The 121,896-nt window shown below is 44.7% G+C and overlaps 3 protein-coding genes and 1 pseudogene across 7 annotated transcripts; 2 read left to right on the top strand and 2 right to left on the bottom strand.

Annotated features, from left to right (window-relative positions):
• The first annotated feature begins 19,742 nt into the window (after window positions 1-19,742).
• On the top strand, window positions 19,743-24,728 carry TSR2 (TSR2 ribosome maturation factor). The gene is made up of 5 exons (XM_031445120.2): window positions 19,743-19,844; window positions 20,012-20,102; window positions 22,635-22,726; window positions 23,290-23,466; window positions 23,686-24,728. The coding sequence occupies exons 1-5, from the start codon at window positions 19,761-19,763 to the stop codon at window positions 23,818-23,820; spliced, it is 579 nt and encodes a 192-aa protein (XP_031300980.1). The 5' UTR covers window positions 19,743-19,760; the 3' UTR covers window positions 23,821-24,728.
• FGD1 (FYVE, RhoGEF and PH domain containing 1) lies at window positions 24,689-64,055 on the bottom strand. 2 transcript variants are annotated; one of them, XM_064483117.1, is made up of 19 exons: window positions 63,422-64,055; window positions 60,523-61,331; window positions 44,587-44,760; window positions 44,100-44,277; window positions 43,535-43,973; window positions 42,182-42,271; window positions 41,340-41,488; window positions 39,871-40,027; window positions 39,623-39,761; window positions 33,584-33,642; window positions 33,294-33,440; window positions 32,850-32,942; window positions 32,615-32,694; window positions 28,828-28,858; window positions 28,217-28,318; window positions 27,731-27,856; window positions 27,391-27,552; window positions 26,140-26,283; window positions 24,689-25,614 (listed from the first exon to the last, which is right to left on the bottom strand). In XM_064483117.1, the coding sequence occupies exons 2-19, from the start codon at window positions 60,827-60,829 to the stop codon at window positions 25,309-25,311; spliced, it is 2,883 nt and encodes a 960-aa protein (XP_064339187.1). In that variant the 5' UTR covers window positions 60,830-61,331; window positions 63,422-64,055; the 3' UTR covers window positions 24,689-25,308. The 2 variants fall into 2 exon arrangements, with proteins under 2 accessions (XP_064339187.1, XP_031300978.1); XM_031445118.2 differs by lacking the exon at window positions 63,422-64,055 and having other exon boundaries at window positions 60,523-62,051.
• Window positions 64,056-82,751: 18,696 nt separating this feature from the next.
• On the top strand, window positions 82,752-111,302 carry GNL3L (G protein nucleolar 3 like). 4 transcript variants are annotated; one of them, XM_010996828.3, is made up of 16 exons: window positions 82,752-82,856; window positions 85,201-85,266; window positions 91,760-91,800; window positions 92,695-92,802; window positions 93,529-93,645; window positions 94,401-94,484; window positions 94,647-94,782; window positions 95,731-95,834; window positions 97,581-97,725; window positions 100,238-100,325; window positions 100,811-100,985; window positions 101,070-101,212; window positions 101,522-101,658; window positions 103,442-103,569; window positions 106,363-106,582; window positions 108,092-111,302. In XM_010996828.3, exons 2-16 carry the CDS (start codon window positions 85,248-85,250, stop codon window positions 108,172-108,174), a joined length of 1,728 nt encoding a protein of 575 aa, XP_010995130.1. In that variant the 5' UTR covers window positions 82,752-82,856; window positions 85,201-85,247; the 3' UTR covers window positions 108,175-111,302. The 4 variants fall into 4 exon arrangements, with proteins under 4 accessions (XP_010995130.1, XP_031300974.1, XP_031300973.1 ...); XM_031445114.2 differs by having other exon boundaries at window positions 82,758-82,856; window positions 85,129-85,266; XM_031445113.2 differs by having other exon boundaries at window positions 82,758-82,857; window positions 85,204-85,266.
• Window positions 88,337-88,790, bottom strand: LOC116150692 (large ribosomal subunit protein eL43-like; annotated as a pseudogene).
• Window positions 111,303-121,896: the final 10,594 nt, after the last annotated feature.

Here is a 121,896-nt window from a genome sequence, read left to right as displayed (position 1 = left end):
ATGAGCAGGTCATTCATTCAGATAATCAACAGATGTTTTCTGAATATCTAAGATAGGAACACAGCAATAAACAAAATAGACACAGTCCCTGTCCTTGTGGAGATAATATTCTAGTTGGAGATACAGACATTCAACAATTGATTGTAAAGTATTTAACTGCAATCAACACTAGGAAGGAAAAGTAAAAAAAAAGTTTTAAAAAGTTTAAAAAGGGTGCCTTGAGAATGTGCAGTTGGGTCCCAAGCTGGTCTGTAGTGTCAGGGAAGGTTTACTCTGAGAAAGGAACATTTAACATTAGACAAAAGGGTGGGGGAAAACTTCCAGGCAGAGACAACAGCATCTTGTCAAGGTCCACAGGTGGATACTAGGGGAACAGAAAGAAACACTTTTCTTTCTGTTGTGGTTGTTGTGGTACAAAGTGAGGGAGAGAATGGGGCCAAATGAGGCAAGGGAGGAGGCAGGGGACAGAAGTGACTTTGTAAGTCAGCCCTTCTTTTTTTCCTATTTTTAATGTGGTAAAATACACATAACATAAAATGTATCATCTTAACCATTTAAAAATTATTTTATTTATTTTGGGGTTTTTTTCAGGGTGGGTAATTAGGTTTATTTATTTATTTAATGGAGATACTGAGGATTGAACCCAGGACCTCGTGCATGCTAAGCTCTACCACTGAGCTATATCCTCCCACCTTAACCACTTTTAAGTACTTTCACATTGCTGTGCAACCATCACCACCATCCACTTCCAAAATTCTTTTCCTCTTGCAAAACTGAAACTTTGTACTCATTAAATAATAACTTCTTATTCCCAGCTGTCTCCAGTCCTGGGAAACCACCAATATCCTTTCTGTTTCTATGGATTTGCCTAGTTTATGTACCTCATGTAAGTGGAATCATGTGATATTTGTCTTTTGGGGACTGGCTTGTTTCACTTAGCCTAATTTCCTTAAGGTTCATCCATGTTGGGGCATGTGACAGGATTTCCCTTGGGCCAACCCTTCTTAAATCATAATTCTGCTGCTCCTTGGACCCACTTTGATTAGCAAGGTTGTAGGCCATGCTAAAAATCTCAGGATAAGATCTGGAAATCTTAATCTTTGTGGGTTTTTTTGCCTTACCATTCCTAACAGAATACCACAAACTGGATGGCTTAAAACAGCAGAGACTTGGTCTGGATCCATGCCTCTACCTCGCTGCTTCTGAGAGAGTTCCTAGGGCTATTGACATTGAGCCTCACATTTCTGTCTGTGAAGTGGGTGCAATAAAGCCTGAATAGTATTCCATCATATATATATATATATATATATATGATATGATATATATATGATATATATACACACACATATATATATATATGATGTATACACACACACACACACACACACGTCCTATCTTCTTTATTCATTCATCTGTTGACGGACACTTGGGTTGCTTCCATATCTTGGCTATTGTAAATAATGATCTTATGAACATTGGGGTGCATATAGCTTTTTGGATTAGTGTTTTTGCTTTATTCACATATATACCCAGGAATGGAATTGCTATATCTCACAGTTCTGGAGGCCAGAAGTACAAAATCAAAGTGTCAGCAAGGTTAGTTCCTTCAGGAGGCTCTGAGGGAGAGTCTTATCCAAGCCTCTCTCCTAGTTTGCTGGCAATCTTTGGTGTTCATTGGCTTATAGAGCCATCACTCCAATCTTTGCCTCCTTCACACGGTTTTCTCTCTGTGTGTCTGTCTTCTGTGTCTCTGTATCCAAAATTCCCTCTTCTTATAAGGATACCAGTCATTAGATTTAAAGCCCACCCAATCCAGTATGACCTCATCTTAACTTGACAACATCTGCAAAGGCCATAATTCCAAGTAAGGTCGAATTCGTAGGTTCTGGGTGGACATAAATTGGGGGCAGGGAGGACATTATTCAATGCAGTACACTTTTGCCTCTAAGGGAATTCAGAATTAGGATTGTTAGAGAAGGAACATAAAGAGAAGGAATAGTGTTCAGTTTTTTTGCTCCTAACTTAGACCTTTGTAAAAAATTAATGCATTGTATGCAAAAGAGAGATCCTTGATTGGAACAGAATATAGTATAATAAAGATTAGAAAGAGAGAGGACAGGAACATAGAGATCACCTTGTGAGGCTCTCCCCCTGGCAGATGCTACCTGAGAGTCACTTGATGTGGAAAAGGGGAGGAAGTAGTGACAGTGACCTTAGAGGAGGTCAAGGGGCCTAAGAAGAAGGAATGATGGGAGGGACCCTGAAGAAGAGCAGAAACAGGATGAAAACAGTGCCAAGCACTGTTGGTGGCAGCTCAGGGAAGCCCCCAATGAAAAGGACTGCTCCTGGTGCCCAGAGCAACAAGAGCGGCCATGTCACCTAGCAGAGCCATGTGAAGCAGCAGAAGGGCCCAAGATAAATAGGAAATCTGGCCAGTATAGATGAGATTCTGCCAAGAATCTTCAGATATTTTAAGTGAGATACTGGATTTTCAAGTTGCTAAGATTTGAGCTGTTTTATGATAATGTTCAAGAAGTAGGAGACCCCATTAGGCTGTACTTTGAGGGTACATTTAGGCAGAAGGCATTTGGATGACTTCTGGATTTGTCCAGCATCAATGCCTTGTCTTGAGGGCCCTACAGCATTGATACCCCTATCACAGTCATTCATTCAACAAACATTTGATGAGTACCTACTACGAGCTAGGTTCTGGAGATGCAGGGATAAGTAAGACAGGCAATGACCTTGTCCTTCTTGGTGTTTTCTGGTTGGGAAGAGAGATGTTGAACTAATAATTACATAAAAACACATGGAGAGGGGTGGTATAGCTCAGTGGTAGAGCATGCTTAGCATGCACAAAGTGCTGGGATCAATCCCCAGTGCCTCTATTTTAAAAAATAATAAACAAATAAATAAAAGAAAAAGATATTTGAAAAAAAATCCTATGTAGACTGTTATGAATAACTTTACAACTCTCGAGGTGCAAGAAGAGTCACATCTATTATGTTTCTCCAAATTAAATGAAAATTGACTTGAGCCTTCATGGGCCAGAATAGCAAGAAGTTCAATACCACCCTCTTTGGCTCTTCTCTTCCTCCAGCTTATTCAGGAACTTACAAAGTCCACAGAGGAGGTTGGCCTGATGTTCATGCCTCAGTGGAGAAAAGCCTCCACTGTCACGCCTGCCAGTGTGCCTCATTGCCACAATGTATCTGTCACTAGTGAACACAGGTCTGCTTCCATCTGGCACTGGAAGCAAAACTTTGCTGACCCCATCTTCCAGCACAGGTCATTGTGGTCCTTCAAAGGGTCCCCAAGTTGCAGCTCTAAGTGACCATGCACTCATTCAGGGCATACACTCAGCTCTTCTCAGAGACCTCACTGCCTCAGAGGCACTGAGTTCTGATTGAACTAGGTATTTGCCCATTACAGACCCTCTTTCTTTCCATTCTTTAGGGATTTATCCCAGGGGTTGAGAGGCTTTCCTTTTCAAGCCCCTGAAATTCCCTTTCTTGGGCAAAATAACTTCATTGCCTCTAAGGAGCGCCCAGATCTAAAGAACACACAAAGTTTTGTTAACCTTCTTGGGGGAAAATATCTTCCAAACCTCACCCTCCCAAAGAAACACAGGAGTGAAATGGATATTTAGTTAGTGCTTAGCCACCCAGCATTCATTCCTCATTATTTTGCTAAATAAAAGGACCATGATTTGGGAGATGTGAATGATCACTCCCCCTATTGGAGATAGTCTGGCAGGACTGTCAACTATGGTATCGTGCCCTCTTCTAGTCAAGGGATGGGCACTTGACCCAAACTAGACCAGCTTGATCTTGAATAGGTCAGCACTTCTCTGAACTCTAATGTGCATGTGAATCACCTGTGAATCTGGTTCCAATGCAGATTCTGAGTCAGTGGGGTCTGAAATTCTGTATTTCTTTAAAAAACTCCCAGATGATGCCAGTACTGCTGGTCCAAAGGTCACCTTTTGAGTAGAAGGGAAGGAGAGGGAGCAAACAGTATGTTCATCCAGATAGAACAACCTTAAAAAGTCATCATCAGTCCAGAGTTGCTCTGAATTCTGTTCTCTCTGACCTGAATCTTCAGCCTTTCTGTCCATTTCTGCAAGCTCTTTATATCCTTCCAATAAATTATTTTCATATTCAGGGTGACAGAATTTATTTCTGATGCTTGCCACCCAAGGAAGGAAGGAGGAGAAGGAGGGAGGGGGAGAGAGAGAGAGAGAGGGCAATTTCCCTTCGACATGTAACTGGGTCATAGTACCATTGCCTCTCTGTACAGCCAGCACCTAGTTTTCAGGCTTTCTGTGCTGCTGATGTCATCAAAGACATTCTATTTTGTGAACCCCTTTGGGAGACTTATTAAGGCTCTTGGGTATCGTCAAAGCAGTAGAAAGTTTCTTTGTCCAGCAACAACTGGAAGACAACTATGGGGAATGAAGTGCATAGATGCTCGCCTGTTCATCTAGTTTTGCTGCTTCGGTAAAGAAAGAAGGTCTGCACATCACTGTGATTCTTTGCATTTGCAATTCGTTCTTTGATGTCAAAGTGTCCATTAATAATTGTTCTGGTTCATCAAGTTGCTGGAAGGCCATGTTCGAAAGAGTTGGCATTACAAGTGCAGTAGCTTATTAAAGGCTGTGTGTCAGGAAGGAGATATAGTTAAGGGGTGATCTGAGCTTGATGTTCCAGACTCACTGTTCTCACAATTTAGGGACAAAGCTACAAGACAAAGTACGAGTTTCTCAGTGTGTACCCGAGACATTATCACCAGATGATAAGGAAAATTCAGAAAGTTCCTCCTTAAAAATTAAATAAAAATAAAAAACAAATTTCATATCTCTGTGAGGGTTAATCTTTGAATAAAGCCCTCATATGAAGCCCTGGTTCCCAGAGATGGAATGAATGCCTGAGGACATAGGCATTATTGTGGATGAGGCCCAGCAGCTGGGAATTCCAGGAACTGTTCAGCTCTGGTTTCTCCCAGGCAAGTAATCTCTTATGAGATTTCCATCTAGGGCCATATTTGGTATGGTGCGGATTCCATAGTGGAGGAAGCAAAAATCTGGATGAGTTTTGCTCGTCCACACTGTTCTCACAATCAATTGTTCCTGCCTGCCCAAAATTTTGCCCAAATAACTCTGTCTCTAAGGCTCCAGAAATTTTCTGACAGCAAATAATATGAGGATTTACGTCTACCCAAACTTTGGTTTATAACCGGCTTATTATTACATATCACATAGTGATTTATTAGAGTTCACCCAAAGGGAGCAAAACTTGAATCTGTAAGATCTCACTTATTAGTATTCAGAATACTATATTTGAGTCTCCTCTCAAAATCATTCTTGTAAGGTTGGCAGAAGGCCAGCCCAACCTCATCTCCTCACTTATAACTGTGGAGTTTATAAGGATTCTTTGCTCTCAAGTAACAGAAAGTGGCCCTGGCTCCCTTAAGCAAGAAGGGAGTTATTTCAAGGTTTGGGGAGAACTCACAGGACTGAAAGGAAGGCTGGATAGACAGAAGCCCTTCAGATACCAAGGGAATGTGATAATAGCAAAATATTATTGACAGGTTCCACCAGATACCACTCCTGGAACGAATGAATGAATACTCATCATTTTTTCTATCTATCTTTGCATCACTAGATTCAAAACTCTGACATCTCAATAGAAATGTAAGCAAGGGATATGAACAGACCATTCACAGAAAAGGAAGTACAGTGGAGGAATGAGTGTTAACATAGACTGTGAGAAGGACACTAATGAACTCATCTACCAAACAAACAGACTCGCAAACATAGTAAACAGTCTTATGGTTACGAGGGAAAGAAGGGGAAGGGATAAATTTGGGAGTTTGAGATTTGCAAATGTTGGTCACTAGATATAAAAACAGATTAAAAAAACAAATTTCTTCTATATAGCACAGGGAACTATATTCAATACTTTGTAATAACCTTTAATGAAAGAGTATGAAAACAAATATATGTATATTTATGCATGACTGGGACATTATGTTGTACACCAGAAATGGACACATTATAACTGACTGTACTTCAGTTAAAAAAAAAAAGAATAGACTATGAGAAACACTATATGAACAGAAGTGGTCCCTGCCTCCAAGGGGTCACATACACTATCAGGCTGAATGCTCCCTAGGACAGGGCATGCGTCCCACAACCCTCTCCAGGGCTCCCTATCACATGCTTTGCATAAAATTAGTTCCTTTAATCCTCACAACAACCCTGTAAGATAGGTAGGATTGTGCCCCATTTAACAAGGAAACAAGCTCAGACAGTGGAGATGGCTGGCCCCCAGTTGTCTAGCTAAGAGGTGGCAGAGCTGAGGCTGACCTCATGCTGCTCATTTCCCTCCACATGCTCCTGTCTATGGCTGTGCAGTTTATGCATTGTATAAGAGTGCCCAGTCCAGAGGACGAGTGGGTGCTGAACTGAAATCTAGCCTGTGATCCATTCAACCAGCTGACTGCCCCTTCACAAACCTGTGCCTATCTGGAAGAAGGGGTACATTTTTCTCATTTGTTCACCCAAGGGAGTGTCTTCTTCACCACATTCAGAGAACAGCACTGTATAGGCTAGTAGCAGCCTTACCTGCTGCATCTCCCTGGAGCAGATGTGTGGAGCGAGTGGGTAAGGGTGACTGGGTAAGTTTGAGACAGCATAGCGTGAGAGGCTGCTAACTTGACAGAGGTGGAGAGAACAAAGGAAAAACTGCATGAGACCCAGGTGTGTGCTCAGAGCAGGAGCTTACATGCAGAGAAAAGGACAAACTAGGGGCATAGCCTCTCTCTGGGAATTTACTCAGGCCTATGTGATCTTCTCAGAACAATCTGGGGGCTCGATTTGAGGGGTAGGGAATCTGTGGGACTCTTCCTTCGGATCTCAGTTTGAAGGCTCCATTTGTGATCATGAGGGTCTCATGGATGGCTAGGTCTTGAATGTAGATGACTCATCTACCATCTTGACCTCTCAGGTTTCCGACATCCTCATCTCCAACCTTGTACTTCAGCCAGCTCAGCCTCCTACTTCCATAGTCCCCACCTAGCCCTTGTCCTCAGCAAGAAAGGACATTCCTCCCCAAATCTCAATTTCAAACATATCACCCTAATCATCATTTTCTGGTCCTCTAGCCCATTTACTCTCATACCTGTCCTGCATAAGAATTCCTCAACCACATCTCAACCTCTGATTCTTTCACTTCATCAACTTTTCACTGCCCCTCACTCTTCTCATGCCCTCACTCCCTTCCTTACCTAGTGTGATAGGCAGAATTCTAGGATGGTCCCCATGTTCTCTACCCACTGGTATTATGCCCGATATGATCCCCTTCCCTAGAATATGAGCAAGACCTGTGACATGTGTCTAACCAATAAAATAAGCAAATGTGGTAGGAGTTTATCTATCTATCTATCTATCTATCTATCTATCTATCTATCTATCTATCTATCATCTATCTATGAATCATGGCTCCATCTTGCTGGCATGCAAGGAACTCAGCAGCTGGCCTTGAAGAGATAAGCTGCTATGCTGTGAATTGCTTACTGAGAGGGCCACATGGCAGGGAACTTGGGGCAGATCTTCAGTTCTACAATGACAAAGAACTAAATTCTGCCAACAACCATGTGAGCTTGGAAGAGAATATGAAATAATATGCAGCCTCATATGAGACCACAGCCCTGGCTAATATCTTGATTGCAGCTTGTGAGACCCTCAACAAAGAACCCAGCTAAGCTGTGTCTGTACTTCTAACACATGGAAACTGTGAGATAATAAACATGTGTTGTTTTTGCCCATTGATAGATGACTGGATAAAGAAGTTGTGGTATATTTATGTAATGGAATACTACTCAGCCTTTAAAAAAAGAATAAAATAATGACATTTGCAGCAATATGGATGGACCTGGAGACTGTCATTTTAAGTGAAGCAAGCCAGAAAGAGAAAGAAAAATACATACAATATCACTCATATGTGGAATCTAAAAAAAAAGAAAAGAAAAAAGAGGGCTCTAATGAACTCATCTACAAAACAGAAACAGACTCGCAGACATAGTAAACAATCTTATGGTTACTGGGGAAAGGGGGTGGGAAGGGATAAATTTGGGAGTTTGAGATTTGCAAATGTTAACCACTGTATATAAAAACAGATTAAAAAAACAAATTTCTTCAGTATAGCACAGGGAACTATATTCAATATCTTGTAATAACCTTTAATGAAAATAATATGAAAATGAATATATGTATATATATGCATGACTGGGACATTATGTTGTACACCAGAAATGGACACATTGTAACTGACTATACTTCAATTAAAAAAAAAAACATGTGTTGTTTTAATTTGGTAAGTTTGTTCTGTAGCAATAGAAAGCTAATACACCCAGCTCTGACTTCATTATCCATCATTATAATCACTCCCTTACACACATCTTTACTATTCTAGCCCTTGTGGCTGACAGACCCTAAAGTGACCCCCAGTAATCCCTACCACCTAGCGTTCATGCCCTGTGCAATCCCTTCCCCTTGAGTATTAGCAGAACCTGTGACTTGTTTCTAGCCAATAGAATATGACAAAAGTGATAGGATGTCACTCTCCTAAGACTCCATCTTAGCAGACTGGAGTTAGACTCTCTCTTGCTAGCTTTGCAGGAGTAAGCTCCCATGTTGGGAGAGGGCTGATAGAAAGGACCACATGGCGAGGAACTTGGCTTCTAGCAGCTGAGAGCCATCCCTGCCTGAATGCTAGCAAGAAAATGAGGACCTCAGTCCTAGAGCTTCAAGATGAATTCTTCCAACAACCTCAGGGAGCTTGGAATTGGATATTTAACCTAGTCAAGCCTCTGATGAGAGCGCAGCCCCAGCTGACATCTGTATTGCATCCTGATAAGACACTGAAGGAGATGACTCACCTCATTTGTTCCCAGACTCCAGACATGGAGAAACTGTAAGATAATAAATGCATGTTTTTTGAAGCCTCCAAGTTTGTGGCAATTTGTTATGCAGTGTAGAAAACTAACATAGCCACCCCCTCTCCTATTTTTATACTGACTTGGCCAAGCATAACCCAGATTAATCACAATGCCCCTCCTACTCTACAGCTGTATCAGAGCAGCTGAATGTTATTAGAGAAAACCAAAAAACTCACAAGTCCATTAATTTCACTCTATATTACTGATTTCAGACCTCAACTGGGCATTAAAGCATAGTAATCCTACTATGCTTACTTCCCCACTCTCAGAGATAACTATTTCATACTTTCTCCATGCCTCCCAAACCTCCAACATCCCAGCCTCTGTCCTCACCTTCAGCTGATCACCTCACATCACCCTTCATTAAGAAGATAGATGTATTCAGATGGGAATTTCCTTACCTCACCACCAGATCTACAATCCTCTCAGTACCCAGCTTCCTCTACTTCTGTCCCTCCTCATACCAAAGACCAGTCCCTCCACCTCTGTGTTAGATTCCTCCCACTTATTTCAGGACTTTAGTTATTCCCATCTCTCCTGAATCACCAGTTTCTCCTCTTTGGGGCTATTCCTATCAGTGCATGCATGTGTTCTATCATCTACCACCTTTAATAGTCCTCCTTGAATTCCACGAGCTCTTCCTGCTATGCATGGTTCTCTGCTTCTTTTGCAGCCAAACTTCTCAAGATACTGGTTACGTATTGCTTTCTCCACTTTACCTCCCAGTCACTCTTCAATTCCAGTCTAGTTTCATACCACTCCATGCAACCTACTCTTGTCAAAGTCACCAAAACTTCATGTTGTCAAATCCAACGGACAGGACTTTTCTCAACCTACTTGTCTCTCAGTGGCATTTGACACAGTCAACCAGTCTCTCCTTCTTGAAACACGTCTATTCTCATTCTTCTTTGCAGACTTGTAACTGTTAGCTTTCCATGAACTTGTAGACCCAATTGCCCCCTTATCATCTCCACTTGAATATATCATGGGCACCTGAAATTGAATGTGTCCAAACAGAAATCTTGATATTCCCCAAGTCTGTTCTTCCTGCCACCTTTCCTATCCTAGTACAACTGAGACAGGAGGAAAGGAGGCGGGACACAGCCATTGAAGGAATGACACAGCAATTAGCACCAAGATGGCAGAAAAGTCAACTCCCAATAGACCTGGAGGCCCAAGATGATGGGACATTTGACCTCCAGTGGACCTTGAGCTTCATTATACACATTGTAATGTACTAGCATGGTGAATGACACACCCACTAGCACCATGACAGTTCCAAAGCTAACCATGGAAGGTCAAGGAGAAAGCAGTGGCCCAATTCCTGGGAATCCCCGCCCCTTCCCCAAAGTAGTTGGAATAATCCTGTCACTTGTTAGCATATAAAAAATAGCAACACTGCACCTCACAGATGTTCTCTTTCTCTCTTGCCTTCCAAGATGGCCAGCAATCTATGTATGGAGTGTGTATTTACCTTTACTTCTTTACTTAACCACCCTCCCACCCTGTACATCTCTCTAAATAAATCTACTTTTACTCAACTATGGCTCACTCTTGAATTCTTTCCTGTGCAAAGCCAAGGATCCTTACTTTGTGAGGTGTGTCCCAGGGACTCAAGTGAGACCTGGGACACAGCCATCACAGCCATCCTTTCACGCCCCATGCACCACTTTTTCCTGTATCACAACTACCAGTTACTGAACTAGAAAGCTGAGAATTGTCCCTTTCCTTCACCTCCTCCACACTCAATAGTACTTATTATGGAGTACTATTGGTTTTATCCCTAAAATTTATCTTGAATTTGTCCACATCTCTCTGTCTCCACTACCATGAACCCACACCAAACCACCATTGTGTCTTGCTTGAATTATCATAATAGCTTCTCAAGGGTGTCTCTGCTTCCACTTTTGGCCCTTTATAATTCCTTCTTCACACAAGAAGTCTTTCAAAAAAGTATATTACATCATTTGATTCCCCTGCATAGATTACTTTCCATTGCATTTCCTATAACCTTGAAATGTCTTGCCATGACTCACAAGGTCCTTGCTGGTGTCACACATCTGATGTCCTATAGCTCTTTTCCTATCATATTAAATTCTGTTACTTGTTGTGTGCACAATGGGATGGGCTGGTAACGCGGGTTGGTAAAAGAATTTACCAGCGGTTAAGTACAAGAATAGACAGGAGTCTATTAGGGTACACTGTCATAAGCAACAGCGGGCCACACAGGTGAGGGGTGCCTGCATGAGCACTGGGGTGAAGAACAGGGAAAGTTTCAATAGTTACGCTGCTATAGACAACAGTGGGCCACATAGGCAAGGGGTGCCTGTGTGAGCGCTGAGGGCCGGTTGTTGGGGTCTTTTATAAGGTCAGATCACAAGGTGCCTGATTGGCTTGTGCACAAGTCTCTGATTGGTTGTAGGTAAGATTGTAAGAGGTTTAGGGTCCACGAAGGGTGGTGGCATTTGACTCTGATAAGGTAGGCATTACCTGGGGCTATTAGTTTGTTAGGAGAAACACGCCCAGTAAAGAATGTACTTTATCTGAGAGTCCAGAAATGGGGGTCATTGGACTCTGAAGGATGTCAGTGGGCCCAACATTACCCTGACCTTTGTGCTTGTTCCCGTTTCTTGGAACCATCTTCCTTGTCCTCCATCACCTCCTTATGAGCACAGCTTAAATGTTACATCCCTGGTAGTGTTTTCCCTTTCCACCCTATTAAAAACTGTTCTTCCCTCCCCTGTTATCCTCACTCACATTGCAAACCCTGTGAAAGCACAACCTTTGTCTTGTTGGCTCCCCAGTGCTTAGTGCATTGCCAGGCACGTATTCTGCACTCAATAAATATTTGGTTAATGAGTGAATGAAGGAATGAGAGAGGCAATTTCTCTGAGGATCTGAGTACTCAATGAAGGGGCTGAGATTGGTGTGAAAGACAAAATGCACAATTAAGGGACTGCTTTTATTCAGGATCTTACAATAGTCTCTACACTAAAGAGAAATGTCTCAAAGAAAAGAAACGGAGACTGGGATTCTAGGGAGGCAAGTAGTCAAGGGTAGACAATCTGGGAAACTTGGAGTGATGAAGAAGGACAGAGACAGGTCTTAGCTGTCATTGAAGAGTCACTGAAGAAAGGTAGAGCTGTCTTGGAATATGTGGGAGCAGGGAAGTCCTTTGCAGTCAGCCCTTTCTCAGAGCACAAAAGGGTTGGAGAATTTTTGGACTTTCTAGGAACACAGGACTCATATAAGCTTCAATCTTGTCATTGGTGATCTCAGTTTCAGTATAGGGGCTTAGTCTGAAAATTTCAGTCTGAAAAATCAGTTCAGGGGCCTAGTCCAGGCATTCACTCTGGGGGCCTATATTTGGGTCCCATCTGAATCCCCTGAGTGGACCACCTAGCACTATAAATCACTGCAGATAAGTCACTCTGGAGTCTTAGCCTAAGGGACTCAATCCTGGAACCTCAGTTTGGCAGATCAGTTTCAGAGAGCTCTATTTGGGAATTCTACTCTGGAGAACTCAGTTTGGAGGCACCAACTGGAGTACTCTGTCTACCAGGCACAGTCAAAGGGCTCACTCTGGACGCAACAGACTGGTATTCCATCCAGTGATTCATTCTAATGTTGGTACTATGAGTTTAATTTTGGGGAGAGGGTGCTCAGTGTGGCCTCAGGAGGGGGATCTGAAACTTCATTCTGCAAACGGAATCTCTTGTACACACCCTGGCGAACTTTTCTGGGGGGCTTATGCAGGATATTTGTTCTGGGGACATCATTCTAGGGGTTTGGTCTAGAAACTGTCTTGGCTACCTATCTGAAGTTTGACTGTCTAGGGTCTGAGGCACTGCTAGCTTAGCACCAGGGATCAATCTCACTGTATTGGTCAGCAAGAGCTCTACCTACATCACTCATTGTTGGGTGCTCAGCATCAGGATTTGGGTTTAGAGTGCTGAGTCACTGTGGCTCAAACATCAGCCCACTCAAGAGGGCTCAGCATCTCATCAGAGATGCAATTGCATGTAACAGAAAGCCACCATATAAGGATGGTTTAAACAAGACAGAAGCCTTGATTTCTCATATATAAAAGCAGTCCCAAGGAACTGCCCCTTTCTTCCATTTAAATCTCATTGGCCAAAGCATCTAACTCATGGCTGTACCCAGGTGCAAGGAAGACCGGGAAATGTAGTCTTTTAGCTAGACATATGCCCACCCAGCTAAAAATATGGGTTCTGGACTTATGCCCACCCAGCTAAAAATATGGGTTCTGTTCCAAAGGAGGAAATGAAGAATGTAAGTTGGAGTGTGAAGCTAACAGCCTTGCTACACAGGTGTCTCAGCCTGAGACTCTCAGTCTGAGCCTCTGATTCTGTGGATACAATTTTGGGTACTGATTCTGGGAGTATGAATTTAGGATCATACAGATTGGAAGTTCATTCTGGGGAATCGGTTTCATGATCACAGGTTGGGGACCTTGGTCTCAAAACTTACTTTGAAGGATTCAGTTCAATTTCTGAGTCTGTGGACCATCTGGTAGATTCAGTCTACAGATTCCCATTCTTGGAATTCTGGGGGTGCTCAGACTATAAAATCATTCTAGTATTTTAATGTGAGAATTCAACCTGGGAGCCTGATTCTTGGGTTTTGACCTGGGGTTTCAGTCCAGGGCCTGTCTGAGCCTCTGTATTGCCAGTCTGGTGCCTCATTCTGGGCTTTGAGTTTGTGAACCCAGATTTTGGAGGCTCAATCGGAGAAAACCAGCTCAATTTTGTGGATTATACTTCAGTCATCACTTTTGTGATTCAGTGTGGAGTCCTCAGTCTGGATTGTCAGGGAACCCCCTCTCTCTGGATGCTTGTCTGGGGATTCATTTCTAGCATATGTCTTGGGAGCTCAGACACTGGTAGCTCAGTCTAGAGGCTCAGTGTGGGAGCTTCCTCAGGGGTATCAGTTAAGAGGACCTCATTCTGGGGGCACTTATACTGGAGGCTCAGTCTTGGCAGCTAATTCTGGGAACAGAAGCCTAAGGTTTTCAGAGTGGGAGTTCCATCTGGCAGCCTCTGGAGATTACCTGGGTTGCTCCCTCTTCCATACAAGCCTGAGGACTCAGACTGAGGTATTAGTTTGAGGCTGAGACCTTGAAAGCTCATCTGGGAACACTCTGGCTCCTGATCACAATCTCTAGGCTTATTCTGAAAATGGGAGTTTTGGGTCTCAGACATTGGCAGCTCAGTCTGGAGCAATTAACCTCACAGTCTCATGCCTGGGAGCTTCTGTTAGTTCTGAGAAGCAGACACCAAGATGAGATCAAGTGAGTAATGATTTTATCAGGGGAAGTGCCCATATGAGAAAATGGGGTGGGTGCCATAGAAGGCTGGGAGAACTATCAGAAAATAATGCAGTCCGTCCCAAACTCAGGAGAGAAGGAGGGAAGGTTGAGCGAAAGTGCTACTGCTGTGCAGTGCAAGGAAGGTTTGGCAAGGCTGTTGGGGATTCCTTGAACCAAAGTCATCAAAGTATCCCTGCAACACATAGTCATTGGCTGGGAGTAGGTTGTGGGAAGAAGGGATGGATTTTGTAACACAGCAACTGGAGCTCTTGATCAATTATGCTCCATGAAACTTAAAGCCTATGAGATGCATTCTCACGGCTACCATGGAGTGCATACTGGTGGCTCTCTCTGGGGATTCCCTCTAGGGCTCATTCTGGGCATGTTATTTGGGGGCTCAGACATTAAGTTTTCAGTCTGAGGGAACCTGTTTCAGAACATGGGCTCAGGTGGTACTTTCTTCAGTGGGGGATTGTAGCTGTAGCTTCAGTGGGAACTCAGCCCAAGCCCAAGATATCATCCCCATTCTGCTTCAAGGAGCTAAGTTTGCGATCTCAGTCCTATGGCTGTGCTTAGAGGCTCATGATGGGGACATGACTTTGAGAGTTTAGATGTTAACAGTTCACTCTTGAGACACCTGAGGATTCAATATGGGAGCCTGATTTTTGGTTTAAGATAGGACTGAACCTCTCACCAAATGAACGCCAGGCTCAGGGCTCAGTCTGCGTGGCTGGGTCAGGCTGGCTTTGGGAGGCTCAGATATTGGGAGCTCAATCTGGGGTAGTCATGCCTTAGGGTATCTTGATGTGATGACCTTACCTGGGGATCTCTATCTGGTGGGCTCTGTCTTGGAATCCCAAGCTGGGTCCTAGTCCGAAAATTTTCATCTGGAAGCACCCTCTGCATTTAAACCCTAGCAGTTCAGTTTGGCGTTTCAATTTGCATTTCAATCTTGCAGCTCAGTCTGAGGTCTCATCGTGGGGAGTGAGGTTGGGGAGTTCAGTCTTCAACAGCTCAATCTGGTCATCTTCACCTGAAGTCTTAACCTAACCTGAAATGTTTCCTCTACAATAGGGTCTAGAATAAGAGTACTTAACCTGGGATTCATCGATTTATAAAGTATCGTACATAGAATTTGGAGTGTCTGTGTATTTGGATGCTAAAAAAATAACGTCTTATTTTCACTAACCTCCAATGAAACTTGGCATTTCTTTCAATAATGAAGTGGGCAACCAACAGTAGTAGTAATGTACATATAACTTTATCACCAATACACAGATATTTTTCATAGCAGGTCTCTTAAAATAGTTTAATTTTGTTAACTGTATTTTCATATAATTGGTTTCTTTGTAATTCTATCTTTTATTTTATGACTTTAAAAACATTATTCTGGGAAGAGATATACTGGCTTCACCAGATTGCCAGATGGGTTCAAGGCACAGAAAAAGCAAAGTCTGTCATTTAGTATAACCAGCCTCGGGCTTCAGTTTCAAGCCTAACTCTCAGGGTTCATTCAGAAGCCTTGGTGAGGCTCCACGTGTGGGACATTTAGCAGCCCTACTGTGATACTGTGATTTTTAATAAATATATATTTGGTCTCTCACTCTTTCCTGGCACAGAGCTCCGTTGGAATTTCCCATGAGATGGGGAGTGACAAAAGGTGTCTTTTGTCACGTTAATGAAGTGGCCTTTGGAAAGCCTCTAGGTAACTTAAGGATGGGGGCTGGTTGAGTTCAACTGAGTTCAATTACCAGTGGCCAGTAATTTTAGCAATTGTGCCTATGTAACAACACCTCCATAAAACCCCAGAAGAACAGGTTCTGAGAGTATTTGGACTGATGAACTCGTGGAGACGCAGGGAGAGTAGCATGCTCAGAAAGCATGGAAGCTCCTTGCCCCTTCCTACATATCTTGCCCTATAAATCTCTTCCATCTGGCTGTTCCTGAGTTGTGTCCTTTTACAATAAACCAATAACCTAGTAAGTAAAATGTTCCTTTGAGTTCTGTGAGCCGCTCTAGCAAATTAATCAAATTTGAGGCGATGAGGGTCATTGGAACCTCTGATATGTGGGCCCATGGGTCAGAAGCACAGGTGACAACCTGGACTTGGTGATTGTCATTTCTTGCTGAGGAGGGCAGTCTTGTGTGACTGAGCCCTTAACCTGTGGGATCTGGCACAATCTCCACGCAGATCCTACCAGAACTGAATTGAATTGTAGGACAGCCAACTGATGTTGGTGATGCAGGAAATCCCAACACACACACATTGCTACCCATGACCAGAAGCTAACCTGCTCTTTCATGTACGTTTGAGGCCTCAGGCCCTGGGAATTCACGCAGAAGTGCTTAATCTCGGTTTCTTGCCTTGGGCTTCTTTGAACTCAATTTAAATCTGAGTCTGCAGGAAAGAGTCTCGGGAGCTCTGTAGGAGTTTATGTCTCCTGAGATTATCAGTCTGGGAATACTCTTGATCATCACCACACACCATGTGGTTTCCTGCTTCTGTGTCTTTGTATACATTGTTTCCTCAGCATGAAAAGCCCTTTCTTTCTTTTAGAAACACACCCCTACCCTTCATGTACACAAACTCCCCATCACCTGACAATATTCCACTCAAACTTTGTCTGAGGCATCATCTCTGAGATACTGGTCATAATCCCAAGGCTGGGATTAGGCATCCCCTCTGCTGGACTCCCATGGGCCCCTGTGCTCCTTTCTCTAGCATTGCACAGAGATGGATTTGGATTTGTCATAGAACTAATAAAGCTTAAGCCTCTGCACCTCACACTTAAACAAGCCACTTCCAAAGTGCCTGGTTATTGAGCCTTGTCAATTTGAGAAGTATTTAAGATTTGTCACTGCACAAGAACAGTTAAAATACATGAAATTTTATAGCTCACATGTAAAAGAAACTAGTAGAATTTTTCCAAAATTTGACAACAATCTTAAAATTTATATTTACTAATAATAAGCTGTGAAGTTGAAACTTTTCTACACTACCAATAATAAAAAAAATTGATCAGCTGAATGGAATTAAATTCAACTGAGTTCTTTTTATTCTCTCTGGAAAATGTTATTATAAAATAATTGTTATATTTATTTACAAGAGCATTTTAAAGAGTTTGCAGCCAAAAAAAAAAAAAAAGGAAAAGTTAGAGAAATGAGTCAGACTATATAAAAATATTTTATTTTTCTAGTTTTAAGGATGTTTGTGGCATCTGTAAGCTTTTTTAAAAATTGGAATTTGTAAATTTTAAAATTTCTTTTATAAATCTAAAGCAATACTCACTTTTACATCTGAATTTGTACTATTTTGCTTAAAGAGGGATTGCAAAATTCTACCTGCTTCAGACCCTTCAAAATCTGGATTTACTCTGAGCACTGATCATATCCTATGGTCCTTGGACAATCTTGCAGGCCAGACGGTAAGCTCCTTGAGCATCTGACCAAACCCCATGACCCAGCAACACTCAGCAAAGGGCCAGGCACAGGGCAAGTGTATCAGTACTGTTTGTTAACATGGTCTAGTCCAAAATTTGCAACCTTTGCTGTAAGAGGGAAGCACCTACCATACTTTTCTAAAAACAGTTTTATTGAGATATTATTTATATCTATAAACTTCACCCATTTAAAGTGTACAACTAAATAGTTTTTAGTATATTTACAGAGTTATGCAACTATGTTAGTTTGCTGGGGCTGCCATAACAAAATACCACAGACTGCTGGCTTTATCAACAAAAATTTATTTTCTCAAAATTCTAGAAGTTTGAGACCAAGGTGTCAGCAAGTTTGGTTTCTTCTGAGGCCTTTCTCTTTGGCTTGCAGACGTCCATCTTCTCTCTGTGTTATGGCCATCTCTCTGTGTATGCATACATTTTATGTGTCTGTGCCCTAAACTCCTCTTATAAGGACAGCAATCACATTGGATTAAGGTGCACCAATATGGCCTCATTTTACCTTAATTACCTCTTTAAAGCCTCTGCCTCAAAATACAGTCACATTCTGAGGTATTGGGAGTTAGCATTTCAACATATGAATTTGGGGGCGGAGACACAACTCAGCCCCTAACAGCAACCATCACCACATCTAATTTTAGAACATTTTCATCACCCCTAAAAGAAAGCCCATATTCATTAGGAGTCATGCCCTATTTTCACCCTCCCCTAGCCCTGGGCAACCATTAATCTGTTTTCTATCTCCACAGAGTTGCCTACTCTGTACATTTCATATAAATGATATCATACAATACATGGGCTTTTTTGACTAGTTGGTAGCAATGTCACCGCTTTCATTCCTGATTTCAGTAATTTGCGTCTTCTCTCTTTTTTAGTCAATCTACTAAACGTTTCTCAATTTTGTTGATCTTTTAAAAAAAACCTGACTTTTGGTTTCACCGATATTCTCTATTATTTTTCTATTTTCTGTTACATTTCTTTTCTCCCTATTATTTCCTTCCTCCTGTTTGCTTTAGGATTAGTTTGTTCTTCTTTCTCATTTCCTAAGGTGGAAGCTCAGGTTATTCATCTGAAATCTTTCTTCTTTTTTTAATATGAACATTTACAGCTATAAAATTTCCTTTCAGCATTGCTTTAGCTGCACCTCATAATTTTATCTTTGTTTGTTGTTTGTTGTTTGGGGGGTTGATTAGGTTTATTTACTTATTGCTGGAGGTACTGGGGATTGAACCCAGGACCTTGTGCATGCTAACCAGGCACTCTATCAATTGAGCTATACCCTCCACCACATCTCATACTTTTTGTATGCTGTGATTCAGTTTTCAAGTCATTTCAAGATGTTTTCTGATTTCCCTTGTGATTTTTTTCTTTGACCCATTTGTTATTTATAAGTGTGTTAATTTCCACATACTTGTGAATTTCACAAATTTCTTTGTTACTGATTTCTAATTTCACTCCATTGTGGTCAGAGAACATACTTTGTATGATTTCAACCCTTTTAAATCTACCGAGGTCTGCTTTATGATTTAATATATGGTTTGTCCTGGAGAATGTTCCTTGTGCACGTTAGAAAAATGTGTATTGTACTGTTGCTGGGTGGAATGTTCTGTAGATTTTAAGATGCATTTTTAAAGGCAGATTTATAGACTACGCTCCCTGAGGTTGCTTATTCTGTCCCAGGGCCTGGAATCTGTATCTTTAATAAGTTCGCCACATCTTTTCTGTGCAGTACTCACGGGTCCGGAACTCATGGTCCCACATGTCCTCCACTTCTGGCTTCCTTAGATTTGATTATTACTTGTGAGTAACAGCGATGGTGTCATCGATTGCTCTACAGACTTTTCTATTGCTTTAGTCTTGCTGCCAGATCAGCGGAAAGGCGAATCTGCGTTCTCAGGCTCGGCTGCCGGCTCTTTCTGCCTGGGCGGTGCTGTGCAGGGATTGGTCTGCCTGGGCATCACGTGGTGGGCGGCCGGATGATGGCGGGTGCTGCTGAAGATTCCCGAGCGCTTTTCGGAGCTGGAGTCCGCGCGGCCTTGGAGGCTTGGCCCGCCTTGCAGGTGAGTGGGGCCAGGGCTGAAAGAGAGGTTAGGGACTGAGATAGAACAGAAGTTGGCCGGGCGAGCCACCTGAGGCTTAGTTAGTTGGCCGGCGTAAGCAGGGGATTCCTGCGCCACCACAGGTCGGCTCCCGGGCTGACGTGGTGGGCTTGGGCCTGTGTTCGCAGATCGCTGTGGAGAACGGCTTCGGGGGTGTGCACAGCCAGGAGAAAGCTGAGTGGCTGGGGGGTGCAGTGGAGGAGTACTTCTTCCGCAATGGTGAGTGAATGTGAGGCGCTAGAACTTGTCTGTGTGTTGTGGGGCGGGGGAGGTTTAGGGGGTGGGCGGGGGGAGGAAGCCGGTCCTGGCGAGTCCTCACTTACTTTTGAGCAATTGTCGGTTGGTACCTGAGGGCGAGGTGGAATGAACACAGACTTTGAAATCAGAATCCTGAGTTCGAATGCCGTTGACTCATGGTATCACGTTGGACAAGTCATTTTACCCCCTGAGACTCGGTGTCCTCATTTGTAAAATGGATGTAAAAGTATCTCCCCCTCCAGAGCTGTCCAATAGAAATATAATGCCAGTCATATCAAGTAAATTAAAATTTTTCAGCAGGCACTTTGATAAAGCAAATGAAGTTAATGTTATTCAACTCAGTATATTCAAAATATTTCAGCATGTAATCAGTATAAAACATTATTAGTGAGATGTTTTACATCCTTTTTTTTGGTATTGTGTTCAAAAGTGGGTATTTTGCAGTTTTAGTACATTTCAATTTGGCGTAACCACACTTTAAGTGCTCAGTAACCACATTTGACTATTTGGACAGCAGAGATCTATGCCTTTGATGTGCCTTGAGGGTCGTATAAAAATACGGGCCCTGCAGGGGTCTTCAGCTGGGTATGAATTTTACAGAATTCTTTAATTAGTTTTTTAGCCTTGGAGATGACATAAGGTAGAGAGTCCTTCCTCTCAAGGAAGTTTACCATCTAGTGAGGGATCCAGATTAGTAAATTGGCGTTTATACACAGGGTGAGAGGTGTTCTAATAAAGAGGAGCTCAGGGTTCTTGGTTAATATGAGACTGGGGAGGAGGCTTCTTTTGGAGATTGTTAGGGGGAGGTGGTGATTGGGCTGAGTCTTAAGGGATGAAAAGGGGTTAACTGGGTGGGGGAGGCAGAGAGAGCAACACTCAGAAATAAGTTCTGTGCTATGAGGAGATTAGATGTTATATTTGGAAAGTGGGAGGGAGCTCAGTGTTGGAGTAAGGGTGTGTGTGCTTGTGTGTGTGTGGGAGGGAGGAGTGGTGGAGAATGAAGCTGGGGGTTGGGGGAGGCCCCTGGAAAAGGGTGAGACATAGAAGGCCTTATGTGCCTTTGATTTTGTCCTCTAGGCCAGCGTTTGCCACAGTGCATGCTATAGAAGACTAGTTTTGTTAGCTGTTCAGTGAAGAAAAAGCTTCTTCAAATTATATAAGAAAAGCTCTTTTCTTCAGCTCCTACATAAGTCACAGTAACCATTAACATAATAAAGCCTTGGACAAGGATAAGAGTCACCGGAAAGAAACCTGTTTACCTTTGTTTCATTGGTTTTTTTCTGAGTAGCTTCCCTTAAAACCCAGCAGGACAGTCATTTTTCAAAAGCAAAATATGAAATACTGCAGTAGGTGATAAAAAATTCATGAGCAGGTTCTGATAGTATGAGGTTTGCTGGCTAGAAAGTTCAGGAAGTAGTCGTTATGGAGCATAGACTGGAGAGGGGAAGACTGTTTCTGTCTAGAAAATGATGAGGCCAGAACTAGGGCAATGGCAATAGTCATGGAAAAGAATGGGTGGATTAGGGCCTTGGAAATTGTTTGGCTGCAGAGGGGGAAGGAAAAGGAGGCAGGTTTCTGGGTGGATTAGGTACCTTTCATGGAATAGAACATTGGAGAAGGAGAAGTAAGTTTGAAGGGTAAAGTAGTGGGTCTGACTTTGGATATAGAGGGTCTGAGGTACCTGTGGCACAGGTGGAGAGTAGCCTGGGTTGGAGACAGATCTGGGAGATATTAGAGTGGTAGGGAGAGCCAAGGGGGTGAATGAGCTCTGCCACAGGCAAGAGAGAGCAAGGAGCTTTGTGGAAGACTTCCTAATTCAGAAAAAAATAGAGCATGGGCCCATAAGGTAACTGAAGCCTACAGAGGAGGGCTCCACCAAAGTCATACCATGGGATGTTGATGTCAAGGCTGTGATGATTTCATTGTTGCAGATGCTTACATCCATTTCTTCTAACCTATCCCATTGGTCTATGGCCTTCTGTATTGTTGGAGCCATGGTTGTGAAGAGTCTTTACATTCACAAAACTTCAGCCTTTGATTGTTGGAAATTAACATGATTATGGGTCTTCCCTGTGCTAGGCATTGTTTGGATGACTCATTGTAGTAGACCTTCAAGGAAGTTACTATTAGCCTCACTTAGCAGATAAGAAAACTGAGGCTTGGCAATGAATAAGTAATGTGCTCAAGGTCACATAGAGAGGAGGCTGGTTAAAAATCGGCCAGATGATAGATGGCAAGTGTGGATGGGATGCTGCAGGAATAGAGGGCTTGGTAGGATGCAAGTATTGGAAATTAGGAATTTTATTTAGTGTTTTTTTTTTAAATCATGTTAAAACCTGGAGTGTAGAGCATTTCAGCAAATAAAAGGCTCACCGTGTGAACCTTTACCCACCAACCAGATGTGGCTCTACCAAGTAGGTATGGAAGAATAACAGTCAGAAGTGATGAAGTTGGCTGGTCTTTGACCAGAGGGCCCCTTCCTTTCCTACTCAGCTGACTTGGAGCTAGATGAGGTGGAGGACTTCCTCGGGGAGCTCATGACAAACGAGTTTGATACGGTTGTGGAGGATGGGAGTCTGCCCCAGGTGAGCATATCGCGGATACAGCTGCCATCTCCCTGCCTGCAGTCTTTCTTCTCCCCAACTATCTGTTTTAGACCAACACTCTTGGCTATAACCACTCTTTCCTTGAGTCCTGTGCAAGAACTTCTATGACTTCTTGTTGCCTAAAGGAAAAAGTCTAGTCTCCCTGACCTTTCCAAACACCACCTCTTCTCTTTTCTCTCCATACATCTTTCTCAGCTAGGTCTGTTCCTAACCCCCATCTCAAGGGCATGTCAAGCCAGGTACATTTCCACCCTGCTCTGGTTAACATCAATTCCTCTGCTGGGATTGCCTTCCCTTTTTACATCTTCTGTCTTTTAAACCTAGTCTAATGTCTTCCCTGCTAGGAGGCCCTCCTTCAATGCTTCAGGCCCTTACTGAATCCTTCATATGTGGTTGCTTTATTAGTGAACTCCTTGGGAAGGAAAGAGCCCCATTCTCTTCTGGAAAATTCCAGACTCCTCCCCCACTCTTCCTGCAAACATGGGCTGGTTGTATTGTAGGTTGTCTAGAAAATCCAGGCTGGTTGACTGTTTTCTTGATAGGTGAGCCAGCAGCTGCAGACCATGTTCCACCACTTCCAGAGGGGTGATAAGGATGCTCTGAAGGAGATGGCCTCTCTCATCACCCAAAGAAAGTGCAGAGTCAGAGCCACTGCACTTGCAGCAGCCAAAGAGACTGATGAGGGTGAGGATGATGCAAACAGCGTGGAGGAGATGGAGGTAAAGGAGGTGCCTCTTGGGTGGGGAGATGTAGATGTTTTCAGTTTCCTGGGAGATCAGCTAATTTCACAGGGAAGTGATGGGGGGTTATATTATCCACAGAGGGCAAGAAACTTTTGTTAAGGTCACATAGCCAATCCTGGGAAAGCTGGGAGGAGAGCCTGGGTCTCCACTGGCCACAGCTGGGAGGTGTTGTATTTTGCTTTATTTCTTCTCCAGGTCACAGCTACGAATGATGGGGCAGCTACAGATGGTATCTGCCCCCAGCCTGAACCCTCTGGACCAGGCTCCCAGACTATTAAGGAAGAGGATATAGTGGAGGATGGCTGGACCATTGTCCGGAGAAAGAAATGAGTGGGGCTGGAAACGGTTTGGGCCCTTGCTTGCTAGTTGACTGGGGACTTTTTTGGAGGGTCGTGGACCTCTGGACTGGTTGCCCCATCTCTACCCTCTCCCTGTTCCCCTGTGTAGTTCCCTCCAGGGGAAGAAGAGCCCTGGGGTCCTTGGTCTTGGGGTGGTGGAACCTGGTTCACCAGGGCCTGAAGTTACTATCCGAGTGATAAGGCTGGGTTTCCCAGTAAAGTGCCTCTTGGGTGCAGTCATTGTGAAGAGGGAGGGATGAGTGGGTGTGGGAGTGACTGAAGGAGAAGCTAAATGCTGATTGATAGTAGGCAGGTGGATTTGTGAAGGGAGAGGACCAGCAGGAGAAACAATATTCCTGCTGGGTCAGGAATGGTGAGATGAACATGCAAATGGAGAGATCAGATGAAGATGTGAATGAAGGTAGTTGTGGTTCCTCTCCCTCTTTTCCCTACCCCCTGTCCCCCCCTCCCAGAGCAGCTCTGTACCCTTGCCCAGAAATTGGAACCCCCCAGGAATGCTCTCTTCCTGCAGTCTAGCCTCCAGCCCTGGGTTCCTTCTTGAAGTCTAAGACCTTGGCTAGGTGGTGAGCTTGGGGGACCTGGGCTTTGTTTTCTGTCTCTTCTAACCTCCTTCCAAACTTCTCATCCCATCCAAGTTCTGGGATGCAGTTTAAGACCTCAATAAATAATACCTTATTGTTCAATTTGTGGCTTGACCTGTGAATAGCCTTGGAGTCAGCCTTCTGGGAGCTGAGCTTCAGAGCTCAGCAAGGGTATGGCTTCTGGGCCCACCCCAGCAGCCTGGTACTTTGGACAAACAGAAGGACGAACGGAGCACAGCAGCGCTCTGAAAGTTTCCATAAGCCTGAAATAAACTGTATTTTTCTTTAAAAAACAAAACAGAGTATTCATTGTCCTCCCCCCGTTCCCCTGTCCTGCCCGGTGGCCCTGCCATGGGTCTGGACGATAAAATACTGGGTAGCCTTGGGGCCAGGTAGAAGCTGTAAGCCGTGGGAGAGGCAGGAGGGGTCTGGTCACCACCCCACATAGCATCATACGTGTGAAAACACTGGTTGAGGGTGCAGGGGTGGGCCAGGGCCATGGGGTCAGTGGCAGAGCTGGCACTTGAATCCAGATATGCTGCCTCCGGTGCTTTGGGGGGAATTGGGTGGAGGCAGGATCTGTAGGGTATTGAGGGGATGGGGAAAAACGGCCTAATTCAGGCAGGTCTAGCAACAGCTCCCACCCTCCCTAGGGAAAGGATTTAAAAAAAATTAACATCACTGTAGGAATATTTTTTTAAAAGCCCAGGTTTTGTGAAAAGATGAATTAAAAAACCCAAGACCCAGCATTCAGGATTGAAAGTGCCCATGATGGGAGTTCAAGTATTGACTGAGCTGGGAGGGAGGGGGCTGGGGCCCCCAACTGGACATGGGCAGCTAGAGTGTGGGGCAGGGGGCCCCAGTTCCCCACAAACCCTCTAGGTCTTATCTCGGGTCTGGGGGGCTTCAGAGGGTTCAGCAGTGGCTCCTGAAGTTGCCACCGGTGCCTCCTCCATCTCCCTGTCCTCAGACAGTGTGGGCCCTGGGCAGAACGTGTCCCCACGGCCTGCCCGGCCAAGCACAGCCATCCAGCGCCGCTGCAGCTCCTCTGTCTCAGGACTGAAGTACCAGCTCAGGTGACTCTGGGTGATCTTGAAGACATGCCGTCTGTCAGGCCGCTCTCCAGCCTCAGGAGGCCCCACCTCAAAGCCAATGAGGGGCAGGCTGCGCTGGGCTTTCACATCCTGGGGAACAGGTACAGAGCCAGGGGTCACCTTGGGGCTGGGCTTCTCACTGGTTTTGCATCTGCTAAACCCCTCTTTTCCTTCCCCTGCTTGAGAACCTTCCGTGGCTTCACTGAGCTACAGGAAGCTGCACTAGAATGCAGGCTGGTTCAAATACCTGTTGCCTTCCACACCCAAAACCAGCTGGGCTAGTCTCTAGCATATAATGCTTTCAGGCCTTTGGGCTGTTGCCCCCATCTGCATATTCTTCCCCACACCAAATTGGACCAAGCAGTGCCCTGTCTCCATTACAGCTTCCTCTAGGAAGCTAGCCACCCCCCCAACTCACCCCACTTTTCTCTACAAATGTTGACCTGCAATCATTCCTTGTCTCTAGCTGGTCTTTGTCTCCCAAGGGTAGGGGTTCTGATTTCCCCTTAGGTTCACCTTATCCTCCAAGGCCAAGGAGATCTCAAGGACCAGGGGAAAGAGAACAGCCTGGTTTTTCCAGGTGGCTGAAAGGACCCGAAGGAATAGGATGCACACCTGAGGGGCTCCATAGATGTACAGCACCAAGGGTTCGTTCTCAGGGACCACAAACCACGCCTTGTGCCAGCCTTTCCCGCCCTTCTCCATGTAGTGCAGGAAGCTGCAGATGACGCTGTTCTCCGCAGCCACTGAGGCCTGTTTCTGTGGCCAGAGACATGGAGAGGGCATCAATGTTGATAGGAGGCCTAGCCTGGCTCCTTTTGGCTTCAACACCCCCCTAGCTTAGGGATTGCTATTCCCATGTTCAATATTCAGAGGACGCTGAAGCTCAGGTGGCAGGAGTGATTTGCCCATTGTCACCCAGTGAGTCAGAGTCGAGATTCAAAGCCAGGCTTGTCTGCTGGACTCAGGCCACGGCTGCTGCCTCTAAGGGTTGGTGGGATGGTGTATAGCTCTCAGCAGAGACACCTAAATGCCAGTCAGGCATTCTTTCTTCCACCAGTCCATTTATTCCACAAGTCATTTACGCATTTACACTTGATCTTTTTTCCTTCTTTCATCACATCCATTCCCTACACTCAGTGAGAGGCAAACTAGCATTGTAGTTAAAGGGATGGGTGGGTGGGTAGCGATCACAGCCCTAGATGGAAATACACTTACTTGGAAGAGCATTTGGGGGCTATTGTAAGGATTAAATGAATTAATATATGCAAAGTGCTTAGAAGAGTCTGACACAGAGTAAACATTCTTTAAGTATTAAAAACCTTAATTTAGTTAAAAAAAAAACCAAAAATGTACATATGTGCACACACCTAGAAAGATAGGAAGCACAAGTGTTAATAGTGGTAACCTCTAGGTTGAAGGAATATGGTATTTTTATTATTTTTGTTTATATTGTCTAATTTCCTTCAGTGCACATATCCTACTTTGTAATTAAAAAGGGTAACTTGTTAAAAAAAAAAATCCCAGCTCTGCCAGTTAACTGGCTATGTAACTTGGGCAGATAACCTCCCTGGGCCTCAGTTTTCTTGTTTGTAAAATAGGGATAGTAATAGCATTGATAAATTACTGTGAAGGGTAGCACTCTGGACTCTGATAAATTATGGTGAAGATGAAATGTCTAAAGCACTTAAATAAAAATTACTCTTTTATTCATCCTTGGACTCATTTTACTCACTCTAAGCCTGGGTCACTTATTCAATGGATGCACATGGACTCCTAAGGTTTCAGAGATGCCCAGGCTTCAGTCACACTGGGTGGGGCCCATCTGGACGATGTGGACGGGTTAGTTGGGGACCTGGTTCTTACCTCCAGGATGGACCTCCGGCGCTGGGGTGTATGCTGGCTGCAGGCAGGGCTGCTCCCGGGCACCCCATGCAAGGCCACGTAGCAGTCAGTGCACACACGGTTGGAGCGGTTGTTGTCATAGACAAGGCGGGCCCGGAACTCGGAGCACTTCCCACAAACCACCTGGGGTGGCAAGTGGGCAAGAACAGCCTGATTCCAGCGAGCCTTTCCTGCTTCGGTATGCCAACTCCCACAGCAGACTCGCAGCCTCCCCCCACTTAGAGGGTGCCCACTCACAAGTGGGCCTTCAGGCTGCCAGCCTGTCCACTCCCTAGCTCGGCCCCTGCCTCCCAACACTCACATGCCCGCAGGCCTTGCAGTGGTGCCTGCGTTTGGTGATGGAATTGAAGGGCTCCTGGCAGCGCATGCACATGGTGACTTCCTTTTCTCGGATGGGCGTAGGTGCCCGCTTCCCAAGATCCACGTTCTGGAGAGAGCCAGGTCCCAGGTCAGAGACAGCTACTCCCCAGTCCAGTTCATTCAGCCCTTGCCCCTGCCCCAAGGCTTGGATCATCACTGGGAGGCAGCAGATAATATTCAGAAGACCTGCCTTTGAGTCCTGGCTCTGCTCTACCTCATTGCTACTGAAGACAAGTCAGTACTTTCTGGGCCTTTGTTTCCCCAGTGATTTATTTCCCTGTGGCCCTACCAACTTTGCTTCTGAGGTCATGCACTGCCTTTCTGGTCTTTACTTTCTGGGAAGTGGAGAGGAGCATCTCGAGGTAAGGTGAGGACTTGGAGGCCTAGAAGGGGTCCCAGTGCAGGAGGAGGTGGTAGGGACTCTTACCGGAGAGTTGGGGGGGGTGTCTTCATCTTCCCTGTTTGTTGAGTTCAACAGTTTAAAGGTCTCCAGCGTCTGTTCATGCTTCAGGAGGGTGGAGTTGATGGCCTGGGCAGAGGTGTAAGAAATAAGAGGTCAGAACACCTCAAAATCCACCCATTTCCACCCTCATCACACCATCCTATAACCTAGCCTGGAGTCAGAAAAGTTGGGTTCTAGGTGTACCTCTTCCCCTTGTTAGGCCTATGACCTTGGGCAAGTCTCTCCAAATCCAGGTCTCAGTTCTCTTTATGAAATGGGGAAGGGGGATCAGTGGCTGAAAAAAACCTCAGAAGGGCTTCCTGGCTTCTATTTGGGATTAAGGTTTTACAGGGCTTAACTCAATGGGGTTACACCCTCAGAGGAGCCAGCTTTCTAAAGGACGAATTGGTGAGTTTCTGCTTACTTTCTGGACCTCAGTTTGCTTATCTGTAAAATGGGCATGGTAACGTTCATTGGAAGGCAGGTGTTCAGGCCCATTCTGGTCAGATGTGAATTTTAGGGGAGAATCCACCACCCCCTAGGAGACCTGTTAGTGCTCTTCCAGCCCCCTACCACAGAGCCTTCTTGGATGTTACCTGGACCCAGTCTTTCTTCTCCTCCTCAGTCCTTGGGTGGGGAGGTTGGGGGTCAGGGAGGGAAAGAAAGATGTTGGGTTAGGCAGGCCAATCAAAAGCAACTGGAGTGGTAAAGAGCAAGTGTTTTGGAGTCAGAAAGACCTGGGTTTGACTCTCTGCTTCTTCACTTATTACTTGTGTGACCTTAGGCAAGTCATTTCACATGTCTGAGTTTATTTATTCAATAGTTATTAATATTTTTCAAACCGTGCGCTAAGAACTTGGGTGTCAGGACCCTACCATCAAGGAGCTCATGGTCTAGGGGGGAGACAAGCAGGGACAATTCAGGGGATCAGTGCTGTGACAGAAGGAAAATAGGGCTGAGGAATCCAGAAGAGAGTTGTCCCAGGCTGGAGTTTGAATGGGGGCTACTAAGAAAGGTTTTCTCAAGGAGGTAATAGCCCTCAGGTAGAGGGGTAAGCGTGAGGTGTATGAGTAAGAGTATGAAACATACAAGAAACCATAAATAGTTCCCTGGTGCTGGAATGTCAAGTTTGAGAAAGGAGGGCAGTTTATTTTTTTCTTCACTTGTAAAATGGATACAAAATAATAATAATAATAATAATAAAATAAAATAAAATAAAATAAAATAAAATAAAATAATAATAATAATAATAATAATAATAATAATAAAATGGATACGATAATTATCAGTCTGGGTTGTTCTGAGCAGTAACTGAGGTGATGTGTAAAGTGCCCAGCACAATCCTTGGTATACTAGGCACTCAGTCAGTGTGTCAGCCCTTCCCTCTGCCTGCCTTCCCCAACTCTCCTGTCTGCCCTACAGTCTCCAAGGCCTCCACCCCAGTGCAGCCCCATCAGCTGCTTGCTAGGAATAAGATCCAGCCTCTTGGCTGACTCTTGCCTGGCCTCTGCTCATCTCCTTCCACATCTACAGTACAGACATCAAAAGTATTTTTCTAATATGAAAGTTTGACTATATCCTTAGAACCACTTCATGAAAAATTAAGGATATGAGTCAATATATAGCTACAAGAATGTCTATTGCAATGCTATTTGTTGTAGAGAAAAATTAGAAGCAATCTATGTGTCCAACAACAAGGGATCAGGTTAAAAAAAAATAGTGTATCACTACTGCCAGACAACTTACATGATGTAAAGATTTTCTAATCGAGAAAGCTGTATCTAATATGTTAACTTAAAACAACATATAAAAAATACACACAACATTCCCTTTTTGTTTAAAAATTTGTGTGACATGAGTTTTTACAATTGTCAAAATTCATCCATAGTATACTTAAGACCTGTGCATTTTACTCTATGAAAATTTTGCCTTGAGAAAAAGGAGGAGACCTGAAACAAATACTGGACTCCAGTTAATGAGATGCATGCCAAAGTCTTCAGGGGTGAGGAGTAGTGCTGTCTGCAACTTACTTTGAAATGCATTAAAAAAATCAGATGGACTGGTGAATGGGTGAAAGAATGGATTTGTGATAAAGTCAATACAGCACAATGTTAACACTTGTTGAATCTATATGGTGTGATTATGGGTGTTCACCGTAAAATCCTTTAAACCTTTCTGTATTTTGGAAAATATTCATAATAAAATATGGAAAGAAAACATTGTGTGTTTATATGTGTGTTTACATATGCAAACAGAGGAGAAGCCTGAAAGGGGTTCTGCCAACACATCAGCGCTGATTATCTCTGGGTGGTACAACTCTAGGGGATTTTACTTTAATCCTTTTGTATTCATTTTAAAAAATTCTTTTTCTAATTTATCTGTATTTTCTAACTTCTAACTTTGCACTGAACAATATTGCTTTTGATTTTTAAGAGCCACAGTAGTGTTTTTGGCAATGCATGCTGAAATATACAGGGGTGAAGTGTTATGTCTGTAACTTACTTTAAAATAGTTCAGATATATATATATATATATATACACACCCACATACACATACACATATACATACACATAGCAAAATATATACTGACTCCTAAGTCAGTGGTTCTAAACCCTGGTACACACATTAAAATCATCTGGGGAGTTTTTAAACCCCCACCATGTTCAGGCTACACCCCAGATAAGTTAAATCAGTCTCCAGGGGTAGGTCCCAGAAATCAGTATTTTTAAAAGCTCCTCAGCTGATTCCTATGTGTCACCAAAGGTGAGAATCAGTTGTTTAAGTGGTGGGCATACGAGTGTTTGTTGTATTTGTACTTTTCTGAATATTTGGAATTTTTCATTAAAAAAAAAACTTTTTAAAGGGCAGCAGAAGCATAGGCAGAGCAAACTGTCCATTCCTTCCCTCTGCCACTAGGAGGAAACCCTGCACTGCTTGGTGCAGCCTTCTGGGTCCAGCATCCTTCTGCAGCCCCCACCTTCTCTTCCTCCCAGCAGATGACCTGTCTCAGTCACAGGGCTTGTCATTTAGGTTCTACTGAGGCCTGACTGGGACCCACACCTACCTTCCCTGGATGTGCCCGTTGTTGGCTTTGTTCTCACTTTCCTGGCCACAGGCCTCTGTGATGCTCTCTCAGTCTCCTGGAGCATCAAACCCAACTCCCTCTCTATTCTTCCAGGACACCCTCTAGCCCACATTCATTTTTGTCTCCTGCCTCCACAGTCCCAGCAATGAGGGTTCTGACTCTCATTTCTCACTTTCTTGTAGCCTGTCAGAAGCAGATCATCTACCCATGTGCATCCATTCTCTGGCCCTGACCATGACCTTGATACCCTACCACCTGGGCCCTCAGAAGGCAACATGAGCTCCCATTCCAGCTCTGCTCCTTTCCAGCTGTGGGATTTGGGGCAGAGTATGAAACACTTCTGTGCCTCAGTTTCCTCATCTGTAAAATGGGGTTGATGGTAACAGTGGCTACTTCAAAGGTTGTTTTAAGAATTCAGTTAGTCAATTTAAACTTAAATTGTTTTAAATTAAAATTAACTTAAAACTGCCTGGCATAAGAGCAAGTCTTCATTACATGTGAGCTATTATAATAATCATCCAAGTAGAGGATGGATATGAAAGTCCCTTTGTTAAGTGGTTGGGCATTATTTTAAGATTTGTTATTATTTAAAAATTTTTTATTATGAAAAATTTCAAGCATACAGAAAGTAGACAGGATAGCACACGTACATTAAACATACACCCACTATATAGATGCAAACCTTAAAATATTTTGCTATATTTACTTCATATATATGAATATATGAATATATTTATATATGTAGGTATATATGTTTGTGTATATGTATATATGTATATATTTTTTGCTTGATAAACCATGTAAAAATAAATTATTGATATCATGATACTAAATCCTCAGCATATATCACCAAAAAAAAAAAGGGCCATTCTCTTGTATCTGTCTATACCATTATCACACCTGAGAAAGTTAGCAATAATGCCCCAATAGCTAATGCCCAGTTCACACTTAGGATTTTCCCTATTGTCTTACAAATGTCTTTTATGGCTGTTTTTCTCAAACCAGGTTCCTTTCACACCACGTGTTGCATTTGGCCATTATTTCTCTTAAATCTCTGAGTCTACAATAAATTATTTGTGTTGTTGTTATTCATGTTTGGATTACTATCTTATTCTTCCCCCTCCTCTAACAAAACCCATCAGAAGAGCAAGCATCTTTGGGGCAAGGTGCCCACCTGTTCTCTAGAATAGCCTCTCCTCTAGGGAGGTAGCCTGTCTCCTGGTGCTGGGCCTAGGATGCCTCAGCATATCTGAAGAGAAGAGGGGGCTGGAGGGAAGGTTCAGGCAAGGGCAAGTACCTGGCCTGGAGCTCCAGGGAGCGCTGCTTTCCTGACACCAGGAAGGTCCGAGGCAGATTGAGGTTGGAGCTTTCTTTTAGCTGAGTGGAGGGAGAAAGGGGCTCTGTGAGGCCTACCGAGCTCCACAGCGCCCCCTCCCTCTGCACACATGCACACGCTTGGGGACGAATGTCTTTGTTCCTCCCAGAGCCAAGGCCCCACTCCAGGTCCCCATTTTCCACCTCCTGGTGCTCACCTCCATGCCATCTACATCGATGCGTGCCCGCACGCTAAACTTCTGGCCAAGGAGCCGCAGCCTGGGCACACAGTAAAGGAGGCGGTCGTTGAACTAGGAAGGAAAAGGTTTACAATGTATGTGTGGAGGATCCAGGAGGGGTGTGGCCCAGCTCCCTTCCCCTGGAGGACTCCTGAGGCTTTACTGCTGGGGACTCAAGACAATAGCTGGAGAAAACACAGTTCAGATCAGGCACAAAGTTTGCAAGGAAAGAGCCAAGTCACATCTCTCTAAGTCTTAGTTACATATCTATAAAGTAGAAGAAAACATTCCTAGTATAGGTAGTGAAAATACAATAAGTTACTAGAGGAAAGACTGGCTAGCAGGAAGTAGAGCCTTGAGCAAGTACCAGGTCAATGTCGGGGGCCGGGGGGGCCCACCTGCAACCCTACCCATGGCACTTACTAGTATGAGGTATCGGTCTTGAGTGGTCCCGTTCTTTGCTGACAGCTTAAGGATGTGGCCTTCTTTTATGAGCTCTTTGGTGGGGCTGACAATGTCTTCTTCACCCCCCAGCAGCTCATATACCTTCAGCAACTTGTGCATTCGCTCCTGGCGGGAGACAGTGAGTCAAAGGCAGGGTTTGGGGTGCTGGCCTCCCCTCAGATGTCCACAAGTCATAAGCCCCACATCTAGGACAGAGCCAGAGATAGGTGGCTGGCCAAGAAAGGGCAGGGGCTAGAAGGGCCACTCACCATTTTGCGGATGGCAGCGTTAGAGTGCTCTGCTGCTGTGGCTATCAGCTCCAGAGACTCTGTGGGCAGAGTGAGAGGTCAGATGGGGGACTAGCAGAGAAAGGGCTCTTGGGAGCTTCTATGCTCCTTGAATACCTCCTCCTGGCCTGACCATACCCTCCCCATCCCAGAAAGTGCCAGCCTCAAAGATGTTCTTAGAGCAATATCACTTTAAACCAGAAACTGACTCAATTAATGTCACAGCAGCAGAATCAAAATGTATGGAATACCTGGTAGCCAATAAAACACAAGCTTAACAAGATTATTATTACCATTTGAAAAACAACAATGGTCACATATGTAACTAGAAAGAAACACACCCATGTTTAACAGTTGTCTCTGGATGGTGGGACTATGGGTGGTTTTTTATTGTCTTTAGATTTTTTTGTATTTTCCACATTTTTGACAAAGAACATGTATTACTTTTGTAATCAGAAAAAAAGTCATATAAAGAAACAAAGAGATGATCCTATTCTTTGTCTCAATAATTCTGATTATAGGAGTTTACACTAAAAAAATACACATTCTATGTACAAATACACTTTCATTGCAGTAGTGTTTAGAACAGTGTCAAGCCAGAAACAGAAATGTCTAACTGTAGGGGTTCAGTTAGATAAATTAATGTGCATTCATATAATGGAATACTAAGCAACCTAAACTACCTTTACAAATGATGCTTATGTTCTTTTTTCATAATCTATGAAATGCTCAGGATATTTTTAAGAAAAGGAAGCAATATAATCTTGTATGTACCGAATGACCTCAATTTTGCAAATATACATGTATAAAAAAACACCAGGAAGAAAATATGTCAAAGTGTTCTCTGTGCTTATTTTCTGGGGGCTCGTATCATAGGTGATTTTCGTTCCTACCTCTTTAAGCTTTCCTGTATTTCCATATTTCCTACTGTGACCAGGTATCAGCAGGAAAAAAAATCCTGAAATAAATCCCTATACTTCTCCACACACTAACAAATTTTGCCCATGCTTGAGGCCCAGCTGCTCTGCACCCCACTCTTGTCTGTATGGTGCTGGCTTTTCCCACTCAGAAAATATGCCTGTAATGGGGGAGCACAGGTGCTTCTGAAGAAGGTCCATTTGGTTGGCAAACCAAGTGTTATTTTCCTGGGAGCCTCTCTCTCCATGACCAAGTCTTGGTGCTCAAGATCTGTGGCCCCAAACCTAGCTGAGGCCTATCAGGTGCCAGTCTCCAATCTCCAAGCCCTCTTCCACCCTAGCTGCCAGCGGGAGCTTTCTCACACACAGCTTGCTGTCATTCTTCTGTCCACATCTGTCAATGGTTCCCCTATGCCTGCGGGGTAAAAACCTGGCCCTTTAGCCTGGCATTCAAAGCCCTTGATGATCTGGCTTCCATTGACCTCTCCAGCTTTCTTCACTTGCAGCTCCCTAAACATGTCCTGTCTTGCTGCATCTGGCCAACTCAGTCTTCTGGACTCAGCTCACCTCCTCCAATAAGCCAGTCCTGAGTCCCCAGGCTTGCTTAGGATCCTGTCTGGGTTCCCACATTCCCCTTTGCTCCCCTCTGTCCCTCCAGTCACATGGTGTGTTCATTGTGTATTTATACATCTGCATCCCTCAGTAGACTAGGAGCTCCCTAGGATGGGGCCAAGGTCCCACCACCCTCTCCAGGGCTCCAGAACAGAGGCTTTGCATAGATTAACTCCTCCAATTCTCACAACAACCCTGCAAGATAGGTGTGATTGTGCCCTGTTTGTCCAATGAGGAAACAGACCCAGAGAGAAGTGGTGGTGGCCCTAGGCCCTATGCCTGGGAGGCAGCAGAGCTGACATCAGCTGGGGCTGACCTCCCAGCCACCCTTTCTCCTAAGTATTCTGCATCTTCCCGACCCCAGGGCAAGGAGCCTGCTGGGCCGTGGAGGTAGGAGTTGCCCAGGGAAGGGGACAGGATGAAAACTCTGGCAAGCTGTGGGCAGACAAGTTCAGGCCTGTGGAGGCCACTGGCCTCAGACTAGAAGCTTTGCTATCAGAAACTCTGTCTGGAGATGTTTTGAGTGGGGTACAGACTGGCATTTCCAGGGGTCCAGTGTGTGCAGGCTCTTCCTAGAGATTCAGTGTGGGGATGTCAGTCTAGGATTTCATTTAGGGGTTTAGGTGAGGGAGTACAGTTTGGGGAGCTTTATGTAGGAACTTAGCCTGGAAGCTCTGGTGGGGCCTAGTCTGGGCTTGGCAGTCTGGGATCTTGGTTTGGAGTTCAATCTTGGGCTCAGGGTAGGCAGCTCAGGCCAGGAGTTTCAGGTGGCCTGGTTAGGGGAGCCCAGGCTAGGATCCAGAGTTCAGAGTTCAGAGTTCAGTAGAGTAAGGGAGTCAGTCTGAGGAACCAGAGATATGATTCAGTGGGGCTCAGACCTGAGGCACTTTCTGGGGCTCTCCCTGGGGATTTTAGTCTGAGGGGCAAAAGAAAAAAAATAGATCGTGGGCTGGGGAGATTAGTGAGCACATCTCGGGCTGGCTCTCATTCAGAGATTCTCATTCTGAGCAGCTCAGGAAACTGGACTGAGAAGTTCTTTCTGGGGGTTCATCTTTGTGCTCTGTGTGGGGAGCTCCATCAGCCAAGCTCAAGCTCTGAGGTTCACTTTAGGGATGCAGGTAGGACTGAGATTGGTATAAAACAGGGACTTAGGTGAATTCCATCTGGGGGGTGAATTTGGGGGCATTCCATATGGAGGGGATCAGCCATTCAGTAATAAAAACAGCGAACATTTATTGAGCTTTTACCACATGCCAGGCACTGTGCTAGTAGCTTTACCTGGATTATCTCATTTATCCTTAAAACCATTTTATGAGGTAGGTATCATCATTCCCACTCTACACCTGAGAAAACTGAGGCCAAGAGGCTGAGCAGCTTGCCAGAGATACACAGTTGGTAAAAGGGACTATCTGCGGCCTAGTCTATGGAGATTACACTGGCGGCTCACTTTGGGGGTCCAGTTCAGGGAACTCAGTTGGGGAATTTCAGTTTGGGAATGTCACGGTAGGAATCCAGTGTGGAAGTAAAACTGCAGAACTCAGTCCTGGAAGCTTAAGGTGGACATGTGATTCTAGACTTCATGGGCTCTGAGTGGAGAAATGAGATGGGAGGCTTCTTCTGGGGACCACAGTCAGAGGACATAAAATGTGGACACTCAATGTAGCAGTGAGGTGTCCTTCTCAGGTCGCAGTAGGGGGCTCAGTCTGGAGACTTCATTCTGCTGAGCTCAGCCTGGGAATCTCAATCCGTGAATCCAAGTGTGGGAGGTAGGAAATGGGGGCCTCGGTCTGGGAGAAATCAGTCTGGAAGTTGAGACTGGGAAGATCAGACCTGGAGTGGGTAGCTTTATTTAGAGGACAATCTAGGGCATTAGTCTAAGGACTCAGTGGGGGGTCAGGGTGGAAAATAGGGTCCTTCATTCTGTGGGACTTGGGCTAGGGAGGACACAATCTGACATCTCTGGAGCTCAAATTAGGCAGCTGAATCTCAGGGTTCCCTCTGGCATTCACACTAAGGAACTCTAGGAATTCAGTCTGAGGGCTCAGTGCTGTCAGTCTGCGGGATGGATCTTGAGAGTCAGTCTTTGGGGCTCAGGCTAGAAGTCTCAGTGTGAGGGACAATAATAAACTGGGGGGCAGTTAATCTAGGGTCCTCAGTTTGGCAATCCCCATCTGGAGAATGGCCAAGATCAGACTGGGAAGCTCTTTTGGGGGGCATCTCCCTCTGGGACCTCAGACTGAGGGCTCTGACTGGGAACCGATTCTCAGAGCCCAGGGTGGGGAGAGCATTTTGGAGGCCCAATCTGGGGATCTTGGTTTGGGGAAACCAATGTGGAGGATCTATAACTGGGACCTCAGACTGGGTTCAGCCTGAGGGCTCAAGTTGGGGATGTCAGTCCATGGCGCTGATCCCAGGGAAATCACTCTGGAAGGCTTTTTCTAGAGGTTTACGTTGTGTAGCTCATCCTAGTACCACAGTGGGGACTCTCTTGGGGAGAGGAAGGAGGCACTTAGTCTGCAGATGTCTATAGAGTTCAGCTATCAGACTTTCTAGGGTCCTAGCTTTCTAGAAGTCCGGTCTTGGTAGCCAAGTGCCCCGTCTTGTGGGGTGGAAGGGGCTGTTTGTGTAGTGGACATAGCAGTGAACACAACTGTCTGCTCCCGACTCTTGTGGCTTCCATGACCCCACACTTTCCTGGTCTTCCTCCTACCTTTAGGGCTGCTCCTTCTAAGTTTCCTTTGCTGATTCTACATTCCTCAGTTTTGTCCTTGGCCCCTTTTCTTCTCCATTTACACTTAATCCGTTGGTGATTGTGGCTAGCCTCACGGCTTTGCATCCTGTCTATGTGCTACTGACATCCAAATCTCTCTCCCTGGGATTCTAGACCCATCTAACTGCCTAACCGGCAGCTCTCTTTGAACATGCCCCAAATCAAACTCCTAACCTCATCTCAGGAACCATCACCACCAGCCAAAAATCTTGTTAGTCATTCTTTACTCTTTCTCCCAAGCCCCACCCCCATTCACCCCAGTTCTTTTAGTGCGACTTTCAAATACAATATATTCTGAATCCAACCACAACTCACTACTTCCATGGCTACCATCCTCATCCAAGCCAACTTTTCTCACTTAGATTACTGTTAAATGCTTCTAACTGGTCTCCTGGCTCCCTTTCTTGCTCCCCAAGTGATCCTAATCAAAACCTTCCAGTGGCTACTCACTGCACTCAGAATAAAATCCATCTACTTATCTTGGCCTTCAAAGTTTTGTTCCTCTCTCCAACCCTATTTCTTCCACCATTCTACTTTCACTGGTCATGATCACACTGGTCCTCCTGTTGGTCCAGAGATTTGCAAGCTGCTCTCCTCCGCTTAGGAACCCTGCCCCTGCTATTGCCTCTGCCTGGAATGTGCTTCTCCCTACTCAGCACGTGGCTCCCTTCTTCATATTTGAGTTTGACTCAAATATCTTCTATTCAGAGAGGTCACTCAGTCTAAAGTAGACCCCCTGGTCAGTCACATCACTCTCTTATTCTCTGAATGATGCATAACACCTATCTAATGTTCTCCTGTTTATTTATGACTTTTGTTTATTGTCAGTCTCCCCAACTAGAATACACCCCTGAGATCATGGACCTTGTCTGTCTTGTTCATCTCCATTATACCCTGTGCCTAGGACAATGCACAGAACACTGAAGTGCTCAGTAAATAGCTGTTATGTTAATAAAGGAATGAATGAAAATTACAGTCTGGGGAGAGAAAGTTGGGGAGACTCTGGGGAGCACTCTTGGGGTGTGACCCCGAGGGGTGCGTCTCATACTGAAGGAATCAGAATGAAACACTTTTCTAGTGGTTCAGTGTGTGAGGACTCATCTAGGGAGGTGGTATCTCAGCCTAGAGATCCAAATCTGGGAGGCAGAAAATATGAGGTCTGGTCTGGGGAGCTCAGTTCTGGAAAGGTAATTCAGTGGGGTTCTGATCAGACTTGGAGGTTCTTCGGGAAGGATCGTTCCAGGTAGTGGTTGGTGGACATGGAGGAGAGCTCTAAATGTAGAGATTGGAAAGTCAGGGGCTTGATGAGACAAGTCTCTTTCTGGGGAGCTCAGCTGTGGAGATTCAGTAAACAGGGCTCAGTCCCTGGGTGTTTAGACTCAGTTTCATTTTGGACTTGGAACAATTTCATTTGAGGACAAGTCTAGGTCTCTCAGTCTAAGAAACAGATGGCTCCCTTCAGGGGACCATTCTGGATATGCCCCTCAAACTCTGGGGTTCCAGCAGGAAACTTTAGACTGGGGGACTCCTGAATGTTCTGTCTGGGTGCTAAGGCAGATCTTAACCTGGAGGATCATCCTGGGGTCTTATTCTAGACCCTCAATGTAGGCCTTTCAGTTTACAGATCTATTGAGATCACAATTACGTGGCAATGGAAGGCTGATACTGTGAGTTAAGTCTTGGGGTAGGGGGTTGGGGCAGGGCCCAGTTGTGTGTACTCACTTTGGGCATCCTTGCTGTCTGGGGAGCCATGGGGCAGCTTTAACAGATAGTCCTTGAGAAGCAGCTCGTAACGGGGGATGCGCTGCACGGGTTCCAGCATGTGGTGCTGCAACGTCAGGTTGCCACAGGCTTCCTCCTTCTGGAACAGACAGAAGCAGGGGAGCTCAGGTCTGGTCAAAGACCACCCCCCCACCAGGTCCTTGCAGATCTCTCCTCCCCAGTTGGCCCGATCTAGCTTCACTGCTTACCTGCACCTCATGGATGATCACTTTAAACTGGGTGGAGCGCTCTGTCCAGGTGTTGACCAGTTCCACGGCCCGGTCAAAGTTCTTCACATACTCGCCATACATCTTGAGGAAGGGTGCCAGTTTCTGCAGGATGTCTCCGATGCGTGGGTAGCGGTCCCTGGAGTGGAAGCAGAGGCTAACATGGTCCTGCTGACCCCTGTCCCCCAGAGTGTCCCCACCCTATAGGCCATTCTCATCTCAGTCCTGGAAATCTACTTCTCAGCCAGCCTGCTCTTTTGGAAATGCTGCCTATGTTATAGACTAACTAGACCAAAAGGCTCAGCTTGACTTGAGACCATGGCCTGGGCTGCCACTCACCCCAACTCTGTGCTGCTTGACTACAAGGAATGACATATCCTAGAACACCCGCTCTGACCTCACTGCAAGGGCCACTTTCTATACTGATTATTGATGCTGTGCCTAGCTTTGTGCTGGGTGATTCTGGGGAACACAAATGAGTCACACTTAGTTGAGCCCTGAGACGGTCACTGTCAGGTAGGGGAGGCAAAGTAACCAGGCCTAGTCACACTCCTCAGGAGTCGAGGTCTCCTGGAGGACACATGGGACCAAACCTGGTCTCAGCCCTCATTGGTCACTCTGCTGGAGGAGCCACAAGAACCAGCCCTGGTTCAGCCCTCAGTGGTCACAGTAGTTGGGGAGATGTAGGAAGTGACTTCATGCCAGCTGTCTGTGGTCAGTCTGGTAAGGCGGACACACTTTATCCTGTGGGTGTGGGGAGCATGTGGAGATGACTTAAGCAGGAAGTGACATGGTCTGATTATTGTTTAGGTGGTGTAGACTCTAAAGGATGAATTGAAAGAGGAGAGCCTGGAGGCTGGGAGACTGTGGATAAACCTTGCCCTTCAACCTCAGGACTCAGCTCAGACATCACCTCCTCCCTGAATCCTTCTTTAAGCCCCATGTTAGGTTTGGTGCCTTTATCTGGATTCCCATAGCCTCCCATTCTCAGGTCTATCATAGCACTGATAAAATAACAATAGCTCACATTCATTGAGCAGTTATTTTATACTGGATACTGTTCTAAGCTCTCTACATGTATCTAATACTTAAAATAAACCTTACTATTACCCTCATTTCACAGCTGAAGAAACTGAAGCACAGTAATTTAAGAAACTTGCTCAACATCATAAAGCTAGCAATTGGTGGAGCTGGAATTTGAACCCAGCTGATTTGGCTCCTAACCTCGTACTCTTTAGGGCTTTGCTATTTCTGTTGTAATTTTCTGAGTCCTGATCAGCATTTCATATTAGATTGGGAGGGCCTAGAAGGCAGAGCTTGGGCCTGATTCTTTCTGTGAAAGGCAGTGAGGGGAGAGGGCAGGCAAGAATGAACTCTGGAGCACACATCTGGCCTGGGCTTGGCAGGCAAGTGGACAGGAGGGTAGACGGCTTAGGTCAGGGGTCCCTCACCATTCCTCCATGCGCTTCTCTAGCTCAGGCAGCAGGAACTGCTGGTGGAAGCAATAGATGGAGCAGATATTAGAGAAGATGCCGTGGACAACATCGGCCGGGAAGGAACTGCGGTTCCGAGCTTCTTCCAGCAGCCGGGCACAAAACACCTGTGGGGCAGGGCAGTGGTGCTCAGCCCAGAGGGGTCTGGGCTTGGCTGGCAAAGGGGCAGTTTGCAGGTGAGGGCAGTGTTTGTGGGCAACTCTGTGGAGCTTTGGGATCAGCACTGGTTTTGAGACTGAGGAGAGAGGGAATGGAGTTAGGCTTATATGTGGGGTTGGATTTCAAGTTGTCAAGGTTAGGATCTGGAGGTAGGCATTGGAACAAGGAGAAGTCAAGATTAGGGTCAAGGTCAGAATTCAACTCAGGGTCAGAGAGAATTAGATCCATTCATTTAACAAATCTTTTTGAATGCCTACTGTGTGCCAGGCAGTGAACACAGCAGAGAAAAATTCCTACCCTTAGGGATTCTAGTGGATTTGGGGGTCAGGAATAGGGCCAGGGTTAGAATGAGGGTCAGGGTCTGGTTCACAGCCAGGGGTTAATTGAGGATCTGGGTCAGAGTTGCAGTCAGGGCTGGTATACCTGCTCAGGGTTAGGAATGAGGGTTGGTACAAAGATCAAGTTTGGGGTCATTCATCAGGGTTGGCTTCAGGGACAGGATGAGGGTCAAGGTGAGAGAGGAGCTTTACCACCTCTAGATTCTGGCCCCAGTGATAGAGTTGGGCTCAAGCCATATCACTTCCTCCTTGGCACCCACCTACCAGGTCCTGGTGCCCCAGCATCCCTGAGGGGCCATTCACCTGATCCAGGAGATGGAGCCTGGAAACGTAGGCCTTCTCTGTTTGTAGGAGCTCATTGGCAATGTGGAATACCTTCTGCTGCACAGTCAACTGGAAAGAGAAGAGGCAATCATTGGTCCATATTCCTGTACCCAAGCCCCCAGAATTCTTAGAACAGCTCAAATACTACCCTAAGCCTGATGCCACTTCGAGATAACCCTACCTCCCATCCCTAGATGCATAAGCCCCACAGCTTCATCCCTAACTTTCCAGTGTATTGTAAAGGCCACCCCTCAATTCTGATGCCATGCACTCATTCACCCAGCCATCTGCTCTCTCTATTCATTTAGCATAGTGTAGTGGTTAAGTGTGTGGGCTAGGAAGTCAGACTTCCTGGGTTCAAATCCTAGCTCTGCCATTTGTTAGCTTGCATAAGTTCTGTAACCGCTCTGTATTTAAGTCTCTTCATCTACATATACAGATAATAATAGGACCCAAGTCCATTTGTAATTGTGACAACTAGATGATTCAATATAAAGAAAACATAGCAGACTACAGATTAAGTAGACTGTAAATGTTAGTTATTTATTCAGCCACTCAGTTCACTGTCAGCAAAGGCTTGCTGAGTGCCTGGGGTATAAGGAAAACACAAAAGTATAAAAATGTAGAAAACTCATTGCCTGTTGGCCCAGTTGCCTATTTGCTGGACACATATTTGTGTCCCTGACCTCAGCCCCCAATTTTGAGTTGGGTTCTGATGAAGCAGGTATTCTGGCTGTGACTTAATTAAAGTGCAAGGATGCCTTGGGAAGCAGTGTTAGGCTGCTGGGGCATAGAAAGGGGTTCCTGCTGCTGAGAGCCTTCATCCCCACAGCCTCAGGTTCCTGGGGGGGGCTCTAAGCTCTTGTGCCTCTCCAGAGGCCAGCTGTCTGGAAGTCTCTCTGGATGTGAGAGACTTTCCATTTTACAAAGAAGGCTTGTGGTGGGGCAGTAGAGATTTGCCCAATGCCACCTAGCTACTGAATCTGGGGATTTTCTGTCTGGAACAGGACTTTAAAGATCCCCAACCAGGATGCCCATCTCCAAGATGGAAAAACTGAGGTCCAGCTAGTGGTTCTCTGATGAGGGTACAACAACTTTCCCAGTGGGCATTTGGAACTATGCATGGTCATTTTTTTGTAGTTACAGTGATGGGGGGCAGGGTACAGGTTTGCTACTGATATTTAGTTACCAAGAGACCAGGGAAGCCAAAGATTCCAAGTGGAAACAATGCCCTATTTCGAGAAATACTGAGCTGGGGGAAGGACCAAGTGTGAAAGCCAGGCTCCTGGTTTCTCCATACGGTCCTGCCTCTCAGTGAACATGGATCAGTACCTCCACAGACTCCTGTCTCTCCATCGGGGGAACTGGGATTTCTCTGTCCTTCTCATCCTCCTCCTCGTCGTCCTCCTCCTCCAGGTCACTATCAACCTCCTGGGAGCCGGGCCGGTGGGGGTCAGCCAAAGCAACAGGGACACTGGCCAGGGCAGGGGGCCCGGGGCAGAGGCCGTGGCTGGGAGGCCCGTCATCACTGACGAAGCAGGTCTCCTCGCTGTTGGATGGTGAGCTGATGCTGTCAATGCCGCTGTCCCGATTGGGCACCTTCTCGCCGTCCCGGGGCCCAGGAGCCAACAGGAACAGGCAGCGGGAGGCCTCGCCCTCGGGGAGCTGGGACACTGATGGCTGCGGGGGTGGCTGTGGCAACATGGCTGGCTCTGTGGGACCTGGGCTGGGGCCAGGGACTGGCCTATCCGAGGCGACAATCACAGGCTCTCTGAGGTGGGTGGTGGACACACATGGAGGCAGGGTATGAGCTTGGCTGAGAGGCCTGTCTTACAACTGTCCTTCCTAGCCCAAGCCCACCCTCCCCTCCACAAAGTCCCCCAGGGGCCAGACTTACCTTTCAAATTTCTCAATCAGTGAGGATACTGCTGCGGAACTGGGGCTGGCCTCTGCCCTGGGGGCCAGGCCCTTGGCCACTCGGGGGTCTGCAGGCAGTGGGCGAGATGGCGGAGGTGGGATGGGCTCAGGTGGGGGGGGCATCCGGGGCATCTGCAGGTAGCTGGGCTTCGGCGGAACTAGAGAGATGGGCGGGAAAAAGAGAGAGGAGAGATCCTAAAGAGCTGAGTTTGGACTCTGCTGTCATAGCCAGGCCACAGGCCCCTCCACAAAACCCCAGTGTGCACCTCTGTCCTGAGGGACACACAGAGCCGGCCTGAGATGAGATGCCAGTATGTGCACACTAGCCCCAGGCCACAGCCCTCTGCCTCTAGACCATGATGCTTCCTATCCTTCTAACAAGCCCTCTCCTCTGCCACTGGCCAACCTTTCCCCTCCTCTGTCCCCTCTCCTGGGCCATTTCTCTGCCCTGCTCTGGAACCACTTACCCTGTGGCTTTGGGCCTGGTGCCCGCTTCAGTGGCGAAGGACGCTGGCTGGGGGTTTCAGTGGGGGGACCTGGGTCTGAGCGAAGCCGCTGGGGACCTTCTGGATGAGGCTCAAGGCTCTGGCCAGGGTCGAGGGACAAACTTTTAACCAGGATCCGGTTCCCCTGGTGCAGCCCTGCAGAAAGGGAGAAACTGGGTATGAAGCAACTGACATTACCCTAAAGGAGATGAGGGACTTGTATGTCTTAGCAGGTATCTGCAATATCGGGGTTACTGAGCCCTTTTCCTGGCCACACTGCCTTTCTGGGAAGCCCCTATTCCAGCCCTCTGATGGAGAGCAGGCCCAGAGTTGTAGCTGGCTGTTTTCAGTAACAGACAAGAGTTCTTTGTGATTAGTACATTGATGCCTTGTATGTCAGCAGGAATTATTATTGGGGAATTTAATTAGGCTGGAGGTGGGCGCAAGCATCCTACAGTTTGTGTACAAGTTTATATACCCCCAGTGAGTTTGCTAAGCCTAAACCATTCTTCACCGTTTTTCTTAAGATTCTAAGGATATCTGGACTTCCTTTTCTACAATTTTATATAGCTGAAAATGATGAAATTTTATTTCATGAACAAAAGTTTTGCTTTTTAAAATCCCAGCTTCTTACTAATCTGTCCTACCCTCCTCTATTTCCACACCCATACACAGCCAGCACCCAGAATTCAGGTCACAGGAACAGCTTTGAAACACAAGGCAAAAAATTGAGGAAAAGGGAAGCCTTTCTGCACTGTCCCTCTTCCTTCACTGTGGGCTCCCTAAACCCACCTGGGGGTCTTTGGTCCTGAGGGAGATGGTCACACTTGGGAGAGAAGTTTCAGACTGGGAGGTGTGAGGGACCTGCCCCACAGGGATGACACATCCTGAGGGAAGGAGTGTAGGCTTGGCTGGGCAGGGAGCTTTGGCGGGTTTCAGATAATAGAGAGGTCAGGGAGTTGGGGTGGAGGTAGGGGGACAGCAGGGCAGAGCAGAGAGGGCAGGCTCTGGATGGCAGTCTGAGGAGCTGGGCGACCATCCTGTGAGCAGAAGGGAGCCATGCAAGGCTGCCGTGTAGGGAGGGATGAAAGCAAACCGGTGTGAGGACGAGAGGGTGAGTGGCAGCCAAGAGCCCCCAGAGCTCCCACCCATGTGTGGTATCGGTTTTGTTGTGCCCCAGCACAGCTGCAGAGGGTCTCTCACCCCATGTCATACAGTGTCCTACATGACCAATCACAAATGGGCCCATTCAGTCACATAAACATGTGGTGGTATTTATACTGTTTTGCATAACTGTGGGGCCACACAAATTCAAACATCCAATCACATGCCGTCATTCTCCTGAAAGCCTCATCACACATAGTCACAGAGACCCACAGTCACAACTCCACATATTATCACACAGCCTCATACTGGCAAACATGGTCATGCACAGTCACAAAGACGTAAGTCACACAGTGGCAAACCTACCGTTTCACACACGGCCTCATACAATCCCCTAATCACTTACCATCACATACCCACTTATACAGTCTTCAAATAGGGATCCACTGAGTCACAAAGAAATACAGTGTCATTTACACTGTTTCTCACAACTGCAAGGCCACTCACAATTGGAGTGTCATACACACGATAATATGGTATTGCAGGTTCACACACCTGCAAATGGTTCACAGTCACAGGACTACAGCTACACGGTCATTATGCCACGTCAGACACAACCTTACACAATGTCAAAACAGCACAAAGTCACATGCCACCATGTATCCAGAAACAGACACACAATCGCAGACACGTGGTATAATTTTACTATGTTATACTAATGAAACAAACATGTCCACAGTGTCCCTGTGTCTTAGGGGCTCAAGTATACATACACATGACACTTGCCTCCTAGTCTAAACAGTCATGGTGTCACATGTGGTCTCTGGTGCAAAAACACACAGCTACAACACACACAGAGACCAGGTCACATAGGCAAAAAAAAAAAAAAAAAAAAGAAAGCAGCAAGGAATTTTAAGTCTCCCAGTCCTGGAGGGAAGGAGTAGCCCAACCCACAGGGCTCCAGCAGCTTCCCTGGGTCCTTGACTCCATCCAGGCCATAATCTAGTCACATAGGCCCCAGGGGACTCAGGCTAAAGGTCCCCTCCCAGCCCTGAGGGAACATGGTGCCTCAGGTCCCAGGCTGAGCCCCCCTCCCCCACCCCTCTACCTGGCTTTGGGTGTAGTTTCCTCACTTCCTTTCCCACCTGAGCAGGCAGGGTCCTGGCTGGGAGGAGGTGCTCCTCTCAGCTCAGCTGGGCTGCTCACCCTGCCCTGCTCAGCACATCCTGGTCTGGTCCTGCCCTGCCCTCCCCCTGGGCGTGGGGTTGAGGAGGATGAATCACCTTGGAGGGTGGCACAAGCTGAGACATAGTTCGAGAGACACATGGCCAGAGAAAGTGAGAGACGCGGAGAGCTGCTGACAGGGCCAGAGACACAGAGAGCAAAGCCAGGCACCTCACTGTGCAGAGACCCCTCTCAGGGATACACATATAGGTGCCCGGATCCCAGGTGCTCCTTGCCTGCCTCGTTGGGCCTGGAGGTGCCCTGCTGGCCCTGTCTCCACAGCTCAAAGCAGGCGGGCCTCCCTGGGCAAGCCAGTCTGTACAGGGCAGCGAGGCCCCTGATTGGGGCCTCTCCCTCTCTCCACTGTTTGTCCCAGCATGAGGTGACCATACCACCCTCTATGGTCCTGCTCTGGCTCACTCTCTGCTCCCTCCTCACCCACCTCACCCAGGAGCCCACAGTCCCTCCTTTCTCTGCCTCCTTGCAGGCAGCCCTGTAGAATGGGATTTGAATATTCAGGGACACCCTGGATTCCCAGGTGAGAGGGGCATGGACTGTCAACCCAATTTTCTAATGAGGAGATGAAGGCAGTGTGAGGGGTAGTGACTTGCCCAAGGTTACACAGCAAATCAGTGACAGACTTTCAGCAGACTGATTCTAGACAGGACTCCTTTTCTTAACCCTGCTTTCCAAGAGGAAGCTGGAAAAGAGGGGAACCCAGAGGGGCAGGGGTGTGCCCCAGTGCTTTAGAAAGTTGTGAGCTGGTGTGGCTAGTGAGAGCAATACCCTCAAGCCTGCCCACAGATTATAGCAACAGGGTTCCAGTTCAGGAGACAAGGTCTGGCCAAGAACCAGGCAGGGCTTCCCTGAGGGAAGAAGATTTAAGATCCCTCCCTCTCCTATTTCAGGGTTCCCTGTCCCTGTCCTTCTGCCTATATTTCCCTGTCTCTTCCTATGTTTCCCCTTAGTGGCCCCCTTGGCTCCAGGTCACCTCCAGGTGACTAGATGGGCCTCCAGTTCAGGTCATGACACTTATCTGCACCAGAACCTTCCATGACTCCCCATTGCCTGTAGGGAAAATAGAAATTTCTCAGCTAGGCCTCTTGGCCCTTAACGACCATGCTACACCCTGGCTCTCCTTGGCTTAGTTTGGTCCCCCAATATTTCTGAGCCCTGCTCTGAGCCCAGTAGACTCTGTGCTGGAGTGTGTGAAAATCCTACCTCTCTCCTAGAGGAGCTCCCAGGGGAGGCCGTCTCCTGCCCTAGGTACCATGGCCCTTCCCACTGACCCATCCCCTACACATACTCCACCTCCCCGCCCCTAGTTAGGTCCTGCATTGATTTTCTCCATTCCATTATTTAAGGTTGATAATCCATGATATTCTCTCTCACACAGGTACCCACACCCACACCTACATACTGACAAGGTCCTCCTCTAGCACTGTACCCTTGACCACTGGGTTTACCAGAGTCCCCAGTGCCCATTAGAGCAGAGTCCACAAAGAGCCCCAACCCATGCCCCAAACAGAAAGTCACATGAGCAGACACCATGACACTTTGTAAAAACGTACCAAGCCATACACTGTGCACAGCCTTCAATCAGAGACCCAGTGAGGACCACAGAGATGCTCACACATCTACATGCAGCATGCTTAGCACAAGCTTATGCACACAGAACCACACTCAGGGGTCTCTTGTTGCCGACAGGAAGCCCACTCTGGGCATCCCAGGATGCCTGGGCTCTGCCTGGTCTCTGCTGTGGGCGTGAGGGTGTGTGCTCCAACCAGCTCTCTGCAGGCTGAAGGGCTATCTTGGTCCTGACCCTCAGGGAGCTCCCAATCTCAAAGACAAGAGACTCTCATGCAGGAAGGGCTAAGTGCGGCTAAGGAAGTGCAAGGGGGTCAGCCGGTCGGGACTGGGAAACTCAAGGGAGGGAGAGGCCCGGGACAGGATGCCCAGCTAAGTTTGAATTTCAGATAAGCAATGAATAATTTCTTAGTATAAGCATGCCTCATGCATACTTGTACTAAAATTTATTATGCTATACTAAAAAACCTTTGCTGTGTAACTGAAGTTCAAATCTAACTGTACTTTTTCGTGGTGAATTCCAGCAACCCTAGTCAGGAAGGGATTCTAATGAATGAGGCAGACTCAGGCCTCTGAGGTGGCACCTGGCAGCCAGGGCCCCCCAGACTCTTGTCCATTTAAGCCTCAGACAAGCTGTGGGCTCTACCTAATTTCCCTGTAATAGGCACCTAAATGTTTGTGACAGTGACATTATTTCAGGGACAACCTTGAATCTGGTCTTATTTATTAAAAAACAAAATCAATAATTAAACACCTGTGGTACTTGACTATTCCTAAGAAGAGTGGCGTGATGACACTCACTGACCAGACTACACGGGATAAGGTGCTGCGGAGCCTTCACTAGGAACATCTGGTTCAGGAATCACACAGACCCCGGTTAAATCCCAGTAGCCTCATTCGCTAGCTGTGTGACCCTGGGCAAGCCTCGCCATATATCTGAGCCTCAGTTTGCTTGTCTGGAAAATAGTATAATAATCACAGCTCCCTGGTTTGGGGGAGTCCATGACACAAAGAAGGGAAAGAGCATAGTGCCCCCCACCCACCCACAGAGCAACGTGGGTTGAACTTGAAAGCCAACAGAACCGCACATCTACAAAGACACAAAACTCTTCACACAGATACATAAACCCACAGGCTGCAGGCAGCATCCCAACACAGAGCTATCAACACACCAAGAAACATGAGCAAACCCAGCTAGAGACGGACACAGAATCCAGCCCCACTCTCCTTGACAGCTCTTCAAGTCAGGATGGGATTCTTACTAGAGACGAGATGGCAGAGAAAAGACAATGGTATCCCCTCTCCCCAATTCCAATTCAATTCAAATATATAACCAAAAACAAAATAAGTGTCAAGAAGTATAGCAGACTTTGGAATTTTCCCATGACAACTTACTGTTACCGAAATAGCAAAAATCCTTCCAAAAATTGTCGCTGGTCGCTTCATGCCCCTGCTTGAAAGGTGCCCTGAGTGTGTGCTTCTGGGCTTACTGGCAGAGCAGGTGTACCCTCTAGCTGAGTTTGAGGGCAAAGACTCCTCCTTTTTCCCATTACCACTGGAATTGGACCCTCACCTCTTCCCGGGAATTTCAGCTCCCAGCTCTCCCCCTCCCTTGGCCAGCAGCACCCCATCTCCCTTCTCCAGCTGTAGACTTGGCTTAACCTCAAGACTGCTAATAGGGCCCCAGGCTGGATCACAGCCATTAACTCCCTGGTGACCTGGAGAACTGCTTCACCACTCTGGACCCCAATTTCTCCATCTACAAAATGGGGAGAATATGTGCGTGCTTCTCATGATGAGGAACCGATGAGATGCTAGAGCAGGCAGAAGCCAGCCCCAGCACTCAGGCCTCCTGACCCCCAGTGCACGTTTCTCCCAGCAGCCCCCAGATCTCTGCCTCTCCAGGCTGAGGTAGGCCCCTGGGACAGTTGGAATTCCTGGGGGTGGGGTGGGGTGTGGTGGGGTGGGGAAAAAGAACAGAGGGAGTAGAGAAAAAAGAACAACAGCAAATAAGAAAGTGTCCTTTGGCAAGCCAGCTCCGTGGGGGAAGGAGAGTTCCTCAGCTTGAGAAAAAAAGCAGGGAGTAAAGGCGTAGCTGCCCCACCTCTTCCCACCTGCCCCTTGAATGTGAGGTCCAGCCCAGCTGCCCTGTTCCTCCTTTTCGGTCAGACTGTACCCAGGCCTTGCTTGGCCTGGCAGATGTTCTCTCTGAAAGTTTAAACACAAAGCTCTGTCAAGAATCAGAAGTGCAAGGGGTGCTGTCTACAGGAACCTTGTGTGTGTAGCCTGAAGGTTTCTCTCTTGAAGTGGACTGGTCTTGTGAACATAAGGATTCTGCAGAAAAATGGAGGCACCTTCTGTAGAGTGAAGGCACTTCTGTAAAGTGGGACTCATTCTGGCAAGTAAGGCGCTTCCCTCCTGAAAAATGGAGAAACAGTCTGTAAAATGGAGCTCTCTCTGATAAAAAGAAGGCCCCTTCTGTAAAGGGAAGAAGTTTCTACAAAACGGAGGCGCTTTCTTCAAAGTGGACGGACATTCTGTAAAGTGAGGAGAGTTCTATAAAGACCTTTTTGTAAAATGGGTGACTTCTGTAAATGAAGGGCTCTTTGACAAAATAGAAGGCTGTTCTGTAAAAGGGAGGAACTCTTTTGTAAAGTGAGGCTTCTTCTGTAAAGTGAAGCACATTTCTGTAAAGTGTGGCCCCTTGTGTAAAGTGAGGACATTCTGTAAAATGGGACAATAATGCAATAGGGAATGGTGAGGACAGGGGTAAATGGGAGAGCATAAGCCTCACCTAAAGTAGGGACAGCAGCTTCTCCCCTCTGTCACCTTGCAGTAAAGGAGCCCTGAAATTTCAGGTCTTCCAATATTTCAAAAGAATCAGAAATCCAGGCTTTTATGTGAAATATCCTAATTTTAAAAACAATGAGTAGGCCAAATGAAATTTGTGAGTCAAATTCAACTTGTGGGCCACCCCTTTGCAATGTCTTAGTTAGATGGTCCTCAAGGCTCCTTCCACCTCTGCCATTTACCTCCTGCTCTATCTGATGTGCTCTGGCCCTTGGGCGGCAGCTTTGGAGGTCCCCTCCTCCACCCCGTGAAGGGCCCAGTCTCTTCTAGGCCTGAGCAGCCTCAGGAAGTTGGCTCATGCGATACTGGTCAGCAGTTCCTGAACTGGAATCTGCCTTTTGTTCTGTCTGGTCCAGTTTACGTTCTGCCCTGTGCAGGATGCCGGGCGAAGACAGGAGGGGATTGCAAGAACTTTTAGAACTCTCTGGAACTCGAGGTGTTCACTTTTTAATGGAGGATGTAAGGTATGGGGGAGTCAACTGTTTGTTGTTTCTACTCTGCTCCAGGCATTGTATTGCTATTTTCTTGTATGGCATCCTCCTAACAACCCTGTATGTTATTAGCTCCATTTTACAGATGACGAAATTGAGGCACAGAGAAGCAAAATAATTTACCTGAGGATACACAGCTAGAAGTGCTTGAGCTGGGACTGGATCCCAAGTGCGTCTGTGACAGGAGTCACAGAGCACATCCTTAGTCAACATTTGCTGAGTTGGGAAAGAAGGCATATTTGAAGGGGGAGGGGAGAGGCCTTTCTAAAGGAAATGGTTTTTGAGTTCAGCTGTCCAGGCTGGGGTGCATTTTTTCGGGTTATAGTTCTGCAGGCAAGGGAAAAAAAGTGAGAAAAGGTGTGGATACTAGGGGTGGGGAGGTGAGAGTGTGTTTGAAGGGCACACTGAACAGAGTCCTGGGTTTGCCAGAAAGTTCCAGAACAGGAGGAAGGGGCAAGAAAGGCCAAAAGACAGACAGGCACCCTCCTCCTACGCCAACCACTAGTACCAAGATACAGACCCATAGGGGCCGTACAGAGACAGACACTGGCACAGAAACACACACACATACACGTACACACACGTACACACACACACACACACACACACACACGATCTACAGAGACCTACATGCAGAAACATCTAAAAGCCCTCAGGGGCTCAGACTGAGCCAAGGTGCCACACAAGTAGGAATACAGGAACATATAACATATACAGACCCAAAGATACACACAGACACACACGGATATATAATGACACATACTCAAACATACACATGGATATATAGAAACAAGAACATTAAGATATCCACAGCGACAAAGACAGCTAGGCAGCCAGGCATATTAGTGTGCGTGTGCGCACCCCCCACACACACACATATACACACACACGAACCACACAGCCACATGGGAGCAGAGGCAGCCCATCCCTCTTCCAGTTGCTTGACTGCTGTGAGGCAGCCCATCCCTCTTCCAGTTGCTTGACTGCTGTGAGGGCCTGGCTACCTCCTCCCAAGCGTCTCTGGACCTGAGGCCAGAGAAGGCTGGGGGTGGTAGCTCCACCCCCGGGGAGGGGCTGGGGACTTCAGAGGACAGGAAGGGAAGGGAGTGGAGCTGCAGCTGGGAGCACTGGGGGCAGTAATTACCCGGTGCTGGGGCTGCCACGCTGGCCGGGATTTCCCTCCCCTAGAGGACAAAGCCGCTAGGGGATGGCCCCTCTGACCCATGTTGTGTGTAACCCCAGGGACCCCAACACCCACCCATTCCCCCCTCCCCCATCCCCAGAGGCCTGGTCAAAATCGAGTGGTGGCGACACAGAGATTATGAGGGAAAAAGACAGAGACGGGACAAAGACGAGGAAGAAGACAGGAAAACTACAGAGACCTAGAGAATTAGACAGCTAGAGGAGGAGACAGAAAAAAAGGGAGGACAAGTTAGAAGCGAGAAGACAGAGACAGTGAGGGATGACGGCCCAGAGAGGCAAAGGGGTAGGGACCAAAAAGGCAGGCCAGGGCCACTTGTTGAACATGGCTACAATGTACCATACTGAGTGCTTTACCTGTGGCATTTAATCCTAACAACCCTAGGAGGTGGGGCCGATAACCCTATTTTATAGATGAGTAAACCGAGGCTCAGAGGCATGAGCTGATTCACCCAGGGTCACATGAAGCCAGAAAGTGGCAGAGCTGTGAGGGCCTCTCACCATTGCCTGCCCCTGCCAGAGACAAGGGGCCCAAACAGAGAGCCCTGAAGGAATTCTCCGGAGACAAGCAGTGAGATCTGGAGACTGGGAGCCCCTAAGAGATGCAGAGTGAAAGAGACCCGCACCTTCCCTGCCCCCTTCCCTGGCCTACCCGGGTGGGGGAGGGGGGCTGAGTCTACACCTGGAATGCATTAGGCAGGGAGGCCCGGCCTAGGGGAGCCAGGAAGAAGCTGGAGGGGGAGCAGGGAAGGTGAAGGTGAAGTTGAAGGCGGCGTAGGCGGCGGCGAGGGCCTAGCAGGCCCAGGCGGAAGGGCTTCTATGCCAGCTGCAGCTCCTTGGGGCCAGCCCTGCCAGTCCCGCCTTTTTCCCTCTTTCTACAGGAGCCTTCCCTCCCTGACTTAACCCCTTCTCTGCACGGGCCATGGGGAAGTGCCACGGAGGGTGAGAAGGCGCCAGCACCCAGAAAAGCCTTCAGTTCCCTCTCTGGGCCTCAGCAACACACCTGTGCCCCTCACCCTTCTACCCTCAGTCTGGGGCCCAGATGGGCACGGTTGATGCCTACTGGGCACTGCCACCTAGATTCCCCTTCTTCGGGCTCCTCAGACTCAGGGCATCCTGAACCACAGGCGTACCCCAGCCCCTAGTGGCTCCTCCTCCTGCTTCCCCACCCCAGGAAAGGCACCTCCATCCACCCAGCTCCCTAAGCCAGAGGCTGGGCTTTCTCTGCGACTCCTCCCTCTCGCTCATCTCACACATCCAGCCAGACCCCAAGCCCTGCAGACTCAACTTCCTAGGAGCTCAGGAATCCATAGACTTCCCCCCTCCCACTCCAGCCTCCTAACTGATTTCCCGCCCATCCTCAGGGCCCTCTACAAGCTATTCTCCACACCACAACCGGCTTGTGAAAACACAGTCCCCTTCAATTCCTGCAGTCTGGGGAAGGGCTCCCATTGCCTCCGGGGTGAACTCCAAACTCCTGAGCAGGGGACAAGTAAGGCCCAGCTCGTGAGCACTTCCCCACCCCCACCCTCCAGCCACAAAGGCCTCTTGTCTGTTCCTCGAAAGTGCTCTCCTCTGCCTGGGGCTTTGGCACATGTCATTCCCATGGGCCTGAACGGTTTTTCTGCTTCTCTTTTACCTCTGGACTCCTATTTATCCTTTGGATCTCAACTCAAGTGTCCTCTTTTCCCCGCCCGCTTCCTCCTCATATGGTCCTGCAGCATCTGCGCTTGGAATTACTTGTCAGGAATGTGTGTCTTCCCTGCCAGAAAGGAGCTCCATGAGAACAGGGATTGTGCCTGCCTTGCTGCCACCCAGCAACTCACACAGGGCCAAGCACGTAGTAGGTACTCAATAAGAACTTGTTAAATGGAGAAATGCTCTATTTGCTCACCAAGTACTTATTGATGCCCTATTACATGCCAGGCAAATGCGATGACTAGGTCCTCCATGTTACAAACGGGGAAACTAAGACCCTGCGGTGGGAAGGGAAGCCTGGGGACACAGTGAACCAGGGGCAGAGTCAGGAGTGCTATTACCCTGCATCTTGGGGCACCTTTTGGAGGTGTGAGTTCTTGCAGCTCCAAGGAACTTGGTTTTGAAGCCTGGAGACTGGACTCACTGCTCCAAGGATGTCTGCTCTCCCCAGATGAGGGCACTTAACTCTTCGGGGCTGGCCAATGGCAGACTGCGCTTCCTGCCCTCGTTCCAGACAGGTCCTAGCCCCACCCAGTCAATGTCTGGCCAGCTCCACATCTGCCTAAGACATTTAGCTAACTGGCCCCCAGAAAGCCATGGTTGGTATCTGTCTGGGGCACTGTTAGCTGCCACTCACCCTTGAAGGAGCAGGTAGCCCCAGCCAGGCCCTCCCCCTGGGGCAGAGGCACCTGAAGAGGCCAACCATTTGCAACTTGGAAACTTCAATTGTTTTAGTTCTGTCTGGGGAAGTCCTTTTCACAGCTACCCAGAGTCTTTACATTGGGTTGTATTGATCTGGAAGGCCCCAGCTGAATAGGCACCAAATCTGGGCCTTTTCCCAGACACAACCCTGGAATCTCAAACTGCTGCTTTCCAAAAATCTCCAGCAGAGCCCACCATCCCCTCCTGTCATGAGTCCCCTCTTCTCCCTTCCATGCGCAACCTCCCCCTATGGCCTCTCGGGATGCCCTCAACAGGGAGAACATCAAGGGAGCCATAGGAATTTACTTTACCAGTGTTTGATTTGCTTTTCGGGAGTACTCCCTCGGTTCTTTGCAATAGCAACTACCCTCAGTTTATTTGAAACGGGTCTCAGCTTTATGCAAATGTTTTAAAAACTGCTTTGCCACTTCTAAGGCAAACAAGTTTTGCAGGTAATGAATGATCCTCCCCAGAGTGACTCTGCTCCCCTCACTATCTCTGTCTTCAAGGATGGGACCAGCCCCCAGAACCACGCACACTCTCCCCATGAGCCGCTATGTGGTCTGTGGTATACATTGGTGGTGAGAATTCCCAAACATCTCTGGTGTAGACCTCTCTTCTGGGCTTTCCAACCCTACATCCAAATGCCTGCTGACCATATCCACCTTGGATGTCCCCCCAGGCCTCTCAAATGCAACAAGTCTCAAACATAACCCAGTATCTGCCCCCAAACCTGCTCCTTCTCTTGCATGTAGATGGCCACACCATCATCCACCAGGTCACTGTAGTTGGTTTCAGAAAACAACCCAGGCTCATCCTGGACTTTTCTTTCTTCCTTGGCCTCTACATACAAGCCACCACCAATACCCGTCTGTGTGAGCACCAAAATATCTCTCAGATCTTACCTTCCTCTCCTGCCATCGCTCTAACCCAAGCTACCATCACCTCTTGCTGGGATGACTGCAACCCCCACCTGCCTGTCTCCCTGATCCCACTCTTGAGCCCCTACCATCCACTCTCCACATGCAGCTACGGGGATTTCGCAAACACCGGCATTTGAGCACATCATTCCCCTACCTTTGCCCTCAGGATAAAGTCCCTTTCGAAGCCTTATCTCTTCACCCCTTTCAATACCAGCCCCCATCCCAGGATGCCCTATGTCTCTGTGACTTTGCTCCCACCAAACTTCCTACCTGAACTGCCCTCCCAGTTCCTCCTAAATCTACAAACCTTGCCGACACCCCTCTAGAGCCCTTCCTTTGGGTCAGGCCGTGCACTGGGTGCTGCTGATACCAGGGTTTCCTCTGCCTAGAGTCCCTGAACTGCAACTTCCTTTCAGCTTGAATTGCCAAATGGCAGCCATACATGAGAGCTAGGCATAAAGGGTAAACTGAGGCTGCTAGTGTTTGTGTGTATGTGGGTGAGAGGTTGACTTACTCCCTTTAGCTTAGGTCCCATGCCTCCCTTCAAGGTTGGGAGTTATGGTGGGAGGCCCACATAGGGCCTTTGGGGAGAGGGCCTTAGAGTGGAGGCTGGTGCAGCATCCTAATGATGCTGACTCACTGTAGGACCAGGCTAAACTGCCTCTTGGAGCCTCCAATGCCCCAGCTCAAACATGGTTCCCATTCTAGGCTATATATCAGAATCACCTGGGGAGCTTTGAAAATAAATTCCTGGGTTGCAACCCTAAGATTCTGGATGTAGAGTCTGGGAATCACATTTACTTTTTTCAAAGTCAACAAGAGATTCTGATGTTCATCCAGTTTGGGAAACCCAGAGCCAGACAATGACTAGGGGCCTTTCCAGCTCCAATTCTAACTCTTAGAGTCTCTCATGATGCCCCAGGCTCCAAATCAGAAGGAGCAGCCCCTCTTGCTACCCCTTCAACTGGACCAGTTTTTCCACTACCCACGAAAAGGCTTTAACATCAGGTGCAACTCTTTCAACTAAGCTAAGGACAGGCCCAAGCTATCCCTCACCCAGCACCTGGAAAGATATTCTCACACCTTCCCCCTAAATCTCTATGAGCAAACCATCATCTGGGAACTCCTTTCTGACTCTCTCAGAGCCCTCTCTGGTATCTCATGAATTATCTCAGTAACCCAATAAGGCCTTAGGTTTTATCATCCCAGGAAATGGGCATAAAAACAATCCCCCCATCCTCCCATGAGGAATCAGGGTAACTAAAAGAGAAAGCAGTTTGAAGCAATTCAAAACTTTTCACATGGATAACATATATTAATTTTAAAAGTACCCCCCCCCCAGGATGGGGCCACTGGCCCTTAAGAAGGGTGATTCAATAAAGGCCTCAGCAGTCTGAGGGAGGAAGCTGGGAGGCACACAGAAATCTTAACATGTGGACTAAAATGTTTCAACCCTTTAATTGTAGCTCAAGACTCTCTCTCTCTCTCACACACACACACACCCTACAACTGCCAACCCTGCCCTCTTTGGGCCAATTATAGGCGAGTCCTGTGGAGAGAGAAGCAAGTCACTTGTGCCTACCCCTGGGCTGGCTGGGCAGTGGGGGAGGCGGGCCTCTCACACCCCATGTTGCTGTGAATCACATGGCCCAGCGCTTGTCTTGCCAGGGCCTGAGTAATTCCTCCGCCTCCTCTTCAGAAGGTTTTTCTCTTATTTTTTTTTAAATTTCATTTCATTCTGCAGGCTTTGCAACCAGTATCTCATAGACTCCTCATGGCACTCTCTAGATGAGGAAATTGAGGCTCAGAGAAGGGAAGTCACTCACCCAAGGTCCCACAGTGAGTCAGTTAGGAACAGTTGGATGGAAGGCCAGGTCCTTCCCTGACCCCTTTCTTATTCCCAATCCTCATCTTGAAGTGAAAAAAAAAAAAACCAAATAGAAAAAGAAAGACACCCACCAATTACAGAGGCAGGGACTTCACAGGGAAAAAGTATTGCAGGAACTTTGTGTTGCTTTTTTGCAGGGAGGAGGGGAGTGTGGTTCAGGATAGGTACTGTGATTGGCAATTTGGAAGGATTGGGGGAGTGGGAAGGCGACTCAGAATCACCACTGTGTATTGATCAGAGGCCAGAGGCCAGAGACCTGGGGTCTAGATGCTGCCCAGCTACTGACTCCCACACCAAGAGTATCTGGAGGGTAAGAGTTCAGTTGTCCTTCTCTTAGACAGTAGTTACTGATGGCCTACTATGTGCTCCCTTTGTATCTGTTCAGGCACTTCTTCAACAAGGGTTTGTTGAGCACCTTCTGTGTGCTAGGCACTATGCTAACTGCTGGGAATACAACGGTGAACAAAACAGAAACAATCCCCTTGCCCTCACAGAGCTCATGTTCTAGTTGTGAAAGACAGGCAATAAATAAGTAGGCACATAGGAGAAGCTAATTGCAGATGTACTAAGGGCAAGCATGGAAGTGCCTTCCTTGGAGACCCACAAGTTGCCCTACCTAAAGTGATCAGGGAAGGTCTCTCAGAGGAGGCTGACATCTGAGCTGAGATCTGAAAGATGAGGAACAAGCCAGGTGGACAGCAGGGGGAAGAGCTGCCAGGCAGAGGGAAAAGCAGATGCAAACGCCCTGAGGTGGTAGTGCTTCTGGCATTATTTTGGGATCTGAAAGAAGGTGCTGCAGTAAAGTGGGCAAGTAGCCTGCTCCACACAGTGTCTGTCAAGGGGAGTTTGGAAAGTCAGCAGGAGCAACATGCTGGGCAGGGTGTTAAAGGCCTCTTGTCAGCTGGTTATCTCTGGCCCCACACCCAGGGAGCCCCTGAAAACTCCCAGAGGTTCCATGACTAGCCCAAGGTCATAAGAGCAGCAAGGGACACATCTTGCTCATACTTTATGCTTTACTGCTGCTACCTGGTGCTGGGCCACAGCCCCCCAAGCCGTGGAGCCTGGGATGTGAGCCCTGGGAGGCCCCAGAGGCTCAATAGCTCCTTCAGTGCTGCCCAGTGGAAGATACTGCTCTTCCTCCATAGCTCCTGGGCTCAGGTCCACATAGGGTGTCCCCAGATGGAGGAGGCCCTGCTGGACTCCTCAGACACTCAAGTCTGTGCAGCACAAAGGCCTCTCTAGGCAGTGGTCTGTGGCCCCATTCTGACCTAGAGCTGCCCCATCTCTGCAAATCCAAGTTCAAGCATCCTGACTTCTCCTCACAACCTTGTAGGCCTGCAGCTCTCCAGCTCTGCTACAACTGGCTTCTGCCTCCCCCTCACCTTTCTGCTGTCTCCCTGCCTACCAGCCCCTCCAGCCCTCCCCTCTGGCTTGGCCCTCAAGGCCCACCTCTTCTACCTTTCTCTCTCATCAGCACCTTCTACTCCCTCCTTCCCTTGTCCTCCTGCCACACACATCTGGCAAAACCCCAACCTTGGATCAATCCACCATCCTTCTTTTTTTTTTTTCCACTCATACTCCAGAGCTGCTGAACAGTACAGGAGAAAATCACATAAGCAGAAGGCTTGGCATTACTTTCATGGTCTCCAACCTCAGTTTGGAAAGCAGAAAGACCACAGACTTTAGACTCAAATAGATCTGGTTTTGAATCCTGTCTCCATACTAGCTGTGTGACCTTGGGCAAGTTACTTAACTTCTCTGAGCCTCAGTTTCCTCCCCTAAAAAATGGGGCTAATGATACCTACTTCACAGGAGGCTCCTGAGGATGAAATGAGAACCCATGTAAAGCACCCAGCACAGTGCCCGGCACAATGCAGGCGCTTGGCAAATGGGAGACTCCTTTTCTCCCATTCCTCCAAACAAACCCCGGTTCCTCCAACCAAACCCCCCTTACTGCCTTGAAATCTTGCTCCCTTTACTTAGAGTGCTCCCTCTCCCATTAGCCTCAGCAGACAGAAGAAGAGAAGGGGGTCGGAAGGGTTGAGGGGGCACAGGGGACAGAAAGGAGACAGGGGACAGGGTTTGAAAGAATTGGACGAAGGCCGAGAAGCGAAGGAAGGGATTGGGGGATGAGGAGACTCGAAGGGCTGGGATGAACGGGCCGGCCCCGAGGTGGGGCTTAGAGGGCCCGAGAACAAGAACCCGCTCCCAGGCCCGTGGCCCGGGCTCCCATGCTCTCTCGATCACTCACCAGGCCGGGGCTGTGAGCCCTCCAGGTGGTAGGAGAAGCGCAGGGCCCGATGGTGCTGAGGACTGGGGCCGCAGGGCAAGACCCGGGGGCCTGGAGCAACGCCCAGGCTGGCGTCCGAGGGTCCGGCAAACTGGGAATCCAAGGGGGTGCCGAGAGCCAAACCTGAGCCCCTGGGCACCGGCAGTCCAGGCTCCGAAGCTCCAGGGTCCGAGTCGACATAGGCCGGTGGAGCGATGCCGGGGGAGTTCGCGGTTGGGTGTTCGGGTTCGGAAGGCCCGGCGCCCCCCGGGGCTCGGTGGCCATGCATGGTCCGGGCCTGGGCGCGGGGCCCGGGCTCCCCGCTTGGCTCCAGCTCCTGGGGCGGAGGCGCGGGCGGAGGAGGCCCGGCGCCCGGCGGAGCAGCGGCCTCAGGCTCGGGGGGCGGGGCTGCGGGCTCAGCCCCACTGCGGAGACTTGAGCCCCCGGCCCGGGCCCGGACCAGCAGCCGTGGCAGCGGTGGCAATACCAGCAGCAGCCGCGGCCACCGCCGCTGCGGTGCCAGGCATCGCCGGCCCGGGCCCCGCGCGGGGTGTGGGCTCGGCGGGGCCGGGGGCCCGCTGGGGAGCGCTGTCTATGCGGCAGCGGCTGGGTGAGGGTCGGGGGGCTACGCTCGGCAAGGGCTCTCTCCTCAGCGACGAGCCACTTCCGTGGCCCCGGGGCGAGCTGCCGGTCTGTTCCGAGTGCGGGGTCTCTTCTTTCTCCCCAAATGGGAATCGATCTGGGTTCTCCTGGCTGGTCGGAAAGGGTTCTTCCTCCCGCCGCAGCGGAGGCTGGGGGGCGGAGAGGAGGGGAGGAGAGGGAAGGGGAGGGAGGGAAGAGAGGACGACGGTGGCGGGGGGCGCGCGTGTGCGCCTTGAGCTCGGGCTGCGGGACTCTCCCTCAGCCAATCCCTCCGGACGACGCTCCAGCCGCGGGGGCAGGGGAACAGCCTGGGCCCGGCTCCACCGTCCTCCCCAGCCTCGGCCTGGGTCTCCGCGGCGGCGGGCGGGAAGGAGCCCGAGGAAGGGGGGTGGGGAGGCGGGAGCCGTCGCTGAGGCAGCCGCAGCCACAGAGGCGCTGGGACCCAGTTACCCGGGCCCCGCCCCCTCGCCCGGGATTTGCGCCTGGCCACGCCCCCTCAGTCGGGCCGGCCTCAATTCTCGCAGCGGCCGCCCTCAAGGCCCTCCTTCTTCCCCTTAAAAATTCCCCCTATGCCTGCCCTCCCTTCCTTTCCCTGGTCCCACACTACCTAGTCTACGGGCTCAACCCCCTAAATCTGCCTTTCTGTCCCACCTCAGGTCTTCCTCCCTCTGCTCTCCTCCAATCTCTTTTCTAGAAGCCCTTCCACATGTTCCAGAGTTTCCCTAGGGCTTGGCTCATAGGGGACTTGCCTTTGATACTCTTTACTCTGCTCAGACCTGACATCGTGGTCCTTTACTTCGCCACTCTCTTGCCAGTAGCATCAGTTCCCAAGATTGTCGCATCCGCCTGGCAACATCCCAACCTTGGATCAGTCCAACTGTCCGCCTTTTCCATATCTGCGCCCAGGCAGCTAAACACTACTGGAGAAAACTATTCAACCTCACAGATTCATGCCACTGTAAACTCATGGTCCCCAGCTTCTACCAGGCCCTCGGTGCTGACCCACAATTCTACTATGGGTCTCTAGGCAACCTTCTCTCCCGTGCTCCACAACAGCCATTTCTAACCTCCCTTCTCCTCAAACCCCTAACTTCTCCATTTGCCCCCTAGCCCTCAGCAGATGACCCCACCTCCTACTTCAGAGAGTAAACAGAAGTCATCAAAAAGGAAGTTCTTGACTTCTTCCACCAAGCCTAGAATCTGTCCCTTGCTCCTTACCATCACCATTTAAACATGCGAAGGTCTCTTCCATCTAAAAACAAGCAATCACCAAAAAAACTCCCTCTCCAACCACCTCCCTCTCTTCTCTCTATAAATGTTCTCAAAAGAGTCGCCTACATTTAACTGTCTTAATTTTCCCACTTCCCACTTATCTTTCAACCCACTCCAATCTGCCTCTACTACTTGCCTGATACTGCGCTCCTATCAAGATCTGCCATGGCCTGTGTCACTAAATCCAATGGAATCTTTTCAGAGGTTATCCTGCTTGACTTAGTAGCATCTGGCACTAGTGACTACTCCCTCCTTAAACCCCTTCCATGACACCACACTCTCAGTGTTCTACTTCCTTGGTAATTCCTTTTTACTTTCCAGACTCCTCCTTGTCCAACTCTTAAATGTTGTTGCCCTTTAGGGTTTGGCGTGAGCTCTCTTGTCTTCTGTCTCTCTGCTTTTTCCTAAAATTATCACAGTCACTTCCATGGCTTCAATTATTATCTCTTTGCTAATTTGATACCTCAAGTCCAGGTATTTCTCCTGACCTATGCATTCAACAGGTTACTCAACAGCTCTACCTGAATACCCCAGAGACACCTAAGACCTCAGCTTCTTTCCAACTCAAGGCATCCTCCTCCCAACCTTTTTTTTTTCTCTTCCCAACCTTTTTGTCCTTCTTTCTATCTTACCTTTGTGAATGACCCCAGTTAAAGCTGAAACCTGAGCTACTCCCCTGACTCCTCTCTCCTCCACGCAATTACCAAGTCCTGTCATTTTTATCTTCTGAATATCTCCCAAATTTTATTATGTCATCTCTTAATGAAGAGACTGCCACCACTATCCTAATCAAGGCCAGCACCATTTCTAACCTGAATACTGTCACGGCCTCCCTGTTTGTCTTGTTCTCTGGAATCTAGACTCTTCACTGTAGGCAGTGTGATCTTTTGAAAAGGCAAATCAAGTCATATCACCGTCATGTTTAGAACCCTTCTGTGAGTCCCCATTGGTTCAAAAGGACACCTACCTTCCTCAACAGGGAAGGTTATGCTGGGCCCTTCATGATTTAACTCCTGCCATCCTTTCCAGACTCCATGCTTGAGTCAAAGCTGAAATTCTTAGGCTGTTTCTTAGTCTGTCTAGCTTCCAAGTCTTTGCATATGCTGTTGAATCTGCAAGAAACTCTCTCCACATCTCCCCAATGCCATTTCATTTGTTCTTCAGATCTCTGCTCATTTGATGTGTCTTTTGAGCATGCACTTTGGGCCAGGCACCATGTTGAGGTACTAGTTATGCAGTGGTGAATCAGACAGACAGGAACAAGATCTTGGTGAACAAACTCAGCCCTCAAGAGTTTAGGTCTGGTGCTGGAGAGGATCGGAGGTAAACAAATACAAATTACAAATTGTGATAAGGCTATAAAGAGACAGAACAGGGTGACAGGAAAGAGAATAAGGGTGGGGGCAATTTAGCCTGAGGGTCAGGCAGGGCCTGATATTTAACCTGAGACCTGAAGGAGGGAGAGTTAGAAGAATGGAGGCAATGGTGTTCCCACCTGATGCCATGGCAAGTGAGAAGACCCTGGGAAGAAAGGGGAATGGTGTTCTTAGGAAGTGCAGGAAGGCCAGTGTGGCTGCAGCACAGTGAGCTGAGGGCAAGAGGGGTGGGATATGAGGTTGAGGAGGTAGGCAAGAGCCAGATTATGTGGGGCTTTATAGGTCATGGCTAAGTTGAATGGATCTTATTCTATGAAAAATAAAAATGTACTGAAGCAGTGCTTTCAAATGTGGGTCAAACTGAACAAGGTACTGAAATCACTTTGAGAAAAGAATAGAAAATAGCAGAATGTATCAGGATCAGGTAGGAAGAGCATGTTTCATGAAAGTTTTGTTTCAGTTTGCATCATATATGATCATGATGAAATAGTATCTCTTTTGTAGATACTTCACATTCCCCAAATGCTGAAATACTCTACATTGTAAAGTTTTAAGCTTGGGGTTGACACAGGTATAGTTAATGTTTAACTATAGTTAAAAACGATTACTTTGGCTACTGTAGATTGGATTGGAGATGAACAAGATTAAGAGGCTACTGTAATCTGAGATGATGGTTAGTGGACTATAGTTGTGGAGGCATAGATGGAGAAAGGTAGATAGATTTGAGATATTTAGAAATTGAAAGGGCTTAGTATGGTGGCTTTGGGGTGGGAGGGAGAGGGAGGAATCAAGGATGCTTCCCAGGGACATGGTGATGTGGGGCCAGGTCTTTCACTGAGATGAGGAAGACAGAAAGAGGAACAGGTTTTCAGGGGAAGATCAAGAGTTCAGTTTTACTTGCCCTTGACATAGCCAAATGAAGAAGTCAAGCAGATAATGGTATGTACATCCCAGGGGAGAGGTCTGGTTTCAGATATAAATGAGAGCTGTCAGTATAGAGACAGCATTAAAAACCACAAGAGAAGAGGTCAGTCTGAGACAGAGCAAAGAGAAAGAAAGATCCGTGACTGAGTTCTGAGGAATTTCAACTTTATAGAGGTTGGGTGTAGGAGTAGGAGGTGGGAAAGAGACTGAAAAAGAGGTAAAGAGGTAGGGACATAATTAGGGGTGTGTCAGGGATGTTTTAAGAGTGCTGAAGAAGTCAGCTAAGATGAGGATTGAAAAGGGTCCATTGGCTATGGTATTGGTAGTGACCTTGATAGACGTAGTTTTGGAGAAGTGGTAGCAGCGAAAACTAGAATGGATGATGAGGGAATGAATACACCATTGGTAGGAGTGTAAAGGGATACAATCACTCTCTAGAAAAAGTTGGACATTTTCTAGAAAAGCTGAATGATGCACATACTCTAGGACCAGCAATTTTAGGTGTCTACCCCAGAGCAGTGGTTCTCACAGTGTGGTCTCGGGATCCTGGGGGCAGGGGTGGGGGGTAAGGGAGCCAAAACCATAATACTCGAAAGATGTTATTTGCTTCTTTTACTCTCATTCTCTCAAGAATGTAGAGTGGAGTTTTCCAGAGGCTACATGACATGTGATAGCACAACAGATTGAATGCAGAAGCAGATAGGAGAATCCAGCTGTCTTCTATTAAGCCATACAGTAAAGAGATTTGCAAAAATGTAAAACAATGCCACTCTTCTCACTACATTCTTTTTGTTTTGGAAAATACAGTATTTTTCATAAAATGTTGTTTTTATTAAATGTACTGGGTTTATTATCTTAAAATTAACATAGTTAAGCTTTCTCAGTTTTAATTTCTAATACAGCAAATATCAATTGGTATAACCCATATATACCAAAGCTCTTTAGGGTCTGCGATGATTTTTAAGAACGTAAAGGAAGTCCTAAGACCAAAAAGTTTAAGAACTGTTCTCTAAAGAAATCCTCCCACATGCGTACTGGGAGACACTACAAGAGTGTTCACCAAAGCCTGTTTGTAACATCAAGAACCAGAAACAAGAACATGAGATGAATAAATTGAGACACATTTATACAATGGAATGAATACTATACTGAAATAAATGAATGAACTCTAGCTACATGTATCAACTTGGATGAAACTCAGGAAACCTAATACTGATTGAAAAAAGTCATGAAAGAATATGTTTATACAAAATTGACGAACATACAAAATTATACAATATATGGATGCAGTCATATGCTGTAAAATCATACAGAAAAGCAAGGCATGAAAGATGACAGTGGTTACCTCTGGGAGGGGAAGGAGATGTGACTGGGGAGGACTACCCAGGGGGTGTTGTCATCCAGAAATGATGTTTTTGAAGCTAGGTGATGGGTACATTGGTAGTTGTTTTATAACTTATTCAAACTATACAGATATGTCTATTCTAAAATTTATTATGTATTATGAAAAATAAATAAAATTAACTAAAAAAACCAGAATAATTGGATAGAGTGCTGGTGGGAGTGTAGATTGTTACAGGACCTTCCCTGAGGTCAGACGGAAGAGAACCCCCTCCCCTCCCTGCAACCCTCTGCTTAAGTGGAACTAGGTGTGTAGGCCATTCCCTTGAGAAACATGACTGTGAATGAGAACAGAGCCCAGAGAGCCAAGGTGGTGGCAGGCAGATGGGCAAGGAATTACTTTTTTTTAAGATGGGAGATACCAGACTATAATTGTTTGCTGCTGGGAATGACCCAGTGATCATAGAGAGGGACAGGACAGGAACACAGCAGAGAAAGGGAAGAATGGAAGGAAAAGGAGGGGTCGGGGTCTGGGGCACTGGGCCTCAGAGAGGAGGAGAGGTCTTCAGGCCCCTCACTGTAACAGGAAGGAATGAGACAAAGGATGAACACAGATACTGGCAGGTTTAGAGATTCAGCGGTGGGAAGATGAGGGTCCTGGAACAATTCTCCCATGTCTGATGGCTTTTATTTTATCTCTGAAGCACGAGATAAAATCATTTTCTGTAGAGAGAACATAAACATTAGTCTTTCTTAATAGCATGGTTGATAGAAATTTGTTTTTTACTAATGATAGTTTAGAAAAGTTTCAGCTTTACAATAATGGACATTTTAAGGACTTGTCAAATTTGGGAAATCTTCTCTTTAGTTTTTTCACATAAGAACTGTAAGATGTCAGGGCATTTCAATATTCTTGTAGAGTGACATATCATCAGTACTCTTTGATTTTTCACTGACTGTTAAGCAGGGCCTTGGAAGGGACCTGTGCAAATGAGGGGCCCTGAAGCTTCACTGACTTCTGTGTAAATCTGCCTCTGTCCTCTTTGAAATACTTCCTCCCCCAGGAAGGATTCTCTGATTTTTCCTGACCAAGGTTCTCCCACAAGGCTTTATTCCTGCCACTCATAATACTTTTCTCAATCTCTCTGGGTAGCCACGTCAGCCTCCTTCGCTAGATAAAGGGGGCTGGCTTCAGAGGGTAAGGAATCAGGACATGCTTACCTTGGTTTAGAAGTCTTCCTTCATTCTGTGGGCAAGTCATCACTGGAGCAGTGAGGCACAGTGGCCTTGGAGTCAGAGTGGAATTTTTTTTGCACCTTGGGTGCACAGACAGAACAGGGTTCATCCTAATCCTAATCCAGAACAGGGTTCATCCTAACATACTCTCACTATTAGTCCAGGCTGGGGCTTCACTCCTAGCTCCTCTGTGTGACTCTGGGTAAGTTACTCATCACTCTAAGCCTGTCTTCCCATCTGTAAAGTGGGAATGATAAGAATACCTACTACATCAGAGTTGTGAGGATGCAATGACATAATCCATGCAATGCATGCATAGTCCCTGGTACGTAATGTTTAATACATGGTAGCCCTCCACATGACTGAGACTATACTGTGGGTGTAGGATACAGCAGTGGATGACAAAGGCCCAGGCCCTGCCTTTCTGAGCTCACAGCTTAGTGGGCACCACAGAGCCCAGTGACAGCCCTGATATAGCTGAGACTTGTGAATGGTTGTTGCACCAAAATAAGGAGGGGAGGGTATAGCTCAGTGGTAGAGTGCCTGTCTAGCATGCACAAAGTCCTGGGTTTAATCCCTAGTACATCCATTAAAAATAAATAAATGAATAAACCTAATCACCCTCTCCCCCGAAACAAACAAAAAAATAACTTCATTCTTTGTCTCTATTTCTTTTTACTTTTTACTATCTCTTCCTCCCCAGTTCACCATCAATGTCACCACCTCTCAGGCTGTCCCATATCTTTGTCTCTTATTTTGTTCTCTTGTCTTTCTGTTTACATCTTGCTGGTGGTTTCTCTTTTCTGTCACTTCTATTCTCTCTCAATCTCTCCCTCCTTCTTGCTCTTGCTCTCACTCTCTCTCTATTCCCTGTGTCCCCATCCCCATCTAACTTATGATTCTCCTCTTGGTCTGTGTCTCCATCCTCACATATATAATACCACATCACTCTACCTCATCTGTTTCTGAATTTGTGTTCCAAACTTTCTGTCTTGTCTGTTTCTCTTTCAGTTTCCTTCGGCTCCTTGGCCTCTTTTCTGTCTGCCTCTCTGTTTCCTTCACTCTGTACCTATTTATCTTATCTCTGGCTGTCTCTCAGTCCTCATCTTTCTATTTGTGTTGCTGCATGAATCTGTCTCTGTTTCCTACCTGTCTTTCTCTATTTTTCTTTTTTTAACTGAAGTATAGTTGATTTACAACGTTGTGTTATCTTTCTCTATTTCTATTCTCACCTTTCTGTTCCAATCTCTGTCTTTACCTGCTCCCCCCCACTAACGTTCACATTCTCTGTCTCTGTTTCTCTCTCACACACATACCCCTGTTGGTCTTCTTGCCTTTATTTCCCTATTTGATTCTCTCCTCATCTCCCTATCACCCCTTTTCTACCTGTTACCATCTCTCTTGTTGAGTGGCTCCTCATGGGCCTGTGTCTCGTCTCCATCTTTCTGTTCCCATGTGTGTTTCATTTGTTTGCTACCTTGTCCCCAGATCCCTGTCCCTCTGTCTCTATTCCTCTGTCACTTACAGAGCAGTCAAACATATGGTTGCTGGTGCTAGATTGTCCGTATTCCAATCCTGGTTGTGCTGCTGACTTGTTGAGCCTCAGTGTCCTCATCTGTAAAATAGGGCTGCTAACAGTACCTGTTCTGGCACTGCCATGAGCATTAAATGAACTAACACATGTACAGCTTGTAGAACCATGCTTCAGATGTACCAAACCCTCAGATGATGGAGGTTCTACATCATAAACCTCCTCCTCCTCCTCCTCCTTACCATCTCCATCTCTGTCTTTGTCTAATCCCATTCATTCCCTATCTACCTGGCTATAATCATCTGTGTATCTCTCTGTCCTCATGTTTTATGGGACTGCCTTTCTGACCCCAGTCTCTCTGTCTCTGTCCCCATCTCTCTCTCCCTACATCCCTACCTTATTTCTGCCAGTCCGTCTTTTTCCACTCTGCCCATTCCATTTATCTATCTTTCTGCCCCCATCCTTGTTTGTTTCTTTATCACCATTTCTGACTATCTGCTCCCACCATTCAGGCCCTATTTCTTGGTCTCTGTCTCTTTGTCTTTATCTCCTGTTCTCATTTCTGTAAGTATCTGTTGGTTCCCATACCTGTTTTTGTTTATCTATTTCCTTAAAATAATTTTATTCTGCTTCTTTCTCCTCATCTCCCTGTGTCTTCCTCTGGCCTCTCTGGACAATGTAGATCAGAACTGGTCTGGTAGATAATGTGGAGCTATAAAAGGGTTTAGGAGGAAGAAGTAGGCCTGGCAAGAGGCGAGTGGCAGGGTGTGGAATTTCATGGCTCTGCCAAATCCTCCTGAAAGACATGGCCTCTGAGGTCAAGGTTAGCATAACCCCCCTCAACTCAGCCTCTTCAAGAAAGACAAAGAATGCTGCAGTTATTGGGAGGACCAGGAAGGGGTATTTTTCTGAGTGAAATTCCATCCGGAAGCTGGAATCCAGAGCATTTCCTGTTGTAATGTTTCTTCCAGACTTGGAGAGTCTGAACTTGCCACGTAGCATGTGCACTCCATGCATATATTTCTACAGTAAAACACAGAGATGCATACAGACTCCCCCGCCCTTAGAGATGCAGACATGTGCAGAGACAAAGATACACATAGAATCACGAACCCTCATAGTTGCAGATACTCTGAGACATGGAAAAGCACACAGAATGAATTACCTGCTGGCAGAGATGCAGATGTACATGGGGACATTGAGAGATCCATGGACTCACCCCATCATAGCTCAGGGACCCATGCAAACAGATACAGAAAAATAACTACACAGAGAATCATCCTGCTAATTTCCCTTTGAAAAATTGTTCTTTTTCAGCCTGTCATTTTCATACAAACAGAAACACACCAGCACATCATGTATACACACACACCTTTATAGAAGTGTGCACATTCATACACAGTCACAAACATCCAAAGCAACACAGAATTACAGCCATTGCTTTGCTGGAAGTGCAGATGTAGCCAGACTTTCTCTGGCCTCCAAATGACAGACATGCTGCTCCTCTCATTCCCCGCTCTCTGTACAGACACGACCAGGTACTCAAGTCAGAAACCTGACTGTTAGGAACTAGACAAATAATTGGAAATATCTAGGTAAAGTTTTTCCTAGAAAAAAACATAAAATGATAAAAATGGCATAGGAAGAAGTAGAGAACTTGACTAGTCCAGTAACTAGTAATGAAATTGAAATGGTCGGCAAGGACCTTCCTTTCCCCAAATCCAGGCCCAGATAGGTTTGCAGGTATATTGTGCCAGACCCTCAAGAGTTACTTCTAACTCTAAGACAAGTTATTCCAGAAAACAGAAAAAGAAAGAAAGCTACCCAGCTCATTTTATTTGTCTAGTACAATCTTGAAATCTTGGTTCTAAAACCAGATAAGGACAATAAAAGAAAGGAAAATTACAGGCTCATTTCACTTACCAATATAGATGCACAAATCTTAAATAAAATATTAGCTAATCAAATCTAACAGTATGTTAAAAAAAAATACATCACAATCAAATGGAGTTTATTCCAAGAATGCAAGGAGACTGCATTCAACCTCAGAAAAATCTATCAATGTAATTTACCATGTGAATAGACTAAAGGAGAATAATCATATGATTATCTCAGTTAATGTAGAAAATGTATGTTACATGCCTACTTATGAAGAAAATTCTTACCAAACTAGGAATAGAAGGCAGATTTCTTAACTTGCTGAAGGTTACATACCAAAATCTTACATGAAATTTTGTACTAAATGGAGAAACTTAAGATGCATTTTCTTAAAGATTGAAAATAAGACTAGATACTTACTCTCACCAACTACTGTTTTTTTTAAAGTTTCTATTGATTGATTGATTGATGGGGAGGAGGTAACTAGGCTCTTTCTTTATTTACTTATTTTAATGGAGGTACTGGGGATTGAACCCAGGATTTCATGCGTGCTAAGCATGCACTCTACCACATCAACTACTGTTTAATATAGAACTGTAAGTCTTGGTCAATATTGTAAAGGGAGAAAAAGAAATGAGGGGTGTAAGGATTGGAAGAAAAGAAATAAAACCAACAGATTCAACAGACATAAAAATTAGAATCAAAAAGAGTTCAGCAAGGTTGCCAGGTACAAAATCAACTTATAAAAATGAATAGCATTTCTTTACATTAGCAATAAACTAGAAAAAAGAAATAAAAACGATACCAAAAATTAACCACTAGACCAAAAATATAAACTTTTCTAAATGTCAGGATAATTTAAAAAACCAAACAAAATAGACTACATAGCAAAATGCTTTTAATATATAAACATATAGCTAAAAAATACAAAACTTAAAATAATATGACATATTAACACCAAACCTTTTGTATCAATAAATATAAGCAGTCTTAGCTCACTTATTTAAAGAAAAACATTTTTCTATTGGATCACTGAGCAAAACCCAATTGCTGTATTCAAGAGGATCAACTGAAACAAACTGATTCAGAAAGGTTAAAAATACAAGAAGGGCAAAGGTACACCAGTCAAATGCAAATGAAGAAAGCAGAGGTTGCAATCTTAATTATCAGACAAGTTGGGAATTCAGAATGAGAGACATTAATTGGCTGTCAGCATCATAAAAAGGAAAGACTGAGGAACTGTCACAGACTGGAGGAAATATGATAACTAAATGCAACGTGGGATCCTCGACTGGAGCCTGGAACAGAAAAAGGGTATTAGTGGAAAATCTGGTGAAATCTGAATAAAGCCTGGAGTTTAGTTATTAGCAATGTACCAATGCTAATCTCTTAGTTTTGACAAATGTAGTCATATAAAATATTAACATGAGGGGCAACTAGGTGAAGGGTATATGGAAATTCTGCAGTATCTTTGCAACTCTTCTGTAAATCTAAAATTATTCTAATTATTAGGGGGAGGGTATAGCAGAATGGTAGCGCACATTCTTAGCATGCATGAGGTCCTAGGTTCAATTCCTAGTACCTCCATTAAAATAAAAATAAATATATAAGAATAAACCTAATTACCTCCCCCTTCCTCCTCCCCCCCAAAAAAACCAACAAAAAAGCTTATTAAAAAAAGCACTAATTGGGGGGAGGGTGTAGCTCAAGTGGTAGAGTGCATGCTTAGCATGCATGAGGTCCTCAGTTCAATCCCCGGAATCTCCTCTAAAAATAAATAAATAGATCTAATTACTTCCCCACTAAAATTAAAAAACAATTTTTAAAGCATTAATTGAGACAAAAAAGGCCACAATTCACAATGAAAATATAAAATTATTTATGTATCAAATAACATAGCATCTTTCACAAAACTGAAATGTTAAAGGGTACAAGGAGAAATAGATAATAGGTTGAAACAGACCAAAAGCAAGGAAATTTAACTCCCCTTTCTCATACCAGGACAGAATAAATGAACAACAAAAAACCCAGTAAGAATACAGAAAACCTAAACAACAAAATTAATATTAGGCTAAGAAGAAAATCTCAATAAATTCCCCAAAGTGGAACTAATACAATGTTCTCCGATTACAACTGGATAAAATTAGAAATCTATGTAAAATAGATCTTCCATCTGAGTATGTAAAAACTGTCAAACGACTCTTGTGTCAAAAGGGAAACTCAAACCAAAACTGCTGAATTTCTAGACAATAATGACAATGAAAACAATACATATCAGAATCTATGGATACAGGCAAAGCAGCAGTCAGAAGACAGTTCATAGCCTCAAAATACTTATATTAAAAACAAGGAAAAATTAAATGAATAAGCACCCAGTTCAAAAAGTTAGGGAAAGAGAAACAAAGTAAATTTAAGGGGAAAAGAAGGAAAGAATTAACAAAGAGAAAAGTTTAAATAAAGGAGCTAGAAAACAGGTAACTGTAGAACGAATAAACAGATGAGCCGATTCTGTAAAAAAGAAACATATAAGCCATTAAATAACAATCAAGAAAAGGAGAAAGCACAAATACACAAACCAGGAAACGAAGAGTTGGACATAACCACAGTAAGATTAAACACCATAAAGGACTTCCTCATAAAACTCTGTGCAAGTCATTTTAAAGACCTGGAAGAAGTGGAAAACATCCTAGGAAAATGTAATTTACCAAAACTCTAAAAGAGAAAAGTCCATACAGACCAATTTCCATGGAAGAAATAGAAAAAGTTAATAAAGAGTTACTTTTCCCCAAAGCACTATGCCATGATGCTTTCACAGGGGAAGTCTATTAACACTGAAAAGCAGATAATTTGAATGCTATTTTTATTTTTTTGAGCCTAGATAAAGAAGGAACAGTTTCAAATTCTTTTCACGAAGTGAGTATAACACTGATAACAAGATCTAGCAATGATTCCAGAAGAAAAAGGACATGATATAGACCAATCTTCACATATGAATATTGACACAAAATCCTAAATAAAATATTAGCAAACAGAATCCATGATTGTGTGGAGTTTATTCCCTGAATGCAAGAATCACCCAATATTAGGAAATCCATTAACATAATCTAACATATTATTAAATCTAAGGAGAAAAATCGTGTCAGCATTTTCAGAGATGTCAAAGAATCATTTGACAAAATTCAATATCCATTCTTTATAAAAACATTCAATAAAAGAAATACATGGTGTCTTCCTTGATAAAATTGTGTGCGTGTGTGTGTGTGTGTGTGTGTGTTTGTGTGTATGTAACTCCTCAAATCCAGCAATCCACTTAACCAGGAAACACTAGCAGCAATCATATGCTAAAATCACAAATCACATAAGGGAACCTACTCTCTCTGCTAAAATTTAACATTATATTGGAGATAGCAAAAGCATTGTGATTAGAAAAAAGAAAGAAATTAGAAGTTACAATACGAATGGAGGAGGTAAAGCTATCATTACTTATAGATAAGACTGTAGAGCCAGAAAACCCAAGCAAACCAAAAGAAAAACTATTACAAACAAAATAACTCAGTAAGGTAGCAGCATATAAACTTAATATATAGAAACCATTCAGTTAGGAGATACATGGAAAAGAAGGCTCCATTTATCACAGGAACCCAAAAAGACAAATACTGTCTTAGTCTGTTTGGGCTGCTATAATAGAATGCCATAGACTGGGTGGCTTATAAAGAACAGAAACTTATTTTTAACAGTTCTGGAGGCAAGGAAGTCCAAGATTAAGGCACCCACAGATTTCATGTCTGGTGAGGGCCCACTCCTGGTTCAAAGACAAACATCTTCTTGCTGTGTCCTTACATGGCAGGAGGCGCAAGGGAGCTCTCTTGGGTCTCTTTTATAAGGGTACTACTTCCATTCAAGACGGCTCCACTCAGAAAAGGGAGCCCTCCTACACTGCTGGTGGGAATGCAGTTTGGTGCAGCCACTGTGGAAAACAGTATGGAGATTCCTCAAAAGACTAGGAATAGACTTACCATATGACCCAGTCATCCCACCCCTGGGCATATATCCAGAAGGAACCCTACTTCAAAATGATACCTGCACCCCAATGTTCATAGCAGCACTATTTACAGTAGCCAAGACATGGAAACAGCCGAAATGTCCATCAACAGATGACTGGATAAAGAAGAATTGGTATATTTATACAATGGAATACTATTCAGCCATAAAAACTGACAACATAACGCCATTTGCAGCAACATGGATGTTCCTGGAGAATGTCATTCTAAGTGAAGTAAGCCAGAAAGAGAAAGAAAAATACCATATGAGATCGCTCATATGAGGAATCTAAAAACAAAACAAAACAAAACAAAAAATAAATACAAAACAAAAACAGACTCATAAACATAGAATACAAACTTGTGGTTGCCAAGGGGGCGGGGGTGGGAAGGGACAGATTGGGATTTCAAAATGTAGAATTGATAAACAAGATTATACTGTATAGCACAGGGAAATATATACAAGATCCTGTGGTAGCTCACAGCGAAAAAAAATGTGACAATGAATATATGTATGTTCAGGTATAACTGAAAAATTGTGCTCTACACTGGAATTTGATACAACATTGTAAAATGACTGTAACTCAATAAAAAATGTTTAAAAAACATACAGTTTCTACCAAAAAAAAAAAAGAGACACATGTTACAAATGTATTTCTCTTTTTAAAAATATCTATTTCTGATTAAAATAATGCCATTTGCTGCAAAAAAAAAAAAAGAGGACTCTACTCTCATGATCTAATCACCGGCTTAATGTCCCACCTCCAAACACTATCACATTGGGAGTTAGGTTTCAATATATAAATTCTGGGGAGGAGGGGGGACACAAACATTCAGTCTATAGCAAAGACCTAGAAATGAACTTAAAAAATGTCTAAAACCTTCCAGAGAAAACATTTATAACACTCTGAAGGAACAAATAGAAAGGCACCCCATTTTCTTAAACAGGAAGACTCAAAATCATAAAGATGTAAAATTAATTTATACACTTAGTATAAGCTCATTAAAAGTACCATTTTTTCTTCTTCTGAAACTAGACAAGCTGAATTAAAGTTCAAATGGAAAAATCACAAGCAAGCGCGCCCAGCATATCTCTGAAAGAATGAAGATGGGAGACTATTGCCACAATAATTCTCTGTAAAAAACCCAAAATGAATATTTAGATACCCACACTTAGACAGAATTTATGGTCAGCTGGCAGGTTCTATAATCTGGATCAAGCTCTGTTGATCTCAACTCTGCTAGGTCATGGGTCTGCACTAAGTTGGCGGCTTGGCTGGAGGCTGGCTGCTACAGGATGCCTTGGCTGGGAGGACCAGGTTCATTTCTTTTCTTTTCTTTTAAAATTTTTTAAATTTTGGGTTTTTTTTGGGGGGGAGATAATTAGGTTTATTTATTTACTTATTTTTAATGGAGGTATGTGGGATTGAACCCAGGACCTCCTGCATGCTAAGCATGCACTCTACCATTGAGCTATACCCTCCCTCAATTTTCTTTTTAAATTAAATGATTCTTTAAATTCTATAGTGCTTAACAATTTTTTAAAGTTTCACACACATAATTTCATATAATCCCATAATAATCCCCTTTCCCCTGCTACTCCTATATTGCCCCTCCCCCTTCCCTCTCCCCATTGGTAACCATTAGTTTTTTTCCTCTGTATATGTTGAGTATCCTTTTTTGTATTATTCACTAGTTGTATTTTTTAGATTCCATGTATAAGTGATATCACACAGAATTTGTCTTTGTTTGGCTTATTTCACTTAGCATAATGCCCTCCAAATCCATCCATGTGCTGCAAATGGCAAAATTTCATTCCTTTTTATGGCTGAGTAGTATTCCATTGTTATTCTCTCTCTCTCTCTGTATATATATGTGTGTGTGTGTGTGTGTGTGTGTGTGTGTGTGTGTGTGTGTGTGTATACACACCATATTTTCTTTATCCATTCATCTGTTGATGGACACTTAGGTTGCTTCTATATCTTGGCAATTGTAAATAATGCTGCTATGAACATTGGGGTGCACATATCTTTTCAGATTAGTGGTTTTGGGTTTTTTTGGATATATACCCAGGAGTGGAATTGCTGACATTTCTGCATGTCTCTCTGATTGCTCCAGCAGGCTAGCCTGAGTATGTTCTCATAGCAGTGCCAGGGGTCCAAGAGAGGAAGTAGTATATGCAAGAGCTTTTTCAGTTCTTTATATCAAGTTTGCTACTATCCTGTTGGTTGAAGTAAATTATATGGCCAAACTCAGTCAGTATGGGAGGGCACTACCAAAGGGTATGGATACAAAGACACATGAAAAACTGGGGTCATTAATGCAATCTATCACAAAAATATGAATCAAAATCTAGAATCCATAATAGAAAACATAAATACATTTATTTACATAAAAATAATATTTGTTTGGAAAAAATCCATTAGCAAAAACAAAAGAATGACAAACTGGGAAAAATATTGACAACTGGTATCATTCACAAAGGTCTAATCTCTCTAATTATATAACAAGGTTATAGAAATTGAGGAAAGGCCAATAACCCAAAAGAAAATATAGAGTATATACACAGATAATTCAAAGAAAAAGACAAAAATGACCCTTAAACATATGAAAAGATGCTCAACCTCACTCATCATAAAAGAAATGTAAATTAAAACTACAATGAGATACCGTTTCTCATATCACAGTGTTAAAAATCCGAAAGTCTTTATTTAATGATACATTTTCCAAGTGAAGCTGTGGTGAAACACATAAACTCATACATGGGTGGTAAGTACAAAATGGTACATCTATGGAGGGAAATTTTGGCAATATCTACCAAAGTTACAAATGTGATTCTTAGAATTTATCCTACAAAAATATTTGCATACATAAGAAATGTCTACTTATCATGGCACCATTTGTAATACCGAAGGACTGAGAATACCCCCAACATCTACCAATAGGGTACTGCAGTCATTAAATAAACCATTGTACATCCACAAAATAACACTTTGAAGAAGTACTCGATACACTTCCAAACAATGACTTTCTATGTACTGGAAACTTTCTAATGCTTGATATGTAAAGACCTGCAGGATGTATTAAGTGAAAAAAGCAACATGTGTAACTATATGTATAGTATGTCACCTTTTGTGTAAGAAAGAGAGAGATGGAATAGGAAATACATTTATATTTGTTTGTATCTGCATAAAGAAACACTGGACAAATATAAAATAAACTAATAAAACTGGGAACTGTGGGGGGTATCTATGGTGGCAACTGGGTAGAATGGACGAGGGTGAGTGACACTTCTCAGAATATAATTTTCATATAGATTTGATATTCAAAATCTACATGTATTATTTACTTAAAAATAAATAAAATATTCACAGTATAACAAAAACTATAAGGCAACTAGGAATTACATTACTAAAAACACACTTCTAAAAAGGAAACTTTAAACTCAGTAAAGAACACAGATAGAAGGTAAACTGAACGAATGAGGAGATAGTTCATTCTCTAGGATGGGACAAGTTAATATTATGATGATGTCAAGTCCCCCAAATTAATCTATAAATTCAGTGCACTCCTAATTGGATTTTTGAAGAGCTTGATAAACTCTTTTTAAAATTGATGTGGAGATATAGCTAAGACAACCCTAAACAAGACTAAAGAGGAGGGACTTGTCCCATAAGATATTAAGATACATTACAAAATCCTCAAAAAAAGGTGGTATTAATGTAAGAACAGAAACAGACCTATGTGTGTATGTTTTATAATATATGACAAAGGTGGCACAGCAAATCTATGAAAAAACGACTGTTTAGTATTTGATGGTGGGAAATTGTGGCTCCCTATGTGGGAAAAAAATTGCATCCCTACCTATCACTACATATAAGAGTGGATTCTAGATGGATTAAAACCTAAAGATGAAAGGTAAAACTAAAGTGAATAAAAAAGTAGACTATTTTTGTGATGTAGGAGGAGAGAACTACTTTTTAAATACCCCCACCAAAAATCATAAAGCAAAAATATGATGAATTTGATTACATTAAAATTAACAGTTTCTGTGCAAAGAAGGCTATCATGGGCCAAGTTAAAACAGGGAGGGAATATTTGCAATACCCAAAACTGACAGGGGACTAATAGCTAGACTATATAAGGAACTCTAGTAGAGCAACAGGGAAGATAGGAACCCTAACAGAAAAAAATGGGCCAACTATACGAGCAGGCAATTTACAGAAGAGGTGTTTAACACACATATAAAGAGATGCTCAAAATTAATTAGTAATCAGAGAAATGCAAACTAAAACAAAGTAAGATACTACTTTACACCTATTAGACCAGCAAGAACCGGAAAGCTGGAAAATGTCAAGTGTCACTGAAGATGTAGGGATCCAGGAGCCTTCATTCACTGATGGTAAAACTGGACTGGTGTAGCCATCCCAGAGAACCATCTAGCAATATTGGTAGTCTTAGTCAAACTAAGTATATGCACACTTTATGATCCAATTATTCTGCTCTTGGATATATATTCCAAAAGAAAGTCTCATACAGGCCAATAAAGGGACATGCATAAGAATGTTCATTACAGTATTATTTGTGGTATCATGGAGCTGGAGGCAATCATGCTGTCCATCACTGGGGAATATTCAGATGGAAATGTGGTGAAGTCACACTCTGGTTAGCATGAGCAGTTAGAAGCAATGGATTAGACGTATACACAGCAATACAGATAGACTTTAAAAATACAAGGCTGAATGAAAAAAAGTAAGAAATAGAATGAGATACCATTTATATAAAATAAAAATGCAGACACAAAGCATTCTCTATAGTGGGACAACCTGGTGTTCTGTGCCTCCTGGGGAGACACAATATGAAGTAAACTGTGTACCCAATGTGTGTTATTGCTGACATTATTTAACTTGAATTTAATCATGTGGAAAAAGCAGACGATTTGAATCCAGACATTCTGTGGGACATTCTACAAGAAGCTGGCCTCCTCTCTTCAAAAACATCAGTGTAATATCAAACACACACAAAATATAGGGGTACTGTTCTAGACGAAAAGAGATGAAAGTGCTACACAAACCAAACGTAATGCATAAACCTTTATTAGATGCTGGGGTCAAAAAATAAGAGCAGGTCTTGGAACATTTTGGGCACAATTGGAAAATTTGAATATAGGCTATTTTTTACGGTATTATTGAATTAGTAAGTTTTCTTAGGTGTGATAATGGTATTGTGGTTATATAGGAGAATGTTCTGAAGTTTTTAGGGGCGAGGTGTTATACTGCCTGCAAGAAGATGTATACATACACACATAAAGGGGAGTTGAGCAAATCTAGCAAAATATTAAAGGTACATGGGTTTTCATTATAGTATTCTTTCAATTGTTCTGAATTTTGAAAAATTGAAAAATAGAAATTTTGGGGAAATACAGGCACATAAAACAACAACACATATTTTGCAAGAACACATATAAACAAAAACATGCACATAAAACATTTTGGAATGGTTGCTTGCCTATAAGAGGGAAAAGAGAATGGGAAGTAGAGATGAAAGTGAATTTAAAAGACAACAAGGACCTCTCCCTAAAGTATACATATTTGTAGAATACACAGAAAACACAGAAAACCACACTGAATAAAACTAAATTCAATGATAATTTCACCTTATCTGTCAGTAGTTCTCAAAATGTGGTACCTGGACTAGGAACATCTTCTTCTTCTTCTTCATCATCATCATCATCATCATCATCACTTGGGAACTTGTTAGAAACACAAATTCCTGGGCTCTATTACAGACTTACTAAAACACAACTCTGGGCATGGGGCCCAGCAATCGGGGTGTGTGTGTGTGTGTGTGTGTGTGTGTGTGTGTGTAAAAGATACTCATATTCTAAATAAAACTATGAAATATTTCAGGCATACAAAGTATAGAGAATATAACACACACCCATGTACCTATTACCCAGATGAAATATTAGAGAAACAGTTGAAGTCTCCTGTGTATTTCTCTCTCATTTTGTTTTTTTTTTTGTTATCTTCCCCAGAGGTAATCACCATTTGTGTTTAATTCCTTTGTTTTAGAAATATTGTTTACATATCTATATAATCCATAAACATAGTGCATTGTTTTCCAGATTAAAAAAAATCTATATAAATGGTCTCATATTCCATGTATCCTTCCACAACTTACATTTTATTACAGTATTGTGTTTTTTAAATTTATCTGGATTGATACATTCAACTCTAGTTCAATTTTTTCCCACTGTTCTATAGTATTCTGTTGTGTGGCTATACCATGATTTATTTACTCTCCTGTTGGTGAACTTTTAGGTTGTTCAGATTTTTTTCTCTATGACTAACAGGTTTGCAAAGAACATTCTTGCACATGACTCCTTGTGCACATGTGTAAGAATTTTATAGAGAATATATATATCTCTAACAGAACTGCTGGGTCCCAGGGCCACTTTCAACTATTCTGATTACTTCCTAATTATTCTCCAAAGTAGTAATACCAATTTTCACTCCTTTCAAAGATTCCATTACAATTTTTCCCTCATAGTTTGTGCATTAAGGACTTTGTTTAAAAAGTCCTTCCTCAGTCCTAGGTCACAAAGATATTCTTCACCCTCTCATGTGGAAATATTGAAAAGGGATCCAGTTTTATTTTTCTCCTTATGGTGAGCCAAATTTCCCAGCCCTATCTACTAAAATGCCCTTTTCCCATTGATTTGTGGTGCAGGTCTGTAAACTCACCCATTTAACAAACATTTGCAGAAGCCTGCCTTGTACCAGTCTTGTGCTGGATCCTGCTGAAAGCAGAAAGATCTATAGCCCCTAGTTCACTCTCCTGTGGAGATACAGCCACATAAATGATTACACTATCAAGTGATTAAATACAAGGTGCTCCCAGTTTCTAACTCAGCTGGGTTAAGGTTAAGTTCGCAGAAGTGACAAGAGCTAGGTCTTAAAAGAAAAATAATTTGCTAATGCGGGGTGGGGGGGAAGGTGGCCAGGTCTGGTTTATGGTCCACAGTTGTTTCTCTAGGGTAAGAGTTTAGAAGTCTTCCATGGATGTAGGGTCAGTGAGTCCTGTGTATGTAAGGGGTAGGTGTAGGCAGAGGGAATCATTTTCTGCCCGGATATGCTTATAGGTCGAGGAACATAACCTTGAGGCTAAGACTCACCGTAAAGTTTAGGCTAAAGGAAGAGGAGTGGCTGGAATTAAGTTATCAGGAAGGAGGCATTTCAGACTAATATTTACTGTTTTTAGGGGGAGACCTCGTTCTCCAGCCGAGTCAGGGGCTCCTTGAGACGGTTTCTGAAGAAACCCTTACTTGCCCCAACTCCAGATATGTAAGTTCATTCCCTCCCGCAGACGCCGCTCTGGGGCCTGAAGGAAGGAGGGAGGAGGAGGGGAAAAAGGCAAAAGGGTGGGAGAGGTTTCCAGTGTTGGGCTCCAGGGCCTGGCCGAGAATCTGCGCTAATGCTTAAAAGAGCTGGGAGTGGCGCCCTCAGGGCTTCTCTGGAACCCTGCAAGCGGGGAAGGTTGCTTGGAACAGCTAACCTAGCCACATCAGGTGGGAACCATCGGCAAGACATGTGACTCAGCCGGCCATTTTCTCACACCCTGTCCGTCGCCATCTTCCATTGTAGACAAAGGCACCGACCCTGACCCTTGTCTGATGCAATCCTGGCGATTACTTGGTCACTAAGATTCGGAACGCACGTATTTAGGCCCAGGCAGAGGCCCACAGACTAGAACCTGGCTTCCAAGCAGGTTATAAGACCACACCAGCAGACGAGCGGCTTCCCCCTCCAGCTTCCCCGCCTCCTCGCCTCCTCGCCTCCCTCCTCGGCTATTTCCTTACCTTACAGGGCGGCCGGGAGGCGGGGCCAGCGCGGCCGCAGGGAAGGGACGGGCGGGCGCGAGCCGTCAATCCGAAGCCCCGCCTCCGGGGACATCTGGCTGCCGGAGCCGGCGCCGCGAGCCTGGGATCCGGAAGTCGGAGCCTAGCTGCGCGAGCGCATCCTCTGGACCGACAGTGTTGTGCTATCTTCTTTCAGATCTCCGCCGGAAGTGGAGGTAAGAGACGATTCTTCTCTTTTTTCGCGGTGAGCTTTCGCGGTGAGCGCTCACCCCGCCGGCCGCGCGCAAAGGATCATCTATTTGAGGTGAAACCAGAGGCGCCCTCCACCCTGGATTAGAGAGGTAAAGAGTCGGCTTCCTTCCAGGGTAGAAGGGCCCAGATGAAGGGCAGGGATTGCTTCGCACGTGGACATGCGCCCAAATGCACTCTTGCGCGGTAGAGGGGCACGGACCCACCCCATCTAGACAGGTGTAGACCGCTGGACACACTGTATGGCGCGTTACTGACCCCGCTTGTGTGTAGAAACCTGTGTCCTCCTTATAGGATAGTGAGACCCATTCCGCATTTTCCCGGTGTAGATAGGCGTGGACATACCGAAAGTGTGGCGACATCGAACCCCACACGTATAAGCGACTCATCTCCTTCCTCACAAGGCTGACCGGCGCAGATTTCTACCGGCGCTTAAGCAGCACATAGCCGCCTCAGCGCACGTTTTCCCTTACGGTAGAGGCTTTGATGTATTTACTCCCACCCCCGCCCGACCACCAAAATGGAGGACCTCAGAAACTTTTTAATATACAGAGGAGTGAACCTCCTTTCCTTAGCGTCAGACCTAGAGACGTCTCTGCCTCGCCCGCGTAACTAATTGACTGATGCCCCGCCCCTGCTCCTGCAGAGGTGGTAGACCACCCCTCCCTCCCTAAGTGGTTGGAGGCGCACGCCTCAGCCCACAGAGAACCACGCAGATTTCCTCCTCCTCCTAGGCTAGAGTGAGTTGCCGTTGTGCAAAATCATACCTGACGTCCTCCCGCGCTGGTTTACTGAATTTGTAAAGGCTTGACCTCCCAAAAATGCCCCGCAGCAATCAGGAACAGATCTTAACCCACGAAAAGACAAATCTGCCTCTCCTGGGGCTCACAGGGTAGAGGGGCTTGTATTTACTCTTCTTTTTAGGTAGACCAGGTCGTCCCTCCTCCCCCCCTTCCCCAAGGATTTAAAATCATCAACTGTAGGAAAGGAGATACCTAAAGGGAGCGGAGAGGTGCAGCTCCCCGCCCTGAAACGTTGAGAAGCAGTGACATCACTGTCACCCCACAGAAAGTGCATATGGGCTCCCCCCTTATCCAAGGTAGAGGAGTTCAGGTCTTTTTCTCTCTTTTCAGGAAAAGAACTTAGACTCCCCCCCCCCCCCGCCACGTCTGTTGGACTGAATTTATAGCTGCATTCTCCCATCCCCAATGCAGAAAACCAGAGGTTCTATTCCCTTCAGTGTTAGTGCACTGCTGACTTCAACCCATATACAAGATAAACAGATCACACAAATCCTACTTCCCATGGAAGGGTCTAGAATAGCTCTCTGCAGGCAATGTGCAGACCTCATTCATGCAAAGCTGCATACTCTCTGCCTTTGTTATCGTGGCAGTAATGTCACCTTGTAATGGAGACAGGCATATTAGTCCCATCCCATGGCCCTCCGGAAGGGTAAAGAGACCCAGAACCCCCCAACCCCTGCACAACTTAGAGACGTACAGACCTGTGCTCCCCTCCCATGCAACAGAGATGCACACAGCCACTGTGCCTGCCGGTTTCTCAAGTTCCTCTACATCCCAGAGTAAAGCAACAAAAGGCATCCTGCCCCCCACCCCAGTCACCAAGGAACAGGCCCCAACCATACATGCAGGCACAGATTTTTTTTCCTCTCCCCCAAGATTGTGCACTGACTCCAGTCCACATAGACACACAGATAAAAAGCTCTGTTCTGAGATCACTTTTCCCCAGGGTAGACTCCTGGGATATGTTTCTCCTTCTCACTTCCAGGGTAGATGAGACATAGAACCCCCTATTTGGGGAAAAGAGGTACTGTTAATATCCCATGTAGAAACAGATTGTCCTTGCATAACCTCCCTCCCCTCAGAGTGGAAAGGTTTAGTGCTAGTGGCTTACCTAGGGGGTATAACACTACAGGGTGGAGGATTGAGGACTGAGTGCCCATCTGATGTGCTGAGGCACTGACTCCACCTGGGAAGAGAGGTTTAGAACTAGCCTCTCTTTGGGTAGTGTGACACTGCCTTACCTATAATATATTATTATTATTATTATTATTATTATTATTATTATTATTATTTATTATTATTATTTATTATTATTACTATTATTCATTATACTCAGCCATACCAGGCCTCAGCTCCAGTATAGCCCTGTCTTCTAGTTCCTTTAGTTGTTATGGCTTCCTTATCATGTTCTTTAACATTTTGTTTTGCCTTCAAGGGGCTGAGAAGGGGGCTTGTGGCCTCGTGGTTCCCCTCTGTCTTCAAATTGGTTCTTCTCCCATTCCAACAGGAAAAGAGTCTGCAGATTTGAACCTACCTGCTTTCCATCTAGTCATCATGATGAAAATTAGACACAGTGAGTTTTTTTACCCCTCCTTTCCAATTGTAAGCTTTAGTGAATATTCATAGTATTTCATGGCAGCGTTTAAAAATTGCCCAGTATGTGCCAGATCATTCAGTCTGTGTTTTACGTATGGTATTGTCTTCCCAACTTCCTTGTGAGGTAGTGCTCCCCTTATCCCCATTCCATTTTACAGATAAGGAAACTGAGACTCAGCAAGGTTAAGTGTCTTGATCTGAGGTGAATAGCAGTAAATACCATATCAACACTGCCTGTATAACTCTAGCACACTCTAGCATTTTTCTTTATGAGTTGTGCCTTTAAGTTAGTACCAGTGGTTCAGAGCATGGATTGTGGAACCAGACTGAGTTTGAATCTCAGCTCTTCCACTTACTAGTAGTGTGGCCTTGGACAAGTTACTTAACTTCAGTCTTCCTTATCTACAAAATAATAAGGGAGTGGTGAGGAGGGTAATAATAGTGTCTACTAATACAGTGTTTGCCTTACAGTGTTGTTGTGAGGATTTAATGAGTTAAAATAGGTAGAATACTTATGCGTGGCACATAATAAGTGCTCTATAAGGATTGGCTTCTAAGATTCAGTCTTCATTTCATTTCTGTTCGGAATGTAGCCCCTCACAGAATGTGTACACTGTCCTGGCGCTAAATTGTTGTCTGACCTCTCTTGAGCTTTGGATTTTTCTTACCTATGAAACAGACAATGTGGACAAATTACTGTTCTTTCTGCCTTCAGGACTCTTTCCCTTTCCTCCTCCTTTAACTGGATAACTCTTGCTTGTTTTTCAGATTTCAACTTATACATCACTTCCTCTGGGAATCCCTCCCGTTAACCTCCTCCCTTGGTTTCCACTTGTCTGTGCACCCACAGGAACCAGGGCTGTTGACACAGTCTGACTGGGTCTGTCTCTTCCACTAACACTGTTCACTTCTCACTCACATCTGGTTCACCTTTGTGTACCAAAGGCCCAGCCTGCCAGGCATAGCTGGTTAGTACTTCCTGTGTGCCAGGCACTAGAAAGTCTCAGGAGTGCTAAATCAGTCCCCCTCCTGCTACCACGATGCTTACAGCCTAGAGGGAGAAGACAGATGTGATACATGCTATGAGAGGGAAGCAGGGGCTTTAGGGCAGATCTGGTTCTGTGCTTCCCCTCCTTTGTCCTGCCATCATCCAAGTATAAAATGATAACATTTGGAAAGCATGCTGGGTAAACTAAATGAGAACTATGCAACCCAGTGGCCTTGTATTCTATGTTAATGGTGACCCAGATTATGTAGGGCTTGGTGAAAAAAAAATTGAATACATTTTTAAAAATTTTATCAAGAATCGGACTTCACTTATGTTAATACCCAAAGCAAATAATCATTTTTTTCAGACAACACAAGAAAAGTGAACAAAATTAATTGTACTCTAATGAAGAACATCAAATACCAGATAATAAGAAAATAATTGATAGTGATGAAAAAGACAATAATTAGCTGGTTAAATAGAGTATTATGCATACAAAGGAACCCTGGCAGTTGAAAAAAAATCAAAATATTATATGGAAAGACTATACTGTATGGAAAACTGTTATAAAGGTCTCTGGGATTAAAGTGAAAAGAGCAAGCTGCTGACAGGACTACATAGTACGTTACCTTCTTTGGGAGAAACTGGAGGGAAATAATATATATTTGTATTTGCATAAAGAAACTAAATGATGCATGATAAACTAATAAAGTGGTTCCTTGTGGTGAGGGGACTGTAGGGGCTAGGAGAAGTGTGGGAGGGCAACCTCTCAAAATAACATGGTTTTATTTTGGAACCCTATAATTGTATTACCTGTTTTTTCTTTCAAAGGGAAAATTCATGTTTTTATTTCAGTCAACGCAGAGAAATAATTTAACAAAAGTCAAAACCCATTCATAATAAAAATACTCATCAAACTAGGAGTAAAAAGGAGTTTCTACAATCTGATAAAGGTAATATATGGGATGTATTACCTGGTAAAGAACAATCATACACATCTACATTAGTGAGAAGTTGGTGAACATTAAATTAAATAGAAAAACTTTACATGTGCACACCAAAGACTTTCACTGGTAAATTGCCACTGAAGTAATGTCAGACTAAACTAGGATGATTGCTGCATGGTGCAGCTGTCTCCACTCAGGGCTGGGGATACCTTGGACTCAAATGGTAATGAGAGTGATTAAATCTAGAAAGGTTATTGAGAAGCCCTGCAAAGAGTGTTTACATATAGTTTCAACTGCTGTACATTTTTGAATGGTTATGAAACAAGAGAGTGTGTTTTATCAGTTAAAAGACTTATAACCATCAGTGATTGGTGGCACAGGCAAGTAATCCGTTGTAATGTGGATTCCAACTAACGGTGGAATGTAAGCTGCACAGGGAGGAAATGGGGTGGCTGTGGAATAAAGAACTGAGTGGAGTGTTTTGGAAGTCTTTATGAGTTTGAACAAATGAGCTTGAAGATAGCTCACAGGGATGCCTGAAACTGCTTTCTGAAGTCCAGGCAGTTACAGATGTTGATCATGGATGTCACCATAGCAGTGGGTGGGCAGGTGGCTGCATGGAATGAGATTCCCCTGAGATGATGGTGTCGAGAAAGTGGGAAGCCCACGTATTGGAAGGGGCCTGGTTATGACTAAAGTTACCCAGGTTGATGATGGCAGCAGTTGGGTCGAAAGTAAGGCTATGAGCCAAGTGCTTCAATAAATCAGGAAAAATGACTCATAGGTGACAGGCATAGCAGCAGCCTCAAAAAGAGCAGGATTTTTCCCCCTCTTTTTCCCCCCTTTTCTAACAAGAGGGAGAAATTGGTTTCGCAATAGTGAGTCCAGAAGACACCTCCTCTACCAGCTGGCCCCAAAGTATTCATGTTCATATAAAGCAACAGCCACCTTTCCTTAGGCCTGCAGGAGAAGCAGTGTCCTCAGCGGGGAGCTGAGTTTCTATTAAGGCAGGAAGTTAGGGGATTGTTCTTAAGGAGAGATGGAAGAATTAGGGGAGTGCTGATCTCCCAAGTGGGGATTTCAGAGGGCCTAGGGGGAAGTTGGATGCAGGGGTAGATGGAGGATGAGGGGTAGAGTCAGTGCCAGGCTGGATATTCAGAGATGCAGTGGGGTGAGAGTATGGGGATGATAGGTGACTGGAGAGATCTACCTTTGAGTTTTTTTTGTTGTTGTTGTTACATAAATTAACCGCTTTATTATAAGCTAGCAATGTTTCAAATGGTGGCGCGTCCACTGGTCCTTCAATTCCTTCAGTCTTCTGATGGCAGACTTTACTGTGATGGTAGAAGTGTTGTAGGTCCAGGCACCACCAGCTACCATTTTCATGCAGGAACCACAGTGCCAGATGCCCACGGCTTGTCTCTTCATCTTGGTTTTGCCATAGAAGGAGCCAGTGTACTTGGCGTGCTGGCTAATGTCAATTTTCTTCACTATTTTCTAGAGGGAGGCACCGTAATGGGTCCTGCATTTACTGATGATTCTGACCTTCTTGGTGCATTTAGCCATGTCAGTGCAAACTAAGTCTGAGCCCAGAGAGGTTACCTTTGAGTTTTGATGTGAGAGTTGGTGGATGGAGACACTGATGCTCAGAGAGATTTAAGAAAATTCTTCAAGGTCATATGACTAGGTAGTTATCGAACCAGAACAGGAACCTAGGTCTGACTGGCTAAAAAATGGTAGCAGTTTTCTCTCTGAAGCTGTTAAAAAATAGAATAACAGCGACTCCTGGGTGTTGCAGTGCTGTAAGTGGTGACTGCACCCCTATTACCTTCTTCCCCCCTCCCCTCCTCCCTCAACCCTTTTCCTCTCTGAAGCAGATGGTTTCCCACCTCTCTAAGTGATGTATTTTCTTTCATCTTGTGCCTGTATCCAGTGCAGGCCCTCATTTTCCAGGGAAGTTAGGAAGGTGGAAATTGTTGAGTAAAATGGCCAGACCTGGTTCATTCCAAACCTCACATTCTTTTCATTGCAACAGGAGTACTTTGGAAGAAAAGGAGACTTGGGAGCTGTCTTTTTTTTTTTTTTTTTTTTTTTTTTTTTTTTGGTTACAGGGAAATTTGACCCATTCACATTCATTATGATAACTAATATGTTTGGTCTAATTTCTACAATCTTATTTTATATATTTTTGTTTATTTCTTTTCATTCTCTTATTTATTTACTTTTAAAAAAGTTGATCAAGTTTCTTTAAAAAGTCCTCTACCAGTAATTAAAATTATGTTGATAATTGCACTCATATTTATATCAAACTAGATTTCTCTATCACTAGATTTCTCTATCACTTTACCAAAGTTAAATCATAACTATTTTTAGCCTACTCTTCCAAAGTGAGACCTTTCACATGATTTTATGCTTTTGCTTTTCCAGCCCCTGTTGCTTGATTTCTGGGTTTTATTGAAGTAATTTTTTTGCAGCTCATCTCTGTAATAATAATAGTAGTAGTAGTAGTAGTGGTAGTAAATAAGGTAAAATGAAACTGGAGATCTGAACAAAATTGGAGAAACAAGTTTTTTTAGCCAAGGATGTTTTTGAAACAATTTGATCTTTCAGTTCGGAGCTGTTTCCTTACATGCTTCCTGGGTTTTAAAACTCCTTTCTTAGTATGTATTATAGACGTTACTAGCATTAGCATTATTTTAGATTTAATGGTAAGTTTCAATGGACTTCCTGCCTACCATTATTTGTTTCCTTGAACTTGAGATCTTTATTCTGATTTAATTTTTATTTCTGCTGGTATATATCCCCAAGTAGTTTTACCAGAAGGGGAACGCAAGTGGTAATCTTGCACATCTGAAAATATCTGTCTTTTACCTTTACATAGGAGTGATCTATTGGTCAGTTGTAGGAATTTAGCTTGGCACCGTCCTGTCCCTTGTCTCAGTACTTACGTAATGGTTATTCTTTTTTTTGTGTGGGTTGGAAAGGTAATTAGGTTTTTAAAATTTATTTGTCTTTAATGGAGGTACTGAGGATTGAACCCAGGACCTTGTGCATGCTAGGCACGCATTCTACCACTGAGCTATACCCTCTCCGGTGTAAAGGTTATTCTTACGTCTTAAGTGTTCAGAGTTGTAGATTTGAGACGGCTGTCTGCTTCCCTCACCTTTGTTGGAAACGCCTTCTGTTTGGAAGTTTATGTAAGTTTTCCTCTTTATCCTTGGAGTTCAGAAATTTCGTCAGGGTGTGCTCAGGGTATCTTTTTTTTGCTAATATCGATGTTCTGTGAGTCTTTCTTATTTGAAACCTCAAGTCTGTTTCCAACTCCGGGAACTTTCATCTATTATTTTAAAAAATAACTACTTCTCCATTTGTACTTATTTCTTTCAGGAGCTCCTGTTTTTTAGATATTATCTCTCCTGGGTCCATTCTCCATTTTCTCTTTTACTCATAATTTCCATTTTGTTCGATTTTTGTTCTGTTTTAAGCAAGCTCTTCACTTGATTTAGCTTATTAATTTGGTTGTTAGTGATGTCTGTTCTGTTTTTCACTACATTGATTGAGTTTTTATTCAATATCAAGTTTTGGGAATCTTTTTCTCATGGAGTTCATCTGAAGTATCTTCTTGAATCTCGTTAAGAATTTGCAGTAACATAATATGTATGTGCAGTCGAACTGTAATAATTCTACCTAATAAAACTGAAAAAGGAAAAAAAAAGAATTTGCAGTAGTGTTTAAATTGTTTCCTACTCAAACTCTGCTTTCGTGTGAACCACCTAATGTGATTGGGGAGCCTGTTCTCTGTCTGGTAATCTCAAGGTTCTCCTATATTTGTTTGTAGTTTATATCCTGACCTTCCCAAACCTTCCCCTTCAGGAATTCCTTTAGTTACTTTGCAAGTGGTGAGAATTAAGGGAAGCCTTTCTTTCCAAGAAGCCAGCTGTGAAGGGATGACAGACAGGATGTCTCATTGAAGGCAGGGAGGCCTCTTAAGTTCCTGGGCTTTGTTAAGTTGTGATTGGAGAAGGTGAACCGTGTCCTCCTTGTATCAAAGGGAGGCTGCAGTTTAGCTGAGTAGGGCAAGTCCCTTTGGACGCAATGGCATGAGCAGGGTCAGCAGGAGGAGACTGTTCTCTCCCCATGTGCGGAGGGCATCTACCCTGGCTTAGCCAGCTGGGACTCCTCAGATCACCTTTCTATGCTGCCAGCTCCCCCCCCCACTTCAGCCTGGTACCAAAGCTGTTGAGCTGCCCCAGCCAGAATTTGCGTGTAGTGGGGGTGCGGAGTCAGGAGAGCACATTCAAGTCACTCTTCACCGGAGCCCCTTAAGAATTGCTTCAGTTTGCACTGAATGATGCCCTAAGCATTATATCCAGGACCTCCTCTGATTCTGTTGCTGCCAGCTCCATGTCTGTCTTGTGTTAGGCCTAGACAGACATAGTGTTGGAGGTGTCCTTAGATTCCCAGTGTGGCCTGACCTTGATTAAGGTGTCAACAAATGTTGGGTAGGTGAATGATGGCTTTTTTTTTTTTTGTAGAAAATAAAAAACCAGGTAAAGTTTCCAAAGGATGCAAGAAGGTAAGTTGGCTCCACCCTCAGATAAGTTATACCAAATGTTGGGGAGATAAGGTCAGGAACAGGTTGCCTGACCTAGAAGAAGCCCACAAAACCCAGTAGATATTGGGTGACTCCAGACAGATCACCATATTAGAATCAGCGAATCTGTCTTTTCCTCCCTCTCTGGGTGGCTTCAGCAGCATTTATTAAGTTCCCACCGCAAACTGTACATTGCTTTGTGTTTGATTTCCCTTGGTAGGGATTGTTATTGTCCCATTTTTTAGATGAAGAAACTGAGCCTCAGAAAGTTCTAGGTTCAAAGTAGCACAGCTGGGACTTGAGTGTCTGTGATTCCCAAGTCCCTATTGCTCATGGAGAGGAGGGAGGCTCAGACATAATCTTTGGCCCCAGCTCCTGGATCTCCTGGTCCTGCTGGGAAAGGTGCGGACAAGTAGGACTTGGGCCAGTTCTCAAATTTTAGCATGGATAAAGTTCTCCAACTTTCACTAGCCCTCCAGAATTAAAACACTGATAGCTGGGCCCCACCTCTGAGTTTCTGATTCAGAAACTGATAATTGATATTTCTAACAAGTTCCCAAGTGATGCTGCTGCTGTTGGGGCCACACTTGGAGAGCTACTTAGCATCTCCCTTGGCCTTTACTTGGGAAACCTTTCCAGTTACCCCCCACCTTTTCTGGGGTTCTTCACTCAGTCCCTGCCTGGCTAGGGGAGGAAGAGTCTCTCTTAGCCATATGGGCAGACCTCTGGGGACAGAGCCCTTCCCCTCTTTGTTTTTTGCTTCTCTCTTTCCACCAACAAATACACTTCTGACCAGCTTTAACCCCTGGGAAGGGTGATTTCCATGGGGTTATTAGCTTTGTTCACTTTTTTTTTTCCCTCTTGTGTGGTGATCAGCCTGCAAAGCAGAATGGGAAGAAAGCAGCCTCCAAAGTGGCCTCTGCTCCCCAATTTGTTCACTCCAATGATCATGCCAATCGAGAAGCTGAATTAAAGAAGAAGAGGGTAAGCCCTTTAACTTGGAGGAGAGAGAGGGCCTGGCTTGACTGCCAGGTCCACAGAAGTGTTGAATGGAAAGGCAAAGGCCCGAATTGTTAGGGTTGTTGAGGCTGCTTGTGAAGGGGGAGGGGAGGGTAGTTGCCTTGATACTTGATTTAGTGTGTCCATTTGCTCACCTCCCAGTCCACTGCTGTCTGGCTTATGTTCCCACTGCTCCACTGGAGCAACCCCTGGCAGCCTCAGCAGCACATTCTCTGACGTCAGACTCATGGATGGTTTTCTTCCCTCATCCACATCCTTGGCATTTGAGACCATGCTTTCTTTGAAACACTCTCACTTTGACTTTCCTGTCACCTTACTCTCCTGGATGTCCTTCTTTCCTTCCTCCAGTCTCTTTTGCTGCCCTTTAAATGATGGAGCATCCCAGGACCTTGTCTTCTTTTCCCCTCCGATCTTAAGTGGTTCCCTCTGCAAAGAATACATTCTCTCTCAGCTTCCTTTTTTTAGTCTCCACCACGCTTTCCCTTCCTTTATCTCTTTGTCTTTTTCATTCTCTCAAACCCCTTATCTCTTGCTGTCGAATCTCTCTCTCTGTATCCCTGCTTCTCCCACCTTTGCCATGTCACACTGTTTTCTCCCTCTGTCACCTGCTCCCTGTTACTCTTGCTCTTTCACCCCTCCCTTAGGCTGCAGGCCTAGTCAGCTGCAGTCCTGTGTGTGTTCACTTGTTAGGCTGAGGAGATGAGGGAGAAGCAGCAGGCTGCCCGAGAGCAAGAGAAACACAGACGCAGGACCATCGAGAGCTACTGTCAGGATGTCCTGCGACGCCAGGAGGAGTTTGAGCGCAAGGTAAGAGAGCAGCCTTTGCCCTTGGGTAGGACAGGCGGGGTTTGCTCAAAAGCATCTTTGGCCATTGCTCTGTGAAAGGTAAAGAGGAAGGGCGTGAAATTATTGGAGAGGAAGTAGGAATCAGTGCAGAGAGGGTAGGAAACAGTGGGGAGGGAGGGTGAGAGGGAGGTGAAGGGCCATTCTGAGTCTTATCTGTACCTGCACAACCCTGGATAGGTCCTCTCTCCCAAGCTGGAACCCAAAGACTGGGGGTTGGGAGTGTGGAGATGTAGGACTGGGGGACGGAGGAGAGAAAGAGTGAAAGTGCAAGGGGAAAGTTGAGAGGGGAGTGTATGGGGGGGTGTTGTCTTTCTAGGACTTTTTACTGCCTTTCTGGCATATATTCTCATCTCGCAGAATATGCACTTTCCAACTTAAAACTCCCTTTTCTAACATGAAGTACGTATTTTGCTTTCACCATCCATGTTCCCCATAGACTGTTTTTCTCACTTACACCTCCCTCTTACACTCCTCCCTTATACACCCAGGCGCACAGTCAGGCTTCTAACTAGTGCTCGAACATACACTTACAAATAAGCACACACATAGGCCATGTGGTTCTCTCCTTTCTTCTTCCAGTTCCTGGCTTTATTGGTTGATCAAAGCTGCCCTTCGATGGGTTGGGACTCACATGGCTCTCCCAGCCTCCCATGGTTTTCAAAGACTACCCTTATGCTCTTTCTTCCTCTGGACCATTCTCTTTTCTTTCTCTTTAGGAGGAAGTTTTGCAGGAATTAAATATGTTTCCTCAGTTGGATGATGAGGCCACAAGGAAGGCTTATTATAAGGAGTTCCGTAAGGTATGGGGGCCCATTTCTTAAGGCCCTTTAGGGAGGGCACCAATCCAGTCCCGCCTCCTTTTCATTTTTGTTTTTCCTAAGCCATCGACCCTTTCTTTTACGGGCCTGTTGATTGCTCCTCAGTCCTTTCCCTGCCTTCATCCCCCATTCCCTGCCCTGCAGGTCGTGGAATACTCTGATGTGATTCTAGAAGTACTGGATGCCAGGGACCCGTTGGGCTGCCGCTGCTTCCAAATGGAGGAGGCTGTCCTGCGGGCCGAAGGCAACAAGAAGCTGGTCCTGGTCTTGAACAAGATTGGTAGGTGTTAGACAGGATTGGGTAAGGCAGGGCAGGGGCCAGACCTTCTTGAGAGACTACCTTGGATCAGACCCTGAGACCCAGCAACTCAGTGATACTCATAACAGTTGTGCAAGGTAGGAATTCTTATTTCAATTTCTAAAGCCAGAAATTTGAGAGGTGAAATCACTTGTCTAAGCACACGCACACGCATGTGCGCGCACGGACACACACACACACACACATACATATACAGAGTACAGCGGAAGTTGGGGACGGAGTTAAAGCTTGTCTGCCTTTCAGTCCCCTGTTTTTGCCATTTTGAGCTTTATCTGTGACTGGCCAGTCCTGGAGAGTTCCTGTCTCCCCTCAGCTGAGACCCAGACTAGGGCAGAAGAGCGCTTGGGCTCAGGAGTCTCTTAGGTCTGGGTCTCAGCCCAGTCATTCTATTTTCTCTGGGATCTTGGACAAGTCACGTCACCTGAGAACTTCTGTTTCTCTAGCTGTAAAATGGGCTGGGATTGTCCCAGCCTCACAGGGTTGTTGATAAACTGCTTGGTACATACATGATCAGTAGTTCACAAATGGTAGCCATTCTTGTCAGAGTTATTTTTGACATTTGGCCCAAGGTAGAATGATTCAGAGGGGATGGGAAGCACCCTTTGGAGACCTCTGGCACCCTGGGCCCACAGGCTTGGAAAGAAGGCATCTGGGACCAGACAGCTAGTTTGCCTGTTCTCCCTTAGGAAACAGAGTTCTCCTCAGTGAGGACCAACTGGTCCCTTAGATTAGACTGTCCTTTCTAACTCTTCTAACTCTAACCTGGGGACTGGATAGGGACTGTCAGGCCAGGGAGATGGCTATTGGCAGGAGGTGTGCCTAGCCTTGGGTGTGGGTGGATGCATCTTTGGAGTGAGCCATTCATGTGATGTTCTCCTTACCAGTCCTATCTGTTCCTGTTTTCCTCAGACCTGGTCCCCAAGGAGGTTGTGGAGAAGTGGCTGGAGTACCTTCGTAATGAGCTGCCAACCGTGGCTTTCAAGGCTAGCACTCAACATCAGATCAAAAACCTGGTAAGCTGGGGCCAGGGGCCACCTCTTTCAGGGTGGCCTGGGAGCACTACTTTCTAATTATATCATTAACATACAAATACATATTCGGTGTAAAATACCAAAGTATACAGAAACACTGATTACTTCTAGGGAGAGAAATTGGGTGCTGGGGGATTTTTCAATTTTGTACCAGGTGTTAAACATTTATTAAAAACTAAAGTAGGAAAAATAAAAACAATTACAGTTGACCCTTGAGCTAAGCTGGGGTTAGGGACATCCCCCCTCTGCACAGTGGAAAATCCGCATGTAACTTACAGTTGGCACTCCGTGATCTGTGGTTCTGCATCTTTGGTTCTCCATCTGTGGATTCAACCTACTGTGGATCATGTAGTGCTGTACTATTTACTAGTGAAAAAAATTTGTGTATAAGTGGACCTGCACTGTTCAAATGCATGTTGTCCAAGGGTCAACTGTATAGATAAAGCTTAAATACCCTTTCACCAGTACCCCTGATTCCAGTCTCCTTTATCCATCTCCAGAGGTAACCACCATTGTTAGTTTGGTGTGTATCCTTCCAGGTATTTTTCTATGCTTTATGTATGTGTGGATGTATATATAAATATAAAATACTGTTTGTGCTTTTTTGTTTTCCTGGAGATCTTTTTATAGATCTACCTTTTTGATGCTAAATAAAATTATTTTCCAGTGTTTTCTTAAATCATTATAACCAACACAACAACACATATCCTTACACATGTCTTCTTAGCCAGTGGGCAAGTGTTTGTGTAGGTTGGATACAGAGAAGTGGAGTAGCTTGGGTCATAGGCTTTATGCATTTTACATTTTCCCAGACACTGATAAATTGCTCCCCAGCCACCTCCACCCTCCTCCGCTGCCCCGCCCCTTACCAGTGGCTTTACCAATTTATCTTCCTACTAATGGGGTAGATGAATGTGTAAGGGCTGGCCTAGTTCCCTACACCCTTGCCAACATTTGATATCATTAAACATTTAAATCTTTATTCATCTGGGAGAAACATGATATCTCCTTCATACTTTTTTGGCATTTTTGATGGCAAAAATGCGGTAAGCATCCTTTTCTAACAGCTTTCTTCCATTTGTATTCCACTTTAAGGATATACCTCCTTAAGCTATTTCTTATTAGTGGATATTTAGGTTAATTCCTATTTTGCAGTACTGTGTTAAGTAAGTAAGAAAAGAGGAAGAGATAAAAGGGCATTCTGGGCAGAGGAGGTAGCATCAAAAGTAAGGAGTTGGAGGCTGGAATGGCCTTGTCCTATTTGAGGAGTCAAGGGGAGGTAGGCTTTATGTGGGTCAGACACTGTCTCTTCCCTCCATAGACAGGGAGGTGCATGTCCCAATTATGCAGATGTGGGCACTGAGGCCCAGAGAAGGGAAGCAGGATTTGCCAGGCACATGCTTGTGAGAGGCAGAGCTGGAATCCAAACCTGGCCTGTCTCAAGGCCAGGATGCTATCCCACCCCTGCTGAGGGAGCCAGAGACATGTGTGTCTAGGTAGAGGCTGGGGCAGGGAAGACTGGAGATACACAGACAGCGGACAAACAGGTCTTGTGGAAGCAAGGAAATGGCAGGTGTTCAGGGCCTGAGTGAGAAGCCCTTCGCTTTAGGCTGGGGGTCTTGGTATTCACAGAGATATGGTCCTGAAAGATTCCCTGAAAGTTGGAAATCTGGGCTCGGATCACATCTCCTACCTGATGCCTCTCCTGTAATACCCCTCGTTTTCCAGAGTCGCTGCAGTGTGCCAGTGGAGCAGGCTTCTGAGTCAATGCTGAAAAGCAAATCCTGCTTTGGAGCGGAAAACCTCATGAGAGTTCTGGGAAACTATTGCCGCCTTGGTGAAGTGCGCACCCATATCCGTGTGGGTGTTGTGGGTAAGGCCTTGGGCGAGGTCGTGGGGCCCAGACTCCCTCCTTGTGTGGGGGCTTCACTGGGGGAAAGGATTCTGGGAACTTTATGTTACCTTTTTAGGAAAGAGGGGAGCCATTCAGGAAGGGTTTTGTGACTTGTAATTTGGATTGGTGAATGTAGAAAGGCAATCAAGCGTGGAGTGTTAGAACCACGGACCAAAGGCACGAGGCTGGGCTTGGAGTTGGCCCTGTTTCACCCTACCAGAGCTGTGGGAGGGAGGGGTGAACATCTCCCTTTCATAGATAAGTACACAGACCCAGAGGAGGGAAAGGGACTTGTGGGGCTCAGCCCCATGGGAGACAAGGCAGAGCAGAGGCTCAAACTGGGGCCTGTCTGGAACCCAGGGCACCAGGGGGTTGCTGGTGGGAAGGGAAAAGGGAAACTGAGGAAGCAGAGCTAGAGGAACAGGAAGAGGAAGTGAAGCCAAGAGAGAAGATATTGGAGAGAGAGCTGGACACCTAGAAAAAGGTTTAGATGTGCATACCTGAATAGACACAGAAAAAGATCTGGGAAGCCAAATGGCAGGATTGGTGGGGAGTGAAAAGGGAGGACAGATTTAAATGATAGAGGCATGCAGAGACAAGGAGATATGATCACAGAGAAATACCAAAAGAGACATAGGGGCAGATATGTGCACAGAGATGTATAGAGAGAGACATAGGAGGGCTAGAGACACCTCACGTATGTAGAGTGGCAGACATGCATACTCAAAGAAAGAACAAGAGATAGCCAAACAGGGCTAGGGAGACAGATTCAGAGGGAGATGCGCATCGAAAGATGCCGACACAGAGGAACGCACACCTAGACCTAAGCACACATACAGATCCAGAAATGCATGTAGATCCACACATGTGGAGATAGGCACAGACCCAGAGGCAAAAGACATGAAGACCAAGCCCTTCCCACACGCTCACCCAGCTCTGCTTCCTCCTAAGCAGATAGAGCCACAGAGACAGACACGTGCCCGGATATACTCGACCTGCAGACACAGCCACGCACCCAAAGTCACAGAGACAAATACACAAACACGTCTACGATGAGACATATATATGTACATAGAGAGAAATAGAGACAGAAAAAGAGACAGTGAAACACGTACAGAGGGGGCATACGTGTAGAGAGACAAGCCCACAGGGAGAAAGAACACGTACAGAAAGAGCTGAGAGAGCCATAAAAAAGAATAAAATAATGTCATTTGCAGCAATACGGATGGACCTGAAGATTGTCATTCTAAGTGAAGTGGGCCAGAAAGAGAAAAATGCCATATGACATTATTTGTATGAGGAATCTAAAAAAATAATAATAATAATGACACAAATGAACTACTTATTATTTATAACTAAGATGATTGATTTCTTGAATATGTGTAAGCACATTTGACTCCTTTATGATTGGATTAGTGCATTCTGTTGATTCTTACTTTGTGGTTGGCTTTATTCCTTTGATAACTATGTATGTTTAAAAAGCTAAAGCTCTAATCTGTTCTTAGAAACAATGATCAGTATGTATATGTAAACTAAAAAATGTGCAGTATACTGTATATATGTATTGATATATAATATAGTGTGTATGTGCAGTCAAACTAATAATTCTACCTAATAAAAATGAAAAAGAAAAAAAAAGCTGAGAGGAGTCAGTACAGAGGGAATTACAAAGAAGCAGAATTGGTGGGGTAGGGAGAATCAGAGAGAAAAGACTGTGGCCAGAATGAGTGACAGTGAGACAAACAGCCAGAGAAAGGTGCTTAGATTCAGCGATACACAGAGAAAGAAAGATATAGGCTAGAGAAAAAGATGGAGTGGAAAAAAAAGGACAAAAACGGAAAAAGCAGTGATATTTAGAACGAGAACCATCAAGAGACACAGAAGATGTACAGACTAGCACACCTGAGGAACTACACACACACACACATGCACATCTGTGAGAGAGCAGTGCACATGTATGTTCTAGCACACACACAGAGAGAATGGTGGGAATGAGAGACCCAGTGGGGAAGAAACAAAGATACTCATAGGCTGAGAGGTGCTCACAGATGCCCGAACAGAAAAACACACCGCAGGCAGACAACTGCTCAGGGGCTGACATGTGAGATGAGCTCCCCACCCCCTGCCAGGTGAATTACGCATCAGGGCACATGGTTCTCTGTTTCGCGACACTTCCCGATGTCCATCCTGTTGGACTGTGTCACAGAGGCCTTGCATCAAGTACCTTTCTCAGGCTGGTTGTAGGTGGGAGGTGAGTGGCACATCTAGAGAGATGGACACAACTAGCCAATGTGCTCACAGATGAAGGAGAGGGGTAGAAAGGCCATGAGGGGTTTGGTCAGGGCCTGGGACAGGTGGGCAGGAAGCCAGCTCTGTTTTTGGCTTCCCTGTGGCCTGGTCACATTGCCCCTGCCTGGGCCTCCCACACACAGGCTGTCCTAATCGGTCCTAGAGCCCTTCGTGCCCTGAGACATCTGCTGCTCCTTTGTAGGCCTTCCCAATGTTGGGAAGAGCAGCCTGATCAATAGTCTGAAGCGCAGCCGTGCGTGCAGTGTGGGAGCCGTTCCTGGGATCACCAAGTAAGTACCTGCCTGCTCCCCCACTTTACAGCTTCTTGACCCTACCATTCCCCCAACTCCCACACTGTCAGCCCCCGTCCCGTATCTTGGACCAGCCTCTGATTCTTCCATGGGCCCAGGAGTTTCCCAGCCCTCATTTACCTGACACACCCTAGGTCTGAGCCAGGCCCCCAGCTGGGTTCTTCCCCTCTTACCTCCTTGGAGCCTCCCAACAACCATGCCAGGCTGGGTACTGAATAAGCCACTCTGCTTCCTAGATAAAGCCTCTAAGGCTCAGAGAGTCAGAAGTTTGCCTATGGTCCTGCAGCTCAGTCCCCAGTGGTGAAGGCCAGACTGGAATCGCCCTCCATCTCTTCACCTTCATCTGTAGGCCATCTGCCCCTCACTCCTTCTCCCAACTGTGTGCTTGGGGCCTCGAGGGTGCCAGACATATCCGGGCTGGTCACCGCCCTGCGTCCTCTCTTACCTTCTCTCTCCTGACCCAGGTTCATGCAAGAGGTCTACCTGGACAAGTTCATCAGGCTGCTGGATGCCCCTGGCATTGTCCCAGGACCCAACTCGGAGGTGGGCACCATCCTGCGCAACTGCGTCCGTGTGCAGAAGCTGGCGGACCCCGTAACCCCGGTGGAGACCATCCTGCAGCGCTGCAACCTGGAAGAGGTACTTGGGGTTCTTGCTCATACCCCACCCCCTCTTCAAGGGCCCTTCGTTCTTCCCTGTGATTTCTCTCCCTCTCTTCACCAGATTTCCAGCTATTATGGCGTCTCTGGGTTCCAGACCACTGAGCACTTTCTGACTGCAGTGGCCCACCGCTTGGGGAAGAAGAAGAAGGGAGGCATATACAGTCAGGAGGAGGCGGCCAAAGCCGTCCTGGCTGACTGGGTGAGGTGAGGAGAGGGCTAGGTAGAGGTGAGGCTGGGAGTCATGCTTCACAGAAGGGCTCATCTGTGTTTGTTCCAGAGGTGGGGCAGCCTGACTTCCTGGGTCCCAGGACAGGGAAGGCCAAAGCACCAGGTCATGTCTGGCCCAGCAACATTTATGCCTGGTGATTACCCAGCAACTCAAGCTTTTGGTCAGGTGTCCGGGTTTTCTGGTTGACCCTCACTGTTTCTGACTTGGGAACCCATTGTCTCTTTGATTGGTCATTTGTTCACCTAATGACATCACCACCAATTTCTTCCCACCTCCCAATGCAGCGGGAAGATCAGCTTCTATACACTCCCACCCTCCACCCACACCCTGCCTGCCCATCTCAGTGCTGAGATTGTTAAGGAGATGACTGAGGTCTTTGACATTGAGGACACCGAGCAGGCCAACGAAGACACCATGGAGTGTAAGTCGGGGCGAGGGTACTGGCCTGCCTGGCACCTTCCTTGTCTTGTCCTCGTGGAGCCACACAGATCTGATGACAAATCCCACGTTTGACCCCCTCTCTGCTCTGGCCCTACTCTGGCTTGGGGAAAGTTGTGTAACCAACCCTAAGCTTTATGTCTTCTCCCACAAGGTGAAGAATTGTAATCTGGGTCACAGGCGGCGGTGGTTGTGGGCTCTTGGTCGTTAGGGAACAAATCCTCAAAGTACCTGGAACACAGTGAGGTGCTTAGAAAGTGCAAGGTTCATTTCCCCATTTCTTGAGACCTGGAGTGGACTGAGACACTCCTCTCAAAATCCCTTCCTCTCATGTTGCTCTAGGCTTTGCCTCAGCCAATGCATGTCCATTCCTAGATTTTCATTTTTATGCCCATTGATGGATGAGGCACCTGAGTCACAGAAAGGTGGTGATGTTTGCCAAACAGCACATAGTCAGTGGCAGGCAGAGGTGGCATTCAAACTAGCTCTTTTGCCCTTTTGTTGAAGACTTGCCCAGCTCAGAGTAGCTAAGTGGTTAAAAGAATGGGCTGCCTGGATGCAAGTCCAAGTTTTGTTAGCAGTGTGATGCTGCACAAGTCACTTAGCCTCTCCACATCCAGTGACATCTGTAAAATGAGGACAGTAGCACCCGCCTGATAAGATAGTTGAGAAGACTTATTTAATGTATAAAGAAACTTAGAGTAGTGCCTGGCATATAGCACATGCTGGGTATATATTAGCTGTTATTAATATGGTTATTTGTTGGGGGACAGAGAGATACGACTTTCAGGCACTCTTGGAAGAAATTTGTTCTTTTCAAATACTACCATCTGTAGCTCTGGCTTCTGGCTCCTGGCTCCTTCCTTCTCTACCCTGCCCAAGAAAGGTAACCAGTACTCTCTGGGCCTGTCTTCAGATACACTGGGGTAGTGGAGACAGCCCTAGCTGGCCTGGCTTCTAGTTCCTTTGTTTCTCTTGAGGGTCACTAGCTTTCCTTCTCTGGGCATTTGATATGCTTGGATTAAAAATGCAGACAAGAGGCTTGCCTGCTTCAGAGTCTATTCCCCATGTGGTTTGGGCAAGTCAGACTTCTTTCTGAACTTTACTATTCTATTCAAGTGGGCAGTTGGGAGGAATTAGAGCTCACGTTCTTATGATGATGCTTGACTCTGGCTGCATGTGAGGGCAAGAGGGGCTCTGGCACTGAGAATGCACTTTGGCTAAAGATTAAGGTCCCAGAAATTGAGAAGAGGGAGAGGTTAATGGTGAGAGTTTCCTAGTTGCCCTAATGTTGGATCTTGAAGAGTGAGTAGGGATTAGAGGCCCAGGGAAGGAGATGGGGGCAAAGTTTAGAAGAGGTGTGAGGGTAGTGTGGGCTCAGGGCAGTGGGCACATTTACAGTTTGCAGTGGAGGCCAGCTCACGGCAAGGCGCCAGGGAGATAGGGAGAGAGGCCTGGTCCTGGGGAGGGAATTCCAGTACCTGCCATTTACTGAGCAGTGTCTCAGGCCAGTGCATTTCAGGCATCCAGGGCTTGTGGCATTCTCAGTTTCCAAGTGAGGCTCCAAGACTAGCTCCCAGCAGGTGAGTACCCTACTGCAAAACCCAGGCCTTTAATCCTTTGTCATATGGTCTCCCAGCAGGAATAAAAGAGCCTTCCCTCCTGACTCCCCTGGGCAGTGTCCACATCTTTCCACTGAGGCCTGACCCGGGGGCTGGGAACAGGGAGGAGCCAGGGCCCTGACAGTGGTATTGATTATGTTAAAGGCTTGGCCACTGGAGAATCTGACGAGCTGTTGGGTGACACGGACCCGCTCGAAATGGAGATCAAGTGGCTCCATTCGCCGATGGTCAAAATAGCAGATGCCATGGAAGATAAAACCACCGTGTATAAGGTACCTGTCCTCTTTCTTCGTGGCAACCCTCTCCTCTATCCAGGGCTCTGGGAGATGGTCAGTCCCTTCCACCTGGCTCCCATGAGTTCTGCCTATAATGGTGGGGAGGTGCGGGTCATTCATTCACTCCCTGTGGGCTTCCTGGGTGCTTGGCAGGGTGCATCCTTTGCGAAGCAAAGGCAGGCCCAAGGAGGAGGCATGCTCTCTCAAGCAGCTTTCCCAGTCCAGCTCCAGCCTAGAGAATAGGAGCCCTGTCAATGCACCCAGTTGTTTAAGTTGCAAACCTGGGCATCCCTGACTCTTCTTCCCTCTAACTAGGCCCCCAGATCCTATACACAATCAGTCACCAAGTCCCGTGGCTTCTCTCTCCTAAACGTCAAGACACTGTCAGCTTCTTTCTATCCCTACCATTCCTGTAACTCTAGTCTTATCTTCCAGTCATCTCTCACATGGACATATGTCTCATGGTTTATACTGGCTCAATCTGACTGTCACTTGCTCTTTCATGGCTCCCCAGCACCCGCAGGACCTAGTGGATATGCCATACTATGACTCCTGGAGGCTTTTTCCGCCTCTACTTCTGCCAGTCCCCCATCTCTGCCCTTCAAGAGCTCACAGTTTAGTGGGTCTTAGACCCAGACATCTACACTGTGATGGGATACACACAGGCTGGGGTTGGGCGCAGAGGTGGGGAAAGCATGGCTCTAAGGGCCCTCGCCTATACTGCTTGTGGGTCAGGGAAGTCTTCCTGGGGGCCTTGGTACTTGTGCCGCCTCTTGAAGGCTGAGGAATTCTCTGGGCAAGGGGACAGCAGCCCATGGGCAGGGCCTCAGCCTGTGCACATGCCAAAGCCCAAAAGGCTGAGAGTGTAGTGTTTTGGGGAAATCATTAGGGGTCTAGGGTAGCTGGAATGGAGGGTGGAGCTCTGGGCATTTGATATGCTTGGATTAAAAATGAGTTTTAAAAATTAAAATTCATCTTTCATCAGGGAAAGATGAATCTGGTGTCAGATCACAAAAGGCCTTGTTTTTGACTTTAACTACGGGTAATAGGAAAACACTGAAAGTTAGTTATTTTGGGGAGGGTCAAAGGGTTTTAATTTTTTCCCCTCATTTTGTTTATTTAAAATATTTGTTGACTAGGTAATTTGTGTACATGGTATAACATTTAAAAGGTGAAGGGTATTTAGTGAAGAGTAAGTCTCTCCTCTCTCCCAGCTACCCTGTCCCCCCTTGGAGGCAGATCACTATTAGCAGCCCTGGGTATCTTTCAGAGCTATTCCATTGTTAGACACACATATACGTAAAAGCAGATAACAGGTCTATTTTAATTCAAATAGTTGTAGGCTATTCGTATTATTCCGCACATTGCTTATTTCACTTACAAATTGATTTTGTAGATTGTTCTACATGATTACTTAAAGAGCTGTCCTTCATTTCTGATGGCTACACAATATCTGGAAGGGTGTCTTAAGCAGGGAAGCCACATGGTCAAGTTTTTGCATTAGAACCATCACTCTGGTGCCTGGGGTAAAAACCTAGTCAGAAAGAAAGGAGCCAGGGCAGAGGTAGGGAGTCCAGGAAGGATACTGTTGCCTGTGCTCCATAAAAGATGATGAGGCCTGCGCTGGGGCAGTGGTAGGAATCATGCCATTCCCGTCCTCACATAGGTTTTTTTATTTTTATTTATTTATTTTTTTTATTGAGTTATAGTCAGTTTACAATGTTGTGTCAATTTCTGGTGTACAGCACAATGCCTCAGTCATACATGAACATACATATATTCATTTTCATATTCTTTTTCACCGTGAGCTACTATAAGATACTGAATATATTTCCCTGTGCTATACAGTATAAACTTGTTTATCTACCATCCTCACATAGTTTTGAAAGTTCTCCCAGTGCTTATAGGAAAATCAGTCTAACTTGTGCTTAAGACTATCCCCTGACTGCTTGGGTTCTAATTTATTCCACTGCTTACTAGCTGTGTGACCTTAGGTGCCTTGTTTGTCAAAGCATTGTTGCAATGATTTAATGAGTTCACACGTGTGCATGTGTGTGAGTACATGTATACACATACGTAATTGCATGTGTACACATATATATGTATGCGCTTAGAATGGTACCTGGTACATAGTGAGCTTCCTGTCAATACTACCTTTTACTGCCCACATGTACCTTCTATTCCAGCCAGTTAGATGCCCTTTTGGATGCCCAGGTATGCTCTGTGCTTTCCCAGTGTTCAGTCAGGAATGACCCTTCCATCAGTAGAAGTATGTTGACCACCATCATCCCCTCAGCCTCTGTCACTTATGCTGCATCTCTTTGGTGGGTACTTGCCACATTCTAACTTGTGGTGTGGTTGGTTTTTTCCTCTTTAGCCTGGTTGCATCTGACTGATTTCTCCCACATTTCTCCACACAGAGCTGGGCACAAAATAGGTGTCAGAACATATTTGTTAAATTGATGAAGACCTTCAAGCTCACTTGAACAAAGAATCATTGTAATACCAATTATCGTTGACAAGTAATTCTGTTTTTTTTCATTTTATTCTTGTAAAAGCCATGCAAAGTACCCATTGTCCATCCCCATTTGACAGATGAGCAAATTGTGGCTGAGATGATAACTAAGTACCTCCTAGTCTGTGGTGGAGCCAGACTTGAAGCCTAGTTCTGCATGGCTCCGGGCTCCTGTTCTTACGAAAGCCTGTCCCTGCCTGTCCCTGCCTCATCGGCAGAAGTCTTTGGAGGTACCCTCGGGGCCCAGACCTGACTGTTGTCCTCTCTTTCCCCAGATTGGAGAGCTCACTGGGTATTGCACCAAACCAAACCGCCATCAGATGGGGTGGGCTAAGCGCAACGCGGACCAGTTCCCCAGGAACAACAGCATGGTGAATGTCTGCCCAGTGGACCGCCGCCCGATGCTACAGAGGATCATAGAGACAGACCCCCTGCAGCAGGGCCAGGCTCTGGCATCTGCCCTGAAGAATAAGAAGAAGGTCCAGAAGCGTGCAGGTGGGAGCACCTGACTGCCCCGCTGTGCTCTGTAAAGGGCCCACCTGGGGCCTTAATTAGGGGCTCCTGAATGAGCATCTCCGTGTGTCCAGCCCCAGGCCAGGGTTAGGGGCAGGGATGGGTTAGGAGGCTCACCTGCTAGCAGAGTGATTCTCAAACTTTAGCTTGTATTAGACTCACCTGCAGGGCTTATTAAAGCACAGGTTTCTGGGACCCACCCCCAGAGTTTCTGATTGAGTAGGTTGGCCTTGGGGCCTGAGAATTTGTGTTTCTAAGGTTCCCAGTTAGTGCTGATATTGCTCCTCTGGAGACCACACTTGGAGGACCATTGGCCTAGTCAAATAGCCACCATTTATTTATCGGCTGCTTTCTATGTGTTAAGAAGCTTACAGGCTATCTATAGTGTTTACTTTATCAATAGGCAATACACTCAAAATCCAGAGGGTACAAAATGATATACCATAAAATGTCTCCTTCCAATCCCCAGTCATCCAGGCTTTCCCCTAGAAGCAACCAGTTACCATTCCTGAGATAGGTACACAGGCAAATATCCGTATATTCTTTGTTCTCTTTTTCTAGACAAATGCTAGTTTCCTGAACATACAGTTTTGCCACATCATTTTTCCATTCAACATATATTAGGGATAGTTTCACATCAATTCACAAAAGAATGGCCTCCTTCATTTTAATGGTGGTCTGTTGTGTGGCTGGCCCATTTAGGTCTTCATGCTATAGGAATTTTCACTAACTCCTTGCAAAAGTCTCATTTGGTAGGTAAGGAAACTAGGGCCCAGAAACATTCTGACACACTCAAGATAAAACAGCTATTATTTGATGGAGCCAAAATGCAAACCTAAGGTTGATTGATCCCATAATCCCTGTTCTTTGAACTAGACTATGTTCATAACCATTCACTGTTGGCCTGGTTCCACGCCAAGTCCTGGGAATCCAGAGATCAATTGCCCTTCTGGTCTTACTGGGGAGTAGGGAGGAGACAAGAAAACAGACATTGGCAACACAGAGTAATCATTATGAAGACAGAAAACACAGCGAGGGAACCTAACCCAGCCTGGAGGTGGTAGTGGGGTGGGGGTGATCAGAGATGGCTTCCTGAAGGAGGTGATTGTGTGCGGGGAATCCTGAGGAACAATAGGGTGTGGCTGGAAGATGGAGGTGAGCATTCAGGCTCAAAGCCCTTATTGCCATGCTGCCCATTTTCTGGGAGAGCTTTGAGGGTGATGGCAGAGTGCTAAGTTCAACACAGTAAAAAGAAAACAGCTCAGTAAGTCTGACACTGAGAGATAGAAGCTCCGTTGGGATAATCATTTCACAGGTAGACAAATGGGTCTATCTGTGAGGTTGAGCAGTGGCTGCTGGTAGCTGGGGTGGAAGGGAGAGTGAGCCAGTTTGGGAGTTTGGTGCAGACCACGGTTAATGTAGGCTAGCTCCTGCAGGCCTCCCTTTGGCAAGCCAGCCACTTAGTGACTGCCCGTTTTTCTCCATCTGCAGATAAACTTGCTAGCAAGCTGTCCGATTCCATGATGTCTGTTCTCGACCTCTCTGGCAATGCTGATGACAGTGCTGGTGACTGATCCACTGATCTCACCTCCCTCCCCTTCTCCAAGGACCAGTTCCAGTGGGATGGGGGAATATAGATAAAGTCAGATGGTTTGCTTCTCCCTGAAGCACCTGCATATTAAAAGAACTCCTCCCCTACCATCCCCACACCGTCCCTCCATTCTCCAGGGGTGAAAAAGAGTCCCAAGTGTCTGAAACTGGCAAACCCTACCCTTTATTTAGCCCCTACTCTATTTAGAATAGAAATGAAATTAATCAGCAGATCCCTTAATGCTAACAATTTATCCCCTACCTTACAGGTTGGGCAGTTGCAGGCTGACCCCTTACAAAACACTCTTGGACAGCTAAACATGCAACTAAAGGCTAGGCTGCTGGTAGATCTGGGGGTTCCTGGGAGAGTGCTTTACCAGTCCACAACAGACAACAGCAGCAAGACATTCCTGCAATGGGCTGCAGGCCACACATCTTCCACCAACTCCACAGATACTCAACCTGGATGGCAGTGGGAGTCGGGGGGACAATGATGAGCCTTCTCTATCTCTGGACCCGTCTAGGAATAGGATAGAGGAAGACAGCACACAAGCCTAGCTGGTGCTGTGGTGTGGTAAACACTGCCTTGTTCACATGAAGGGAAAACAAAGCACCTGTTGATAGGTGCCTGCGGGGCAAGCCCTGCCTTGGGGCACTTCTGGGCAGACTGAGTTGGAGGAATCCTTGAACCGAAGCCCTCTGGCTGGACCCTGCCCTTATGTGACCATGTCTCACGGAGCATCAGCATTTGAATTCCATGATCCAAAAGGGTTCTGGTATCATTTATTCACAGGCTGCATCCTCAAGAGAGCTGCTTTATCAGGGGTGTACCAGCCAAGTTCTTTTCTGGTATCTAGAAGTCCTTATACCCCAGAAAAATATTAGCCACTTCCCCTGGGACAGCCTACCTCATCAGACAAAGGCAGTGGGCCCAGGCAGTGTTAGGGGCACTCAGAAAGGGACTAGGGTAGATGATGGCAACAGAAACACAAATCTTAATTTACCAGGGCTGGTTTGGGTTATGCATGTGACCTCAATTCCCAGCAATCTATCTGAGACTGGCAGCAAGAAAGGAACTCAATACAGTTAAGCCAAAGTTGGTGTGGAGCAATGAAGTTCTACCATTTGGAGGGAGTGGGTGTTAGATTGCTTCATTCTTCGCCCCCACCCCAAACTTCCACATATCTTTGGATCCACAGCCACATCTTAGTCTTGCCTCTCTTGCTGTCACCCCTTATTTTACCTATTTAAATCCTAAGTCTGGAACCATGTGACAGACTGGCGAGCCCTTGGCTGTAGGATGATTGGCAGGGAAGTACAGACCACTTGTGCATCCTGGGGCAGTGAAAGAAGAGAATTGTGTACTGCTTGAGCACAGACTGTACCGGACCCTGGCAGCTTGTTAACTCCTTAACCCTAAATAAAACTGCCAGTAAAAGATTTGTCTCCTTATGAAAGATAAAGGTGGGGAGGGTATAGCTCAAGTGGTAGAGCACATGCTTAAGCATGAATGAGGTCCTAGGTTCAATCCCCAGTACCTCCATCAAAAAAGTATAATTAAAATAAATAAACCTAAATACCTGTTCCACCCAAGGGAAAATTAAAAAAGAAAAAAAAAACAAAAGGACAAGCAGCAGGTTCACATAGTTGTCAGGACATACCGAAGACAACACATTAAGTGGTGACAGCATTGATATCCAGGTGGGATAACCTTATACCGACCCTTTCCTTTGCATTGTACTGTTTCCTTAACACTGATTATTAAGCACCTACTGTGTGCTGGTCTCTATTATCAAGTCCCTTAAATACATCCTTTTTTGTTTGTTTTAAAATAGGGTTGTGCTAAGATTCCACTCCAAGTATTCTTGAATGGGGTTCCACTTATTTCACACTATCTTATTATCAGACTCTCCTGGTGGGTAACAGTACTGCAATGGTAAAAATGGATATCAAGACAGCTAAGGCCATTTTATAACCATATGGCAATTCATAATTTAACGTTTTAAACATTTTCTGGTACTCCTAAGAGACACTGGTAACCAACTACTAGAAATAAGAGTTACCTAGAGTAAGAAACAGCATGGGGACATAGTTTGGCTCAAATCAAAGAGAACTAAGGTAGTCACTTCAGGATAAAAATTTGGGACTCCAGATTCTCTACAGCTTACCAAAAGTTTTTAAGAAAAGCTATGTCTTGAGTCTTTTCTCTCTTACCTTTCTTGCCTTTTTTTTTTAAAAGTGTAATTTGCATACAGTGAAGTTGATGCTTCATAGTATAAGTTCTATGAGTTTGGACAAATGTGTATAGTAGTGAACTACCATCACAATCAAGATACGGAATAGTTTACATCACCCCCTAAACTCTCGGGACCCGTTATAGTCAACCCTTACCCGTGTCCTCAGATCCTGGGAACCACTGATCTGTTTTCTGTCCATATAATTATGCTTTCATATAAATATGTAAAAAGAATCATAGTATGTAGAAGAATCATAGCGTTATTTTATGTGTATAGATTTTATTTTGGGGGTGGGGTAACTAGATTTATTTATTTTTAAATGGAAATACTGGGGATTGAACCCAGGACCTCAAGCATGCTAAGCACGCACTCTACCACTGAGCTATGCCCTCCCTACCCCTTTGCCTATAGATTTAAATTTTTTGATTTAAAAATTTACGTAGAATAAAATTTCCCTCTGGTGTACAATTCTATAAGCTTTGACAAATGCGTGGAGTTGTGTAACCAAGACGTTCAAGGTATAGAACAGTTCTATTACTCTCTGCCCTCCCCTGCCAAATTCATCCCTGCTACTTTATAATAAGAACCTCCCACCTCTAACTCCTGACAGTCCTGATTTGTTCTTTGTCCTCATAGTTTTGTCTTTTGGAGAATGTCATGTAAGTGGAATTATATAATATGTAGCTTTTTGAGACTGGCTTCTTTCATTAAGCATAATACATCTGACATTCACCCACACTATTGGGTTTATCAGTAGTTCCTTATCTGAATCATACTCTTGTATGCAACACCATTTGTTTATTCATTCGCCAGTTGAAGGAACATGGGATGTTTCCAGGTTTGGGCAATTACAAATAAAGCTGCTATAAACATTTGCATGGGATTTTTTTGTGTTTTCATTTCTCTAGAAAAAATATGTAGAGTTGGTTTGCTGGGATATATGGTAAGTATATGTTAACATTCTCAGGAACTGTTAAACTTTCTCAAAGTAGCTCTATCATTTGGCATTCCCATCAGTGTGTGAAAGTTCTCCACATCTTTTCCAACACTTGGCATTGTCAGCTTTTTGACATTAGCTATTCTAGTAGGATGTAGTGATATCTCATGAATTTGATTTGCATTTCCCTACTGGTTAATGATTTGAGCATATTTTTGTGTGCTTATTTGCCATCCATATATCTTCTTTGGTAACGTGTTCAAATCTCTTGGACATTTTGTATTGGGTTGTTTGTTTTATTGTTGAGTTTTGAGAATTCTACATATATAGGATGCAAATTCTTTATCCACTATATGTATGCTTTGTTCCCAGTTTGTGGCTTGTCTTTCATACTCTAAAAAGTGTCTTTTTTTTCATTATGAAAAAAACTTTTTAAACAGATTAAAAATTTTTTTAATATTATGGTAAAATACATATACAATTTACCATCTTAACCATTTTTAAGTATACAATTCAGTGGCATTAAATACACTCACATGGTTGTGCAACTATCACCACAATCCATCTTCAGAACTCTTTTCATCTTGCGTAACTGAAACCGTACCCATTAAACACTAATTCCTCCTCCCCCCAGCCCCTGACAACCACCATTTTACCTTTTGCCTCTGAATTTGACTACTTTTGGTATCTCATATAAGTGGAATCATACGGTATGTCCTTTTGTGACTAGCTTATTTCATTTAGCATAACGTCTTCAAGATTCATCCATGTTGCAGCACGTATGAGAATTTCCTTTTTAAGGCTGAATAATATTCCATTGTAATATATACCATATTTTGTTTATCTGTTTATCCATTGATGGGCATTTGGATTGCTTCCACTTTTTGGCTATTGTGAATAATGCTGCTTTTAGCATGGGTGTACAATTATCTATTTGAGCCCCTGCTGTTAATTATTTTTGGTATATACCCAGGAGTGGGATAGCTGGATCATATGGTAATTTTATTTTTAATTTTTTGAGGAACTGCCATACTATTTTCTGCAGAGGCTGCACCTCTACAGAAGTTTTTACATTCTCACCAACAGTGCACCAGGGTTTTAATTTCTCCATATTCTTGCCAACACTTACTCTTTTTTCTCTTTCTCTCTTTTTACCTCCATCCCTTATAAGTGTGATTAGGTCCCATTTATTTAGTTTTGCTTTTATTTCTGTTGCCTTGGGAGACTGATCTAAGAAAACACTGCTATGATTTATTCAGAATGTTTTGCCTATGTTCTCTTCTAGGAGTTTTATGATGTCATGTCTTATATTTAAGTCTTTAAGCCATTTTGAGTTTTTTTTTTTTTGAGACCTTTCTGTTCTTGATTTCTAATTTATTCCATTGTGGTATGGGGATGCACTTTATATGACTTGAATCCTTTAAAATTTATCAGGACTTGTTTTATGGCCCCAAATATGATCTATATTGGTAAAATGTTTCATATGCTCTTGAGAAGAATATGTATTTTTCTGTTGTTGGTGGAGTGCTCTATAAATGTCAGTCACATCATGTTGGTTGCTCATGTCTACTATGCCCATGTTGATTTTATGCCTGCTTGTTATGTCAATTACTGAGACAGGAGTATTGAAGTCTCTGGGCATAATTGTGGATTTTGTTGTTACTCCTTGTATTTCTATCAGTTTTTTCCTTGTATATTTTGAACATCTTATGTTAGGTACACAAACATTTAAGATTGTCCTGTCCTTTAGAGCAATTAACCCCTTTATCATTAAAATGAACTTTTTAATATTCTTTGTTTTGAAGAGTATTTTGTCTGATACAAATATAGCCACTGCAGCTTTCTGTTGACTGGTTTTAATATGATATATCTTTTTCATCCTTTTATGTTTTACCTATTTATGTGTTTAAAGTACATTTCTCATAGGCAACATATAGTTGCTTCTGGGTTTTTAAATCCAATTTGACAGTCTCTACCTTTTAGTTGATGTTTAGACCATTAAATTTAATGTTACTAGTGGTGTGTTTAGGTTTGAGACCGTCATCTTGCTATTTTTTAAATTTATTTGTCCCATGTCTACTTTGTTCTCCTTTCTCTCCTTTTCCTCCTTCTTTTAGATTAAATACTTTAAAAAATTATTCCATTTGTTCTCCTTCCTTGGTTTATTAGCTATACTTCATTGTTTGGTTATTTTAATGGTTGCTGTAGGGTTGATAGTATATATCTTTAACTCATCCCAGGCTATCTGAAAGTGATATTTTACCACTTTACATATAGTACAAAAACCTAACAATAACACACTTCTATTTCTCCCCTCATGACTTTTATGCTATTGTCATAAATTTTACTCTTAAAGATGTTATAAAACCTACAATATTGTTATTTTTTATACTTTAAATTCTTTTAAAGAAAGATTTCAATAATAAACCATAGTTACATACTTACTCATTCAGTTACCATTTCTAGTGCTCTACATTCCTTTAGCTCCAGATTTCCATACGGTATTATTTTATTTCTGCCTGAAGAACTTCTTTTAACATTTCTTGTATTGTGAATGTGGTAGGCAGTGAATTCATTCCGCTTTGGTATGTCTAAATAGCCTGTATTTTACCTTCATCTTTGAAAAATATTTTTGCCCAGTATGGAATTCAAGTGGATGGGTTTTATCTTTCAGCACTTTAAAAATGTTGTTTCATTGTCTTCTCATGTTCATTGTTTCCAATGAGAAAGCTGATGTCATCCTTATTTTTTCCTCTATCCATAAATGTGTTTTTCCCCCTCTGGTTGCTTTTTAAATTTTTATTTTTGAGCAGTTTGACTGTAGTATGTTTTTTTCTTTATGTTTTTGTGCTTGGGTTTTGTTGAGGTTTTTGAATATGCTAGTTTATGGTTTTCATCACATTTGCAAAGTTTTGGCTGTTCTTTCTTTCTTTCTTTTTTTTCACTATAGTATCATACAGAATAATTTCATTGCCCTAAAAATAGCTTGTGCTCCATCTATTCATTCCTCCCTCCCTACCTCTCCCCAAACCCCTGGAAACCATGATCTTTTTACTGTTTCTGTAGCCGTGCCTTTTCCAGAATGTCATTTCATTGGAATTGTACAGATTGTAGATTTTTCAGACTGGTTTCTTTCATTTAGTAATATGTCTTTTAAGTTTCTTCTATGTCTTTCATGGCTTGATAGATCATTTTTTTTCAGTGCACATATATTTTAAATTTACATATATGTACTGTTCATTCATTGTTTCAAAGAATGTTTAGAGCTGTAGCTTTTTAAATTTACATATTTATCAAAGGAATAAAACCAACTACAAAATAAGAATTAACTCAAAAAGATACATACACCCTGCTTTTAACAGCAACATTACTTATAATTGCCAAGATATGGAAGCATCCTAAGTGCACATCAATAGTTGAATAGATAATGGAGATGCAGTATGTATGTATGTGTATATATATATATATACACATACATACATATATTGTCTATATTATATGCAATGGAATACAACTCACCCATAAAGAAGGATATTTTGCCTTTTGCAGTTCTTCATTCACTTTTTTTTAACTTTTTTTTTATTGAGTTATCGTCAGTTTACAATGTTGTGTCAATTTACAGTGTAGAGTGCAATTTTTCAGTTATACATGAAGATATATATATTCATTGTCACATTCTTTTTCTCTGTGAGCTACCACAAGATCTCGTATATATTTCCCTGTGCTATACAGTATAATCTTGTTTGTCTATTCTACATATGCCTGTCAGTATCTATAATTTTCGAACTCCCAGTCTGTCCCTTCCCTCCCCTCTCCCCCTTGGCAACCACAAGTTTGTATTCTATGTCTATGAGTCTGTTTCTGTTTTGTATTTATGTTCTTTTTTTTTTCTTTTTCTTTTTTTTAGATTCCACATATGAGTGATCTCATGTGGTATTTTTCTTTCTGTTTCTGGCTTACTTCACTTAGAATGACATTCTCCAGGGACATCCATGTTGCTGCAAATGGTGTTATGTTGTCGCTTTTCATGGCTGAATAGTATTCCATTGTATAAATATACCACCACTTCTTTATCCAGTCAACAGTTGATGGACATTTAGGCTGTTTCCATGTCTTGGCTACTGTAAGTAGAACTGTAAATAGTGCGGTGCAGGTGTCTTTTTGAAGTAGGGTTCCTTCTGGATATATGCCCGGGGTGGGATGACTCGGTCATATGGTAAGTCTATTCCTAGTCTCTTGAGGATTCTCCATAGTGTTTTCCACAGTGGCTGCACCAAACTGCATTCCCACCAGCAGTGTAGGAGGATTCCCTTTTCTCCACAGCCTCTCCAGCATTTGACATTTGTGGACTGTTGAATGATGTCCATTCTGGCTGGTGTGAGGTGGTACCTCATTATAGTTTTGATTTGCATTTCTCTGATAATTAGTGATACTGAGCATTTTTTTTTCATGTGCCTATTGATCATTTGTATGTCTTCCTTGGAAAATTACTTGTTTAGATCTTCTGCCCATTTTTGGATTGGGTTGTTTGGTTGTTTCTTATTAAGTCGTATGAGCTGCTTATATATTCTGGAGATCAAGCCTTTGTCAGTTTAATCTTTTGCAAAAATTTTCTCCCATTGTTTTGTTTATGGTTTCCTTTGCTGTGCAGAAGCTTGTAAGTTTGATTAGGTCCCATTTGTTGATTCTTGCTCTTATTTCTATTGCTGGCATAGACTGCCCTAGGAGAACATTTTTAAGATGTATGTCAGATAATGTTTTGCCTATGTTTTCTTCTAGGAGATTTATTGTACTTTGTCTTATGTTTAAGTCTTTGATCCATCTTGAGTTGATTTTTGTGTATGGTGTAAGGGAGTGTTCTAGCTTCACTGATTTACATACTGCTGTCCAGTTTTCCCAACACCATTTGCTGAAGAGACTGTCGTTATTCCATTGTATGTTCTTGCCTCCTTTGTCGAAGATTAGTTGACCAAAAGTTTGTGGGCTCATTTCTGAGCTCTCTATTCTATTCCATTGGTCCATATGTCTGTTTTTGTACCAATACCATGCCATTTTGATTACTGTAGCTCTACAGTATTGTCTGAAGTCTCAAGTCTGGGAGAGTTATTCCCCATAAAAGAGGATATTTTGCCATTTGCAGTCCTTCATTCACTTTTTTTTCATTTCAAAAACCTTAATTTTATAACTGGTAGAGACATTTCCACTACATAAAAAACAACAAAATACCTAGAAATAAACTTAACCAAGGAGGTTACCTATAATCTGAAAACTGAAAGGACATAAAGAAATGAAAAGATTTCTTGTGCTCTTGGATTGGAAGAATAAACACTATCAAACTGGCCACACTACCCAAAGCAATCCGCAGATCCAACACAACCCCCATCAAAATACTTGTGACATTCCTCACAGAACTAGAACAAACAATTCCAAAATTCATAAGGAACCACAAAAGTCCCTGAACAGGCAAAGCAATCTTTTTGTAAGTCTCTCTCTTTTTTTCTCTTTCTTCTTTTTGTTTTCTTTTCTTATGGTTTGATGACTAGAGAAGGTCCTTTAACATTTGTTGTAAAGTTGATTTGGTGGTGCTGAAATCTTTTAGCTTTTGTTTATCTGTGAAGCTTTTGATTTCTCCATCAAGTCTGAGTGAAAGCTTTGCTGGACAGAGTATTCTTGGTTGTAAGTTTCCCCCTTGCATCACTTTAAATATATCATGCCACTCCCTTCTGGCCTGTAGAGTTTCTGCTGAAAAATCAGCTGATCACCTTATGGGAATTCCCTTGTATGTTATTTGTTGCTTTTCTCTTGGTAATTTTAATATTTTCTCCTTATCTTTAATTGTTGTCAATTTGATGACTGTGCCTTGGTGTGTTCCTCTTAGGTTTGATTCTGTGTGGAACTCTCTGTGCTTCCAGGACTTGGGTGACTGTTTCCTTTACCAAGTTGGGGAAGTTTTCAGTTATTATCTCTCCCCAAATTTTCTCAGGTCCTTTCTCTCTCTCTTCTCTTTCTGGGACCCCTATAATGCGACTATTAGAGCACTTCATGTTGCCCCAGAGTTCTCTTAAACTTTTTGCAGTAGTGATTTCCACTAATCTGTCTTCTAGCTCACTGATTCATTCTATTGCCTCATTTAGTCTATGTTAGTTCCTTCTAGTGTGTTTTTCATTTCAGTGGTTTTATTCTTCAACTCTGGGTATTCTTTATATTTTCAAACTCATTGCTAAAAACTTCGCTGTGCATCTATACTCCTCTTGAATTCTCTGAACATCTTTGCCATCATTACTTTACACACTTTCTCAGATAAATTGCCTTGTGTGGTCAGGCTTTCATTGTCGTTTGTCTCAAGCTATTTTTCAATTTCTTCTTTGATTTCATCTTTGACCCATTGGTTTTTTAGTAGCATGTTGTTTAGTCTCTATGCTATCATTTTTTTTCTCCTTTTTCTGTGGTTGATTTCTAGTTTCATGCCATTGTGGTCAGAGAATTTGCTTGGAATAATTTCTATCTTCTTAAAGTTGTTGAGACTTATTTTATGCCTGAGTATGTGGTCTATGATAGAAAATGTTCTATGAGCCCTTGAAAAGAATGTATATTCTGTTCTTTGGGCAGGTAACATCCTAAAAATATCAACCAAGTCCAGCTGTTCCATTGTGTCACTTACTTCCTCCATTGCCTTATTGATTTTCTGTCTGGCCAATCTGTCCAATGATGTTAGCGGGGTGTTAAAGTCTCCTACTATTATTGTATTGTCATCAATTTCTCCCTTTGTCTTTTAGTACTTGTTTTATATATTTAGGTGCTCCTATATTGGGTACACGTATATGTTAGTGAGTATAATATCCTCATCTTGTATTGCTCCTTTGATCTTTATATAGTGTTCCTCTTTATCTTTCTTTATGGACTTTGTTTTAAAGTCTATTTTGTCTGATATGAGTATTGCTACTCCCACTTTCTTTTCATTTCCATTTACACAAAATATCTTTTTCCATCCTCTCACTTTCAATCTATGTGTGTCCTTTACTGTATAGTGGGTCTCTTGTGGGCAGCATATTGTAGGCTTTTGTTTTTTTATCCAATCTGCTACTCTATGCCTTTTTATTGGAGCATTTAGTCCATTGACATTTATAGTAATTATTGTTAGGTGCATGTTTATTGCCATTTTGAACTAAGTTTTCCAGTTGTTTTGTATTTCTTCTATGTTCCTTTATTTTTCTTTTTGTGGTTTGATAATTTTCTTTTGTATTAGCTTGGTTTCTTTTCAGTTTTTTGGACTCTATTGTATGCTTTTGATTTGTGGTTACCCTGTTTTTCAGGCATGTTAACCCATTACTATTTGTTTACTTTAAACTGATAATCATATAAGCTCAAACACATCCTGACAAAAACAGAACAAAAAAAATCTATATTTTCTTGCTTCCCTCTCCCACCTTTAATGATTTTGATGTCTTCTTTTACATGTTCATGTTTATTGTATTGCAATTCATTGTAGTTTTTGCATTTCCAATTATGTTTTTCTCTTTTTATAGCATCCTGCTTGTTTTCTATTTAGAGTAGATTTTTCAATATTTCTTTTAGTATAGGTTTAATATTGCTACACTCTTTTAGTTTTTGCTTGTATGTGAAATTTTTTATCTCTCCTTCTATTCTAAAGGATATTCTTGCTGGATAGAGTATCTTGGTTTGCAGCTTTTTCTCATTCAGGGCTTTGAATATATCTTGCCACTCACTTCTGGCCAGCAGTGTTTGTGGAGAGAAATCATCTGAAAGCCTTATGGGGGTTCCCTTGTAACTCACTCTGTTTTTCTCTTGCTGCTTTTAGAATCATTTCTATATCTTTACCTTAGGCCATCTTGATTATAATATATCTTGGTGTAGATCTATTTGGGTTCTTCTTGTTTGGGACCCTGTATGCTTCCTGTACTTGGATATCTAATTCCTTCTTTAGGTTGGGGACTTTTTCAGTCATGATTTCTTCAAATTCTTTTTCAATCCCCTTTTCTCTTTCTTCTTCTCTAGGGACCCCTGCTGTGCACTGATTGGCATACTTTATATTATCCCATAGGTCCCTTTTATTGCTTTAATTAGTTTTCATTTGCTTTTCTGTCTGTTGCTCTGATTGGGTGATTTCTGTTGTCCTGTCTTCTAAGTCACTTATTCATCTCTCTACATTATCTAGCCTGCTTTTGACTACCTTTAGCTCAGCTCTTATCTCAGCCATTGAGTTTTCTGTTTTTACTTGGCTCCTGTTTATAGTTTCTATTTCCTTTTCATAGTATTGTACATGTTTATTCATCATATCTCTTATTTCCTTTAGTGCTTTTATCATCCCCTTTTTGAAGTCATGATCTTCTGGACTATCAAGGTCTATTTCATTGATCATTCTCTCAGGGGACTTCCCTGGTTTTTTAAATTGGGGGTAGTTCCTCTGCTTCTTCATTTTACTTATATCTCTCTGGAACTATGGATTATGGAGCATCAGTTATCTACTGTCGTTTTGAAGTTTTTTTTTTTTTTTTTTTAGGGGATGCATTCCTGTGTAGACTTGTGCCTGTAATAAGTTTGTTGTGAAGTCTGTTTCTAGTATAGATTATTGCCTTGTCTTTCTTCTGTGTATATTGACTGTTATCCCTTTGATTGGGGGAGTGGCCATTCTTGAGATAATAATAGCCTGCAGTGGTTCTTGAGCAGGGCCTCCTTTTTGTTCTGTGTTTGTCACAGCCCTGACAGGGGTTGGGTTTGTTCCCCTTTTTTGGAATGGAGGCTTCCAGACCCATTTCTGAGCTGTAGTGCATCATAGGTGGGGTTGGAACACTTCAAGTACTCTTTGTTGATGCTGCCCTTGCTCCTGCTTTAGCCATGGGTACATCAGTACTCTGTTCTGTTCTCCCTCAGGTTCTCTGCCCTCAGAGAAATAGTGAAAATCCACTGACATTTGCATCACAAACCTGGATCATGGCATGCTATCAGGTCAGTGACTTCCCCAGTTCTGTGTCTGTCTTCAGTATGCAGGTCCGTTAAAAACCCTGCCTCTACATGTGTCCCTGATGTGCAAACTCTACTTATTTGTCTTAGAGGTGTGAGCTCACAGAGCCCCCAGATCCATAGCGATTGTGCAGTCATGTAACCAGGTCAGTGCCATCCTCAGTGCCATGTCCATGTATGGTATTCAGGCACTGAAAACTCTGCACCTGCATTTGACCCTGCTGCATGCCAGAACCCTGCTCCCTGATCATTTATCTTAGAGGCATGGGTCCACAAAGTCATTTGTGGAGAAAATTGGTCCCCTCTGCCTGGGACTGGAAACAAATCTCAGTCCCACCTGTGAAGTTGTGGAGCCCACGTGTATGAATTCAGGTTTCAACTCCACTTCCGCTTGGGAGCTACGTGCCAGTGAATATGGCAGCTATGGCTAGACCTCACCTTTCTTCTCACAAGAATGTGCCAGAGATGGTGCAAGCCTGTGGAGACAGTGGCTATGGCCCAGCTACATTGTGCTCCTCCCCTCAATGCATACCGGCAGTGTTGCTTTTTTATGGGTGACCCAGGCTATTCTATTCTGTACACACTCACAGCCACAGCCTACAGCACACTCCAGCTCCCTGAGGCTGTCTCTGCACAGTCGGCCCCAGCCCTCTGTCTAGCTTGGGCAGCCAGTCCTGGCACTGCCCTCCACCTCGCCAGCTCATGTCTAGGGCTGGGGATCCCAGGGACCCTTTGTGCCAATTTCTTTCAGTTCTGTCAGCCCAGCGGCTGCTGTGCAATCCTCTGAGGCTTGGAGGTTCCCCTTCTATCCTCACTGACCTCTCTGTTTGCAAGGGTGTATCCCAGTGAAAAAGCACTATTCCTCCTTTACCGCTCCCTCCCCAGCAGACAGGTCTCACGCTAATTTCCTTTTTCTTCTTATTTTTTCCCTACTGGATTTTGTGAGGAATTTGGTTTCTGAAGTAGGTGATGTTCTGTCAAAGTTCAGCAGGTGTTCTGAGTGAATGGGTGCATCCGTGGATGTCTCTTTTGGTGTATTCATGGGAGAGGGTGAGTTAAGTGTGTCCTTCTATTCCACCATCTTGGCATCCCCTCCACCCATATTCACTTTGCTAAGATTAATGTTAGAGAATGTACTGCCTGTGATTCTTCTAGGAATTTTGTGGTGTCAAGTCTTACATTTAAGTCTTTAACCCACTCTGAGTTTATTTTTGTATATGATGTGAAAAAGTAGCCCAGTTTGATTTTTTTGCATGTAGCTGTCTTGTTTTTCCATTACCATTTATAGAAGAGGCTATCTTTTCCCTATTGTATATTCTTGCCTACTTTGTCATAGATTAATTATCCATATAAGTATGGGTTTATTTCTGAAATCCTTATTCTTTTCCACTGATATATGTGTCTGCTTTTGTGCCAGTACCATACTGTTTTCATTACTGTAGTTTCTAGTATAGTTTGAAATCAGGGAGAGTGAAACCTCCAGCTTTTTCTTCTTTTCAGATAGTTTTAGCTACTCAGATTTGCATGTGTGTGTGTGTGTGTGTGTGCGT

The sequence above is a fragment of the Camelus dromedarius genome, chromosome X (genome assembly GCF_036321535.1).
Source record: "Camelus dromedarius isolate mCamDro1 chromosome X, mCamDro1.pat, whole genome shotgun sequence".
Taxonomy (NCBI): domain Eukaryota; kingdom Metazoa; phylum Chordata; class Mammalia; order Artiodactyla; family Camelidae; genus Camelus; species Camelus dromedarius.
The sequence above is the reverse complement of the archived record's forward strand: the minus strand, read 5'-3'. Positions and strand labels throughout refer to the sequence as shown.

Excerpts from the sequence above, each read along its gene's own strand:
- TSR2 (XM_031445120.2), top strand. The coding sequence starts at position 19,761 with ATGATGGCGGGTGCTGCTGAAGATTCCCGAGCGCTTTTCGGAGCTGGA. Across the intron at positions 20,103-22,634 it reads GGAGTACTTCTTCCGCAATG|CTGACTTGGAGCTAGATGAG; the intron begins GTGAGTGAATGT and ends TTTCCTACTCAG. Across the intron at positions 23,467-23,685 it reads ACAGCGTGGAGGAGATGGAG|GTCACAGCTACGAATGATGG; the intron begins GTAAAGGAGGTG and ends TTTCTTCTCCAG.
- FGD1 (XM_064483117.1), bottom strand. The coding sequence starts at position 60,829 with ATGCATGGCCACCGAGCCCCGGGGGGCGCCGGGCCTTCCGAACCCGAA. Across the intron at positions 41,489-42,181 it reads GGCTCCATCTCCTGGATCAG|GTGTTTTGTGCCCGGCTGCT; the intron begins GTGAATGGCCCC and ends CCTGCCCCACAG. Across the intron at positions 28,319-28,827 it reads AGAAGAAAGACTGGGTCCAG|GCCATCAACTCCACCCTCCT; the intron begins GTAACATCCAAG and ends ACCTCTGCCCAG.
- GNL3L (XM_010996828.3), top strand. Across the intron at positions 93,646-94,400 it reads AGGAGGAGTTTGAGCGCAAG|GAGGAAGTTTTGCAGGAATT; the intron begins GTAAGAGAGCAG and ends CTTTCTCTTTAG. Across the intron at positions 103,570-106,362 it reads ATAAAACCACCGTGTATAAG|ATTGGAGAGCTCACTGGGTA; the intron begins GTACCTGTCCTC and ends CTCTTTCCCCAG.